This window comes from Mesocricetus auratus, unplaced genomic scaffold (genome assembly GCF_017639785.1).
Source record: "Mesocricetus auratus isolate SY011 unplaced genomic scaffold, BCM_Maur_2.0 Super-Scaffold_6730, whole genome shotgun sequence".
In the NCBI taxonomy this organism is placed as follows: Eukaryota; Metazoa; Chordata; class Mammalia; order Rodentia; family Cricetidae; genus Mesocricetus; species Mesocricetus auratus.
The window spans coordinates 112,702,376-112,846,554 of record NW_024429184.1 but is presented as its reverse complement, the minus strand read 5'-3'; the positions used below and the strand labels follow the sequence as shown (position 1 = coordinate 112,846,554).

Here is a 144,179-nt window from a genome sequence, read left to right as displayed (position 1 = left end):
CTGGGAGAGGTCCCAGCCTGTGTGGATGTCAGAAGTGCTCTGGCTTCAGCAGCCTTCTAAGGAAGGACCACAGAAAATCAAATAGTTAATTGCAGATCGGGTGACATGTTAGGAATCGATGGAACTGGTTAGGTTCAAAGCAGTGTGATGTGTCTACATGGCTGGAATATGAGCCCAACCACCAGGGAAGGTTGCTAAGGAGATCTTATCGCAAAGGGTGGGACAGCCACTCCCCTTCTTGCTAAGTAGGGACTTCCCACATGATTTATTCAGAGGAGACCGAGTTTGGAGATGCTGCCTACACAAGCAGCTGTCTTCCTAACCTGCCCTTTGTGCAAAGTGTCTCCCTTCCTCTTTCCTCCTCCTCAGTTCACTTGGTCTTCTAAGGAGATGATAAAAGTCTCAGCATCATTTGGAAATTGAGAATGAGAAGCTAAGACTTTTGAGCCTCTGCAATAAACACAGGAGGGTGGGAAGGAAGGCTGCTTCCTCGGCCTTACTTGCCAGGAGCAGAGGACTAAAGCGTGGTGACCGAGTGGAGGGACATTAGGGTCATGGGTCTGCAATGATGCTACCCACCGTCTGTGACTGTTTGAGCCAAAGTCAGCCCCTGACCAACTGTTTGCTTCCTTTTCCTGCTGCCGCACTCTGAAGAGCAGTGGCGACTTTAAGCAGTGGCCTAGGAACTTGCACTAGGATGACCAGAAATGTTTGGTAAGAATGAAAAATGTTGGGTTCCTGTCCTAGACAACTGAACTGAAATTTCTAGGAAAAGTCTTTAGGATGGGGTCCATAAGGGATGCCAACCTTGGGAATAACTGTCTTCCATGATCCCTATGTCTCAATGAGAAGCACATGAGAAAGACATGTCAGTAATGCTCAATGACCTGGAAGGAATTCCTACAGGAGGTGGGCAGTGAAAACAGATACTGAGGATAATTTCAAGGGTGGGTCATTCCTACCCTCAAAGGGAAAGGTCAAGTTTTGTAGTTGTTCTTTGGTTTGGTTTTTGAGACAGACTCTCATTATCTTTCCCAGGCTGGTCTTATGATCTGCCTATCCGACTCTGCCTCCCAAGAAGCTGGTATCACCCAGAATTTTAGTGGACAGCTCAGATGCCCAGGGAGTCTACCTGTTATTTTGGTTGCTTGGCTCAACCCCTTCCCAAATTATTATGTAGCTTGTTTCTGTAGAGTCCTTTGGGCTGAAAACTTCAGAAAACAAAATTACTCTCAACTTTCCCAAATTCACATAGAAATTTCCATTAAGATCTCATATATGCTGGTTAAGATGATCATCTGGGGGAAAGGGTGTGCTAAGGAGTGATTGGAAGAAGGAAAGAGAATGGGGTGATGTAATATATTACATTTTATTATTATTATTATTATTATTATTATTATCATTACCATTATTGGGTTTTATCAAGACAGGGTCTCACTCTGTAGCTTTGGTTGTCCTGAAACTCACCAAGTAGATCAGGCTGGCCTCAAACTCACAGAAATCAACCTGCCTCTGCCTCCCAAGTGCTAGGATCAATGGTGTGTGCCACAACAACTCATATATTTTAACTATTTTTTAACCAAGTGAAGTTAAGTGTAATGTATGAGAGGGTCTTAGGATCTTCTTGTAAAATAAATCACCCAAGAAACAAAAGGTATCCATTTAAGATTCCAGCACAGCATATGTGAATACAATGATTATCTTTTACATTATGGGAGCATAAGTAAAATAAACTATTGAATTTTAAAAGTTGAATTGAAAATTAACAATCCGCCTATGAATAACCATCACCACTCTATCTTGTTTATTAGACAATGAGATTTCAGAAACCTAAAAGCCAGTAGATAGGGAGTCAAACTTGAAGAAGCACTTGGCACTGTAGCGATTCTTCCTCTGTTAATAGGACAAATACAGACCTGACATGCTTATAACACAGCTTCTGGATTTTGCATGCTGTCAACTAGAGAAGCCTCTCCTGAGACAGCAAAGGAGCTAATTTGCCATAAAATTCATTTGTACATTTTATCATCCATTAGATGATGGAGACAGGGTTTTACCTAGCAGCATTGTTAATATTGAGATTTATAAAAACAAAGGCAAATATCTTCACTAGCTCCTAGAACCATATTGATACCATGAAATTAAACCTGTACCATCCAGAAAGTCATCACAAATTTGGTAATTTTAACTCTGTAATTACAATTGTAAAGTCTACAGTAAAGTAGGAAAGATCTCAAACCACATTGTTATTGTCTAGGAAAAAATTTATGGTTGGCATTTATGTAGAAATGTTTCAAATATCAATGATAATAATACTATCAAATTAAGCTCAAATAGAATTTACAAAAACACATTAAGATTGTTCTATCTGGACTCTGAAGATCCCCCATGAAGGCCTCACCCTCCCTGGGGAACAGAGTGGGGATTGGATGGGAGGCTGGGGCGGTTGGGGGGGCTGGGGAGGAGGGGAGGGAGAGGGAACTGGGATTTGACATGTGAAGCAAGCTTGTTTCTAATTTAAATTTTATTAAAAAGATAAGATAAATAAAAACTCTAAAAAAACCATCGTTAAAGTCAAGTTAAGGGTGAAAAAAAAGATTGTCCTGTCTGTTAGAGCACACTCCTCCTCTTCTCTTTGAACCAGAGATGGAAAAACAGTGAAAACCAGGTTCACTGAGTCTGTGGCAGCAGCAGCATACTGAGATAAGGTGGTGACATGTGTACAGGAAATTGCTATGTATGACAGAGGGTTACATGGGCCAGAACCTCCTACACATAGAGGCACACTCAACTGTAAGGATAACATTGATTTTTTTTCCATCAACAAGACATAGAGTCACAAAACCAGCCTCTGGGGTTCTTGTCTGAATGCAAAGGAGAAAGTTATCTAAGTCCCAGGATTCACCCTTCTCTGCTTCCTGATTGCAGACGCAGTGGGGTCAGATGCCTCACACTCATGTTGCTATGTCTTCCCCTGCTGTAAGAGACTGCAGCTCCTCAAACTGTGAGCCCAAATTAGTTCATCCAAAAAAAGAGTCCTGTTTGTTCGCTTATCAGTAATCAACATTACCAACTTAGATGGTGTGATTGTTATACCTACCTCACTATCAGAAGAAAAAATTTCAGGTTTGTTACTGATACACTGCTATAAAATTTGCTAATTAAAATCTTGCATGGGGGGCTGGAGAGATGGCTCAGAGGTTAAGAGCACTGCATGTTCTTCCAGAGGTCCTGAGTTCAACTCCCAGCAACCACATGGTGGCTCACAACCATCTATAATGAGGTCTGATGCCTTCTCCTGGGGTACATGCATGTACACAGATAAAAAAAAAATCTTGCATGGGATGGCTCACGCCTTTAATCCCAGCACTCTCGGGAGGCAGAGGCAGGCGGATCTCTGTGAGTTTGAGGCCAGCCTGGTCTACAAGAGGTAGTTCCAGGACAGCCTCCAAAGCCACAGAGAAACCCTGTCTCAAAAAACAAACAAACAAAAGCTTACATGGGTATTTTCTACAAATCAAATCATATGTGTAATGTGTTTGTGTGTATTGTACTCATTGAGCCTAAAAAGGTCATATTTTCTATTTATATAAACCCTTTATTTATTTATTTATTTATTTATTTATTTGGTTTTTAGAGACAGGGTTTCTCTGAATTGTTTTGGAGGCTATCCTGGAACTCGCTCTGTAGACCAGGCTGGCCTCGAACTCACAGGGATCCACCTGCCTCTGCCTCCCAAGTGCTGGGATTAAAGGCGTGCACCACCAACGCCCGGCAAATCTTTTAATTTTTTGAAGAGAGAGAAAAGATCAGCTCTAGAATCCAGATACTAGATGACTGTACAACTTCCAGCGTCATTTTGTGCCTCAGTTTCCTCATTTGACCATGGAGTTCCAACATGTTCCCTTTCCATCCGTCAGTAAATGACAGTGTCTGCTCAAAGCACTTCATCTGTGTCCTGGGCAGAATGAGAGCAAGAGAAGTAGTTACACAAAAGTACAAGTTGTCAAAATCGCTTGGAAACACTCACAGCACACTGGCACAGAAGTCACCATGAGTTGGTGAGGGGTAAAAAGAGACAGGCTTATTCATGGGGGAGCAGGTGGTTCTCCGTGGAGAACTCCAAAAGCTGCTGCAGGCTGTGGGAGGCGCGGGGCGGAGTCAGGGCACTGCTTAGAGCTCGTGTGTGTGTGTGTGTGTGTGTGTGTGTGCGTGCGTGCGTGCGTGCGTGTGCGTCTGCGTGTGCGTGTGTGTGTGTGTGTGTGTGTGTGTGTGATAGAGTGGGAGTCCTGTGTGACAGAAAGGAAGGCAAGTGACAAAACTCTCTGTGTGTGCATCTGTCATCATGGATGAGCAATACACGTGGTAAGATTGCTCAACGCAAGGCTGTGTCATTAGAGTGGAGATGAGAAAAATCTCGTCACCAGGAAAATCGGTGCCATGTGAAGCCACAGCTTTTAGAGCAAAAAGCGCCAGCCGGACATTTCCCCCGGGCTGGAGAAGCTTGCTTACCTGATGGCTGGTAATGGTAATGCTCTCTTATTTCATTGTTTGCTGCCTCATTTTCTTCACCAGCCCCCAGGTGGAATCCTGAGGGAGTCTATGAGGAGACCCTTGGGAGGCAAGGGAAAGAGGGACAGTTTCTCGTCACTGAAAGCATCCCTGCACCTGGAAGGGCTTGATTGGAACTGCTTAGAAAACACTTCAGTACAATTCACCGTAAGCCCACCTTGTATTTTCAAAGGTCTGGGGAGCAGAGAGGGATGCAGAGGGGGCTGCCGGACCTAGAGGTAAACCGGGTTCAAGATACGGTGACCCTGGAGAAGTCGTTCGGCCCTTCTGGGCCTCTTTCTGTATCTATACAGCATTGGAAGAGATATGCGAAAGTCATGCAGCCAGCCCTCAGGAAACTTGCCCAGGTGCTATCATCATCATAATTGTCGACGCCACTGTAGTTGTGGCCAGTGTTGTGAAACCTAAGAAGTTATGGAAGCAACTTCAGATCAACCTGTCTGACTTTAGGATCATAGCAGCATCACATGATGCTGTATGTATCTGGTCCCATGCTGGGAGGACAACATAGTCCTTGAAATAGACAGTCACATCCTATAAGGAAGCACTAGAGACCTCAGTGGTGTGGAGAGAAGGGAGGCTTCCTCAGGACCATACTTTCTGATGAGCTCATGTCTGTGGACCTTCTTCGGGGATGGGTCGTGAACACTCAATATATCTCAAGGCAGACGCATCCCCACCATCCATTTTTCACCACAGTAGAAGACACCCTAGGTTGGGCAGCCACTGTCCCTCACCATCAACCATGCCAACACCCTTGCCTCAGTTCCCTTAGTAGGATGTCATAGCCCACAAAAGGATTCTGTTTAATATCTGAAGGTGAGGCGAGCAGTTTCTCTCTTGTCTTTTAGATGAGAGAGTAAATGATTGGCCAGCAGCCTCAGAGCTCCAAAGTAAGAGCTGAGGGTGAACGTATGTCTTCCGCCTGAGTAAAGTGATGAGCAAACTCATCCGTGGATCACCACTGTTTCCTGACCCTAAGGCATGCACACTCTTTCCATTCAATGAAATCCTGCAAGGCCCTGATGGAGACAATATGTTTGGAGTGGCATTCACACCCTATCTTTCGTTCTTCAAAGAGCTGGGTGGAAGGAGAGCTGAGAGTTCTCACATCCATCATTACAGGTGGCAGAGATCTCCTCTGTCCTAGGAGCAGATGCTGGAGACACACAATGGCTCTGCAGTATTGTCCATTGTCTTCTCCCTCTGTTACAATGCCAGCTTCCTGCCTGTGTGCTGTTTCTTGGGGAGGGGGGGTCTCAAACCCTGGGCTCTCTTTTGTTCTCAGTGCGCCCCTGGGCACAGTGTCGTCTACAAGCCCTTTCCATAGGTCTGCCTCACGTTTGTCACCACGGGCTACGAGCTACCACTGCCACGTCACCTGCGGTGAAGGGGTCCTTTGCTTGTGGCTCTAAGGCTGGCTTCCTAGGAACGAAGAATCTGTTCTTTGGCTAGGTTGAGGCAGGTTCTACATGGAACAACCACTGTCCATGTTTCCCCAGTCCTGTAAAATACAAGCCGTATAAAGGAGTCAGGGAGGGCAGAGGCTCTGGGCCCCCTGGAGAAGCTGAACGTTGTTGTACATGCCTGGAAAAGAGACAGCTGAGCAGGAGGCTTGTGTAGGAATAGACCCCAATAGTGAATTCCTACAAATCCAGCGTGCTAATCGTTGTCCTTTTTCAACAGTTAGTTTTAAATTTTTGTGCATATGTGTTTCTGTATATGTGTGTGCCACATGTGTGGTGTGTTTCTGGCTGCAGAGCCCAGAAGAGGGTACTGGACTCCGTGGAGCTGGAGTTACAAGCAGTTGTACGCTGTCAAAGCCAGGAGCCGGAAACAGCACTTAGGTTCCCCGGAAGAACAGAAAGTGCCTGTTAGCTGCTGTACCATCTCTTCAGCCCATTTTTGGTATTTTCATTTTTTGAGTCCTAACATGTACTAACGAACGCATACAAGAACCTCTGCTATCCTCAGTGTAGGTAAGAAGAACACAGCAGGACTTACTGATGGCACATTCACTAAGCCAGGAAAGGGGAAGTTGGTCCTCCTCATCTCAGGACCTAGGCCCCCCCACCCCCACCCCCGGCTGTGCTGAACCAGTTTGCAGACCCAGAGAGCAAAGTTTCTTGCTGCAGCAGCTCTCTGAAAAACGGTGACAAAAGAAGATTTAGGTGATGGGTGGGTGGGTGGTGGGAGAGAGGAGGAGAATCTGTTAAATTTGGATCTGTAATTCAGACTGCTCATTAAGTGGCAGAGGTGTCACTGCGCTTTTATCTTTTCCATTCACCTTCTGAACTAAAGAGTCTGAACCTGGGATTTCCTAGATGGAAAGATCTCTCCTTGGCATGCTTATAAACCCTAGGAATGGTGGGGCTTTTTCCAACTCACCCAGGAAGACTGGCCTAAAAGGCTCCTGCCATTCACAGGAATCTCCCCAAATCATGTCTCAGCATCAAGAGTTTCACAATGTAGCAGAACTTACCAGGAATTGTTTTTTTTTCACCAGACATTCTCCCAGGGACTATGATGGCAGGATGCCACTGGTCCCTAATCATCCAGGTGCCTCATTTCTTATTTCCTGGCCACTCAGACATCCTTGGTAGTAATGACTGGTAGTCCCCAGCCCTTTAAACACTAAATTCCTCTTTGACCATGTTTGTGTTAGTGCTACATAAATCAAAAATCAGCCAAAATAAAGACCCTAACGTCAGTATTATAGTTAAGTATTGTAGCTACACCTGTGAAGGGTTGTCATATGTTCTCTTGTCGGTGATACTTAAGTGGTCCTGGACAACCACATCAGTGTGGCTTGACACTTGACAGTGGGTTAGCAATACTTATTCTCTGGCCACGACCAGATACTGAGCCAGAACCCCTGAACATGGGCCCATCAGTGGGGACCTTAAAGAAGCTTGTCAAGCCGGTGTGCCTTACAAGGTTTGAGACCTGTGACTCATTTTTGAAAAGGACTCTGAAGTCTTAGTAACATGGAGTGAGCTGCCCACAGTTAGTATGAGTACCAACCAGGTAGGAGCACAGCCCAACCTTTCCTATTGGTGGAAACTTGGCATGCCAGAGAACCAACGAGACAAACAGCTGTTTCTATGGAAACAATAAGAGAATCGCTTCAGTTATTTGGGAGGTAAAACATTCACCAAACTTGAGCCTTGTCCCAATTGCCATGCATCAAATGTCAGTGTCTCCTCAAAAGCTTACATTGAAAAATCACACTCACCAAAGCTGAGGTATCAGGTTAAGGGATGATTGGGGCCCCAGCTAGAGCCTTCATAAATGGGGTGAGGGCCCTTTTAAAAAAGATCCTAGAAAGACTCCCTGCCTACTCCTTTCACCTCCTGTGGATACTAAGGAACACCATGGACAATCGATTCAGAAGCAGCTGCACATGGGATCTACCAGTTCCTTGACTTTGAACTTCCAGCCTACAGAACGGCAGGCAATACATCTGGGTTGCTCATAAGCAACCAGTTTGGGAGATTTGTTATGTAGTTCCAGAAGAATAAATTACTCTGCATAATATGTCCTCTCACTTCCTGCTTATCACAGGCCTCTGCCAGGCAAGCAATCTGAAATAGGAGCAGGTAGGATAAGCAGCTCTCGAGATCCGTAAGTTCCAGAGAAGAATCTGAATTCTGCTTAGTCTTTCTCTAAACCCCTCACAGCTTCCCCGGGGCACAAGTACACACTCAGCAATTCTACGCTTCCTTGTGGCATAAAGACCAGGAAAGCAAGGGTGAATTCACACACATCAGCAAATGAGGTCACTGTGCTCCAGGGCTGAGTCCACCTCTACAGCTCACCCAACACCCCAGATTGCTCCTCCTTCCCCTCTCTCACAAAACCCACCACCTTTCTCCTTCTGAAACAGGGAAAACGAGTTCTTACCAAACTGGACATGTTGAGTCTCCTCCTTTTAATACCCTTTCCAGGGAAGCAAGGCCCTCGGAGGGTTGTGATGCCAGGAGTAAGATGAATTGCCAGTTGGAAGCTTAGCAATATTCAATGAGGATTATCTTAATGCTATGGATGCCTTCAGCCAGCTCCCCACACAGAACACGTACACACCCTCGAAACTGGCCTGGGATTACTAGCAACCATCCAAGCCGATGGCTGAGTTGATTTGCAGGCTCTGGGTGACACGTCATAGGATGTCTGCGAAGGCAAGCAGCAGAAGGTGACACCTTAGATTATTGGTTTGTATGTTATCTACAGTTCCTCAGTTATCATTATGTACTTTGTATTTGTTAAGTGCTTTGCTATTTCCTTTCATTTAAGGATAATTTTTTTACTACTTGATTTATAGATTCAAAGAGATACAAGGTAGAAGCTCCAAGAATATTTATTGGCATAAATGTTTAAATATATAAATTGTCCTAAATCTAAAGGCAATCTGTCACTCCCCGGTTTAAAACCTGAGATTGGTTCTCAGTTGCTTTTAGACTGGAGCCAACAGGTCCCTGCCTGGTTTACAAAGCTCTCTGTGACAACCATGGCCCAGTTCCAATGTCTGGTGCTCCTATACACCTCTGCCTAGGTCAGGCAGTACACGATCAGTGCCAAGAAGGTCCCAGACCCTCCCACACTTCATCCCTCTGCAACTGGTAGGTTCTCAGTCTAAAAATCCCCTCAGGATAACCATCCTCTGGAAACTTCCTCAGGGAGGTATCCCTTGACTTTCAATGAGTGTTCTCAAAAGCTGGCCTTGTAACATGACTTTTTACACTGGTTCACAACAGTCTACTTACTTCCATGTCACCCTCGGAAGACAGGAACTTCATGAGTGTCTCAAGGCCAGCCACAATGCTAGGCAAACAGTAAATACAACATCATGGTTAAATGAATGAACAATCAACTCAGAGTCTGTTTGTTTATTGCATGATAGTGCCTTCCCTGAAAGCTGAGTTTGGATCTCCAGTAACCACATAAAAAGCTGGGCACAGCAGCACATGCCTGGAATTCCATCACTTGGAGGTAGAGACTAAAGGTTACCCGGAGCTTTCTAGTTAGTCAATCTAGCTGAATCAGTAAGTTCCAAGTTCAGAAAGAGATCCTCTCAAAAAATAATGTGAAGACTGGTTTAGGAACGTTGACCTCTGACATCCACATACATACACACATGAGTACACACACACACACACACACACACACACACACACAGCATGTATATAAGGAGAAACTTTTAAATATATGTATGTATGATCTTTTCTATTAGGTAAGCTTATGTTGGGGGAAGTCCTATGCATTTGTCAATAAAGTACTGTTGAGCCTATAGGGAACCAAGATAGGAGGGACTAGGAGTCCAGGAGGATTCTGGGAAGGAGAAACAAGAGAGTCAACATGTAACCGCCATGGGGGTAGGAGCCCAGAACTATTCTCCGGTAAGAGACATACTTAGATTAACAATTATGGGGTAATTACTTAAAGCAGAGCTAGCCAGTAAGAGACAAGCAAGGCCAACAGCTTCATAATTAATACAGCGTCTTGTGTGTTTATTTGGGGACTACAAAGCGGCAGAGCCCAGGCAACTGGCGGGAGATAAACCAAAGCAGCTAGCAAGGAAAAGCTTCACTTAACAAACTTATATAACACATCCATGTTCTCCTCTGCACATTTGCATCTTTGTATAGACAACCAGTCCTTTTCTGAAGGATGAGTAGGTAGCTCCACTTATTTTCCAGTAAAAACAACAGTGGTTTCCTTTCACACTATCCCTATTAGCATTGTTCTTGGATGAACTTCTGGATGTAGGAGAATAATAAAAGAGAACATACATTGAAAATTTTAATAGTAGGGACTAGGGAAAGGGCATAGTTGGTGAAGTGTCTGCCATGCAAGCATGGTACCCTGAGTTTGGATCTCCAGCACCCACATAAAAGCAAAGCATCGTGGTGCAGATATTGAACTAGAGTGCTGAGGGAATAGATACAGGGAGAAACCTGTAATTCATTGATTTGCCAGCCAACTAGTCACTCTGTTTCATGTTCTCTTTAAAAAGCCTCTCTCCCCCTCTCTCTCTGTCTCTCTCTCTCTCTGTCTCTCTCTCTCTCTGTCTCTCTCTCTCTCACACACACACACACACATGCACACACACACACACACACACACACACACACACACACACACACACACACACCCTGAAAGGAGAATGCATTGGCTCACTATTCCTGAGCACGCAGCCTCCCAGGAATGTGGTTGATACACCCATCCACATTCCTTTGAAGAAAACTGATTTTCCCTCCCCCAGCAGCTATCAACAACAAATAGCTTCTTGGATAGGGGTGGGGCTTTTTTCCCACTCCCCCTTCCCTGTGTTGGGATTTTGTCTGGTTTGAACCTGTGCAGTTTTCGATCATGCTGCCACAGTCTCTCTGAGTTCATATGAGCCTCAGTCCTGTTGCGTCTGAGAAACAGTTTCCTTGGAGCTGTCCACCACCTCTAGCTTTTACAATCTACCTGCATCCTCTTCCACGTAGATCTCTGAGCCTTGAGGGGAGGGATGTGATACGGACATCCCATTTAGGGCTGAGTGCTCCAAAGTCTCCCACTTTCTGCATGCTGTCCAATTTTGGGTCTCTGTGCTAATTACAATCTACTTCAAGAAGAAGCTTCTCTGGTGAGGGTTCAGTGATTCACTGACATGTGGGTACAGCAATATGTCATTAGGGGTAGCTTTATAGCTATGTTCATTTAACAGAATAATAGTAATAGATTTCACCTAAAGCCTACGGCCTATCTACTCTCAGATTTTTAGCCCTATTAACAGCATCAGGTATGGGTCCCATCAAATACAAGAAAAAGGTAGTTGGTTACTTCCATAGCATTATTGCTCAGTTAGTATATCCTGCAAGCAGGTCCAGGTCACTGCTGTAGCTTACAGTGTTCATAGCTGTATTATATTGATGGTTCTGTTTCCCCTCTGGAAGCAGCATAGTACCTTCCAGCACTCTCAGTGTTGGTCAGCAGGAGCAATGTTTCTAGTTGAGGACCAGACCAATTTCTTCTGTTTAGTGATAAGTATGTGGTGTCCTCAGCTATAGAGTCTTGGCGTCAGTTGTGGAGGGCAACCAATAGCATTGGCAATAGCCTGTAATGTCTGGGGACATCTATGGGACCCATCTGGCCAGTGACTCAAAAGGATGCAACCCATCCCTTTCCCCAGAGGTTTTATTATTTGTTAGCACGTGATGTCTAATTGGGAACATTGTCTCCACCACTATATGGTGATTCCATTTAAATTGCATTTGTATCCAGATATATTTTAAGAAGCTTCTGCAGTATTAAGTTTCCATTCAGCTTTTCAAAGGGACCCTACTGCATACAAATTTTTAATAGAAGAGTACTTACCTAGCATGTACACAGCCAGGATTTGATCCTCAGGACTGCAGCAGCAATGACACAATTGATGGACAGTGTTAAATTGCCCAGTTGCCTATTGCCAATAAAAGAGTACTTGAGATGGCAAGAAACATGAAGAAAGGAGTTACACCACTTCAACCCCCTTCCACAGAAACCTACATTCTAAATCCCATGGATACCCCAACCATATCCACACAGTCTTAGTCCAAACCACAGCTGATTGACCCCGAAGGTAAAACCACAGATAGACAAGTCAGACCTAACAGAACAAATATTTTTCAGACTTGAAGCTGAAGAGTAGTTTACAATCCAACACTGGGAATAAGAACAAAATGAGGTGATTCTGGTAAGTTACCTCTGTAGGATTTTCTATTTTTAATTTAAAGACAAATAATTTTTATCCAAATGTACTGTGTCAACTAGTCCGTGTTCACTTCTCCTGTCATATCCATCTTTTTCACTTGGACATGGTCTCTGGAGCTGACCCAGATTGGCCTTTGACATCAGTCCTTCTGCCCCAGCCTCCTGAGTGCTGAGACAGCAGGTGTGCAGGCCACACCCAGCCGTTCCTTCTGCATTCTCTCCCCTTCCGTTTCAGGCTCACTTCCCTTTCTTGTTATGAATTAACCTGAAGTTGCTGTTGCATTTCCAGGGACTGAGTTCTGCTGACTAGAATGAAAATAAAAGTCTGGGATCAAAGTTATTCTAAGGGCTTGATTACAATAGCATCTCTTTTCATATTATAACCATAGTGCTAACAGGGATGTCCTGGGCACAGACTGACTGGGTTCCTTCTGCAGAAAGAAGCTGGAGTAACACATAACCTCTTTAGGACTCTGTTCCTCACCTGTCACATGAGGGTTAGGATTCTTAGTTCAGAATCTGGCAAAATAATGATAACTGTTGTTGTTTATTCTAGTATAACAGCCAACCCCACCCCTATTAAAGTTCTCTAGAGTGTTGTAGTGCCCAAGACCATGTAAGCCTCCAGGCAGCCACTCTCTGGATTGGCAGTCATGCAAAGGCCAAATGAATAACAGCTTTAGTAAAAGCCAGGAGTTGGGCTCAGTTTTAAACTGTACTTTAGATACAGCATGATAAATAATGAGAGGCCAGACATAGGGATAATGGGTAACCTAGTCTGAGCACTCACCCTGTGTCACGCTCTTTGAAGCATTTTATGAGCATCTTCTGTATGTATGTGAACAACAATCCCATAAGGTGTTATTATTGCCACCAAAAATATCACACACTCATTTACACAGAGTCTCATGTAGTCCATGGTGGCCTTGAAATTCACTAAGTAGCCAAGGATGATACTGGACTCCTAATTGTCCTTCCTCCACCTCCAAAATGCTGGAATTGTAGAAATGTGTCGCCACAGCCAGCTATAGGTCTCACTCTCATTGAATAAGATGGATAGGGTCACCTGACTCCAGAGAAACCCAGCTGAGACAAAACAAAAAACAAAAAAGCAGATGTCACGAACACGTTTTGAGCACTTTCTATATGGTAGGTATTGCTCCAGGTGATACCAATACATATTAAGAAACATGTTGCTCCACTGCTGGTGGGAGTGCCAACTCATACAGCCACTTAGGAAATCAGTATGGAGATTCCTCAGGAAAATGGGAATCAGTCTACCACAAGATCCAGCAATTCCACTCTTAGGCATATACCTAAAAGATGCACATTCATACAACAAGGATGTCTGTTCCACTATGTTCATAGCAGCATTATATGTAATAGCCAGAACCTGAAAGCAACCTAGATGCCCCTCAACTGAAGAGTGGATAGAGAAAATGTGGTACATTTACACAATGGAGTACTACTCAGTAGAAAAATAAAAACAATGGAATCTTGAAATTTGCAGGCAAATGGATGGCACGAGAAGAAACCATCCTGAGTGAGGTAACCCAGTCACAAAAAGACAAATATGGTATGTACTCACTCATATATGGATTTTAAACATAGAGCAAAGGATTACCAGCCTACAATCCACACCTCCAGAAAAGCTAACAAGCAAGGAGGACCCTAAGAGAGACATACATGATCCTCTGGAGAAGGGGAAAGGGACAAGATCTCCTGAGGTAATTGGGAGCATAGGGGAAGTTAGGAGAAACAGAAGGGGAGAAAAGGAGGGGAGAGGAGACCATGAGGGAGCAGGAAGATTGAGTCAGGGGAAGAGTAAAAGAGAGCAAGAAGAGATACCATAATAGAGGGAGCCATTATAGGTTTAAAGAGAGATCTGGCACTAGGGAAATGTCCAGAGATCTACAAGGATGACCCCAACTAACAATAGTGGAGAGACTACCTTAAATACCCTTCCCCTATAATGAGACTGATGACTACCTTATATGCCATCCTAGAGTCTTCATCCAGAAACAGACACCCACAGCTAAACACTGAGCCGAACTCCTGGAATCCAGTTGCAGAGAGGGAGGAGTGATGAGCAAAGGGGTCAAGACCAGACTGGAGAAACCCACAGAAACAGCTGAGCTGAACAAGGGGGATCTCATGGACCCCAGACTGATAACTTGGAAACCAGCATAGGACTGTTCCAGACCCCCTGAAAATGGATGTCAGTTTGCAGGCCTGGGCAATCTATGGGGCCTCTGGTAGTAGATCAGTATTTATCCCTAGTACATGAATGGACTTTGGGAGCCACTTCACATAGAGGGATACTCTCTCAGTCTAGATACATAGGGGAAGGCCTAGGCCCTGCTCCAAATGATATGACAGACTTTGAAGATCCCCCATGGAAGGCCTCACCTCCCTAGGGAGCAAAAAGGGGATGGGATAAGGGGTCAGTGGGGGGCAGGGGAGGAGAGAAGGGAGAGGGAACTGGGATTGACATGTAAAACAAGCTTGTTTATAATTTAAATAAAAAGTCACCATAAAATAAAAGAAAAAGAAAAAAGGTGTTGCTCACAATAAGCCCAAGAAGTAGATGCCACTGAATGCAAGTTTTATGGGCGGGACTTGGAGCTGCTGAACACACAGGATCCCAGAACTATTGGTGGTAGAGCTGAGTCCCCAGGGTCTCAGATGCCCAGCCCTAGCCTTGTCCTTAGGAATGCCGTGATAATTAAATGTAGGTGAGCCATCCTCAGTGCCCAGCAGAAATTTACATCTACTGATGTCAAGCACAGAGTGATCAGCACAGGCATGGCTCCTGCTCCACGTGATGGAGACTGTGTGGGAGAAAAGTGATGTACAGGAAAAAGCAAGTAAGTAGGGCATAGTAGCATATAATTACTGTATAACTGACACCACTCAGGAACCCCCGCAGAAGCGTCTAATTGATTTGACAAATGTTACATTAGGCTACAGAAGAGTAATTTCATTTAAAAATTAAAGAGCGAGCGCTTGTTTCTGTGTCGTCTTCATTGTCCTTGAAAGCCAGACTCAGGATAGCCAGCTAAGATTAATCATAGCACTTGGTGTGACTCAGTTTTGCAGTTCTCTACCTGTATAATCAAAATTGCAAGTCCATGGTTGCACAACAGCCTCTGCAAATTGTCAGCTTTTGCACAAATCTTGCTCAGTGTGTGAGTTAAGGCTATCGGTTTTAAAACAAAGCATCTGTGATTTCATCAGAAAGGAAATAGTAAAAGGAGAGAGGGATTTCAGTGAGGAGTGAAGTGCCGGCCTTTCTTTTGCCAAGCAAGGTGACTACTTGGGATTGCTGATAGCTGACTAAACTTCCACAGAATATGGAATTCATTGTCTTAATGGATCCTTTAACACATGTAATGGGCAGTCTGATTGGATTATAAGATTTACCTCTCCTCATTGCAAATGTTTTAGTAAATCTACGATGGTTTAAGCTATTTGAGGGTTTGGGATTTGCTTTGTTGTTTGTTTGTGTCTGTGTGTGTGTGTGTGTGTGTGTGCTCATGTTCATGTTCATGTATGTACAGATGCACATGTATGTTGAGGCAGAAGTCAACTTACATAGCATTCTAAGGGTTACTAACCTTGTTCTTTGAGACAAGGTCTCTCACTGGGGTCTGGAACTTGTGAGGAGGCCAGGCTAGCTGACCCGTGTGGTGACTTGTCTTCAGCTCCCCAGATCTGGGATTGCCAGCATGTGCCATCAAGTTTGACTTTTCAGATGGGCAATAAAGTCATGCTCAGCTCCCCCACGCCTCTGTGCTAAGCCCTTTGCTGTCACTACAGCCACTGTTTCAGTCTTTTGTTTGTTTGGTTGATTGGTTGGTTTGGTTTTTAAAAAATTATTCATTTATTTTTATTTTATGTGCCCTGTAGTTTTGCTGCATGAATGTCTATGTGAGGGCACTGGATCCCTTGGAACAGGAGTTAGAGACAGTTGTGAGCTGCCATGTGGGTGATGAAATTGAACCATGGTCTTCTGGAAGAGCAGCCAGTGCTTTTTACTGCTGAGCCATCTCTCTAGGTCCTGGTTTGGTTTTGTTGTTGTTGTTTTTGTTTTGTTTGTTCTTGTAGTAGTTTTAAAAAAAACATGTAACTCAGACTGGCTAAAAACACACTATTCATCAGGGGATGGCTTTGAACTCTTGATCCTCTTCCCTCCCCTTCTCAAATGCTAGGATTGCAGAGTGTGCCACCATGCTCTGATGTATGATATGTATCACGATAGAACTACAAGGCCATTGGTTCTATCATATACTGTGATAGAACCATATGCTAATTATTTAAAACTTACCAAGATGCATAAGAAAACTGAAAACAATAAAAATATCAAATAATAAACTGAGCTTTTATTGTTGACTTTGGCATATCTGCTTCTAATCATAATGTTGTGTATCTGTACATCGCTTTAAAATAACTTTGACTCTGCCAGGTGGCATGTATTTGTTAGCACAACACTTGAGACACCGTGGCAAGAACATTGCTACCCTGGGCTACAGCATGAGACCCTTTCTCAATAAACAAACAAAAGAGCCCCATCCAAAAAGAACAAAGATAAATAAATAAAATGAAGCAGCCTGGAGTCACATGACTTTCTAGTCTCTATTCACTTAGATGTGGTTGTGTCTCGTGACATAAACTATATCTTTCTCTACCATTTCTGATAGCTGTGTAGTGTTCTCGTGTCACCTGTGTTTAAAAAGTTTCCCGATGTTGCATGTTAAGGCTGTTTTTAACTTCTCACTAGTGTCAGTAGTTCTGAGAAATGTACTTGGGTGCGTGTCTGTTATGCCTGAATGTATGCCTGGATGTGCAGTGAGTGAACAGGATATACTTATGAGGTTGTAACTGTACGTGGATTTTTTTTTCAAAAGAGTTTGCAGAAACAGTACATAGGGTCCCTTACACACTTCCCACAGCCTCCTCAGAAATGGCCTCTGGCAGAACACAGTTAACATGAGACAGCTGACACTGGCACAGTACAAACCACAGGACAACAGGTCAGCCTGGGACTTAGCAGCCAAGTCGTCGTCCACCGTGGACAGAATGGCGAGATGCGTGCTTACCTAATTTCCTCCTTTCCATTCTCACACACTGACTTTAAAGTTGCCTTCTGGTCCATGGAATAAACACAGCAGTGCTTAGCAGCACAGTCTACTGAAAATCAAGAGAAGACTCTCACCGGAGGCAAAGATGGGCAAACCACTCCTCATGATACTGAATGGGCAGATCCCTTGGCTACATTGGTTCCTCTACAAGACAAAGCCCGGTACCCTAACACAATGCGGATCTCTTTCGGTCTCAGGGCAAGAAAGTCCTCCTTGCCTCGCTGTTTCACTCCTGACTACACCAAAGAAACCTCAGTCTAGAGCTAGTCTTCATGCTATCGTCATGCTAGCACTTGTCAATTCTCCTTTTGAGTAATAATTACACAAGCATTTACTCTCACCTGCAAATTATAGCAAGTGAATCTGTTTGCTCATTTGCAGAAGTATTTTTGAAGTTTCCTTTTAAGGTAATTTTTATCAGAAAAGCGATTTAATGGTTTTTTAAATTTATTACTATGACAAGAGGCACGAAAGTGAGATGCAGCTGTGAGAAGTGATAGGCACATTGATTAGAACATTCCGGCTGATAGAGAACTGGCCAGTCACACACACGGGCCTGTTCTTCCTTGGGATTAACTTAGTTTAGAGGGAAATGACTTTGGCTCTTTTTTCTTTCTTTTGTTTTTATGAGATCTGCTTACAAGAAGAAGAAGGAGGAGGAGGAGGAGGAGGAGGAGGAGGAGGAGGAAGAAGAAGAAGAAGAAGAAGAAGAAGAAGAAGAAGAAGAAGAAGGAGAAGGAGAAGGAGAAGGAGAAGGAGAAGGAGAAGGAGAAGGAGAAGGAGAAGGAGAAGGAGAAGGAGAAGGAGAAGGAGAAGGAGAAGAAGGAAGAAGGAAGAAGGAAGAAGGAAGAAGGAAGGAGGAGAAGGAAGAGGAGGAAGAAGGAGGAGGAGGAGGAAGAAGAAGAAGAAAAAGAAAAAGAGGAGGAGGGGAGAATCCTACATCTACTAAGCACTTCTTGTATGCATCAATAGACTCCTAGTAGGAATCCTTGAGGTAAATCCTGTTTAGAACCTCATTTGATTCATAAGGAACCAAGAAAGAGAGGAGTGAAGTGGACTATATAGTAACTGGCAGAGCTGGGGCTGAAATCAGGTTTACCTGACTCCTAGTCACGCTCTTGGCATGGATTCAAATTCATTCACTGTAAACTTAAGGACCATGGGCCCTCTTGAGAACATTGCTAATAACTTTTTGTCCGTGTTACACATTTGGACAACTTCACTGCTGGTCTAATGATTGCATAGGAATACTGTAAATATAGTCCTCACCTGTAAACATCCCTTGATGGGAGAAGAAATCCCTCAGGTAACTTCATTCCAGGCCTGTGTCTCTCAAAGAAGGAGAGGATGTCCAACAAGGAGCCAGACCTTCGCTCTGCCTGCTTTCATATCCGCTGTTACAAATGTGACCATTTTCTACATTCCTTCCACTCCCTGTGGAGTTCCAAAAGTTCCCGACGACTCACTGAAAAATCAAATCATGTGGGCTAATTCAACATCAAGAGATGGCGTGTCTATATTTAAATATTTCAACGTATATGCAAATTTATACTAGGCACTGAAGAAAGAGATGGAGAAGTACAAATCTCTACCAGAATGCAGAGAGCCAAGAGGCTTCCTGATGTCACTGTTCTAACTCTAGAGAACTAGAGTTCATGGGAACCCTACTGACGAATTCAAGGGTTTATTATGAGTGATTAAATTTATGGTAGAGATCCTGAGGCTACAAACACTAAGAGCAGAAAATAAAAATGACTAACATGGGTCAGTGAGCGGCCCCACAAGCAGAAGCACTTGTTCTGCAAGCCTGACCACCTGAGTTTACCCCGGACTGGTGGAAAGAGGAAATTGACTCCCAGGGGCTGTCTTCTTCTGATCCCCACATCTGTGTCATCAAATGCACACACACACACACACACACACACACCCCAAATAGTATGGCATACCACTAAAACTGTAATTCCAAAATTACACCCAAACCAAGCACACTTGTTTTGTGATGTAATTTTCACATGAAAAGAAATTCTCCTAATCTCAGAGAATGTCTAGTTCCTTGAAGGTAGTTTGCTCAGGAGCAGAAGTTAGAGGCAGGCATTTTTGTATGGGGCCCCCTATAGGTGCACAGTGCTGGGATCAGTTGTCTCCTTGATCAAGGAAAGAAGAGAGATGAGAGCCTTCTCCATAAACTACCACCACCTAAGAAGACTCCCATTTCTGCATCAGGACTCCATGAGTGTGGTCATAGTGACCCATATGTACCATCAGAGCACATCTGGGTTTGGAGGCAAGAAGTATATGGCAAGATCTTGAGTCAAGACACTAAATGGCACCTACCTGAATCTGGTGAAAATTCTTATTCAAGTAAAAGGTGGAGCTCAGATATTCAGCTTGACTCCAAAGATGTGTATGATACAATAGAGATTTGATACACAGTGACCTAAATGTGATTTTTTGATACATTGTTTCAAGTTGGCCTTGAACTCACAATCAGCTGCTTCAGCCCCTCAAGTGCTGGGATTACAAGCATAGGACATAGATTTCATTCATTCATTCATTCGCTCATGCCTTCATTCTTCCAGCCATATGCTCATTCTTACCCATTTATTGAGCATCAACCACATGCTGGCCTCCCTCATACTTGGACAAGTAAGTGCTTCCGTCCCTTCTGCTTTGTTTGGGAGCATTAGACATTAATGAACCACAAAGTACTGAGTTGTGATATGAAGCATTAATGAAAGAGAAGACTAGGAGGACACACTGGACACTCACAGAAATCAAGATCATTTTCCAGAAGAAGGGAGCATTTAGTTAAAGCTCAAAGTCACAGAGAATGTGAAACAGGCAAAGAGGAAGGGACAGAGGGAGGGAGGGAGGGAGGGAGGGAGGGAGGGAGGGAGGGAGGGAGGGAGGGAGGGAGGGAGGGAGGAGGGCTAAGGGGGAAGGGCAGTACCTCTGGAACACAGAGGGAATATGTTCCCACAAGCTCAGGCAGATAAGCCAGATCATACACCGTCTTATGGGCCAGAAGAAAGACTTGGATTTCAGCCTAAGGCCAGTAGGAAGGATAGGGGAACCCAACGATCAGATTTGCCTAGTTTTATCATGAACTGACATGTAAATACAAGCAGCATAAAATCTGTACTGTACAGATATTAAACAAGAGTACAGACTGGCATCACCTTGTAAGGAGTGTTGATGGAGTGAGTGTGGGGCAGGGGGCCTGGAGTCTGCAAAGGATGCAGAGTTCACCTTTTGTTTGTTTTTTAGGAGCTAGCTATTTGTCTGATTTGATGCCAAGGAGTGCTTGGGAAAGCCAGCATAAAATCCCCCACTCAAATCCATCCCCATCTTCCAACACTTCAAAGAAAGATCTTCTTGAGACTGCTGAGACTACTGTCTCTGTGGGTGGTGTTAGAGACCACCTACAGGTGTGACTTGAGAGCCTCTCCACCCCGCCCCACCCCCACTCCCTGTCAGTGGAAACCTTCTCTGTCCTGCTCCAGTGCCTAAAAACCTACCATCCTTTCTCTGTGGTTTTGAATTATCAACTGCCAAATGCACTAGGAAATCGTAACTCACAGGTCTGCCCTGCCTTCTTAGGACCGAGTGGACTTGGTTGAATTGGCTCAGGGATGGGTGACTCTAAAGAATTTTGAGACCCCTGACTGTGCAGAAACAGGGAGGGGCTGGGAAATGGGGTACACTGAAGACGGTGAGAGCCAATGCACCCTAGTTTCCTTTATTCTTATTTTCTTGGGTTGCTTCTAAAATCTGCTGATGGATACATTGTGGACTTTGTATGTAAAAGAGTGTGGACTTACATACTAAGGGTACATGAATAGACTCATGTACAGGACTTTGTAACACGAAAATTCAGGTGTAAAGTCATAAGTTTTATAGCTCTGGGAAAGTTACAACACCTCCCATCTGGAGTGGCTGAAAGATCCAATGAGACAATTTGCTTCAAGTTTACTTAAGTTTACTCACTGGTATCTGTCATATGTCAAATTATCTGTAGCATTTCTATTATTGTTTTAGATATTCCATGTTTACATATGTACTTCTTGTGCAAGCGTATTTGTGCATGTAGGTGAAGATGAGGGTATGTCAGGGAGACAGAATGTCTTTAGGAATCAAAGAGGGAAGGAGAGGGCACTGCAAAACCCTGCTACAGAAGAGCTAGTGTTGGAGTCCACTCTCTAGAAGGCAAGGGGACTACAGGGCAGTTCACAGAGGAGCTGAGCTCTCCTGAGAGGAAATGAGTGCGAAGAATCAGCAGAGAGAGCTTCAAGCTGCCCTCGTGGGCAGACATGGCAAAGTGAAATGGGACAGAACACTGGCGAAGCTCAAGGTGAGGATTTGAAAGGAGTTCTCTGAAGTAGACATGTGTGTGCGAATTAAGGCCTGAGACCAGAAGAGAAGACTACACTTGCTCCTTCCAGACATCTCCTTCATTCTGAGTTTCATGCATGTTTGATTTTTTTAACTGACATGGAAGATCACAAGAAAGACAAATGACTAAAGTCTTCTTGATTTCCCAAGCAGCCATGTCTAAGTGATTTTCTGTGATAAAGAATTACCATCAGGCAGGGCATTTGGATCAATGGTAAAGTCCTTGCTACCCTGCCCCCAAAGAATTGTTATCCCTATGCTTAAACATAAGAAAAGTCAATAGACAGAGACAGGATAGGGAACAAAAAAGAAAGAAAAACCAAAGGGAAAGTGATTTGTATTTAGGGATGGGGTACAGATTCTCACAATATAGGCCAGGATGGCCTCAAAAATCATGATTCTCCTGCCTGAGCTTTCCCAGTACTGGGATTACAGGATTACAGGTGTGGCTCACACCCAGTCAGAAGATACCAGCGGGAGGAGGTGGAGGAGGAGGAGGAGGAGGAGGAGGAGAGGAAGAAGGAGATAGAGAAAAGGAAGAAGAAAGAGAAAAGGAGGAGAAGAAAAGGGAAGAAGAGGAGGAGGAGAGAAGGGAGGAGGAGGAAAGGAAGACGATCCAGTTTCCAACTTGAGAGAATCTCTTGATCTCTCTGGACACAGCTGCCTCATGGGCAAGGCATGCTGATTGGTCAATCTGAGTCATTATCTCCTGACTTCTTGCCATCTTCTCCATCCCTGATGAGGTTGGGTGTCCTCAAACCCTCTCTTCTCTTAAAGCCTGCTCACTCCATGGTGCAGTGGTTAAGAGCACAGACCACGTGCCTTCCCTCGGATGGCACTGGTCGGATGACCAGCATTCCTGTCCATCTCCGCACCCTCACCTGGCTGGTTAAGGTAAACTGTAGTGTTCTCAAGTTGGTACAAGGGTTAAATAGGCCAATGCAGGCAACGGGCTAGAATAGTTGCTGACACACAGTGGGGGCCACCTGCCGTTGTGTAGTGTCATCACCTACTTGCTCAACTGGACTGCTCTGTAACGTCACAAGAACACATTACTGATAAATCAAAAATGGAACCTTAGCATCATTTAAGGGGTGTGGGAGGACTACAAGAAGTAACAGACAGGGAAGATCTGGGATCATTACTATTGTCTTTTTAAAAGGTCTTCCTGTGGTCTGATTTTCAAAATATGTACACACACACCACACTTTTTTTTTAATTGGAAGAAACTGAGCCAAAGATTGCTGAAGCCTCTCTCAGCATTCAAGGAGTGATTATCACTTTTAAGACCAGTATTTTATAAGAGGCTGCCTTATCTTTGAGCTACAGCTATCATTAATATGTTTGACCTTCTCAGCACTTGGCATGTTTGTAACCAAGCAACTTAAGTTTCTTGAATGCGGAAGAAAATGGGGAACGTGGACCCACAAACTGTTCACTGCTCTGTCCTAGGTGCTGTGACATCAAGCATGGGCCAGCGGCAGTGTGTGGGCTGGCAGGCAGCTGCTGGCAGTGACAGTGTTAACAGGGTTGGGTAAGGTGATCCCTTGAAACTGGAAGGACTTGGTGGAAGTTTTCAAAACTTGACAGCTCAGCTGCCCAGCCCTGGGAAGGAAAGGCAGCTAGTCAGTTAAAAGGAGCAGTCCCAGATGAGCCCAGAAAGGGGCGAACAGATCACAACTATACAGGAGCAAGGTTAGTAGTCCCACACACCCCTCCATCGTGCTGACAATTTTGCAGAACAGACCCCCCCACCGCCCCGCCCTGCTGCCCCAAGGTGACATCTCTGTTCAGGACACCTCACATCTGCTACGCTAGCTGCTGGGGGCCACCGACTAGCCTGCCAAGCCCACCCGCGGTGCCCACGGTCACCGGAGCCTGGGTGTGGCTGACTTGTACCCAGGAGACTTCTCAAAACCGGAAACTTAGTTCTCAGACATACGAAATGAAACTGTTTCTAAAACCAAGATTGTTTTCAGACCACACACACACACACACACACACACACACACACACACACACACACACACACACACACCCATCCCTGCCCGGTCATGCTGCTTCCTCTGTGTTTCTGGAAGCTGTGATCTCAAGCCTGAATTCCTTTCTGCGGCAGCTGAAAGCCAGCCAGCGCAATTGTCAAAGCAACTAAACAGGCCACAGGACCTCACCTTGGTAGGAGGAAGAATTTCCCTGGCGCTACATTAATCCGGGGCAGAGGAAGGCATAGAAGGGATGGGACAGAGTTAAGGGAAAACTATCGGGGAGTAGGAATTTTTCTTGTATATTTGCTAGAATAAAATAGTGGAGGGAGATCTACTGAAGGGAAAGAAGTCTACACCTGCGCAGGAGTCGTTAAACACTTCCCTAAGCTCGTCTGCTACAAGTAGAAGACAAGTTGATCTGGGGGGGGAGGAAGGGAAGGTAGGTGCATAGCCTCACAGACATTGTTGTCAGGGCCTTAGTCTGAGTTAAGACTGTGAGCCAGGCAGGAGAAAGCAATCCTCCAGTCCTCCCGGGAGAGAAACAGCTCCCTGCCGGAGCGTGCCCTTTTTCTCTCCTTGCTGGGGCCCTCTGCTCAGAGGCGATGAGCGCTCAGTCACTGTGCCGTGCTCCCTCGGATCCTGGCAGCAGGCACAAGTCTTCTAACCTGCAAGACTGAATCAGAGTGAGTCACTTGAAGCTCCCGGAACAAAGTGCTTGCAGCTGCCTCTCAAGACACTGCCTCCATGTAGGTGGGACACACCTCTCAGGGCAGTTACATTTTTTTTCCTCCTTCCTTCAAACAGGCAGGGAATTCTGATGCTCCCGAAAGGCTGGCTCTGCCCCCTCAGCTCGGCTGCCACTACAATGTGAACCCTGCTTCTCCAGGTCGGGACTGGAGTTTTAAAATAAAATGGATGATTTGACGTTACTTGATCTCTTGGAGTGCCCTGTGTGCTTTGAAAAGCTCGATGTCACAGCCAAAGTACTCCCCTGCCAGCACACCTTCTGCAAACCATGTCTACAGAGGATTTTCAAGGCCCACAAGGAGCTGCGGTGCCCGGAATGCAGGACCCTGGTGTTCTGCAGCATCGAGGCTCTGCCAGCCAACCTGTTGCTGGTGCGTCTGCTGGATGGTGTGCGCTCTGGGCAGAACTCCTGGAAACGGGGCTCCTTTCGCAGGCCTCGAATACTGACCTTGCAGGACAGCAGGAAAAGCAAGACCAGCCCCGGGAGTCTACAAGCCAGCCCTTTCCGGCTGGCGCCCAGTGTCAGGATCCACATGGATGGGGTAAGAGAAAACTTGTTTGCTCCTATCATGTGCATTTGGAGGTTGGTCGTGTGTATGCCGAGAGCTAGGGAACAGGGTTCCTTCATATAGACAGACTTCACCAGAGTGCTGGAGATGATTCTCCAGTTGGGTCAGCTGTGATCACTTTACTGAGACACAACGGGAACACTGAGACTATCTATTCCACCTGACAATTCGCCTCAGAATTTGTAATGCTTGCTAGTCTCTTTGGTTCCTGTCCTGAGGTTGTTGAATGAGGAAAGTACTTACAGAAAATCCTTTAGTTCTGCTGCTAAGGCGCCAGACCAGTGTATGGAAAGCACCCTGCAAGTGAGGAATATAGAAAACAAATTCAACTGCAGGTTGCTTTTGAGACTTCGGAGAAGTTTCCATGTATCCGGTGTTGCTTGAGTTCTATCTAAATCTGTCTTCCCATCCCTTGTGATAAAGTGTCGTATTGAGGATCACTCCTAATCTGTTTGAAGCTATCCAGATACTTGACACCCGGAATCACACGGGAGGGAAGTGTCTATATGAATGGACTGACTGGTGGCAAAGGCTGGAATATGTAATAGGATAGATGATATAGGAACAGAGCAATGAGTGTCTACAGAGGGAAGAGAACACACAAAATGCATGCTGGGTGAGGGCTACAGTACAGACCCAGTCAAACCATACAGATTACTGAGTAAAAGCCTCCCATGTTCCTCTGTCTACCCCTGATAGCACACCCAGAGGACTTATCTGGGCGGCTGTGCAGGAGCTTGTCTCAGGAGGAGGATGCAGTCCTGTGAGTCCAGGGTATTATTTGCAATGTCATCCCTGGACTCCGTGGACCGAAATGGATACAAAGCTATGGCTTAGATTGTTGGCCTACTTAAGCAATCAAAGATGCATTACTTGACGTCCCATCTGAAGCATGCTTTAATGCTGGCAACAGGGTCCCAAGACCGCTCTGAAGAGTGGTGGTGGGCGGGAGCATTTGGCACTGGGCCCCCTCCTCACCCGGAAGAGGTCTGCAGTGTGCACTCACAGATGTTCACTAAAGTTTTCTTCTGAGAGTTAAGTCTCTTGGAGTTCACTGCACCTTTAAGCCACCCATGTGGTAGGGCTGTGTGTAAATATTCAAAAATGAGAGCGGGAAGTTGGCGTGGTTTCTTCACTGAAGATTTTTTTATTGCTGTTGTGCTTCCATAGGTGAACGCATTCCAGAAAAGGGATGGGCACTCACTCCTCTGTAAGGCTGCTCAATCATTCAGAATCCACAGGCCTGCAAGGGTAGAGTAGGGTGGAGAACAAACCATTCAAACCTGCCTTGTTAAGAGAAAAGACATCTGTCTCTGGGTTGGCAAGTCACCCTTGAATTCCTAACACTCAGTCTTCTTTCCCCTTCTCTATAAAAGACTGACTTGCCTTTCAGAAGAGGGTCATCATTCACTAAGGAAATGTTTCATGGAAGAAGACAGGGCCCCTATAAGTTTTGCAAACTTCTGTTCAGGTTTTCATCTTTCCCCATGTGCATACACAGTTGCCAGGGGGTTGCACCATCCAAGATTCAGAGTCCTCCTCCACCACGGGGATTGAGAGCAGAAAATAGTAAGATGTTAAAATGGTGGGTGTCCTTGGACCTCTTCATGGGGACTTGGAACCTGGGACAAGAGACAGACACCTATGCCTATTCACCAAGCTACCCTGGACCTAGGCCTGTCATCTGGCTGACGCACAGACTCAAGTCCTTGAGGGCTCATGCTTCCAGAGAGTTTCTAAATGGGTTTTTCAGAGAGGAGCTGGTACACCACCACTATCACCCCATTCATTCGTTTCTTCCTTTGAAATGTTCATCTCATGCCTCCTGTCTCTTGAAGGTGCTAAGAACAAACCCATTCCTGGATGTTACTATACTGACACTCTACAACTTGTTTCTGTTTGTAAAAATATAACTGTCTCTCCTGCAAGTATGAAAGAATCATGCCTTCCAGTTAAGGCATGGATGGATGCTGCACTCTGAGAGTGGACTTGGAACACCACTCAAATCCCCTGGAGTTATTTACCTTCTCTGCCTCAGTTTATCCAACTGAGCCAACAGCTTGTAATATTTCCTACCCTCATCCCTTCTCTAAGACACTGAAGTTATCTTTGCAACCTGCTGTGTCACCATGGAAAACATCTGCCAGGGAAATGGGAAGCACCTCATTATCATCAATTTAAACGTGCAGTATGACTTTGGACAAGCCACTTAAGTTGCCTGGGTCTCAATTTAAAATTCTGTAAAATGGGAAAATGTATTATAAAAACCTAGAGCCACCTTGACACCTAACTAATTAGTGTTTGCATAGCACTCTAGGAGCCTTGGATGAAAGGCATCGGAAGATCGTTATCACAGTAAACATCACTATTGGCTGTTTAGTGTGCCCTGCCGTGTGTGAGGCATTCTGCAAAACACAGGAGTTATAGCCCTTGCAGGAAATCGGAACAGGCATTGTTATTAAACATGAGTCTATGGTGAACCCAGACTGGAGTAATACCAAGTCTAAGTACTCCCCTGAGCAGGGAAAATAATCTGTTGTCACAGGGTACCATTTTGTAAAACACCTCTTTCATAGGCCTCCTTCAGTGCCTGGCACGCTGACGGAGTTCATTTAACTTCCTACTCACGAGTTTTCTAAGCCCAAAGTCTGCTCTGCTCGCCCAGGCTCATCCACCAAACAAGCTCATCAAGATCTCCTTGTTGGCTCCAAGAGGCCTGATGCCTGTTGTGCCAGCAAGTATGCTAGGGTGGAACCAATAGTCACACCTCATGCTGCCAACCCAAGAGAGAGAAAAATTAGCCCATTGTGCCTACACCTCTACATCCCTCCCAAGCTGATTGTGCAAAGAAAAAACTTGAGAAGTGGCTGCAGGCTTTCACAGCATGCAATATTTCCACCCAGCTCTGGTGGGCTCCTTATGGTAAAAATCCCTCTGGCTCTTAGTTCAGTGCAACCAAGCCGAAGGCATTAGACAAGCCTTCAAAAGGATTATGAATTGCCAAAGAGTTTATCTATTTTGTTCCTCATTCTGCTTAATAATATTTTTGAATTAAGACAGGTAATAGAGGTTTTGAGAAATTAAAAGCCCAAACCCCAAGTCTGTTCCTTCAATGGTTGTGTACTTTGACTGAGTCACTTAAACCTCAGGGCCTTCAGTTCTCCATCAGCAAATTGAAGATAATAGTCGTGCCTGCCTCAGAGAGCTGTTGTGAGATACAAATGAGATGATTCACAGCCATTAACTCTTAGTGCATTGACTGGCTCACATTGAATGCTCAATAAATATTAGCTGTGATTGTTGTTGAAGTGACTCAACACTTTCTACTCAAAATCGCACACCCTCTCTTACCCTTTTGTGAGTTAGGTGCCACCTAGAAATGGTTCTTGGTGCCCTGATTATGTGGCTTGTGCAGTTGTCTTCCAAATGATCTATTGGCCCATAATTCAGGCATGTGACTTCCCAGCTCTGTTGGCCTTGAAGGTCCACTCCAGAGCACTTAAGGGGCCGGGGACTGGTAGGAGGGAGAAAGCTTACAGACTTCACTTCTCTGAATAGTTTTAAAAAACTAATGAAAACCATACATAGAAAGCAAATATCTGTTTCACCTTCATTAACTTGGCATTTTTTTTCTTTTCTCTTCAACTCTCTCTTCCCCCACCACAACTGTCACCACCCTGGGTCTCTCAGGGTGACTTTCTCCCTACATTGTTAAGCATTGTGGCAATCACACCCTGTATCAGCGAGAACACACCTGCTGTCACCACACAGAGACCAGGTGATTTTGTCATAGAAACTTATGCAGCTGCTGTTGCAAGCAGCTGAGGAGCAGGAAAAGAGGTCAGAAAGCACCCGAGGGAGCTGAGGTTGGGCAGAAACCACAAGGCAGCCGAGGCCCTTTCTTGGGTCTCAGATGTGTTCTAAGTGGTAATACAGATGGTGGGTTTTGCTAAACGTGCAAAGAGATGAAATCATTCCAGTCCCTAAAAACAGCAGACAGGTGACACCTGGGACAACCATATGTCGCAGGTGGAAAGATTCAAGTAGGTAGACACGGGTGAGTCTCCGGCTTCACTCATATTCATTTGCAAACAACTTTGGAATAACATAGGGTCTGGAATGTCACTGCTGTCATGTGCCCTCGATGCACCGGTTCCTACTTATAATCTATTCTCCCTTTCGTTGCTGTGTTCAAGGATTTCTGTTCACGTGCAGCTGCCTTCCTGCTGGGATTTACTGTTTGTTAGCTGTGAAGTCTTAGGCAAGTCGCTGAACATCTGTCATCCTCAGTTTCTGTATTGTAAAACAGAGATAATGATGGCGTGCATACAGCACAGGGTCATTATGAAGCTAAAATGTGATAATGTGTATTGAGAACTTAGCACAAGTGCCTGGTACCCAACAGGTGCTAAAACATGTTAGCAGCAGTAAATGATAAAGAACTGCCACAGAAAAGCCTGCTTCTAAAACAAGACCTTCTAAAGCAACCAGGCAACGCTTGCATGAGCACACAGAGACCACAGCGGCAATCACAGGGTCTACACCAGTCTGCACTAGGGTCCTCTGCAGTATCCTGTAGCTTTCAGTGCAGTACCTTTCTGTCCTGAGTGTGTACACGAGTGGGACTCTGATTCTTGTGCCTTCCCTTGGAGCTCTTTCATTCTTCTGTTGACTTGGCTTGTCCAACTTCGATGTGATGGTTTTCATTTTATCTTATCTTTTAATTTGTCATATTTTGTTGCTATCTCCTAGGAACCTGTTCCTTTCTAATGAAAGACAGAAAGGGAGTAGATCCAGATGGGAAAGGAGATGAGGATCAACTGGGAGGAGCAGAGGAAGGGGAAACTGTACTCAGATAAAAAGAAAAAAAATTAAATATAATAAAAAATAGAAAAGTCTTCTGGTGCTGGGGTATTGAGGTATATACACAGATATTGAAAAAATTAAGTAAAGGGTTTTTTGTGGGAATGTCAAAGGAAAGTGTGTTCTCAAAGTCAGAGCTATTGGGACAGCCCATCAGTAGACCCCAGGGTTTGTGGGCCTGGGACAGGTGTGGCCGTGCAGGAGCAATGTGAGGAATTCCGTGGCATGACACTATTACTGTGAGTCTTGATGGAGGTAGTAGTGTAACATGTATGCCCTAAAATCTTAGAAATGAACACCAAGAAAATAGTCAACATACCGTACGATAAATTTTCGAGTGGTACTGAAAAAGTGAGTGTGGCCTGCACGCTGTTCTTGGTGTTGCCTGATCCCCAGCAGGCCTCCTCTGATTTCCTCTCCCCTTGGTGTTCTCAGGAGCATTGCAGTGATGGGAAGGACTCTCTGCAGTAGGCCTGATGATCAGGGTGATTCTGGCACGGTGCTCCTCCCTGTTTTAGTGAGCCCAGGGTTGCATGGCCTGCTTCAGTTGGTGAAAGGTATCTGGCTCATTCCCCCAAGGGAGGCCTCAGCTCTGAGATGGGTGGGTGGGGCATGAAATTCCCCTTAGTCAACATCAATTATCCACCGCCAGGGAAACACCACCCCAGGATTAGCATATGCGTATTTTTGTGTTGTTTTTCTTTCTGCTTATGAAAGGTTGCTGCACACATGTCTCGTCGCACTCTAAAGAGGCTCAGGAGAGAAAGTACTTGTGTAGCTCATGACCCATGAAGAGCAGCCTCATCTGACCCAATCCACGGTTCTGTTCAAACAAGATAAATCACGCTATCCTATCTTTTGCATTCTTCTCATTTTTGCTTACTGCAGAGACCAGCCTTTCACACATATGAGCTGTAAACCCTCAATGGATGTCCCACAGAGCTCCAGAGTCAAACATCACAGCTATCAAGTTCTTTTCAGAATGTTGTTCAGATTTCAAAAGACTTACTTTAACCTCTAATGAACTGGGAATCTCTAAGTGGAAGATGGTCATAAAAACCACTTCCCAAACTCCTCCTCCTCCTCTTTGGTGCTGGAAATTGAACCAAGGGCCTCATACACACCTAGCAAGTGCTCTGTTACTGAACTACACCCCTCCTTGCTGTTTCTCATTTTGGGGAAAGTTCTTGATAAATCACCCTGCTCGTTTTGAGTTCACTCTGCCCCAGGTGGGCCTTGAGCCTGCAGTCCCCTTGCCTCGGCCTCCCAAGCAGCCAGCACTGGAGGCTTGTGGCACTCTAGTAAACTCATTTCCTAGTTTCAATGATACCACATCACTTTCTCCTTTCTTTCATCAAGACCTTAGTAATAGAACAAGCTTGGGAGAGGGCTGTCTCAGAGTACCTATGCTCAGTCACGGCACAGACCATATTTTTAAACAACTCTGAAATCTACTATGACCATTCTCTGAGGTAGTTAGCCCCTACCAATTTCCAGCCACAGGAGCTCTGGCAACCTACACTGCAAAGTAAGAATATCGGCTTCCCAGGGCCAACTCTCCAACTCTGATTGGCTAGAAACCCAGCTATCAGCATACAAAAACACAAACCTGTATATAACAAGTGTGTCTGTGTATAAATCAGATACTGATTGTAAGATGATATCCATTGTAAGACATACTATTTGTGTACTTATAGAATATGGGGGGAAAAAAGACAACCATAGATGCTCACTGTAAGACACATCAGATTTTAGGTTAATGAAGATGTTAAGTATAATTGTAAGTCGACAAAAATTCATCATCCTATATACTTAAACGGATACATCTTTATTATGTTGTAATCCAATGAAGTTGATTTAGACAAAGAAGACTTAGACTGCTGGGTAGTGAGGCAAATCATTTTGAGGGGAATGAAGCTTGGTCAATACAAAGAAACATCCTAACCGAGACAGGCATTTTAAAGGTTGAAGGAGCATGGGGCCAAGGGATGGAAAGGCGGGGTCTTTTCTTCCTGCACATGTGGCTACAAGAAAGGCAGGATAAAGACGTGCTGAATGGAAGCTGGAGGAGGAGGAGGAAACAGACGGAGAGAGCAGGGTGTCCTGCCTTCTTATCGGGGTGACTAGATACCGCTTGGAAGGGGTATGTCAGTTGCTCCCTGTGGTACAGTCTCTCCAAGAGCCATGCCAAACTGGCTGCATGTCAACATGAGGCCTTTCGGTTGTATCAGCAGAGACTTGACGGATTTGATACGGCCAAATGAGATACAGCTAAACAGTGCTCCAAGGGGTGCCTGAGCCCGTTGGGAAATGGAGAAGCAGCAGGAGGCAGAGCCGTTCTGTACTGTTCACACGGTCAGGTCAGGTCACCTAATTAACCCAACTCCTGGGAACGCCGGCGCAGCACCCAGAGCAAGCGACAGAGCAGCACAGGACACGGTCCTTTGAGAGCAGCTTCTCGCTGCGTGGGCTCTGTCGGCCAGTGCGCAGCCCCACAGCTCCAGCTCAGAAGCCAGACTACTAAGTGTTGCCACAGTGTTCCTCAGTGCTCGCCGCTCACAGGCCCTGTCCAGACAAGTCACATTAGGAACTCCTCGCTGAATTCATCTCAGATTTCTGTCGAGTCTCCAATCTTCTCCAAGACACCAAGAGAACACAAAACTCATCCGTCAATACTGTGCTCGGAGCTCCTAGCCTACAGGCCTAACCCATGGTTAGACTCCACCATGTTTATTGAAAGTTAGAGTAAATACATAAATGAGTTCATGGCTCTGGTAGACTTCGCGGAACCATGGGCTAGCTCCTGCTGGGGCAGAAATGGGCCCTTCATGCATTAAGCCATTACAGAGCTATGTGAGGAATGAGCTGTACACTATATTAGGCGCAAAGCACACAGGGTGCCTGAAACGCTCCTGACATGAGTCACCTCTTTAAATACCTTTCTAATGGACCAGCATCACTCTGTTGAAAACATGGTGGGTCAAGTTCAAAATCACATGGGTCACTGCCACTCTGCATACAGCTAACCTCCTTTGTTATACACCAGGAATCCAAAAGCACTCCTTAGTTCTTGGTAAGAATACTTCATCAGAGTTAATTGGCAGTTAGTCACACAAGCATATAGGCTCCAAAATAATTCTCCTGAGTTCCTTCACCCAGCACCTGATATGTGTGTAGGTCTCCCTACCTCTCGTTTATGAGTGTGTCTGTGTGTATCTGTGTGTGTGTGTGTGTGTGTGTGTGTGTGTATACCTGTATCTGTGTCTGTGGGAACAGATGTCTTAGTAGCATTTTAAAATACATATTTCAATTTTTCTGTTACTTCTGATTAGAGTTTCCCTAAGATAAGCAAATAGGATAGCGTTGTGACTCAGAAGAAAGGCCCTGGGCTGGCATGTACTGGTTGTGTGCTCCTGCGTAAGTTACTTAGCAACTCTGAGAACTGATGGTATCAAATCGAAATAGCAGGGCACACCTCACAGAATGACTTGGAGAACTGTCAATGAGATGGTCTTTATAAAGTACCCAGCCAATGGACTAGCTCCCAGCAAGCTTAACTGTGGCTATGCTCATCCAGGTAGCCACATGTACCTGTTAAAATCGCTATCCCATTCATCAGCTAAATGGCTATTTCTGCACTGTGATCACCCTTATCAAAACCTTACCCATGGTGGTATACTGGGGAGACAGAGGCAAGACACCCCTCAGGGCTCCCTGACCTAACTGGCGAGCCCCAGCCCAGTGAGAGACCCTGTCTTCTATGCATATAACTTAAAATTTTGTTTACTTTCATTTCATGTGCATTGGTATTTTACCCTCATATATGTCTGTATGAGGGTATCAGAAACTCTGGAACTGGAGTTTCAGATGACAGTTGTGAGCTGACATGTGTGTGCTGGGAATTGAACCTGGGTCCTCTGGAAAAGCAGTCAGTGCTCTTAACCGCTGAGCCATCTCTCCAACCCAAGAGACCCTGACTTAAAGAAGAAGATGTCCTTCCTGGGAATGACGCCTGAGATGGTCCTCTGACCGCCACACACCTGCACCCACACATTAAAGAAAATGGCATCCTAGTTCCACTTGGAGGATAAATCAAGAAAAAAAAATCTAGGAATCATCTAACACGGGGCCTATCATATTTTAAGCTCCTGTAGGTACATGAAGCCTTTCTCTTTGACCTCAGTGAAAATGAAAGCAAATGAAACATGACCCTTGTCCTCAAAGGCCATATACACCAGCCGTGGTGATGCCGTTAATAAACCCTGAAAGTAGCACAGTGTGCTGAGATAGCACAGGGCAGGGATTGGTCCACTCGGCCGGCACAGTCTGTGTAGAGTAGATTGCCTGCATGTAATTCCTGGGGCGAAGCACCTCAACCCACAAATTCTCATTTAATATGTCTTCAATTTGTAAGAACGAATTCATTGTTATGTGTATGGATGTTTCGCCTGCATGTGCTCCAAGTGCCTACAGTGCCTGTCAAGCCAAAAGAGGGAATCGGAGCCCCTAGAACTGGAGTTACAAACAATTGTGCCATGTAGCTGCTGGGAATTAAACCCAGGTTCTCTAGAAGAGCGACCAATGCTCTTAACTGCTGAGTCATCTCTCCAGCCCAAAGACTCTCCACTGACATTAGTGCTACTGGCATCTCTGCTTTATACATGGTAGTTCCAGGCTCGGCTGGTGTTGATATTATTATTTTAACAGTAGAATATAGCTACAGGTCACATTTTAGCATATCCGAAGTAGCTATGGGAGAATTCAAGGAAGTGACTTAGGTCATCGCACCTTCTTTTAAATTAAATTTATTTATTTATTTATTTTACATCCTCATCAGTTTCCTTTCCCTCCTCCCCTCCCATTCCCTCCCCCAACCTCCCCTCTATGCCTCCTTTTCGCCAAATCCATTCCTCCTCTGTTTCAGTTCAGAAAGGGGCAGGCCTCCCATAGGTATCAGCAAAGCATAGCATAGCAAGTTAGTGTAGGACTCAGCACCTCCCCTTGTATTAAGGCTGGGAAAAGCAATCCAGTATAAGGAATACATCCCCAAAAGTCAGCAAAGGCATTAGGAACAGCCCTGCTCCCCTGTTAGGAGTCCCACAAATAGACCAAACTATACAACTGTCACATATATGTAGAGGCCATAGCTCAGCAGGCTCCCTAGTTGTTGGTTCAGTCTCTGTGAGTTCCTATAAGCCCAGGTTAGTTGTTTCTGTGGGTTCTCTTTTCCTTTTTTTTTCTGATTCAAAACAAACTTTATTGTCAGTCTTGGAAGCATCAGAATACAATCAAAATATCACACAACAATATTTCCTCCATTTTGTCTTAATAAAAAGGGAAGATTTTGACTCTAACACGGTAAAACATATACATTGAAAACAATTATCAGGTAAGAATTACATTAACAAAAAAAAAAAGAATTACATTGACAATGTCCAGTCCATTTGCATTTGGCAAACTCAGAAAAAATATTCTATTATCTATCCTATCTTAGTGAGTTCAAAGTTTTGTACCTAATTTACTTTACATCTCTTATGTAAGTTTCTTTTCTGAATTTGGTGACAAGGAAAACTATAACTATCTCATCTTCATCTCCACCAGATACCTGAGAAGGATATAATATTACCTGAGTAAACAGGAAGTGCAGAGCAAACAACTTCCAAAACTATAGAAATGACAGAAACAGCTGATTTCTTGGACAGTCAGCTAAGTTTCCTCCGCAACATTGGGGCATCTGTCTTCAACCTACAGGCCTAGAATATCTGACAGACTTTTCTGTGAAGTAGGAATTTTGAAGGACTCTCCTACCTTGTATTGACAAAGGTTGTTTTTTGTTGTGTGTGTCTTTCTTAGTTTCTGTGGGTTTTCATGTCCTTGACCCCTCTGGCTTGTACAATCCTTCCTCCCTCTCTTCAGCAGGATTGGCCAAGCTCAGTCTGATGTTTGGCTGTGGGTCTCTGCATCTCTTCCCATCAGTTGCTGGATGAAGCCTCTCTGATGACAAATGGGGTACTCACCAGTCTGTGAGTATAGCAGAGTATATTGTTAGGCATCATTAGGTTGACATTTTCTTTTCCAATAGTTTTTGGTTCCATCCTAAGTCTCTGAGACACCCAGCCTCTCAGCCTCAGGAAATGAGACCCTCCAGGCAGTATCCAGTGGGGATCACTCTCACGGCATTGGGTCTCAGACAGGACCAGTCATTGGTTGGCCACTCCCACAATCTCTGAGGTTGCACCCTTTTTAATGTACATGCTCTGGGTCGCTAATCATCTAAACTCTGATGGATAACACTGAGCCTACAAACTTCAGAATACACTGAAGCATATATGCTGAGTATTGAGTCCTGAACCCCTGGCCCCAAGGCTTCTGGCTTTGGAAGATGTGTCTTTAGGTATCATTCATATACTTAAGCATTCAGGGTCAAGAGAAAGAGTCTAAACAACTTAGAATATTCCATATAACCCTTCCCCCAGTAAGATGACAATTGCCTGGAGAAGGAGAAATAAAGCAGATAATCACACAGATCTTAAAACAGACCACCCAAGCTGAAGGCATCCATCAAAGGGCCAGAAATAGGAGGGCAAGAAATGAGACATTGTGCCAATCAGGAAGTTGGTCTCATGTGGCTGGGATCACTTGTGGGTCTGTGTAGCCTTCATTCCTCTGGGAACCCAATCCTCTGTCTCACACCCCAGGTCAGTCTTACTCTCCTCCTGAGATTCCCAGAGTCCCCCTTTGCTACCCACTGAGCCTCCATGGCACCTGTCAGCCTGCACACTCCTGTGTGTTTCCCATTGATCTTAAGCTCCATGGGTAAGAAAGTGTCCTATCTATCTCCGTATCTAGCACAGCCACTCAACTGCCACCAGTGCTCACTAAGTAGTTATTGAATGCATAATGTTTGCCACACTGTAAGAAACCACAGTCAGATTCATCAGCCTCAAGGCTGAAGAACTCCTGTTAGCTTCCCTCTGAGGCTAGCAGAAAGGATATATAGGACTCATTTTTCTCCCAGAATTGCTGTCAGCCTCTCTCTGGTTGACAAGGGTGTTTCTTGACTTAGGTCCAGGTGTACTGGAAAAGGCATGTAAGTGCTTACAGAGGAGTCAAAGGTAATTGGATTTCAGAAGGATAAAAAAAAAAATCAAACCAGAAGAGAGCAGATCTCAAGAGGAGCACCAGGTGACTAGCATGTCCTCTGAGTAGTCGTCCTGGTTTTTGCAGAATCAGGAATGATAGCGTCATACACATCAGAGTATTTTAATTGGTTACCAAGGCAATGAGAAAGAATCACTGGGCACAGGACAGGAATAGAACTGTGCAGGGCTGTGTTCAGGAATCGTGTTTATCTGCAATATTAACAAGCCGGTTGGACATGAGAAAGCTAGGGTGGTGATAAATCTTATTTGGGACTTTTGCTTAATAAAAAAGAAAAATGGATCAGGGAAAGAGAAAGGTTCCCTTCCCCCACTCTCTCTCGAGAACAGCAGAGGTGATCTTCCAAAACTCAAGTATCTCCTTGGAATGGAGAATTCCCATGGCTAGAGCCACTGGTTCTATCCTCAAAGGAGGGTGGAACCAGGTGAGAGGATGAAGGAGACATCTGAGCTCCCTCCTGAGAGTAAATAAAGGTTACATACAGGATGCAGGAACCAGCATAGTCACAGGATGAAATTCTCCCATTCCTGCTTTCTTAGTTCCCTTTATACTGGAAAGAGAACTGTTTTGCATTAAACACTATTATTATTATTAATTATTATTATTATTATTACTATTTTTGTTTTCTAGACAGAGTTTCTTTGTATAGTTCTGGCTGTCCTGGAACTTGCTCTGTAGACCAGGTTGGCCTCGAACTCAGAGATTCGCCTGCCCCTGCCTCCCAAATTCTGGGTTTAAATGAGTGCATCACCACCACCTGACTTCATTGCTTTCTCAGGTCTGGGTTTTTCCACCACAAGTTAGGTTGGAGATTGGCGTGTGACTCTCCTATCTTCTACCATTCTCATCTCAAGACCTGGAGAGACCTTGAACATAATTAGTCCAGGGGAGTGTTGGTTCTGATTGCTTGAGCCGTGGTAGGGGCACCAGAAGAAGCTAGAAAAAGGACGGATACAGAGGTTAATCGTCACCTTGACAATGACTGGAATCATACAGCAGGAACCATGTTCCAGGCATCATGCAAAACAAACATGGCTTCCTTTACTCCCCTACTAATCCCTGGAGGTCTGCAGATGCTCTCATTTGCAGATGAGAAAACAGCGAGTTAGTGGCAGGGCCAGGACTTGAACCTGATCTGCCTGAATCTAAGGCCTATGCACTGAGCAGGGCAACCAAGGGAAGACCACAGGTTGCTTTCCTGAACCCTGTGGAGCCTTCACAATCTACCATTGCTGGATGCTTCCTTCGGGCACCCACCTCTGCGTGCCAATGCTTCTGAGAAGCTTCCAGAACGTAGTTTCATCCTCAGCTATCCCAGCTCCAGGGATGATGTGTTGTCTTAACCAGAACTGCCTGGTCAGAAATGTAAGAAGAAATGTAAGAATCTCAATCATAAGAATGCCCCTAGGTGAGTAGAGAAGGCGATAAAAAGAGGAGAGATTAAGTTTGATAAAAGAGGAAGATAGAGGAGAAAGTCAGAAAGGATATACAGAAGATCTAGATGTTGGGGAAACTCGGCATGAGGCGAGCAAAGAGAGAAGTCAACCGGAAATCAGATGTGCACGGGAGGGAAACTGGGGGAGATATTTTATCAGGAGTTATGACAAGCTGTGGTCCAGAACTAGTCTGCTTCCCCCCAAATGTAAGCAGAGTTAGAGCAAAATATTTATGTTCCATCCCTGCAGAAACCTGTCATCTGGGCAGGTGGCAGGAAGCCAAGCCTAATGTCAGGAAACTCAGTTTCCAACCCCATCTCAGCTGAAAAGCAGCCATGGAACTGAGATGTATCTGAGCCTAACAAACCTGAAAAATAGCTATGGTTTCAGGGAAGTTTCAAATTCTCATTCTCAATATTCTAGCATTCCAAATATAAATGTTCTCCTTGAGTATGTGGAAGAAACATCAATATACATATAATTTTAAGGAAATTTTTAATTTAAAAGTTCTCAGAAAAAAAAACTAAGAAAAGAAGGTACCTTCTTGATCCCTCAGCAATACCTTTTCACAACAGGAAAACTAAGACTCAGGAGAAGTGAGACATGTGTGCAAGACCACTCATGTACACTGACTACAACTCCACACTCTAGACCAGTGGTTCTCAACACGTGAATTGCAACCCCTTGGGGGGTCAAACAACCCTTTCACAGGAGTTCCCTAAGACCATCAGAAAACACACATATTTTACATTATGATTCACAATACTAGCAAATTACAGTTATGAAGTAGCAACAAAACTAATTTTATGGTTGGGGTTCATCACACCATGAGGAACTGTATTAAAGGGTCACAGCATTAGGCAGTTGAGAACCCCTTCTCTAGACCGTCACACCATAGGTTCAGGGTAAATCTCGCCTGTGCAAAGAGTATGTTTATCACACAGCTGTTTAACCTACCATGCATTTGTGCATTTCTCTCAAGTCCTGTTACTAGTTTAAATCTTGGTACTCCCCAACCACACATGCAGGGTCTCTGTAAGTCTGGTTCTTATGTTCTGGAATCTTCATGGTTATATATTAGTGCCTAGCTTAGTGTCTAGTTTGCAGAGAACGCTCAGTATAAGTTTTTATAACTAATGATTATCAGTTGCTACTGTTACTGAAATGCAAAATTTCTTCCTTTCCCTGTGCTTAATTTATGGCAGTCCTACACACACACACACACACACACACACACACACACACACACACACACACACACACACACACAGAGAGACACAGGGAAATATACTCTTCAAAATGGAAACTAAAAATATTTTCCCTAAAAGCCTTCGAAGAACAGCATGCCTGCTAAGGAGTTGTTCCTCAGCTTGTAATGGCTAGCGGCTCTTTGCAGGGGAAGTGTGGCACTCCTTGCTGGAGGGACTTGAACCTTCAGGGATGCTTTAGGGGACAAAACCCCAACATGCTTACTTGTGGGTGATTTAAACAGAAAGCAACTGGGCCTTGGACAAGGCTCCCACAGTGAAATAAGGTGGATAAGTGTATAGGATATATGGCAATAAAAAATTCTATTAACACGTTTCATGAACATGGGTCAGTCCTTGACTATATCAGTTATTCCTCAGGACTGATGAGTGGTGTGTTGTATGTTACCTATTCTGTTACAATAAGTAGAAACACGCACGCACGCACGCGTACACACACACACACACACACACACACACACACACACACACACCTGTGTTCTTACTTGGGTCCCCTCACTGATTGTTCAGAAGATACAAGAACGCTGTCAGGGCAGAGGGGACATCATCTGGGGAAGAGAGGATGATCTACAATGATATACAGTGAAGCCAGCTGTCACCCGGCACTGAAGCTTAACCCTCCAGGTACACTCTGGGAGGTGGTGAGGTCTCCTAACACATGATGGAGGCAGCATGTTTATAGCCCCCATCCAAGAGCCCATTGTTAAAAGCAGTCCTTGGGAGTAAACAAACTTCTACAAAGAAAAGAGTTCCAACAGAACTGTAGGTACTGACTATTGAAAATGAAAGGAGTCCTGCACATATGTGGTACAAGTAAATATACTCAAGCACAGACATATGCATATAAAATAAATATTTAGAACAACACATGTAATCTGAGTAAAGTATGGCTTTTAGTTAACAACTTACAAATACTTGTTTATTAATATTAAATCTACCATCTGGATGTAAAACATCAACCATAGGTGTAATTGGATACAGGCTACATAAGAAATCTTTATATCATCCTAGCTATTTTTTTTATGAATCTAAACAAAGTTTTTTAAAGTAATAGAATATGCTAAATATAAGAAGATATAAAATATATAAACAAAGAAATGTTAATAAACCATTCTTATGCATAAAACGATAAATTTAGGAGAAGCAAATTGTTCAACTATATTTTTACTGAAGGGCAAAAATCACACATGCTAATTTAAAAACTGAATTTCTTAATTTTATTATTGCCTTATTATAATATTTTATGCTCAGTCAGAAACTCATGTTTTGTTTTACTTTGCATTTTATTCAGAAGTTGAGCTTCAATTAGTATTTAAGTCCAGATGTCCCTAGAGTTTTTGGAATAGATTGTACCTAAGAATAAGATGTGGTAGGTAAAGTTTTCTAACTGAAGCAAATTTGTAGTGGGTGTTAAGAAATAAAAAAATAAATCATTCTTCCATCTCAAAGTAATAATTACTGTCTTGGGTGAATATTCTTTTAACCCTTTTTGATATATATAAATCTATACCTATATTTAAATTGGAAATTATCTCAATCTATCCATATCTGCTATTTAATAGTCTGCTCCTAAAATACAATAAGTCTATGAACAAACATACTTGCATAATACTTTGGATGGCTTCATATTGAATTAATGTACCTTAATTTATTGAACTACTGCTTATCATTGAATGGACATTATGATAGCTAAATGTTTGCTATACTACAAAATGACCTTTTGTGTTGTTCTTGTATACTTTAAGATCAGTTCAATCCACAAAATGTTAACATTTAAAGAGTGTGTTTCCTCAAATAGTGGTACTTTTATGTTCTTCTTCTCAGTTTTCAGCAAAGGGTCACTAAGTTCTGCTGAAGTAGATTCTGTTTTCTTTTGAGGTAGGGTCTCACTGTGTAGCCTTAACTGGCCTAGAACTCATTACATAAACAAAACTGGCCTCCAACTCACAGAGAATCTCCTGCCTCTGATCTACTTTCCAGAGAGCTGGTATTAAAGGGGTGTGCCACCACACTTTGCCTGAGTAGATTTTTAAAGATACCTCATAAAGGGATCTTTCAGTTGTACTTTTTTTTTCCTTTTTCTAGAAACATCTTTGCTTCTGTTTTAGGACTAAAGCACACTTATTTACACTATATAAAGTCCTATTCTGGTCATTGTTGACAGCAGTCAACTACAAATTCATAGCAGTGTTTCTCCTGCACATTGAAAACATTATCCTCAGGCTTTCTGATTTTTATTGTTGGTGCTAATAAATACGCAGTTGTCTGATTTTATTACTCTTTTTAAGGTAGCCTATGTCTTCTTCTCTGACTCTATCAAATATCACTCCTTTCTCTTTGTTAGTCTACACATTGATTGTGATGTGTTTGAGTTAGTACACTCTGTGTGTGTGTATGTGTGTGTGTGTGTGTATGTGTGTGTGATTATTTTACTTGAAGTTTGTAGAGCCTCTTAAATCTGTGTATTGATGTCTATGACTGCGACAGGAAGCAAAAGAGTTCCCCAAAGATACTCATGTCTTAATCCCTGGTGAACAATCCATGTTAACATTGTAGATTAATTCAGGTCACTAATCAGATGACCCCCGAGTGAAAAGATTGGCCTGGGTTGTTCATGTAGGCCTGATAGACTCAACTGTGTTTTCACAATGAAAGAAGCAAGAAGAGGAGGTTTGAGTAATCTGATATTGAAGGAGTGAGCCCACTCATGCTTCCCATTCCGGTGAAATCTGGAAACTATAGGGAAATTAAATCTCCCCTAAAGTTTCCAGAAAGTAGTGCGTCCTGCCTACATCTTGAATTCGGTCCAGTGATATTCTTGTAGAACTTCTGACTTCCAGGACTGGTAGACAAAATTCTGTTGCTCTAAGCTAGTTACTTGTGTAGCTACTGTTACTAGCTACAGAGAATTCACATAGCGCTCTCATAAACTTCTGGAAAATTCTTCAAATACGACCCCCAATGCCACCTTTTGCTTGTATTCTATCCCCATATCTCTCGACCAATCTTAGATATTTAGTATCTTTTTATTTAGGTGATTACTTAGAAACTGTCGGCTTCTGGTTCTACTGTAAATTAATTCGTATGTTTATCCCTATAGATAATTTATATACAAATTTAATTAAGTTATATTATGCGCATCTTTAAAAGACATTTGTACTTCTATTCAATATTTTACTCTAGACTTGAATTTTCCATTTTAGAAGCATAATAATATTATTTTGATCAAAAATAAATTTTTAATTTCTTTATGATTTTCTGAGTTAGGTTATTATAATTGTGATGAAACACCATGACTAAAAACAACTTGGGGAGGAAAGGGTTTATTTGACTTATGTGTCCATAGGACAGGAACTCAAGCAGAACAGGAACCTAGAGGCAGGAGCTGAAACAGAGCCCTGGAGGGGAGCTGCTTACTGGCTTGCTTCCCATGGCTTATACAGCCTTCTTTCTTAAAGAACCCAGGACCACCAGGCCAGGGATGGCACCACCCACCATGGGATGGGTACTCACCCCGTCTATCACTAATTAAGAAAATGACATACAGTCTTCCCTACAACCCCATCTTATGGAGGCATTTTCTCAGTTAAAGCTCCCTCCTCTCTGATGACTCTAGCTTGTGTCAGGTAGACATAAAAATAGACAGTACAATTGCCATTGCCATCTGTGAAAATCACTTTTACTAGTTCTCTTCAGTCTGTCAACCGAATTCCTACTGACCAAACATAATATTAGAATCCTCTTATGTTAATTAACATAATGCATAATGATTTTCTGATGATTGATAAATACAAGCACATGTGTATATGTTTACTTATTTGTTTTTAAAAAAATGACTTTTTAATCTTACATCCCAAATGTCTCATACTTTAACCTCAATTATACTTTCATTAAAGTTACTAATTTAAAACAACAAAAAAGAAAGAAAGAAAGAAAGAAAGAAAGAAAAAAAGAAAGAAAGAAAGATGACTGACTAAAATAGAAATGGTGAAAATTTGGGAGGAGATGTTAGCAACACGCTCATGCACATATGCAAATGCACACACCACACACATACACACACACACCAGTAATCATCACAGCTTGTGTCTGCTGGTATCAAGAGTCACAAAGTAGAAGACAAGAAACCCCTTGTTGAGGGGGGTGAAATAGTCTCTCCAGAGACCACATTTACGATGCCGCCTGAAGAATGAGAGTCAGACAGCTCTGGGAAGAGCAGAAAACGGGAGCAGAATGGACAGCCTTCAGCCAAGAGCAGTCACACTGAAGTGAAACCCATGTCCCTGGAGTTGGCTCGGGAGACTTCACCCTAAGACCCTGGGGACAGGTTGTCTTCTAAGGAGGGCCCATCTAACCAAATGCTTCCCATGACTACCCGAGGCCCAGTCTAAACGGGGAATTACAAGGACAGTCTGAACCAAGCTCTCTGATTACTTTTCTTTAAAATGCAACTGATAAGGAATCATAAAAGCAGGTGTTAAAAACTCCTAAAGAAGAGAGTAATAAAAAAGACATCTGCTCCGAAGTCTTAGGAAACAAATGTGGAGTATCCTGTTTAATGAGAGAAACGGAGATCCCAAGGTCACACCATGGTTTGCCGGTTAGGCACACAAGGAACAAACCCTAGATTTCCCACTCGCAGTCCTAGCTCTTTACATTTTCCCAACCTCCTTTGCCTCCTCCACAGGCCATATGATTTGTTTGCAGTCAAAGCACGTGGCATCCTAAAGGATATGGACATAGGCAGATGATGGGTGGCACTCAGCAACAGGGTGCTCTCAGACCTGAGCTCAGCATTGGGCATTTATATGGCCTCACAGTTCAGGCCAGTTTTGAACCTCAAAAGGCAGCTTTCTAAGTAAGGTTCCAGGAGAAGGGAAAGGGGTAAGCTGTCCAGAGAAGCAGCAATAGAGTTATCTTTAAAATACGGTAGAGACGCTGTGAAGAAGGTAAGCATGAGATGTTAGTCGGTGTCTCTTTTCTCCATGGGTGCTATTATCCAAAACACAAGTCTTAGGCACCCATTTGCCCAATATGACTAAATGCTTTGTCTTTGTTTTTTCAACTTTTCAAATCATTTCCAAAGAGTATTTTAAAAAAGATGCAAAAGAGGTGAGCATTTTAAGACTCTGGGCATATTAATTTGCTTTCATATCTGCTTGCCAAAACTCTTAATTGCGAGTGACAGAAAACACCTCAGATGGGCTTAAACAAAAGTGGGAATTTGTTAGCTGATGGAATAGAAAGTTCAGTTAAACTGCTCTCTCTGCCTCTGGGGACCCAGACAGTTCTAGAAGGTTGTTCTTTTTGACTCCACTGCCTGCACCCCTCTCTCCATCTGGAAATCATGTTCTCCATGATTTAGTTTGGAGACGGTGAATCCGCTAGTGGAAGAGGAGGTAAGCAGAGGCAGGACTGGGGTTTTAGGGAGGCTTAGAAAACCCACAATCCTGTGAGGAACAATTGCTCAAAAAACCCCTGCTGGTTTCCACGTGTGACCTTGCTCACACTGAGAACAAGGCCTCCACTGGTCCTAGACCCACTGCTGCGTTGGGGGTCAATGTGTGGCAGCTTAGAGCAGAGACGAATCTTCCCTGATACTCTTTTTTCTTTTTTACATCACTAATTCCCAACTTGAAAGTCAAGACGGGTGCATATCCTACTGCCACTACCTAGATCCCCAGCTAATAGTAACAGTGACAAAGCCTGCACGCTCAGCTTCTCAGTGTTGAAGCAGATTCCACCGGCCACCAAACATATAAGGTGAATGCAGGGCATTCAAAACAATCACAAGCAAGTTCACACACACACACACACACACACACACACATACACTCAAGGCATCAAAGAGCTGAGACTCACCTCTTTTGTGTCTAAGAGTGACAAAACTAAGAAGAAATTAAACCCCATCTCCCTATTTCCCTCTTGTCTCCACTATCTGTTACCTGGACAGGACAGGCTACCCTACCTCACTTGTGTTTACTTTCTAGTTTCTATTTTGTGAGCAGAAAAAGAAAGTAAACTGTCTGTTTAAAAACGGGGGTGGGGACTGGCGCTGTTAGCAGTGGAACTCTGCTGAAATAGAAAATGAGGTTCTTACCTTTGAAGAGTAGTAACAGGATGTGAAATTGCTATTGGCACTTACAGATTCATTATCAGGGTCAAAGTGTGCATCAAAAGAACCCAATAGGCAAAGCAGCCAGCAATACTCTGTTTCACTGGAAAACAAGGCAGGAATTTAAAATGCAAGCCCTCAAAGAGCTTTGCCAGGTAGTGTCATATTTGGTAGCAGCAAGAAACTGATGGAAATTTTATACAAATGTTGAAATGAGTTTTGCTAACACACACTCCTACAGTGAACACTGCCCAACCTTGACTCTTGCCAAGTTGCCCATGGAGAGAAAATGAAGAGGGCAGATTGATAACATTCTTGAAGACAGCAGGGTTCTTCAGGAGTCACTGTCTTCCTGCATCTGTCTTCATCTATCTGCCTCATGACGATCTCAAAGGGACTGTAGCAGGGGGGACCCTGAGGGGCTCATCTTCAGCTGCTACTGCAGCAGTTTCCCTTACCTGGTGACTGCCATACCCGACAGGTGACAGAAGAATGCAATGATGAGTTAGAGTTGTTTTGTTTCTCACAACCTTCTTCATAAGAACCTCTTTCTGGCCCCAGGGAGACTAGAGAGCTGAGGAGAGAGGACATTTCAGAGGTAGATGAAGTAACTATTCTCAGGATTGTAGCAGCAGATCAGGAACTATTTGAGGATTCTTTGGAATGTAGGTTCTTAGATACCTAACATACATACAGGACATAATAAACATAAGGAGTAGTAAAAGAACCTGTAGTAGCTTTGATATAAAGAAATTTCAGTAGCCACTAACAACCAGGTTTGTCACTTTAACTGAAGTAATGAAGTAAGGCTACCAATTCAGAAAGAAAGGAAAGTTGTCCAAGTCAGATGTTAATACCTACTAAACCAATTTATCTGGGAATAATTTCTGTGTTGACACAGTTTATCAGCTCTGTGGGGAAGGAATTTTTCAATTGTAATTTGCAAATTTTCTCAAGTAGACTTAAGGGGTAAAAAAGGTGAAGGAAATTACCTTCAGCTTGGCAGTCACATGTCTCAGCTGAAGCATGGACCCTGAGTACTATAATCTGATTCTGTGTCTCTGTCAGCTCTATCACTGTCGCTTTGTTCATTCCCGAGCAGATCCTTTGGGAACAAGATACCCACAACCAACATCTACGACATTGTTCAAGTGTGTAACTATAGAGAAACCGTGGTGTCTTCCACAGCTCTGCCACCAGCCCTCCAATCCTCTTCCTTTGCTGGGCTCCTGTGTGCCTCTGGGAGCCATGCTGGAGTACAGGGAATACTATGTTTGGTCCGAAGGAAATCGTGTGGTTGCCACTGAAGCCAAGAGGCCCGAAGGCTAGTTAGTGCAGTAATACTTCATGGACTAGACAGAATTTCTAAGGAGTAGATGTAGAAAATGGGCCACAAAGGAAGAAATTCTGTGTGGATGGACTCTCAGGAAGAACATGGTTATGTCCTGAGTATGTTCTCAGAGTTAGCAATACTTCAAAGGGAAAACAAAATTCTGTGAAGGTTTATCTGGCTGTCCATCCAACCCCTTTACCACCCCACACCTCTGGCCACCGAAATCCTGTCCACAGCCTTTAGGGTTTTGTTCAAAAACCACCCAATTAGGAAGGAACCCCTTTGGCTTGCCTGAGAGTGTCTACATCTCAGACCCTAAAGCAAGAACCACCTGGCCAATTCACCCGGTCACTGCCCCGCCCTCTTGTTTTCTATAGGTGTGGCTTCGCTCTTTGCCCTGTCTCATGTGCATTATAAATAAAGTCAGGCAACACTGGAGAAGGAAGGAAGGGGCCTGCCTGGGGTAGCACTCCTTCTGGTCTAGCAATTTACTTCCCTCTGATTCATTTATTATGGGGTGTGTGTGTGTGTGTGTGTGTGTGTGTGTGTGTGTGTGTGTGTGTGTGTGTGTGGAGACCAGTGTCTTTAGGGATCCCACTCTATTATTCTCTGCCTAATTCCCTTGAGACTTCTCACTTAGCCTGCAATTGAGCTAGCAGCCAGCCCTCAAGTCACCAGGCCCAGCTCTCTATGTGGGTGCAAGGGACCAAACTCAGGCCCTGACGCTTGCACAGCAGGCATTCTTACTCACTGAGCCCTCTCGCCTTGCATGTGCCTCTTACAGGTTTCTTACTCTGGAGTCCCTTACTGGGAATCTCTCCATGACATTCAACTATTCCCTTTAAAAAGATCACTTGCAATAAAGTAATTGCTAGTGTGGCAATACACAGAGACCCGCACAAGTTCAAGCCAGACAAAAAGTCAACAAGGGAAAAGGGAAGTAGGAACAGAGCCCCATCACCAACCAAGAAGCTACATGCAATTGGCACCTGCTAGAAGAGGTTCTTTTTCTCCAGTGGAGTGACACTGGGTATCCAACCAGGCAGGCCCCATGCCTAGCAGTAATTGAACAACACAACATGGACACCATGTTTTTGTGTGTGCCTTTTGTATTGTTTTGGGGTTTTGGGGAGGAGGTATTTATTTTTATTTTGGTGATTTGTTTTGTTTTGTTTTCCTGAGAGAGAGAAAGAACATGTAGTTGGATGTGCAGTGAGGCAGACAGGATCTGAGAGGAACTGGGAGAAGGGAAAAGAATATTCTCAAAATCTATGGAAAAAAAGTAAATAGAATTATATTTATAAAATTAAAAATTAACTCCATGCTAGATTATGAATTATTAACTATATAGAGCCAGCTATAATTTCTGATGTAAACTTTCCACTTGTTCTGCTGAGAAAGACATCTAGAAAATAAAGAGGTTAATATCAGTGAGTTCATAATAAACATTTTATATGAGAATGACCACACTGAAAACAGATAAAACATGAATTTTCTTTTTATTTTACTTTATTAGTTATGTATCTATACATTCATTTGTTTGTTTGCTTGCTTGATTAATTGTTTTGAGACAGGGTCTTTTTTTGTTTGTTTGTTTTTTGTTTTTTGAGACAGGGTTTCTCTGTGGCTTTGGAGGCTGTCCTGGAACTCGCTCTGTAGACCAAGCCGGCCTGGAACTCACAGAGATCCGCTTGCCTCTGCCTCCTGAGTGCTGTGATTAAAGGCGTGTGCCACCAATGCCCGTCTGAGACAGGGTCTTTTTATGCAGCCTGGCTAACCTGGAACTCTATGTATTTCAGGCTGACCCCGAACTCAGAGAGCACGATTCATTTTAAATATCACCCAGGAGACTTCATTCCCACATAAACAACTCTGCTCTGGGGATGATTAGACCCCAGGTCCATTGCATCATTTGTAACTGGTTCCCCCATTCCACCAAAGACAGAGACCTGCCCCCAAATAATTCCAAGTACCTTACCCACCAGCTCTAGGATTCCCTGGACTCTCCTTTAGTTGCAGGGTTTTTAGTGTGTGTCTACTTATTGATAAGAAATTTCTGAATTTCAGTCATCATTAAGGTATAAGACTGTGATCTGAGACATGTCCTGGACCCGCAACTGTGTCTCCTTCAGAGTCCACAACAGGCTCTCTTCAGTCCTCACAAAACACACTCCAGGAAAAAAGATGTTTTCTTGTATACTGGAAGAATAATTCAACAGAGTGGCAGACTTACTTTTAGGCTTTTGTTATTTCTGACAAGACTGCTAAAAACCAAACCAGAAGAATTACCTTTCCATGACCAAGTGTATTACTTTTTTTCCTGTTTTCCTGCTAGAAATGGCATGGCCCTGTTTTGTCAAGGTGTTTACCCTCAGGCTAAGCCTGACTCAGTAGACAGACATCAAGTGAAAAGGGCTGTGGGCTCCCTTAATTGTTTGGGCCTTGGTCAGCCCCAGAAAAGTGGGCACTTGACAGGCTGTGTTATATCTCAGAGCTGGTCTGAGACACCGTACTGTCACTGGATGGATCCATCACTGTTTGTGACTAGGGTTATGGCAGTTTTCTATTAAACTAAGAGGAGATGGAAATGGGGATTCAATTGTATTTATTTAAACAAACACTTCCCATTACGTAAAGTGCTTAAAACTTAGCATTGTGGGTTTTCAAAGTTGAAAGGACTGAGATAATTACTATTTATGCTAACTATTCTAAATGGCATTCATCCTTTTAAGAAATATTTACTTATCAACCACCACATGCCAGACAGACTGTGAAGCCATGGGTAAACATGGAGCAAAACAGAGATGTGACTGGCCTCCGTTCTCATTAGAGAGGTGTTTAGTAGTAACACACACAAGTAACTGTGTCATCTTAAAGCGTGGTTTGAAATAAGAAGGGAAAGGTTTGAGTGCTCTGGTCCATTTCACGAGGAGTATTTGGGGTGGGACTTAAGTAGGAAAGAGTTAAAATGAGTATCAAGGTTCAAATGGTGAACTTTCTAGGGGGTTGGGGATAGGTCAAAGTGAGAAACAAAGAATTGGGCAGAAGTGTCCAAGACAAAGGGGGAGAAGGAGGAAAAAACCCTCCAGGAAGGGGAACCGAGCTGTGAGAAGATGTGCTCTCGTGAGGAAGGAAAGCGGGTCAGAGGGGGAAGCGAGAGAGCCACCATTGACTGCTTACAAACATGAAGGCTATTATCCAATTTGCATTTTGTAAAGGTCTTTCTGGCCATGAGAAGAGAAGGGCAGAGGAACGCGGGGAGACACAGTAATGACATTTGAGATCTGAAGACTCAGCTCTCAGTGGTGACGGTGGCAACCCAGGGTTGGAGGAAAATGAGCCCACCGGGTATGGGTTGCCGTTATGGGCTACCCTGGCACACTATGAGCACTCCAAAAATGGTCAGATCAGGGTTTCTTGCATGAAACTTCACTTTTTTCTCTTTTGAGAACTCCAAGAGAGTAGTTCTAGTTCCCAAGAACAAGAATAGGCTTTCCATAGCAAGCATTGGTCCACCCACTGTGGGGGAACAGGTGAGGGGGGAGCTGTGGTGGGGCTCCCAGAACAACCTCTGGGGTACAAATGAAGAAACGATGCCTACGCTTCGGGAGCAATGGTGTCATTAGTAGAGACTCAACGAACCATCAAAGGCTTTTGTAATTTAATGGAACACAATAATGAGACAGCTCTAGTACGCGTGGAACACTGCTTAGGGGGCTATTTTAAAACAATAGTCAACGTGAAAACATTTGCTTAATGTCATATCTCTAAGTAAACTCTAAGTGCATAGTAGATTCAGTTCTGTCCATCTATACATTTTTAATATTTTGAATTACATTTTATTTATTTGGGGAGTCAGAACATTTGTGCCACGGCACACACGTGGGTTTAAGTTCAGATCAGCAGGTTTGGTGCTGAGTGCCTGCATTCACTGCACCATCTCCCCAGACCCTTAGACATTGTCAGTCAGTGTCTGAACACTAACTTTGCACAACAGTGCCCTGTTAACGCCACCAAGAAGCACAGGTGCCTCAAGGAAAACAAACGGACCAAAATGCCAAAAAGAGAGCGCTGAGCGCTATGATCTCAGCCTCTGAAGAGTGTGTGCCAGCCCTCCACCCCCCGAGGAAGGTACTCATTTCTCTGAGTTATGGGGGAGGAAAGTGGTGTTGGGTGAGTCTCAGGTATGTAGGTATGTCCACGTGATTACAGGTACTGTGAATGACAAGTGAGGACTACGAACCGGTAATTGACCATGATACATGTTCTATCTTTTCTCAACAATAATCAGACCTTAACTGCTTTTAGGATACCCATGAACTCCCATCACTAAATAAATAAATGAATGAATGAATGAATAAATAAATAAATAAATAAATAAATAAATAAATAAATAAATGAATAAATACCACTGGGATGTTTGCCCTATGGCAATTTCCTGAAAGTATCTGGAGTCTTCTTCAGAACTTCAAGAGGTCCATGTGCCCAAAATGTTAAAAATTTGGTGTACTACTCTCTCAAGATTTAGAGCACTTTACTTACTAATTTATCAATGGCACTGTAAAACACTAGGGAAGTGTTTAACAGCATTGTATAAAGCCTTAAACACCATGCCATTGTTCATGAGATAAAAAGAAAACTTGAGGGACACCCCAAACCACATCTATAGGGGCTTAAATAACCTTGTATCTCTATAGCAATGTTTTCAACGGAGCAGCCCTAAGGGTTGTCACAAAGTATGTCCACACAGCACAGCTAAGCACAGAAAGCAAATGGCAGGACACACCTATATACTGTTCTTCAAAACCATGACAAATCATACGCTTGTGTACCTATACATAGAGAAAAAATTGGGACATCATTCTACTCTTGCTCTGTTAATGTGAGTCATCTGCATGATTGTATGTTAAAACTAAAAAGAGCAGCTAGGGACACGGCTCAGCCAACAAATTTGGCTACACAAACGTGCTCTGAGTCTGGATCTCAGCACACTCACACATCTGTGTCCCCAGCTCTGAGAAGACAAAGACAGAGGACTACTGAGCCTTGCTGGCTGGCCAGCCTAAGCAAATCAGAGAGCTTTGAGTTTAGTGACAGACCCTGTATCAAAAATCACAGCCTAGTCTACAGAGTGACTTCCAGGACAGCCAAGGCTACACAGAGAAACCCTGTCTCGAAAAAGAAAAAAAAGTCAAGCAGAAAGTGACTGAGAAAGACACTTGACACCAACCTCTGTTCTCTACATACGCCTGAGCACAAATGCACTCACTCCACAAAACATGCACACACATAAAAATACACACCACACACACACACACACACACACACACACAGGTCGTTGTGTCCTTTGCCTGCAATCTCAGCATTTGGGAGACTGAGCCAGTCTGGGCTGTATAGCAAGTTACAGGTCATCCTGGATGCAAAATAAAATCCTATCTCATACTAAATAAATGTATATTTATAAAGAAAAGAAAATTAATTTTAAAGATATATTCTATTTCGAGCTGGAAAGATGGCTCAGCAGTTAAGAGCACTGACTGCTCTTCCAGAGGATCCAGGTTCAATTCCCAATGCCCACATGGCAGTTCACAACTTCCTATAACCCTTGCAAAGACCTACATACAGGCAAAAACATCAATACACATAAAACAAAAAATGAATAAATTATTTTTAAAATATGTTTTATTTCATCTGATCTATCACAGTGAATTTCATCATTGTTCCAACACATAATACAAAAACTATTAGTGAGATATTTACTATTGTTTTTTTCATCTTAGTGTAAGCGGGATCAGGAAGAAGGTGGTTCTCAACCATCCTAGAGCTTACTCCCTTTAACACAGCTCCTCCTGTTGTAGTGGTCCCCCCATAATATTATATTGTTGCTACTTTGTAAGTGTATTTCTGCTTCTGTTATGAGTCATAAGGTAAATATCCATGTTTCCCATGGTCTTAGGAAGCCTTGTGGAAGGGTCATTCAACACCCTCTGAGAGTGGGTTGTGACCCACAGGTTGAGAACCACTGACCTACCATCCAGATTTCTTTACATAGAACATTTTATACGTTTGGTTGTGAGCCTAGCCTTTAACGGCTGAGCCATCTCTCCAGCCCCATATAGAACATTTGAAAGAGCAGGAAAGGGAGACTTGAGAGCAGTGCGTGGCTCGTTTGCCCACATCCCATTTCCTGTAAGGGCTGGCACTGGAGTGTCCACTGGACCCTCTGTTCCCCTAGCAAACTGAAAAGATCGTGAGTGAAAACCAAAGAAATGTGTTTCCAGCCTACTACATGAGTTCAGTGCTACAGGAACATTCTCTAAGAAGGAAGTGAACATTGAAGTTCATTATATGGGTGTATTATTAGAAGAAGTTCCAATAACTTATGAGCGTGTAATTTTCACTGACATGGTTACAAATGCAATTTGATCTTCACATTATTCCAGAGTAGTCGAACATGGGGGAAAGCAATCTTTGGGTCATTTTCAAGTCATCTGGAATATTAATGGATGCTGTATTCCAAGGCCTGTCAAGCCTCAACACTCTATATGTAGCCTTTGGGGTTCCCTTTGGATTTGATTGCTTCTTCTCTGACCAGAATTCTGCTTTCTCTGACAAGAAACTATAAATCCAGCCCAAAGCAACCTGTGGTGATCACCTTCGCGGCTGCTGCAGAACTTGACAGCCACACAAAGACCCATACTTGTTCTGTCTAAAAATTAAGCCCCTGAGCTTAGAATAATTTTTTCTACCACCAAAAGCATATTGGTTGGATTTATTGGTTTGTAAGAAAGTGAAGCAGAAAGACAATAGACAATAGTCTGCCTTTCTTTCCCCTCTGGATGTAGATGTCAGAAGACCCCTGCTCTGGCTGTAGGAGCAGTTGAGGGAGGACATGAGGGGCCAGAGAATGTTCATCACTCCCCTTTAGAATGCCTACCAAGACAGCAGTTACGAAGACTGTGATTCAGAGCAGAGAGGTCGTTTTTCATGGTCTTGCAGCTCTCCAACAGCCCCGAAGTTTGTGTTTACCGCTTAATGCTATGCTGGTCACTGGGATGAGAGAGACCAAACAGAAATACAAAGTACCCAGGTTCAAATAAGAGTGAAGATGTTTGAACACCCTGTCAGTCAGTCCACAAGGACTGACAGAACGCTAGCCACAGCCCGCCATGTGCTAGGTACTGCAAATTTTGTGTTTTTCCCTGACTCCAAGCAGAGTGCTGACTGTCAAAGCTTTCACATTTAGGATGAGCAGACTGAGATGCCAGCCCCACAGTTAGGACACAAGATACAGCTGCAGCTTTGGTAGACAGAGAAGTAGTAATAACAGTCTGTGTGTTCAGTAAGTCCTAACCACGGATGCATATACCTTCTTTCTCAGCCACATGAGAACAGCATACAGTTAATATTATTACCATCAGCCTCATCTTAGGGGAGGACGCAGGCCAAGGTCACCTACCATGAGGTAGGATGTGAGTCAGATGTTTTCTCTTTGAAGAATAAGATGTGTGAATGACAGAGACAGACAGGTTGTGTTAGAATTTTTCTTTTTAATATAACCACATATTAATATGAATTTAATGCTTATAGGCTTTGCAGGACTTATAACATTTTTATTTTTATTTATTTAAATTAGAAACAAGCTTGCTTCACATGTCAATCCCAGCTCCTTCTCCCTTCCCTCCTCTCCCAACCCCCATCAGCCCTTCCAACCCCCACCCAATCCCCACTCTGCTCCCCAGGGAGGGTGAGGCCCCCCCATGAGGGATATCGAAAGTCTGTCATATCATCTGGGGTGGGACCTAGGCCCTCCCCCATGTGTCCAGGCTGAGAGAGCATCCCTCTATGTGGAATGGGCTCCCAAAGTCCATTTGTATGCCAGGGATAAATACTGATTTACTACTTGAGACCCCATAGATTGCCAAGGCCTCCTCGCTGACACCCAAACTTAGGGGGTCTGGATCAGTCCAATCTGTCTACCACAAGATCCAGCAATTCCACTCTTAGGCATATACCCAAAAGATGCACATTCATACAATAAGGACATCTGTTCCACTATGTTCATAGCAGCATTATTTGTAATAGCTAGATCCTGGAAGCAACCTAGATGCCCCTCAACTGAAGAGTGGATAGAGAAAATGTGGTACATTTACACAATGGAGTATTACACAGCAGAAAAAAAAACAATGGAATCTTGAAATTTGCAGGCAAATGGATGGCACTAGTAGAAGAAACCATCCCAAGTGAGGTAGCCTAGTCACAAAAAGACAAACATGAGCCTTCATCCAGTGGCTGATGGAAGCAGAGGCAGACACCCACAGCTAAACACTGAAATGAACTCCTGGAAACCAGTTGCAGAGAGGGAGGAGGGATGAGCAAAGGAGTCAAGACAGAAACAGCTGACCTGAACAAGGGGGAGCTCATAGAACTTTTCTTATACTACTCACAATCTAATAACATTGAGCATGCTGATTAATTCAGCATAACTCCTCTGAAAAAGAAACTAGATCAAGGAAGGAAGGAAGGATGGAGAAGGGAAGGGAGGGAGGGAGGGAGGGAGGCAGGGAAGAAAGGAGGGAGGGAGGATGGAGAAGGGAAGGAAGGAAAGGGAAGGAGGAAAGAGAGAAGGGAACATTCTCGAATCCTACCAAGATAGTAAAGGCTTTATTTCTACTTCATTTTTACCCCTCCATCGGGTTAGTTTGTCACCTTCTAAGAGACCAAGTACGAAAGCAAAGGTGCTTGAAGGATGTGGCAGTGCCTCATTCTTTTTCTATGCTGTATAAAAAAAATCATCACAAATACGAAAACATAAAAGAGCCAACATGTTCAGGCTCCCTGTTTCTGTAGCCAGGAGTCCTATGCAGTTAACTAATTGGATCCCCTGCAGTTAGGACAATGACCAAGATGGTTTTTCATCTGGAGGCACTACTGAGCATGGACTCACGATCAAACCTTCATGTCCCAGCATCCATTTATGCAGGTTCATAATGCTGAGGGCACAGGCAGCTTGCTGGTATTGACTGGAGGCCATCTTCTGCTCCCAAGGACTGTCCTCAGCCCCTTGCCATACAGGCCAGCTAACATGGCCATTCACTTCTTTAGAGCCAGCAATGGAGATATCTAGCAACGTAGCACCAACAAAATGGACCCAACATTGCTGATGTGGCCATGGACTGATCCCAGCAGTGAGGTCTCAGGGCTTTGCTTTGTTCTCATGACTAGAAGCAATTCACAGTTCCTGCCTACACCTGGGGGAAGGGATCACACAAAGGACAAACGCCTTTGCTGCTGGTGGCAGGGATCATGGAGGCCACCTTAGAGTCTGTCCACCACAGATGAACAGGAATTGGAATGGGTGGGAGTGAGGGGAACAGGGAGAAAAGAAAAATAGAGATTGGAAACGTATCTACATAGATAGATAGATAGATAGATAGATAGATAGATAGATAGATAGATATGCAGATATATATACATGTATATAATGTTTGTTAATGGCATGCTGCTTGTCAGATAACATGTCCATTATTCACATATATTTCCTTGTTTAATCTTCCTCCAAATCCTGTGTGGCCACTTTATTACTAGTGACCATTTTGCAAGAAATCCGACTAGCATTCAGAGAAGTGAAACAAAGTTTCCAGGATTTCACATAGAAAAAGAAGAGCAGGGCCCATGCTTGTCTCTGATAGACCATAGAGCAAACTTTCATTGTGTGTTTTAGTCTGAGAAGCAAAGCAAGCAAGAGAAGAAAATAAAAGAGGGAGTGGAGGAAGGAGCAAGAGAGAACAGAGCTTCTAAGCCATTGGTAAACTCATTCCTGGAAGAGCTGGCAGTCAGGGCCTGGGTTTGTATGGTGGCTAAAGTTCTCACTCTACATGCAAAAAAAAAAAACTGGGTTCAATCCCAGAACTCAGAAGAGGAAGCAACTACAAAGTAAATTGCAGGCCTGCCTGGGCTATGTGATATATTATCAAAAAAAGGTGGGGCATGGTGAGGAGGAGGACTTGGGGAAAGGAAAGAAGACAATTAATCTGTCTACAATGTACTGTCCAGTTTCTGCACAAAGCACTCAACTAAAGACATAAACTTAAACTAGAACTGGTAACAGTTTAGTTAAGTACCATGCTTCTGAACCTTCCTGGCCCACCTTAGCTTTTCAGAGCCTAGAGCCAAACACTGCAGCCAAGCCGTGTGCAGAAACTTGGATGCCTAGCTCAAGCAGGTAGTGTCTTCCATGCATACTCTGCCAAGCAACTGCAGGAGCACATCTGGGCTCCAGCAGCAGGGCCAAGGCCTGGGTTTGTTTTTCACAGTTCATTTGCCATGTCCCATTCTATTCCTGGACACTCTGTCCTTCCCAGCTGACACTGGAGCTCAATTTCCCAATAGCCACTTTAAGGAGATGTCTCCAAGAGAGCTCCTTGGCGTCAGCCCTGGGCAGCCAGCACTTTCCAGCACCTGCTCAAAGAAGGATGACTGGACAAGGCACAGCTCAGACTCCTCTCTTGGGTGGCTGAGCCTCTGTCTTAAAGGCAGATGCCATGGGAAACCTTGTGTACATACAGGGGACTCACAGACATGCAAGGGAGAAGAGAGGATTCAAACATCAGATCCCTCTTACATCAACGCAGGACAGGCAGATCAGCTAATCCAGCCCAGCCCCCACCCTAGCTGCCTTTACTCTAACATAACAAATAGGGGGGGGGAAGAAAGAAAGAAAGAAAGAAAGAAAGAAAGAAAGAAAGAAAGAAAGAAAGAAAGAAAGAAAGAAAGGAAGGAAGGAAGGAAGGAAGGAAGGAAGGAAGGAAGGAAATAAAGCCACTGGTTCCTCCTGTATCTAGTTCACCTACCCAGAAAAACGATGTTCTGTGTTTCTCAATCAACCCTGCTAGAACCCAACCACTGATAAATTTGCACTGAGGTCCAACTTCACGCAGAAGCACTGAGACTCTAGAGCACAGAAAACATTGTCTTCTCATACCTGGTGCAGTGCCTGGCTCACCTGCTCTCCAGATGTGGGGTTGCCAGCCAATCTGTTTCATGTCCCTCATCTGTCGAGGGGAGATAGCAAAACGTCCTCCCTCATAGGCCACTGTGAGGCTTAGACTACGTCCATCACTATATTGGGACAAAGTTGTCTTCATCCAGTAAGTGTTACTGTGGTAGGCACTGATAGGGATGACTGACAGTAGACTGATCCATTGCCTATAGCTAGCCTTCCTGAAAGGCAGGGTTGTATCTACATGCATCTTGCGCATAGAAATTCTGGCTACTTACTCATTGACTTCTAGAACAGTGTTGGTATGCACAGGCACTTGGTACATTTTGTCTAACCCTCATTTTACAGATGGGAAACTGGAGTATGGAAGAGGCTATAAATGACTATTTTAAACTCACACACTGTAACTGGGATTTGAGTGCAAAGCATTCTTAGCTACAAAGCTCTGGTTCTTTCCACAATAGCCTCTTGTCCTTCTTAAGTGATTTACAAGCATTTGTTGAGGATATTTAACTCTTCATGGGATTATTTTTTGTTTTGTTTTGGGTTTTTCGTGTGTGTGTGTATGTGTGTGTGTGTGTTGAGTTTATTAAACACCAATTATGTACTCAGGAATGTGAGATTTATAATAATGAGTAGTCTCCTACTCTCAAAAAATTGAGATTCCAACTATCTGCGGAATTCTACTTTAGAACTATGGATACAGCTCAGTGGTAGGTGCTTGCTTGCATTTGTAAGCCCTAAGTTTGATTCCCCAGAACTAAAAAGCAAACAAACAAAAACTCTATTTCTAAGAGCTCATATTTCTAGAATCATGTTCTCTGACTCCCCAAATCCACACAAGTACAGATGATGAAGGCCTTTGGTACATTTTAAGCCGCTGGTGCCTTTTCTGTCTTCCAAACCAGAGATATTAAAAGTGACCATTGAAATCCATTGGTCTTATCCATTTCCTCCTAAGACTTTGGCTAGGATTACTTGAAAGGATATTGTTGAAGGGAAAGCTAATTGCTCAAACTGTCAGGTCATCTCTTAAGTGTTTCTAGATGCCGTGGCTGTTCCAAAGAGAATCTTTATGTATTTACAAACAGAGATAGTTAGAAAAACACAGCCATCATTCAGGAAACATGCCATCAGTTCAGAGTTTGTCTCATTTTCTTTTCTGGTTGTATTTCTACAATATTTGGGAGCCAGAAGGAGTGTGTGTGTGTGTGTGTGTGTGTGTGTGTGAGAGAGAGAGAGAGAGAGAGAGAGAGAGAGAGAGAGAGAGTATGTGTGAGAGTGTATGTATTTGTGTATCTGTGTGAGTGTGTGTATGAGTATTATCTGTGTGTGTGTGAATATGTGTGTGAGAGAGAGACTCTGTGTGTGTGTGTATGTGTGTGTGTGTGTGTGTGTGTGTGTGTGTGTGTGTTTTAATCAGCTCTAAATTTATGTGTTGAATCCCAGGGGACCGGGTGAGCAATCGCATAATAATTCTACCTCAATAGGAAAGAAGTTATAACTAGTTCACTTGGGGTAATTATAGGGCAACCTTCTGCCAGGATTTAAAGATAGACTTTGAAATGTTTATTTTTTCACTTGCCTACTGTTATGTGTAGAGAGAGGTTCTAGCTCCTGGGACACCAGCCAGAGTTAAATGAGGGCCAGCTAGAGAGACAAAGAGAGACACTGAGAGTTGGTTCTTATCTTTGTGTGCTCAGGGTTCTGGGGACACAAATTCTTCCTATCACATTGGTCTCCACAGAGACCCTCAAGAGAATTATGGCAAGATGCACAATGGGCAGCTTCAGAGGTGTGTGACCCTCGGCCAGCAACCCCATCCTGGGAACTGACAAGATGTTTAGATCTGGGGACCTACCTCAGCCCTACTGCATAAGTAAGTGGGTGAGAAGAGCAATCTGTTTGAGTAACCCCCAAGATGATTCTGTGTGCTCCAAAATGTGAGCATCGCTCCTCAAGGGCTGTGGGGTTCAGTTGAGTAACTTTGACCCAATTTAACTAAAGAAGAACTGATTTAAATGAAGCATATTCACACACAGTCACATAATTCATTTATGCTTAGCCACTGTGTAGTCGTGAAGTCCAAGACCTGTTACTGTAGTTGCTTGTTTGTTTTGTTTTGTTTGTTTTACTCTTCTGTAGGGCCCACCACCCAGCTCTCAAATAAATCACACACGGACTCTTGTTGTTTCTTATGAATGCCCGGCCTTAGTTTGGCTTGTTTCTAGCCAGTTTTTCTTAACTTAAATTATCTGATCTACTTTCAGTCTCTGGGCTTTACCTTTCTGTATTTCTGTATATATTTTCTTTCCTTCTTATTTTGTATCTGGCTGTGTGATCCAGTGGCTGACTCCTTCTTTTCTCAATCCTTATCTCCCAAGATTTCTCCTTCTCCTTATTCTCTCTGCCTACCAGCCCCACCTATCCTTTCTCCTGCCTGGTTATTGGCCATTCAGCTCTTTATTAGACCAATCAGGTGTTTTAGACAGGCAAAGTAACACAACTTCACAGAGTTAAAAAGCTCAATATAAAAGAATGCAACACATTTTTGCATCATTAAACAAATGTTCCACAGTATAAACAAATGTAACACATCTTAAAATAATATTCTACTACATGTAACCCAACTGATCTCTACGTTTCAAAGTTTAACAAGTGATTCAGAGGAATGGCATGTCTGTTCATTTCCAAAGCATCAATCAATACCTCTTTTGCCTTCAAGTAATCAACATGCTATCAGTCAACTGGAAATTTTAAAGAAAATTCAACAATTGGCTCTTACAAGCCCATTGAAGTTGATTCCAACTTAGCACTCTCTCAAGACTTAACTTTTTTATCGCACTGTGGATGGATAGTAACAATATGGACTCACGGGGGTTATTGGAAGATTGAGATGAGAACATAGGAAAGTTGCAAAGAAAATAATGGTAGCAGAAATACATAGAGTTCTTCCCTCTTCTGAGTACTTAGCATGTACTGTTCCATTGAGATCTCACAGCCATGAAAAGGGTACTGATAATTTCTTTCACTTTGTGTGTGAGAAACCTGGTCTCAAATACGTGGTCCAAAGTCACTCACACAGGAAGCAAGTGGGAGAATGGGTGTCACTCCAAAACCTTAGGGTCAAAGACATTCTAAGCCAGTCCACCAGTCTGGACTTCCGGTCCACTGTTAAACAGTCTGCTCTACACAATTGCTTCCAGGAACCCTAGCATGACTCTACAAGAAAAATTAACAAAACTAAGGCTACTGGGCCCATGGAAACAGGCATTTTAGGTCTTGCCTGATGTACACAAATTAGCAATGAGAAATTTTAAGCTCCCAGCATTACGGAAGAGAGGTGTCTGTGCATGCCTTTATCAGCACTGTTAATTCCTCTGATTTTTGAAAGCCTGTTATGATAATTTGTAAGTATAAAGGGGAAAACAATACTCACACAGGTGTGAACCTTTAGACCATCTACACTCTGTCTACTCTCCAATTAGAATGGAGTTGAGGCAAACCCCACACATTGTACTCTTGCACATTTTCAGTAAACATTTAAACAGCTGCCTTTCAAAGACAAAGATCTATTCCATATCGTAATCACATATAAAAAACAGTCTTGGCGGCAAACACCTTCTCCCACTGAGCCATCCATCTCAATGATCCTTCATAATTTTTTGATAGATGTTTCTTGAATCAGGGTCTGTAACATGAAAAATAAAAGACACGGGCACAGATATTGGGCTTCAAGCTTCAAGCTGAAGATCAGAAAAGCAAAGCAGCCAGGCACTAGCTCTCACTCTACCTCAGACTGAAAGGTGATCCTGGTTCCACCAAACCTCAGACTGCTGCCTCTCTTTAGCATGGCTGGAGAATCCCCAGACTTCAATGTCTTTCTATCCTCAATGTGGCTGGAGAATGAATGGCAGCTCTGAGACCCTGTTCCTTCTTAAATACCTCCCTAATGCTGAAATTAAATGTGTGTGATCCCAGGTGCTGAGATCAAAGGCATGAGCTCTGTTACTCTTCACTCTTGTGTAGGCCATGGTGGCCTTGAACTAACAGAGATCTGTCTACCTCTTAATCCTGAATCCTGGGATTAAAGGTATGCACCACCACTGCCTGATCTCTATAACAAGAGGCGACTTTGCTTTCTGAATCCTCAGGCAAGATTTAATAAATCATAAAAAAAATAGCACCATAAGGGTTCACCAAGTTCCATGTATTGTACTTGTTCAATACTCCTCTTAATTTTTTAAATCTGTAGGTTTATCCCCATAACAAACATACTCTCCTTTTTCACGTGCAAAGATTAGATTTCTCTTACAGTCACCAACCTCCTGAATTTTTCCTATTGCATCCCTGGGGCATCACTGGATATGCTCTTCAGTCCCTGAATTTCTTGTAACCAACGGACACAAACATATGCACAGTAGACACTAGCACGCTTGACTGTCTTCACTTCCATGAATTTGAAGTAAATGAAATTTGAAATTCAGCTCTGACACTGCACTAGCTACAAGGCAAGTACTACTGGTTTATTGAGCAGCAGTGCTTCTCGAAGTTTCCATCACTCCTCTGATGCCTGTCACCTCATTCCCCCACCCATGGACGTGGGACAGCAGAGATGAACGCCTGCATCTAGTTTTATATGCATGCTCAGGTCACATAAGGGAAGCAAGCAGTGTGTGCCAAACTCCACTCCCGTCTGTTTTGAGTGGCAGCATCTGTGTTTGCAGAAGGTGATTAGATGCTCTAAGGAGAACTTCCCTATGTGATAAAAGGCCAGCAGGCCCCCAAGCATGCAAGCAGCCTGGACCATCCCTGCCTCCTCAAATGGAAATTGAGAGAATTTGTGCTATCTGTAAGGCTCAGTTATTAAAAGGCTTGCTGCTGCCAGAATACCCTCTCCTTGCAGGTGTCTCTGGGGTTTCTTCCTAACTGTATTTTTGTCTTGGCATGGGTGCAGAAGGCATATTTCCTGCACACTAAGCAGGTTTCAGCTTGCTCCTGTGGCACTTTGCAAGGCCTGGGGGGGTTGCATGTCAAGACAGAGTACACGAGTCAGCCCATGGAGAGTTCTACCAGGAACCTAACCAGCTCCTGAAGAAATTTCAACAAATGGAACCTGAGAGATCGCTCAGCAGTTATAAACTCTTGCTGCTCTTCCAGAGGACCCAAGTTTAGCTCCCAACATCCACATAAGGCAGCTCACAACCTCCTATAACTCCAGCCCCAAGGGATCAGACTCCATCTTCTGGCAATACACACAGACACACACACACACACACACACACACACACACACACACACACACACATACACACACACACACACACACACAAATACAAAGAAACCTCTCAACCAATTTACAGGGACTGGAAATTTGGGGTTTGTAGAAGGAAATAATGTGGGAATTTTGAGATTAAGATGTCATCATTAATCATCATTTTTCCTCCATAGTTTTTTTAATTTAAATTAGAAACAAGCTTGCTTCACATGTCAATCCCAGCGCCTTCTCCCTCTCCTCCTCCCCTGAATTCATTTATTTTAAAAGCATTTATTGGGTCAGACACTGTGTTAAGCATTAGGAATACTGTAGAGATAAATAAAACTATCAGACCCTACTGAAGCTAGTCTAGTGAAAGAGGCAGGTAAAATCATAAGGCACTTTCATGCCTATTGACAGAGGCCATGGGGGGGAATGTCACTAAAGCAAGTGAGAAGAGCCTTAATGCAACAAGGCTATTTAAGGGTGTGAGGTTCAAGCAGAGACCTAAACAACAAGTAGAAGTTGAGCAGCAGAGGAAGAGGAGGGGGAATATTCTGGAAAGCAGTTAAGAGGTAAGAAACCCTGAGGCACGAATAGTACAAAAGAAGCTCCTAGGGACTGCAGTAGGCAGTGAGAGGAAGATGGTGGCCATGAACAGAGGAAATTCGGCAGTGTGAGCCGAGCCAAGTCTTGTCTCCTGGCGCTTCCATTTCTTCTACAACCAGATAGGCATAATAACGTCATACAGCGCTGCATCCGTGCCCAGTGACAAAAAGTATGACACCGACTGTATTTTAAAGTCCTACTTATAGGACTGTGGCAGTGTTTCACATCTGACTGTAAATCCAAAGATCCCTGCACAGGTGCCTTGGAACAGCTTCAGGGACTCTCAAGAATAATAGTGCCCATCTCCGTCCAACATCACACTCAGTGATGTCATATAGGTAGACGAGGTAGGAATGCTCACACTGGGAAACTTGACTAGTGTTCTGTAAAGGTTAATTTACACATGGCATTGAGTGAGTGTGAATGAGGAGAGTAGAGACCTTGGACACAACGGCCAAGAAAGGCTTTCCCACAACAAAGAAAGACGCGGATCTGTTGTGACTTTTGAATGCTAGAACTCCCGGTCATATGAGACAGGCCCACGCAAAGCCAGCCCACAGGGACAAGACCAGGAGGACCACTTCCACACGCCAACCTATTTCCTGTCATGGCAGAAGAGTATCAGTGACACTCAGCCCACAGAAAGGAACTTGAAGCATCTCAGGTCAACAGCTGCTGAGAACTGCTTTCTCTGGCACATGTGGCTAGCAATAAATTGCATTTCAATGTTCTGAATCGGTGGAAAAAGATAGCTCCTTGCTGCAGCCTGCTCCCTTCATTGGAGCTGCCATCTGTCAGCTCTTGTCACTCAGCACGGCTGTCTGCACTGCAGATTAGGGACTGAATGCAGAGTGGCATGCTGGGAAAGAAAATGTCTGCCACAAGCAAGGATGTTCAAGGCAGATCCTCTATAAAACCTCAGACATGGATATAATTCAAAACACGATTAAAATGGTGACACCTTTTTAATGGGCAGGCTTTTAAAAATGCAGTATTTATCTATGGTCAGTATGTCTGATTAGTTTCCACTTTCAAGGAAATAACTGGTTGTTTATGATGGAGTTTTATAGGAAAAGTGCTTAAACAAAATGTCAGAATTTGAATGGGGCCCAAGTGGGGTGACTTAATTAAATATTCACTCACTCATTCACTTACTCAACAAATGAATGAGTGTTTACTAGGTGCTGGTAGAATGTGAGTTCCATAAAGACAAAAGTTGGGTCTGTCTTATTTATCCTGGGTGCTCAGAACATTTCTGCTGACTGCCTGAGTGTACGAGTCACTGCCTCGTACGGAGAGTATGAGGTGAGTAAGTTGATGTCTGCTCTTGCAGAACTCAGTCTGATATGCAGACAAGCGAGCCAGCGATTACAATGCAGGGAGGCGAGAGCTATACTAGGAGTATAGCATGGCTGACAAAACAATGGGCACAATCTAGCAGGAAGAAAGAGACGGTACAGAAGAATATGTCTTGTGGTGGTCCATCTGCAATGTCCATGTACCTGGATTTAGAGTCACCTAGGAGACCACAACTCACACTCACATGCTACACTTGTGCATGCACTGTAAGTCTCAAAGACATGTAACTTTGTAACAACAGATGTTTCCAGCTGCATTGAAACATTGAAGAAAGTTCTAACTCTCTTCAAAGTCATTTTCCCCAGTGGTCTGTTCCAGGGTTGTGGGGGTTATGACAATTTCTTTCCTTGCCACAACAGTCTGTCCCAGTGGTGGCACCCTCACTGGAAATACCAAGAAGGACCAAATACATAAAAACCAAATAACATAGTGCATTACCTTCTACCTGTGACTCCAGTTGAACAGTTATCATTTGGACAACTTGATTTCATCTCACCCATTACTTTTGTGTTGAGAGGATTTTAAAGATATTTCTAAAATTTTTCACCTTTAAAGAGCTCTGTTATCTTTAGAGTTGGAGGCAATAGTGAAAACATGATTTTTTTTAATCAAAAGATTCTGGGTGCAGAGAATTTACTGCTTCATTGAAGGCCGTGGTGTGCAAGCTGTGGTTCCCATATAGGGGCCACCTCAAGAACCTCGGCCTGGATGGCACCATTCTCAGAAATGCCCTATTGTGTGCTGGACTATGTTGTCATTTATTGTCCCTCTATCATATCCACACCCCTCCCTCCACACGGAGGTGGTCAGGGAGCAGTAAGTTAGGGGACAAAGGCAGAGGAGAGCAGCATATTGCTGTTTCTTTAGCTGGGGTAAAGGTGGTAGGAGGAGAACCATTTAGTTTCTTTTTCCTCACTTTGCAAGATAAGTTTGGCTCATTTCTCCAGCCACATGGAAAAAGACATATCTGAGGTATGCCACGCTTACTGGGAAAGCTTACTGTGGAAACAAAAATAATAGGAGAGAGCAGACCTGCTTCCCAGCCTGAGGTAGGTGGAGCTTTCCCGGTCTTCGCGACTGCTGTATACCTCTTACCTGCCCACGGGTGCCGTATGCCCTCCTGGAGGGACAGACGGTAACAGACGTGCTTGTTTTCGAGATAGATGCTGTCTTTTTGAACATCTCCAGGATCTGGCACGTAGTCCACTTCCAAAACAACCCCAAGTTATTTTTCAGCTTGTCTACAGAGCACGACAGTGGACTTCTCTGGTATCACCTTCAGCGGTAGATACAAGAAATCACTCCAAAGCAGACTTGGGGAAAATGTTTTGGGAGAAAACAGGAAGATACATGAATGGCAGACCCTAAGAGGCCTGTTCTCTGACTACATGACACAAACCCTTGCTTCTCTTCACCTTCTGTGGCTATGGGCTCTCAGGAAGTGGGGCGGGGGAAGGGGGAGGGCTCAGAGGAAGACTGTCCCTGTACTGAGGTGCAGGCTAGAGCAAAAGGACCTCAGACAAGAGACAGACAGACAGACAGATGGACGGACACACACACACACACACACACAGAGTGGAGGTTTAGAGACAGCTGTAGGGACAATACTAATCTTGTTGCTGTTTCCTTCCTATCTCAAGGACTGTTGTTCCCCTAATCTTTTATTTTCTTAAATGTACTCTAACTTGCATTTTTATATTTATTTGTATATGTTTATTTTTTTGTTTGTTTGTTTGACCAAGATCAATCAAAGGTTTTGTACAATGCCTGGCATGCTGGAGTCTCAAATTATACTTGTTGAAAGAACAAATGAGTGACAAATAGAACCTGAGAAAGACAAGCCAGGGGATGTTAACAATAGTTGCCTCCTCCTTTCTCTTCCTTTGGACAAAAATTCCTAAGCATCCTGATTTGTGTGGTATTTATTATTGCCACACATCCTACTAAATAGTCTGCATGATTTGTCTCACTAGTCCTCTCAACACAGCCATGAGGAAGTATGTTCAAGAGCCTCAGAACACCTTCAGATTCATCAAATCACTGGAAATTGGTATTGCTGGCCTATTCCAGCTAAAGGATGCAGATTAAACAGTCAAAGGGGCACAAGGCAGAGTCCAAAAAGGACCTGGTGTAGTGCTTCGGCATGCCCGCCCCCCACAAAGGTGTGACCAGACCGAATGTCATCAGTCTGCTGGAAGACAAAGACAAAGCAGAAAGTTCCTCAGACAAGGGATGGCTTCACAGACAGACAGCCAATTGTGTCGCCACTAACTCTGATACCACTGTTTACTTCTGAGCTCTGTGCATTGTCCAGTCACCTAAATCAAAGCTCTGGCGCTTCAAGCCAGTCAAGCCAACCAAAAAAGACCAACTGACAGGTCTCAGGACAATCCTGAAGCTTTCTGAATCTCAAAGAAAGGAATGCTTCTTAGGCACATATGAGCTTCCATTACAAGACGTATTATCTACTCTTCCCTAAGAGACCATGATAAAGTTGGATAATGACCTTTGAGTATTCCACTACATACCCCACCCCACCCGGTACCCCTGCACCTGCAGAGAGAAAAAGAAATTATGAGCAATAAAAGATGGTGCCAAGTGCACACGGGTAATAGCTGATGCAGAACTTGGCGTCGTTTTCCCTGGAGGGAACAGTTGAGGGCCGGATAGAATCAGCCATCCGAGACCCTTCAGGTGCTCAGCTTTGATGTGAGGGCTCTGGAGTTCAATAATTCATGCTAATGCAGCCAGCATCCAGGCAATTGCATTCACACTTCATTCAGATTTTGATTACTAAACAGTCCCGGTGACTTTTATGATGAGAAAACACTTGGGTGACTTCAGCTGGAATGGTAGAAGCACCAGGGCCTTGGGGTCAGAAGAGCCTGTCTTTCTTGGGCCTGGTGTATTCTGGATAGGTGTAGACCTTGTCTGGTAACATTTACTATCTCAGAATTTCCTCACCAGTAAGATATGGTGTTACCACTTACTTCACAGGGTTGTGAGGCCACATGACTCAGATTAACAGATGAAAATTTCAGTAGTGCAATAACATAAGAGAAATTTCAGGGGCCTGAAAGAACCCTGAGAAATGTTCATTTCCTCCTCTCTTCAGAGTTATTCTCTTTCTTTCCCATCTCTCTCCCTCGCTGTCCCCTCCTGCCTCCCTCCACCCTAGCTGCAAATGGAAGACAATGTTTTCTGTCACTATAATGGGAGTACCAAGAATAAACAGGGTACATATCATCCAGAAGGAAGACCGAAGACGGAAAGCCTTGTGCTGAATATAGAATCTGTAATTCATGCCCACGATGCTTCCCCGTGTTGAGGAGGAATGGAGAAAAGAAGAAGATGAAGATGGACAATTAGTACCAACATGGAGTTTCAAAGTTTAGGCAGCTTCAAAGGCATTTAAGCACTTTTATACAACTTTGCTTTAATACGTTCTCTCAGTACTCATTAAAATACGTATGCCACTTACACTAGAAATATCTTCCCGGAAGGAAAAGAAGAAAGTAGGTTAGTAATTTACAAGCTTATATCAAATCTCCATTGCCTCCATTTGATTTAGGAAAAGATGTAGCTCAAATGACTAGCATCAAGCCTAGATGGGAGGAAAGCTTCATAAAAATTAAAATACAGCTACAAAAAAAAATCCTACTCCATGAAAGACCGAGCAAATAAAGCAGGACTGGGTCTGGGATATGTGTTTTCAACGTCCTCCAGAATCCTGGTACAGGTTATCCACAAATTTTATTTTGAGAAACATGAGCTTAATGGTTAAGACTGCGGACTTAAGGAGAGTCCTGTGTTCAAACCCTGAATTCACTACACCTCATTTTATGAATTTGCAAGTTTAAACTTCTCTGATTTCAAGTTTTCTAAGTTTTGAAATTTGAATTTATATATATATTTCAAAGGTTGCTGTGATAATTAAATAAAATACATTATGGAGTAATGGTATCTGGTATGTATGAAAAATAATACTATTATATATTGCCATTATTGTGTAAAGGACTTGGATCCTTTTTTTCTTTATCGTTTCATTCTTTTCTTTTTATAAATACAGAAGAATAATGAATTATGAAAATGGTTTATGTAACTTGACAGAGCCTCTTTCCCTTGCTTAGAATGGAACTTCATTCTCATTACTGAAGATGGCAGTCGGAGCTCCTGCTGCGTCCCACACAGTGGGATGGAGGCAGGGAAGGGAAGGCAGACTCCTTCTGTAAGGGCCTTCCTGAAAGGTTATGTCCATTCCATAAACCAGAACACAGCTGCCCGGAAGACTGAAAAGTGTGACCAACTAGTATTCCGGGTAGTCAGTCACGTGCCCAGAAAACTGTGGCTTGTGTTATGATGGAAAATTGGAGAGGGGGAGTTTGGAAGGACAGGTCTTGATCCCTGGTGTCTCTGACCAGGGATGCCTCACAGATTTAGGTTTTTCCTGTGGATCCTCTGCTCTCATCCCTCTGAGTGCTGGTTTCTCAAGCGGCATCTTCCTCAAGGCAGGTCGTAATTACTTGTCCCACTCAGTTTGGCTAATTTTCTTCCCTGATTCCTTCCATAGCTCCACACCTCACCTGTAAGCTTCACTGCACCCCCCCTCCCAAGTTTTGTCTAACTGTAATAGGCAACACAATCATTCTGTTATAAAAGTTAAAAATCAGAACTAAACACTTAGGAGGAATTCCAGTATCAAAAAACATTGGTCCTGGGAAATACTCTCAGTGTTCTCAGGAACAGACTCCTACCATTCCCCCAGCAGATACGTTGATATGTGAGGAAGACCTAGTCTGCACGACTGTCTTTGACTTCTGTTACACTGAGCAGTGTGTTGAGAGTGACACTTCATGCTAAAGGTCATAGGCCAACAGCATCAGCTGTAATGACGACAGAGTTCCCACTGTGTCAGTGCAGTCACACCTTACAAACCCACTCCCCCTTCTTGTTTGCGTACCTCCCAGTCTCCTTCTCCACAGAGAGCTGAGTCTTTGTACTTCTCTAGGCCCCAGTTCCCCCTCACACTATCTGTGGCTATGTTATCCCACTGCCAAAGGGATGCAAGGTCTCCTCTCTACAATCTGCCTGGAATCCCATTTTCAAATAAGCATTGTAGAGTGAGAAAATCTCAGAAGACCTGAATTAAAGCCATCCTACTCCCCTAGGAACCCCGACATATTCCAATGCAAGGGGACAGTTCCACCCCACTGCCCAGAAAAGTACACACAAATATCTTAGGTGAGAGAAATCCTGAGTTGTTAGAACTTTCAGTGTGCCAAGCCAACCTCAAATAAGACCACATCAAGGCCATTCCTATGTGGAAAAACCAGTCTCAATTATGAAAAAAAAAGCATTTGACTGAATTAATTATTTAGACAGACGACTGATCTGACAGATGATGATTCATAAGCTGATTTATTTTTTCAAAATCTATGATTGATTCCTGACTAATTGTTTCCTGCACTCAGTTGAGTTTCCTAATGATCCAAATGCTCATGAGGTCTACAGTTTCTGAAGAAGACTGGAGACAAATTATGCTTCTCACAAACCACTTCCCATTTGCAGGTGGTTTCCACTTCCACTTTCTTCCCATCAGTGCTGAGGAGTATGCAGAACTGGTGTCATTAGTTCCCCATTATACATGATGCTAATAAAGGAAGACATTCGCTGAGCACATATTATATTCCAGGCAAGATGTAAAATGCATTATGGATATCCTTTATTGCTCACAAAAGCCTTAATGAGGTAGACATTCTACTAACACCCTGTTTTATATATGAACATAGTTCAAAAAATATTAATCCTAATCACATAAGTAGAAAGAGGGTACAACCAGAATGCAAAATCAGTATAAACCCAGAAAGAATCATTGACTCTCTGTATTGGCTGGTTTTATTTCAACTTGATACAAGCTAGAGTCATCTGAGAGGAGGGAACCTCGACTGAGAAAATGCTTTCATAAGATCATGGGTATGGGCAAACCTATAGGACATTTTCTTAATTAGCAACTGATATGGGATGGACCAGCCCATTGTGGGTGGTAGCACTGTGGGCTGGTGCTCCTGGGTTCTATAAGAAAGCAGGCTGAACAAGCATGGAGAGCAAGGCAGTAAGCAGCACCCTTCCATGGCCTTTGGATCAGCTCCTGCCTCCAGGTTCCTGCTCTGTTTGAGTTCCTGTCCTGCCCTCCTTGGATCATGCACAGTGATATGGAAGTGTAATCCAAAGAGTTTACACCCACCCCTTCCTCCCCATGATATTTCATCACAGCGATAGTAACCCGGACTAACACACGCACTCAAACCCACATAGCTGTGAGTCCAGTCTAAACCATATTCCTGATATCGGGATTAAGAACTAAAGCCCCAGACTCTGGTAGCCTGGGTTCAGAGATGATGTTTGCTAACATTTATCAGTCCCCAAGTGTGTCACCTTATACAAGTTACCGAACTGTTGGGCTTCAGTCAGCGTCTTCAGTACACCGGATGGTGAACTTCTGTCTCAAAAGGTTCCTGTGCTGTTTCCATTTCCCAGATATTGTGAACAGAGCAGCAATGCCCCACACCTGAGGCTTGGGGAACACTGTGGAAGGGGGGCAGAGAATGTAAGAGTCAGTGGATCAGGGAGTTTGGAGACTGTGCCTCCCACTTATATCAGAAGCCATTCCTGTGAGATCTCACCAACATGCTACCCAAATAAAAGCTGAACAATGGTTTTTCCAAATAACTTTGTAGTGAGATAAAAGATGCAAGAATATAAACATTGATTTAAAACTCTTTCTGATATATATGTGTGTGTGTGTGTGTGTGTGTGTGTGTGTGTGTGTGTATGCACACACACACACACAACAAAGTGCATAGATCTTGGAAATAAGTGGAAACAATAAGGCATAGCCACAAACCCCCAAATCAAATATAAAACTAAGGTGTTGCTAACGTATGCTAAGGTGGAAAAGGAAAAAACCCATGAGACCTCAAAGCTACCCAAAGAACTACAGGAAATTGAGGAAAGCTGGGAAGAGGAGAAGTGCCCCCCAGGGAAGAGCCCCCCAGGGAAGAGCACAGAAGTTGGTTGTCCAATGCCCAGCAGTCAACACTGAAAGCATGCACACAGATAGCATTATCTGGACTGAACTGGTTGTATTGGGGAATATATTTACGTACATGAATGTATATTCATGCATGCAAAGCAACTGGTGGGGGAAGAGGCCATAAATTTGAGGGAGAGTGGAGAGATATGGAGGGAGGAAAGGGAAGGCAGAAATGTGATAACTGTATTAAAATCTCAAAAATAAAAAACTAGATCTTTGCCCAAAAATAGGGGTGGGATCACTATGATGGTTGCTGTTAATTGAAAATTCGACAGAATCTACAATCATCTAAGAGATGGACAGCAGGCTGAGTGTACCTCTGGAGGTTATTTTGATTATACTAACTGATGTGAGGAAATCCATCTTAATTGTGAGCAGGACCATTCCTTGGGCAGGAGATGATCCTGGACTATGTAAAACTGAAAAAGAGAGCTGAGCACTTGGAAGCAGTCATTGTGTTTCTGGCCAAAGCTGTGGTGTGAGCAGCTGCTTGAAGCTTCTGCTGCCATGATGGGCTCCTTGAATTGCAAGCCAAATCAACTCTTTCTCCTTAAAATTGCTTTTTGTCAGAGCACCTCATCACAGAGCAAGAAAAGAAAAGAAGACAGCCACCTACACTAAATGAGCCAGGCGGTCTACACACAGTCATCATTAGTAGTTGGTAGGAGATCTTCCGTTCCTCCAGCCTGAAGCTCAGTTTGTATTTTCTGGTCTGTGTCTTTGCAGGTGCCTCGAGCCAAGGCCTTGTGTAACTACAGAGGGAAGAATCCTGGTGACCTGAAGTTCAATAAAGGAGATGTCATCCTCCTCCGGAGACAGCTTGATGAGAACTGGTACCAGGGGGAGATCAATGGAGTCAGTGGGATCTTCCCAGCTAGCTCCGTGGCTGTCATCAAGCAGCTGCCCCAGCCGCCACCACTCTGCAGGGCCCTCTACAACTTTGACCTTCGAGACAAGGATAAGAGCGAGAACCAGGACTGCCTAACCTTCCTCAAGGTAAGGCCACATACAGACAATGGGAGAGGAAACCACAGTCCATTGTTTAATACTTGATGTTTTTAAAAAGTATGCATGCTACATGAATGCGCTCATGCATGTGTCTGTGTGTGTGTGTGCACACACACGCACATATGCAAGTGATAAGTGTGTATAATTTCAACTACATGTACTCTGTATTGGTCAATGTTCTATTGCTGTGGAGTGGCACGTGGCCGTTGTAACACTTATAAAAGAAAGTATTTAACTGGGGCTTCATCTGTGTTTTTAGGGGTTGTTATACCATAGGTATCAAAATCCCATCATAAAAACCTAAGTTGGGTTACCTTTTTAGTTGCTGCTGTGACAGGTTAACGTGTAAGCACATGAAATGACACTGTACTGCTATACTTCCACAGTAAAAGTCCCTAAACTCATTCATTTAACAATTTCTTTTAAATTTAATGTGTTTTAATTTTATGCATATGAGTATTTTTCACACATGCATGCATGTGTATCATATTGTGTCTGGTACCTGTGGCAACTGGAAGAGGGCATTGGATCTCTGGAAGTGGGGTTACTCTGGGAGTGGCGAGCCCCTGTGTGGATGCTGGGAATGGAACCTGGGTCCTCTGTAAGAGCAAGTGCTCTTAACTACTGAGTTATCGCTCAAATCCCTCCTTCCATCTGGCAATTTGGTCACTGGGAATATGATGGGAAAGTGTGACAAAGATACCAGAGCAGAGGATTTTGTCCATTCTATCACTGTGGAACACTGAAGCCTCATTAGAAAAGTCTAGGGTAGTGCTAAACCCAGCATGTCGATATTCAACCAAAGATCTTCCCTCCCTCTGCCAAGTGTTGTGGTATATCTATAATCTTAGCATTTGAGATATTGAGGCAGGAGGATCACTGAAGTGAATGTGAGCTCCATAGCTAGCCTCTCTCTCTCTCTCTCTCTCTCTCTCTCTCTCTCTCTCTCTCTCTCTCTCTCTCTCTCTCTCTCTCTCTCTCTCTCTCTCTCTCTCAAGAAAGGGTGTGATGGCTAGGGAGATGGCTCAGTAGATAAAGGCACTTGCTGCCAAACCTGGTGACCTGAGTTCAGTCCCCAACCACAGGGTTCAAGGAGAGAACCAACTCCCACAAATTGTCCTCTGACTTGCACACACATGCCATGATACATGTCACACACACAGGAGAGAGATTTGTAACAAGTGTCCCTATTAAGGTATTAAGTATGACATCATTTGTATGAAGTAAGAGAGTAGACAACATTAGGGGACAGTACCAGAGGTCATGATGCTACAATGTGGGAAAAGGCACAAAGGGACTCTAGGCTTCATACTTTGATTTGTTTGAGAGTTCGTGGCTGTAGTTAATTGTTTCCGCTCATTTCCAAGATGTATGCACTTTATTGAATGCACATATGTATGTCTTGAACAGAATTTAGGTCAATATTCATGTGCATATATCTTTTTCCTTGCTACAAAAGCATCTATAAAATGTCAGGCAAGCTATTAGCTGTGTGATTGTGGACAGAATCCACTTGTTTTTCTTACCGATATTTTCAGTGTTTCTGCAACTTTCATATAATCTTTTGTAGTAAGGAAAATTTGCATGAAAGCTGCTTTATTTTTAACATTTTAAGTTGGAGTCAACGCTGAAAGGCCTTCAAAACGGGAATGAAAGTAATTCCCCTTCGCCAAGTTAGAGCTGCATCACCCATGGCTTCCCTCTTGGTGTCTCTGTCAAGTTAATGGAAATGAAAACTACAGAGTCTGTTGTTGATTGCAGTGCTATGGGTTTTCCTTCTGGGTTCCACTGATCCTCAAATCACTTCCATTCCTCTTGAAAATCTTGGTGACCCAAACACTACCTTCTATGATAGCAGAAATATTTCCCATACAACCAAGTCAAGAGATACACCTTTTGCTCCCTGCTACAAACTGATCCCCATGGAAGAATTCATTGCCTGAAAGTGAAGGGTAGAGCTGACTTGAGACCTTCTCTTTCAGGATGACATCATCACAGTGATCAGTCGAGTGGATGAGAACTGGGCAGAAGGGAAGCTAGGAGACAGAGTGGGCATCTTCCCCATCCTGTTTGTAGAGGTATGTGAGACTCCCATCTACATATGAGTCAATCTCGCTCCAAGATGCCTGTGTCCCCAGTGATGTCTGAGGGCAATTTCTATTTAGTGTAAGTGTTAGAACTCACTGGAAGCTCTAAAGAAAAATTCTACACAGTGACACCCAATTCTGGTGGATATGGAGAAATGGGCCTTTTCCATTGTTTCTTGGAGTGTAAAGTGGTCAAATTTACTCACATCAAATGCACTGCTTTATGTTAACAATTCCACATCTGGGAATTGACTATAAGGAAATATTTAAATAAACATGTAAGGTTGCTGGTACAAAACATGCAAAATGTTCACCATAGCATTGTACGTAACGGTAAAATGCATAAATAATCTAAATAACCAATAGTAAGGGCTCACTTTGTGGGGGAGAGACAGGATCTCAACATGTAGACCAGGCTGAACTCAAACTCACAAAGATTCATCTGCCTCTTTCTCCCGAGTGCTAGGTTTAAAGGTATGTACCACTACAAGTGGCCTACCCTTTATTATGGTACTAGAAAAAAATTATATATACCATTTAAATGTTAATAATATTGTGAAGTACTTGGAAAATACATGACTTATAGTTGAGTTGAAAACAAATTGAATGAGTATAGATTTTATTTTTTAAAATTTTTTATCTGTTTTTAATTACATTGTTCTGCATGTTTCTGTGTTTGTGTAAGGGTGTCAGTTCCCCTGCAACTGGAGTTACAGACAGCTGTGAGCTGCCATGTGGGTGCTGGGAATTGAACCCAGGTCCTCTGAAAGAGCAGTCAGTGCTCTTACCTGCTAAGCTACCTCTCCAGTCTCTGAGTATAGATTTTTAAACCCTCAAAATGAGAAAGTTCTGGAGATCCGTCCATAACTCTGGGAATGCATTCAACATTGCTGAACTAGATGCTTAAATGAAACTGTAGAAAACCAAGTTGAGCCGAGTTGGAAGCAGCTCTACAGATGTGTGTTTGTGCATAGAAGTGAGTAAGGGGCTGCAGTGAGGTGCACCGACATACACTAACATGCTGGAAGTAGTGCCCACTCGATGTAAAATTCAGAAGCTGGAGGTTGGCATCCGGTGTCATTCTCTACAGCCCCCCACCGTATTTCGAGACAATCGGTGAACCTGGACTTTGCTATTTTGATGACACTGCCTGGCCAACAAGCACTCAGGATCTTCCTGTCTCCATACCCCCAGCACCAGCACTGGGGTTTGAGGCGTGTGCTACCACACCCAGCCTTTACACAGGGTCTGGGCATCCAAACAGAGCTCGTCACCTCTGCACAACAAGCACTTTGCCTTCAGAGCTAATTCCCCAGCCTTACTTCTGTGGGTTTGTTGGTTTTTTTTTTCTAACAACTTAAAAAACAAGCTAGGCTATCTGTTTCTCCAGTATAATTACCTAACCTCTAGTCTCTAACCTCACCAGCCATGAGCCTCACCCTAGCTTGAAGCAAGTCGTTGCAAATTCAAGAGAGAGTTTTCATTGTTTAACTGCATTCACGGGGTGCTTACCATGTATAAAAGCATTAAAAGTGAGTATCGGAGAGCTATAAAAAGAAGTACCGGGCAGTGTCCCCACCCTCCAGCAGGGTGGTGAAAATAGGACTGAGCCATAATTGGGGAGAAGCAGCCGATTCTTCATGAGTGAAAGTCAAAGCAGGTTCTGCAGCGAAGGGTGTATCCTTGTCCAGCTTCCAAGGTGCTGGGTATGTCCTTCACTCAGCCGTCAAAGCAACAGTGGCGGGAGAGTGCAGCTCAGCTGTGCTGCTAGTGCATGAACTCAAAGGTCTTCTCATCCCTCATTCCTGGTCTCTTTCTGGGCCTCCTCCTGGTATTCCTGCCTTGTGCCTGGCGCGCCTTCCCACCTGGTCAATTTTCACTCATTTTATGAGGCTCTGCTGGGGAAAAAATGTTCAGGCCCTTTTAGCAGCCAGGTGAACATTGTTTGATTTCTGTCTTCTCTAAACATGTGGCAGGTGTGTTGGTTACACTTTACAGGCCAGCTAACGCAGAACAGGTTCTCCATAAAAAATAAATAAAATTACCTGCCCAGCTTGTATGAGGCCTTGGGATCCAGTAACAATACAGCAATATTTACAGCATTAAATTGAGTAAACGAAAATCCATTTGAAGGTGGTTAGAACAAAAATAAGCCGTTCACTCTGACCCTGACCCTGTCCCAAGCACTCATTTATTTAGTCATTCATTGGCACCTGCTCTGTCAGGTTCTACACTAAATTTCTAAAGATACAGGGTAGATATGGGTCCCTAATCCCAGAGATCATACCATCAGGCACTCGGGTAATTGATTACAAGGATGATGGATGATACAAAGAGTGAAGTAGAGGAAACTGTTACAGGGCTATGATGTTCATCACCGTCTGGGAGGTCGGCAATGCCCTCTGAGCCAATTGAAAAGCAATAAGGTTAGGCATGTACGTATGGAGGAGGAAGTGGTTAGGGTCATACAAGAAGCAAGAGGACCCAGAGACGACTAGATCTAGAGCTAACTCACTAAGCCAAAGAAGTAAATTGTAGTAAATTGCTGACCATCTTGTAAATAGTCAGAAAAGACAGGGTGATGCTGGCATACTAAACAGTCCCACAGTCTCAGTGGCTCAACAAAGAAAATGCTGTTTTCTACCTACACTGTTATGTTCAGCACAGGATGCTGAGTGGTTCTACTCACAGACATCTGGGAACCCACACTAATAGGCCTGGACTGTCTTTTTAGTCATGACATCTGGAGCATGTGTCCTTACTGGTTTCCGAGGGAGGGGAGAATGGATTGTGTATTCACAGCTGAAATCCTCTGAAGTAGCGCTACACATATTCACTCACTGCCCATTGACTGGACCAGTCACATTGCTCTACACACATACATTCACTGTTCATTGCTGGACCAGTCACAACACTACAAGTCAGCAGAGGAAAGGTGACCACATGGGATACACAGTGAAGATCCTCTACATCTTCCTATAATAAATCTGGATTTGACCCAGAGATCGGTGACTTGATCAGATTTGGTTGGTTTGGTCGATTATTGTTTTTGGTTGGTTGGTTAGTTGGTTGGTTGGTTGGATGGATGGATGGATGGATGGATGGATGGATGGTTGGTTGGTTGATTGTTTGGTTGGTTGGAGTTGACTTGTTTATTCTGTTTTCAGATAGTCTCATTGCATATCCCACGCTGGCCTGATGCTGGATGTACAGCACAGGGTAGCCTCGACCTTCCGCAGCCTCCTAAGAGCTCTGATTACAGATATGAGCCACAAGGCCCAGACTTTGGTTCCTGAAATGCAGTGGAAAGAATAAATTGAAAAAACAAAAGAAACACAGAACGGCAGATGAACAGTCTGGGGCATGGTTCCTTTAGGAAATTATGTGACTTTGACCACTAGACTGTAAACAAATTGACAAATTCAATTCTACCTCTTATGAGGATTTGGGAATTGCAGAGGTGGAGGATATGGGAAAGAGGAGACGGCCTGGGGTATCTCCACTTTCTGGCTTGTGTGCCTAGGTCAGTGGTGAAACCACTTGCTAAGTAGAAACAATGGGATGACTGGGGGATGTTAAGTCTCCCAGGACCTGCACTTGGTACCTAACTGAATACACTTGAAGTGGGAGGCTTTGGCCTGATCTCCTGCATTACTTTGAGCTGCTCCTTCATAGCTCAAGGGTTAAGGGGTAAGCATTAATTTCATCACCTGTTTCTGAATACTACTCTTTTCAAAACTTCTGTATTTAATGCTTATCCATTTGGATACTCTCACTACCAATTTACCTCTAAAATTAGTAATTAGAAGAACCCTCAAAATTATCATTAAACTAGCCATGGCTTCATTTGTTCTCCTAATTGCCAGGAGGGAGGAAGAAAATAATCAAGTGGTTTGTCTAATTGGGAGCCTACTTTTCAAACATTACTTCAAATCTAAATTGAGCTTTTTAAAGCAGTACTTAAAGTTTTGACTCCAGTAATTTCATTAAGAGTAGCGCGTGCTAAGAACTCTTTAAGTAAGTTTGTATTGCCAAAGCTATGGAGAACAATAGAAAGGAAGGCTGTCTTATAAGGGTAACATGGATTTCTGTGTGTGTGTGCATAAACAAGACATTCGCTGTTATCACGTCATTTGATTTATTGCTCTGCACCTGCCCAAAGGGTGACTAAACAAAGCTGAGCTTTTGCCCCCTCCTGTCAGGACTTCTCCCTAGGGCAGCCTTGGCTACATGAACCTCATCTTGGCCAATGAACTCCAAGGATATTGTTTCCAATGAGTGCAAATCTGAGGGCCCCACAGTCCTGCCCCAGCTGAACTGTCAGTCATGCAGGTGGGGGGCAGGGCAGAGGCAGACTTTCACAGGGCTCTTTGTTAGTGCTACTGATAAAAAATATTTTAAAGGTGATGGCGGTGCCCACCTAGAGGCACAACCGGCCGGGCAAATAAGAAAGAATTACTTGTGTCATTACAGCTGCAGATGGCTAAAAAGAAAATCACTCATTCAAATTGAAGGCTATCAGTTACCCCCCTGTACAAACAGGTGCTGTGGGGCCTTGCAAGGCCTTGTCCTTAGTCCAAGCTACCATTAGTGCCCGCCAGAGCAATGTCAACACGTTGCTAATTGGTATCCCTACTTCTCATCATTCCTTATGGGTAACATCAAGAAGGACATTTTCATCAAATGGAGTAAAGCCGGCTCTTTGCTTTTTTATGTATCTGGATCTCTGTTTTTTATAAATACGTATAATTATATAAACACACTACAGTCGGTATACAGAAAAGTTCCAACATGCTCCCCCCAAATCCCTCATGCTGCACCCTCTTCACTATTCCTCCACAGACTCTCAGTACCTAGTAACCAGTGATCTACTTTCTGCCCCTATGGCTTTCCTTTTCTAGAATGTTCTAAAAATGGAATCCCATAGAACATAGCCTTGTGAGCTTGGCTTCTTTCATTTTGCTTAACACCTGTGAGATTCGTCTGTGCTGTGCCATGTGTCTACAGCTCATCTTTTTATTAGGGTGGTGTCCCAAAGCACAGATGTTCCAGAGATGGCATCTGGGGAGACAGTTCTGTCTGTAAGTCTTATTGCACAATTATCAGGACCGGAGTTCAATCCCAGAGCCCAGGTTTACAAAACAAAACAAAACAAAAAACTGGTTATGATGGTACACAATTGTCATCCCAGCACTGGGGAGGTGGAGACAGGTGGATGCCAGGAACTCAATGGCCAGCCAGCCAACTCCAGGCCAATAAGAAACCCTTCCTAAAATCCAAGATGGGCAGCTCCTGAGGAGCAACAGCTGAGGGTCACCTCTGACCTCCACATGCATGCCCGCAAATCTAAATCGCCAGTCAGTCAATTGGTAATAAATGGCACTGAGGTGGTTTCTGGTGTTGTTGGCAACTCTGAATGAAACTGTGGTTTGAGCATACATTTTTCTTTCTTCGAGTAATTACCCAGAAGTGGGATTGCTGGATCAGATGCTAAGTGTGTGTTTATGAGAAACTGCCAAACCGTAACATGAGCTTTAAAAAGCGTAAATCAGATCATGTCACTCCTCTCCGCAGTCCTGCCAGGGGCTTCCTGTTACACTGAAAATAAGTCACGGCCTCCTGAGTACTTGTGCGATCGGGTGCCTGCCAGCCCTGTCTCCTCACCTGCTCCCGTCCATCCTTCTCCACTGCTTCCTACCCAGCCCTCTCACATCCTCATTTCTTCACAACTCTCTTTCTTATCACTCAGCTTAAATGCCGCCTTCTTCCTTGATGCTCGCCCACTAGTGTGGAGTGGCCCCTCCCCTCTCCCTGGAAGACATTACCATCTGATACCTCCTTTTTACCTAGTTTACACATGGTCTCTGTCACTTATGCCACTCCTTCTGGGCCTCAGCTTGCTGATCTTTGAAATGGACCTTTTTTTTTTTAAGTGCACTGAGGAGATGTTTCAGTAAAGCACTCGGTGAACTCCAGGCCAGGGGCAGATCCTGCCTGAAAAAGCAAGGGGAATTTTCCCAAGGAATGACAGCAGAGGTTATCCTCTGGCATATATATATGAACACGGTAACACTAATCCCCTAGCTGGTGAGTTTTTCACAGTGTGGCAAGCTTTTTTTAGACAAGAATCACCTCTTCTTCAAAGTCTTCTATCTCAGCTATTTTAATCACTGTTTAAGAAGTTCTTAAATGGGATTTTTTTAACTTCTCTAGTTGGATTTCTAAATTAGAATGAGAGGTGTGGCTTCGGAGAACAACTGGTAACTGTTGTAATAATAGGAATTTAACTAATCAACCTGAAACTGAAGTGTTGATTCACAGGAACCCTCATTTTTTTTCCAACAGATTTCATATTTCCAAAGGCTATAAGCCCCCAGAGGCCCTCAGAGGTGATGAGGAGGAGGATGGGGATGACTACAGTAACTCAGCAACACAGCACTGAGCTGGCTGGCACCAGATCAGAAACACCATTTGTTACATTTCCAGAAATTGTGCTAGCCAGATGTTAAACAGTTGGTTTATCGATAACACTACACACCAGGGCTTTTCCGTCCTTTTTTAAGTTTTTTTCCCCTAGCTAACTTACTAGAGCAAATTATATTAGAGACAAAGAACAGGAGAGGAAAGTGAAGGGATAGCAGTATTTGAGATTAAAAAAAAAAAAACAGGATTATCAGAAGGATGTAGTCAAGGTCCTGGATGTGTGTCTATTATGTCTTAAATTTATCAAATGTATAAACATCAAATGGATAAAAGATAGAATTTGTTATTATACTGACCAAAGGATGGCCATTGTAGCCAACAGCCAAAGGATGGCCAGCCAGCGGCTGAGAAGCTAGCGTTGACAGCCAGTGAGCGTGAGACTTAGCTACTATATTATGTCAGAAAGTAACTCTCATCCATTCTTTTATCTTTGCAGCCAAACCTCGCGGCAAGACACCTCCTAGAGAGGAACAAAGGGCATCAGTTATCACGCACGAAAAACCTGTCCCTGATGTCCTCACCACCCAAAGGCAAAGCAACCAACACATCCACCCTCCGAAAGAACCCTGGGTCCAGGAGGAAGGGGTCTGGGCAGTTCTCCATCACAACAGCTTTGAACACACTCAACCGCATGGTCCATTCTCCTGAAGGTCACCACATGGTGGAAATCAGCACCCCAGTGCTCATCAGCTCTACCAGCCCCTCTGTGTTTTCTCAGCATGGTGACAAGGCAGACTTCCCTGCCAACTCTGCAGGACAGGTAGGGGATAAATCCATTGGCACATTGCTGGTAGGCAAGAGAGTTTCACCTTGTCACAATCACCGTTGGATGCTTAGGGCCAGGCACCCAGAATGCAAGAATATTAACTGAAGCCCTGTGTACTGTCAGATATTTGTGGTCTCACTTTATCCTTAAGCATCCTGTACGTTAAATATGATTATTATTATCCCTGCTTTACAGGTAAGTGATACAGAGTTCAAAGTGTTAAACAACTTGCCCAAATTCCCAGATACTTTTCAATTTTCTGTTCTGTGGTAAACATGGTTGCCTCTTCATAAGAAAACTTTCCTCCAAGGAGATGTTGGTAGACACTTTCCAGACAAGGTTTTGGCATAGTATGAGACTCACTGTTACAGCTTCTGCAATAGCCTGGGTATCACACAGAAAGAAAGCAATAGGACCTTCGGGTTAGCAGGTGTTCCTCAGGACAATGATAGAATTTGTGGGTCCAATGCCCATCTCCACATTTTTGCATTTTTTAAATGCAAGCCCCTTGCTCTAAAATGATTAAGAATTCCAAGGTGGCAACAACAATGCATTAAGTCAAATGATGGCCCCAAGTGCCTACAGAAGCCACACACGCGTGGGACCAGTTTGACGCTCTCACGGTGGGCACCTAATGAGGTAACGGGCATAGAGCGCTCAGTGTAAGGACGTCTGCCCTTTTTAAGCTCCAGTCAGCACTTGCTCTCCGTCCTATTATTAACCCTGCGCCCTCAGATGCCAAGAAGGGATAAGCAAAGGGGAGTTGCAGTAACCCAGAAGCTGAAGTATTTCTGACAGCATGTGGCTATTTAGGCTGAAGTGCACTTTAAGAGATAAAGGAGAGGTATGAGGCAAGGTAATTAAGAAGAATGTGCTGGGCACTCACTAAAAACACTCTTTGGAACCATGCAGGTGGCAACTTGAAAGGACAAACTTCAACTTGCACTGATGTCTTTTTTTTTTAAGAAGCTGTAAATCTTGTTTTTAAACATGAATTTCTACCTTGGGATTAAATGGCTTAATTGGACTCTAATCCCTTTATAACAAGACACGGAAGAAGGAGAAAGTCAAGGGCTCCCCAAAGACCTGTATGTTGGTCTGCAAAGAAAACAGCCCCCTCCATTAACACGCTGTCTTACACCACTGTCTGAGTTGCTAAGAGTGTAGCCTCTCATGTAACTGATGTAACTGAATCCCCACCTGTACTATCCTTCTCTCTCTCTCTCTCTCTCTCTCTCTCTCTCTCTCTCTCTCTCTCTCTCTCTCTCTCTCTCTCTCTCTCTCTCTCTCTCTCTCTCTCTCTCTCTCTCCCTCTCCCACCACCACACACAGCATAAATTCTGACATGCATTCTATACACATTTTTATGAGTATACACACACTTTGTGCCCAGAGTTGATCTAACACACATACACACACGCGCGCACGCGCGCGCGCACGCTAATGCATGAAAACTCTAAAACAGGAACCTGATGACTCACATGAATCTGAAAAGTCAGACGTTTCTAAGGCATTCTTTATATAGAGGCATGGGGATATAAAGTGCAGCCCACACTCTGTAAAAATAAGCGAGCGAGTGAGATCAGCCGTGAGTTGCACCCTACAAAGGTGTATCTAAGAGACCTGTTCTCTGCGCCTTTGAAATCTTTATTCCTGGACATTTACCTCATCTGCCAAGAGGATGAACCAGAGCAGGAAAATCCCAGTAGTAATGCAAACAAATCTTCTTTCTTCCAAGTGTACGCATGCAAAGAATGGTAACACCAAGCCACAGCATTCATGGGGAAATCACTGGGCAGTGCTGACAGCTTTTTGTCAATGCAGATGGTTGTAAATGGGGATATTTCTGCAAATGGTGTTGTCAAACATATTCAGAAGTCCAGTGCACAAGTTCTATCTAGAGATAAGTGGGGCATCGAACAAACTCTCTCTCCCGCTTCATTTCTCCTCTAACATTGTTGAAAGACTGGGTTGGGTCTAGCCCACTAAATTCTCCCTACCTTCCCCATCCTGTACCTGTTTAGACACAAGTGGGTATTCAATAAATCAAATGATCAAAATATTTTTACTTAAGTATCTGGGCATGTGGTAACATATACTTAGGGAAACCTGAAAGGGAGAAATTCTTTCTTGTAGACCTCACAGATTACTGTAACTCTCTCAACTAAAAAATACCCAGAGTGTGTATAATATACTAGTAACCATAGTGAGTGAGGAGATCCTACTCCCAAACTAAGGCAGTGATAACAATCTAAAATATTTTGAGGCCTGTGTGAGACAGATGGGTGGATAAATGATAGAAGTATGGCTGTATAGAGATGATAGATAGATAGATAGATAGATAGATAGATAGATAGATAGATAGATAGATAGATTATTGATGGAGTCAGAGAGGTAGGTATGTAATGGTAGGTAACATGGACAGATGGAGTAGATGACAATGATAGATAGATAGATAGATAGATAGATAGATAGATAGATAGAGAGATAGATAGATAGATAGATAGATTAGATAAATAGATGATAGACAGATTAGGCAGACAGACATAAACATACAGACAGACAAATAGTGGTAGATAGATACAGAGAGACAAATATATGATATACTCTGATTGTACAGGTCCAGTCTCCAAAACCCTGCTCTCCATACTACAAATGTAATAAGAACCTGTGTGGGGGAATTATAAAACCACTTTACATCAAGGTAATTAAGGACCCAGAAGAAAAATGGTTTGGTCAAGTTCGCATAGTAGAGTGTGCCTTGATTTTAGTACTAAGATGAGCATGTCACCATGCTGTCAGCAAAGACCACCTGAGCATCACCTGAGCATCATCACTTAGCCAGCGTGGTTTATCTAAAGTTCTTACATCCTCTCTTCTTATTGTCTTCATTTGGACTACAAGACTTCCCATTACTCTTTTCCCCAAATACCTCCCAGTGGGGAAAAAATGCCCATCCCTTTTCCGCCTAAAGGCTTTCAATGACTGCCACTTTGTTCCTTATGCACTGCTAGCTGTGTCCAAGCATGCATGCTGTGTGTTGCTAAGGGCATCAATAATAAGCTGTTCCCAAGGAATCCACAATCTGGCAAATATTCAAAACTCAATGGCTCCTCTATAGTGAAGGCCAGACTCTCTAAAGTGGTATGGGGATTCTGATGGTAACCACACTGCCTTAGGTGGGATAGGGACTCAGAAATTAAAAACACAAAAGAATAGACTGAATAACCCATTCTTTTTACAGTGTCCCACGGCATGTTCCATGAGGTGTTTTAGGATACCAAGGTCTCAACTCTGTTCCAGTCTATCTATAACACCCCCTAGCACTGACTACTCGGGAATAGCCAATAAATAAGAAAAAGAGAGAAACGCCTCAGATCCTGTAGGAAGTTACTGCCTCCCTTCTAAGTAGAGATTCTAGCGTTTCCAATTTATTGTGTGGTAGTGACTCTCCAAGTCTTATAAGCGATATCAATTTTATCTTCACAGAAGGAAAGATGGGGAAATATTTGGATATTTGATTTAAATAATTTTCCATATTTAAAGAACAGTAAGTTAATGAAGGTACAGTCATAGACATGGAAAAATAACCACAATGGTAGGATACCACACAGATTAGATCATGCTGGTCCCAATTGAGAACATGAATACCCAGAGCATACACACATGGCAGTCCTGGAATTCACTATGTAGACCTCATTGGATGTGAACTCACAGAGCTATGCCTGCCTCTGCCTCCAAGTGTTGGAATTAAAGTGCACCATCATGCCCTCCCAAGGATAACTGAGTATTATTCCATTATGTGACTATGGAGTAAAAGGTCCAGGAAATTTCTTTTAGGGAGATTGTAAAACATATCTAGCTTCCACCAACAAGACAAAAGGGGTTTGAAAAACAAGAAGTCATTTTACAAAATCAGTCTAGAAGTCATCCGAGTTAAGTGTCCCGGTTCCTTCTGTGAAAAAGTAAGGCTGCAAATCTTCATTACATAACTGTTATCTTCACAGCAAGAAACCAGGGAAAGGGATAGCATTTTTTCATTGTCTTCCTATCTTCCTACCTATAAGAAACCACTTGCCAATCCTAGTAGACTCAGCAAGAGTAACTTCAAAGATACATACACCATAACTATGGGCCGGAAACACCTACACTTGACCATGACTCGGAGTCAGACCTGAGCAATTGGAGTAGGTTCTGTGGAACCTTTGGTGGAGAAAGTCAAGTCAGTGTCTTGGCACTAACACACTTAGCCTTAAGGAGAACCTGAGGATTCTCCCCAGGACCATTACTTGGGAAAGGTGCCTCCAAATAAAAAGAAAACATACGTTACAATAGAAGTCCTTCAGCCATACAGTACCTCTATAGGATAGTCACAAGTATAGGCCTTCTCCGCTCCATGATTCAGCATGTGGAGCCTATCCCAGGCCTGTCTGCAACACTCACAGATCTATGAAGCAGTCTCTTATTCCTCAGTAAGAGGTCCTGCTCCCTCAGCATCTCTTCCTCCTCCCCTTTCCTCTCCAGCCACACAAGCCCCATAAGTCCTTTCTTAATTTCTCTCTTTCTATATGTCAAACCCAGGGTAATAGAATTGCTATAAACAAACAAACAAAAACCCTTTCCCCACTTCATAATTGGAAAATCCCTTTTGCCACCTATATAGTTTTTGTCCCAGCCTCTTTACTGGTCTCCTAAAACTATACTCAATCACAACACCTTTCCCTGCCTAGCCCCTCCCAGAATCTCTCCATTTTTACAACTATAACTTTATAATGAGTGCTTTAAATTTTAAATCATTTTAGCCATTTATAGTTCCCTAACCCCCACTGGTTCCCAGAAGCCCTGAGGAATGGTAATATCTGCAGTTTATTAGGTGGTCACATAAAGCCAAAAAACGTAAGAGAAGACTTACAGGTATCATGATATACAACTGTTCAAAGAAGACATTGGTATGTACCTTTAACAAACGGAAAATTTCTAGGAGGGAAAGATCACATAACTTACCTGAAGGCTAGAAAGTAAGCCAAAGTTTGAGTGTAATTCATTCTTTCTCCCCTAAGAGATTTCTTAAGTATAGAGCCTTAGAGTGTCCACAATTTGGCTACAGTTCCAGCCAGCCCCAGCTTAGTTCACAGTCATAAACATGCATGTACACTAGCCCAATATAATACAAAAGTCAGGTTCAGTCCAGATGTGGTAGCACTCATAATCCCAGCACTTGGGAGGTAGATGTAGAAAAGTCAGGAATTCATGGTCATCCTTGATTGCACAATAAGTTTGAAATTAGCCTGGGACTAGTTTAGAAGCTTTGTCTCAAAACAACAGCTTGCACACACATTACAGCAATCTGCTCAACACCCAAAGGACAATACATGCACAGTCACATCACTCTTTTTTGTCCTTGTACCCCTCATAAGGCCTGAGTTATTCTAGACAATGAACAAGTTTTTGTTGGCTAAATAATGCAACTCCCTCTAGAATGTATTTCTACTTCATTCACCTGTTTCAGTCATACCCATGCCATATGTACTATTTCTTTAAGGAAGCTCTTTGAATCCTCTTTACAAGGATCAGTGTCTCTCCTGTGTTAACTACACACTATTTGCACTATTGTCATAAGCAACATGTTAGAACATATAATGTAATTTCTGCATAATTCAGTACGTAAAGACTGTATGCATGTATCTTATTACATTGCTCAATAACAGATTGAAAGTTTCCCAAGGCTGGAGATATTGTTTTATATACTTATGTCACTGTAGAATATCCAACGCCCTCTTGTTTCTATTACACAGACAGTGTAGAAAAGACAGAGAGAGCAAAGGCGAGTTAGTGTGAGGAATGTAATTCCTCTTCCCACCTGTGCCAGCAAGTCTAGGCACCTTCTCTGAGTTCCTAGAGATAAGCGAGCATGTATCTTGGAGAATTCTGAGATCTACAAAAGTGATTCTCCTTTTAGCCCTGTTTCTGGAATATCGTGAAATAATTTCTACTACTACTGTAAGTCCAGATCGATTCTATGGGTGTCTCATCTTCCATTAGGGTCTTTCACCCCAGCCTAGTGCTCAGAGTGCGTGGAAGTATTTTTACTGGGTAGTAGGATGATTTTCCCCTTGGACTGACTGTCAGTCTCTCTCTCTCTCTCTCTCTCTCTCTCTCTCTCTCTCTCTCTCTCTCTCTCTCTCTCTCTCTCTCTCTCTCTCTTCCTCCCTCCCTCTCTCTCTCAATGCAAATTTATGCTTAAGAGTCTAAGCTAACCCCACCCTCTAAGATAATGTACAGAGATAAATGACGCTAATATCCCCAAGTTACTATCTCCCCAATAAAAATTTCACTCATTCCACAATTCTCACTCAACAAATTCACATTCACAAATGATGTTTGTAGATCACATTAGAATTGTGTAGTCTTAAGGAATTGTATGAAGAAAGAAGAAAGTTTGTATTGAATGGACACCCCTTGGTAGAAATAATTCCTTAAATTATTCAAATTATTCTCATGAATTATTAGTTAATAATGCCTTAGAAGGAAATCACTAGCAGGCATTTGAAAGCAAGAAAGGAACCAAGGCCTCTCTTGCCATTGGCCGAAGAGCAATCAGTGCTGAGCAGAGAAGTCATGCCAGCCTTGAACCTGGACCCCTCTCCTCATCCCAGGCTGAGGCTTTAGACAAGTCAGTAACCATGTTAAGCTATAGTCTCCCATCAAAAACACAACATGTTTGGGGTTGGATGATCTATGTGGGAGATTGTCTCTGAAGAAAACTGAGTCTCCCTCTCTCCGCAGCCATTAACCACCCTTCATCTGAAGATGGAACCTTGTAGAATTTCCCCTGTCCACATTGGACAGCCTGTTGTTGAGATTTCATGGATGTGGCTATCCAATCCATTGGGCTCAACCTTGGACACAAGTACATTCAAGCAAGACTAGATGTCTTCCATAAGTATTATTTATTCAGAGAGAGAGAGAGAGAAGGAGAGAGAGAGAGGAAGAGGTATAGATGTGACAAGAATAAAGAAGAGATCATGGATTTTGTAGGGAAGTTGGGGGAACATGGGAGGAAACCAAGGGGATAAGGGGTGAGAATAATGTAGACTGGCTGTTCATGTATAAGGTTCTCAAAAAGAAAAGATAAAATAATTAAAATATTTAATTTTTAATAAGCATACTCTGATTTACAAGGTTGCTTGGAAAATCAAAGGATCGTAAATATAGATATAAGTACTTGACTCAGTTTTTTATTGTTCTTTTCAAATTTTCTTAGTAGTAAGTTGCCATGTTTCTAATCTTTGCTATGCATTTTTTAATATTTTTCTATGAAAACTTTCAAATCTATATGAAAACTAAAAGAATATTATAATGAGCCCACTCAGGCCAATTTCTCCCCCTACTCTTCCTCCAGCCAACTCATCAAAATCCTGACTTCAGGTCAAATTATCAATTGTAGTAACTGTGTCTTTTGTTAACACTATCATAATATTATCAAACATCAAACAAAATTGTCTTTTATATTTTCTTTTTTCCAGAGGACTTTTTAGACAGGGTTTCTCTGTGTACAACCTTAGCTGTCCTGGAACTACTTCTGTAGACCAGGCTGGCCTCAAACTCAGAGAGATCCACCTGCCTCCCTAGTGCTGGAATTAAAGGTGTGCACCACAACTGCCTGCCTGGGGTTTTTTATATTTTCAGTATCCCATGTTTACATTTCTTGTTTTGCCTTATAAAATTCTCCTTGGTTGATTTATGCAGATTAGACGCAGATGAAATAAGCACTTTTCATTGGCTTGATACAGTCCCCACATTTGTTTTATTCTATACATTAAATGATATCCTCATCCTTCACACTCTACATGGTTTTTGGAGGGGGTTTTTGTTGTTGTTGTTGTTGTTGTTGTTTTGTAAACAAGTTATTTGTCCTCCTGAATTCAAAAACATCTGGATATTACCACTCACATCTTCATAGTGGTTTTGACTTTTGTTTGCTTTGTTTTGTGACAGCGTTTCATGTAGTCTATGTTTCAAGGTTTATCCCTATAAGCAGCCTGTATTAGTACTTTATTCCCTTTTATGGCCAAATAACATCCCAAAGTATGGAAATGCCATAAGATTTAGTTTACCCTTTCATCAGCAGGTAGGCATTTGGATAGTTTCTATTTGTCTGTTGGCAATAATACTGCTAGGAGCGTTTTTGTGAAAGCTTTTGTGTAGGCACATTTTCACATGCATATAAACCTAGGAATGGAGCTGATAGCTCATATAGTGGCTCTCTCTTACAAAATTCTGTTTGCAAAAACTCACAAGTACTTTCCAAAATGAATGCACATTTTACATTTCCACCAATAGAGCACAATGGTTCCAATTTTTCCAGTTTTTACCAACATGTGTTTGCCGTCTGACTTATGGACTATAGCCATCCTATAGTATCTCATTGTAAAATTTTGTTTGTGTTTGTGTTTCCTGATTTTTGCTTTTTTTTTGAGGCAGGATCTCACAGGTTGGCCTTAAAACCTCTATCCTCCTGCCTCAACCTCCCAAGAGCTGAGATTACAGATTCATGTCATTGTGTCTTACTGTAGTTTTGATTTGCAGTTCTCTGATGATTAATGACACTGGGTATGTGCTAATAAGTTTACCAAACAAGTATTCTTTGGATTAAGGTCTGTTTGTGTGTGTTGTCCATATTATAATTGGGTTGTTTATCACTTTTAATTGAGTTGTAAAAGGGTTTTTTTACATGTTCTGCAAAAAAGTCCTAGATCAAATATATAACTTCTAAAATCTTTCCCATTCTGTGAGTTGCCTTTCCACTTTCTCCATTATATTCTTTAAAGCACAAAAAGTGTTTTTTTATTATGATGATGTCTAATTTATCTACTTTCGGAAACTATTGCCTAACCAAAATTTAATATTTAACCTTATTTTTCTTCCATGGTGTTTTACAATTTTATCTTTTACATTTGTACCTAGGTCCCAAGTGCAGTTGGTTTTTGTATATGCTATAAGATTGGAGTTTAGATTCATTCTTATATAGTTATCTAGTTGTCCCAGCAGTATTTATTGAAAAGGCCATTACATCCCCATTTTGTTAGCTTGACACTCTTGTTAAAATTTAAATACCTTACCATAGCACATCAAAAGGCTAGAAATGTTTGACTGCATCTCCTTTCGAGTTAAAATGTGTTCATACTGAGATGTCATCAGCCTGTTCCATTGGTTATCAAACTCCGCATCAGTCTTCCTACCTAATGATTTGAACAGTTCATCCTGAGTGGCAAAACGGTGACACTCCAAATCCATCCTTCCTGCTGGGTTTCTTTTTAAGCTGCAACACTTCTGTGATGTTGGCTTCTGCCTGCAAGAGCACCTTGTGTGTCCAGAGCACACAGAGAGCTTCTCCTGGGTTGCACACTGCACCCCACTCTCGTGTGTTGGAAGCTCATAGACCAGGGACTCCAGAGTTCACACCCTTGACCCCCATTTGTTCCTGAGCATTCTCTAGCTCAAAAGCAGGACTCATTTCTCAACAACGTCCTGCCTGACATGTTTGCCATAACTGAACTGCTAACCCTTTTTCCACTGGCTGATGCCAGCTGGATTAATATTGCCCTGGCTGTCTGTGCCGGTCTCCTTGTTTATATCCTTATTGTTGTCCTCAGGCTGGCCCCAGTGTCCCAGCCTCCGTGGCTGTGACTTCACTCCTTCACCCTCCCCAAGGTCTAGCTTCCACACTTGGGCCAAGACCAGGAGAAGAAGGCCTGAGCTTGTGCAGTCTGGAGAAAGAAACGGCTTCAAGGTTGATGTGGGAATGAGTGATGACCTTTATTTTCCAAATGTGGGTTCGCATACTAGAATTGTGTTGGTGTTGCTGTGTCCAGAAGCAAAAATGAACATAAATCAAAGCATATAGGCTGTGGGTACATACACTTAGGCTGTGGGCACATACATTGAGAAAGCTCTCGCGTCTCGTGGACTATTAGGCTCTGCATAGGAAAAGCACTAGATCAGTGATTCTCAACCTTCCCAATGCTGTGACCCTTTAATACAGTTCCTTATGTCGTGGTGACCCCCAACCATAAAAATATTTTAGTTTCTGTTTCATAACCGTAGTTTTGCTATGGTTGTGAATTGTAATGTAACTGTTTATTGAGGTTAGAGGTTTACCAGATGGAGTCATGATCCACAGGTTAAGAACCAGGGCACGAGAGGACCCTGTGCATTTGCTATTATTGTTTTGGTTTGGTTTTTGATTTCTCTTATACAGAAAGGCAGATAAAACTTTAAAGCAAAGGATTTGACTCAGTCAGAGCTTCCTGCCATGGCTTTGCCATCTAATAGCTAGATGACACTGAACTGATATGATGAGCCTCACAGCTCTCATTTGCAAGGTGGGCTCTTCCCGTGAAGCATCTCTGCAAGGGTGTACAGGAGCTCGACAAGCAGAGCTTTCTGAATGTCACTGTAACTCAAGAGATCCCCGCTAGGGACAGCGGGGAGGGGGCCTCAATCTTGTTTTGCACGGAAGAAAACTGGCATGAAGTGGTCCTTCCTTAACAGACTCGGGCCTCCCCAGCTCGTCAAATAGACACTGAACTGCCATTTAAAACAGAAATAAGGCTCTTGTGGCGTAAAATGTGGTGTCTGCCCTTAAGCTGCATGATCCCGGTGGCAGGGGTGATTGTCTGCACAAGACCCATGATTTGTGACACCAGTCAGGCCTAAGACAATGGAATCCTCTTCAGTACGTGGCCCTCCAGGCGTCCAGCCTGTCCACGCCTCCATTTCCTCATCTGCTAAAGAGACGGTCGTGGAGGGAGAGCTGCTCCTGCTATGTGGTTAGGGATGGCCCTTGTTGGGATTCCTCCTCTCAGCTGCTCGCACACACCTTCACAGACACTCACACCTGGTTGTGTTCCAGCCACTGCAGTGTGCTCAGCCTCGGTGAGGTGACGGTCAGGAAGGACGTGTCCCTTAGACAAAGAGCTGTGCAAAATTGCAGGCTTTGGGTTCACCGAGATCTGAGAAGGGATTCACTGCTTCCTCCTGAACTTCATCCTCTGTTTTCCATGTGCTGGAGACAATGGCCTGGGCTTAGCAATGGGAACTGCCCCAGTGAACGTCCCCTCTGTTGCTATCATTGGGCCAAACCAGGAAGCTAGAAGCATCCTCTCCTTCCGTCCCAGGGCTGACCTGGACAGACTAGCCTCCCTGGCAGTGAGAGTTCTCAGCTGTGCAACTCAGAGCCATGACCTGCTGCAGAAGGAGTGTGGGGGCTTCCAGAAGCCCCTTTGCTTCCTTCACAGGCAGTGATCATTCCGAAAGTACAGGAGTCTAATTTGGTATTCTGTCCATGTGTCCCCTGGGGCAATTCCTCTTGCTTAACTCAGACCCCTCAGCTGTAATTCCACATAAACCTATGCAAGGAAAACGGAAAATACACACAGAGGAAAAGACTTTGGGAAAAGATGTAGGCTGAGGTAGAGCCAGCTCCCTGTCTACCATTCTACACCACACACACACACACACACACACACACACACACACACACACACACCTTTTAGCTTTGTCTATGAATCCTGTCCTCAACCCGTGAGTGTCCTGAGTCAAGGGAGCGCTGTTTTTCCATACACCCTGTCCGTGGAGCAGTCCGTAAAGAGTTGTTAGGTACCCACTGTGCACCAAACCCTTGAGTCACACACAGGTGACACAGCAAGCAAGCCACTTGATCACGGCACTTAAGGAAGCTCCAAGCCAGCAAGGTAGACACATACTAAAGTATTAAGTATTTATTTCATGGTTTTAAATGTGCAAAACGCTCTAAGTTTTGAGGGTGAGGCATGAAGAAACTCTGAGGTGAAGGGTCGACCTGGTCTGGGAGACCGAAAGGTTGCCTAGGGGAAGCAGCGTTTGGGTGGAGACATATAGGTTACAGCAGTCAAAAGGCCAGGGCCCTGCTGTAGCTTTCCCTGCCCAGCGTCCATTCTCCACACAGTGTGTGGCCCCTGGTGAGGGGCAACTGCTGTACACTTCCAACCCCTGGTGCATGGTAACTGCTGTACACTTCCAACCCCTGGTGCGGGGCAGCTGCTGTACACTTCCAACCCCTGGTGCATGGTAACTGCTGTACACTTCCAAACCATGGTGTGGGGTAGCTGCTGTACACTTCCAAGCCCAGCCCTGCCCCACTCCCCAAGGTCCTGTAGAGAAAGCCTCTCTGGTTTCTGGTGACTAAAGCAGGTTTGGTAATTAACCTTGTCTGCTTCCTTGATTCAGCAGTTCTCCAATGAGTGGTTAAGCTTTGCATCATCACTTTGCCCAATTAATCCTGGCCGGTACACCACTGCAGAGACCCAGCCCTGTCTGGGTGAAAGAGGGAGTGGCCCAGCCTGCATCTCAGCATTTTCGCAGAGATTCTTGAACTCTGAGGCTGAGTGCAAGGCTCACTGACAGCCAATGGAACCTCAGACTCACACCCCTTCCCTCTGTGGAACTGGTCACCCTCTTGTGGCAATGAAAAAAATGTCTCCAGACATCCCCTGAACTCAGAGTCACCCCCAGCTGACAGTCACTAATGTGCGATAGATAGCAGCTAACGCAAGGCCTGTGTGAAGACAGTGACTTGTCTGAACACTCCAGCAAGCCATGCTTTCCAAACACACACTGAGGAAACCTGGAAATTCCCTGGACGTGTGCAAGCAAACTACCCAAGGCTTGAAGGAAGCTGAAAGAATCTAGAAACTGAATATCTAGAATAGGTCCACTCTCCACTTCCACTCGATCCAGAGGTAAAGGGACTCATATTGTGACAGATCCAATGTCATAATCAATCCTAAATACCACCCCACCTCTAGATGTTGTTAATAAATAGTATTGCTTCCATTTTAAATAAAAGAACTGCAACCCAACAATTAGCTAAAACTCATTCGGTAGGTACCCTTCAAACATTGAATCAAAACCCAGGGTTGGCCATCTTCCCTGCACCAGCAGCAGAAGTGGGAATCTCAACTGTCCACAGAAATGGTTTAAGAATGGTTAAGGAAGTAAACAGGCATTGTGAGAAGAAATACTAGGATTGGTTAGTAATGTCTGTCATGGCCCAGGCTCACAAAATGAGGCACATATGCCAGGGGACGTGTCTCTAATCTAAGATTCCATAATTCTGCAATCATTTTATTTGTCATTTTGGGGTGGCTGGACAGAGTTAGGGGTATATCCAAGTTTGTTTAACAAACAAGGTGCTCTGTGTGGACCTTCTTCAAGCGTGGAGTTTCTGTGCAGGGCAAACAAGGAGCCTGACTTTCTACTGTCTCCTTAGAAAAGCAAACTCTGCTCTCCATCACAGCCCTTGTGAACAACGTAGCAGTCTTACTTTTGGTAAGTAACACTATTCTAAGAAAGCAATAGAGAAAATTCCAAGAAATGGGGCATTTTTGTTCACTTAAAAAAATTGCCCATTGTATTTCAAAGTCCAAGTATAAGAGATAAAATGACCAACCCTTCTCCCTCTCTTTTCACCTCAAACAATCAAACACGTAGTGGAAAACTGGACTGCTTGGTGCATAGCAAAGCCTGTGTACACAGCAAAGAATGCTGCAAATGCCAGGGTATCTGTTTCCAAGACATCCTTCCAATGCTGACTACTAGGTAGGATACTGAGTGCAGAAAGAAGACTAAATCTTTCAGCTCAGCTCGAGTGCGTCCCTGTGTTCCTGGCTGACTAGCTAAGAACACTTGCTGTCATTGGCTTCTGTTCACAAACATGGTGGGCCTGCCACATGCCAGTTATCTATCCATCCGGGTACAAGTAACATGCAAGTTACATGTAAGCTTGGCTGTGCAGTTAGGAAGCAGTCCCTAGACAGATGTGAGCACATGTGCACTGGATCACAGAAAGTCTACTGGTTTAACCGCTCACCTGCCTTGGCTCAAGTGGCAGAACACAACTAGAAACTGCCTGGCCTTCATTTCTGAGCCTGGTGTTAGACACTTGACAGCCCCCAACCTAAAGAAAGCAGTCTCCAGTGAAGGACTGCCCATTCACAGTTGCTCTTGGAAATTACCTTCTGCTTATCTGTTTCTTTAACCTATACTGACAATCTGCGGCCAGTGGGCCAAGTGCTGCCGGCTCCCTGGTCTGGAACTGGGGCAGAGGTTGGCAGGGGAGGTCAGAAGAGTAGTACTCTATGATGGGTAAGAATTATTTCGTTTTCAGCATTCCAAAGTAAAGTTTATTGTCACACAGGTAGACTCACTCTCTGAATAGTATCTGTGGCTGATTTCACACCACAATAATAGAGTTGGGTGATTTTGACTGAGACCCCATACTTACTCTGATACTTTACAGAAAAAACGTCGGGTGGCCCTAAGCCTTGATCTTTCTTGTTTTGAAAGGTTTTGCGAGCATATGTGTCTGGTCATTTTGAGCCCTGTCGGGAGGAAGGAACACTGAATACACAGCCTGAGTGCACGTGCCTGGATCTCTCTTACCTCATGCCTTGTTTGGGAGTTTACCTTAGTTAGTGCTGTCTTACAGCTTTCAACTTCACAAGGCCAGAGTAACTGGTGCCCTCTACCATCCCAGGATTAAGTCTAGCAGGGCATGAAATTTAGTGAATGTCGGTTGCATACACAAATGGACACATGAATGAAGCCTCTTGAATGTATCTGTGCCTGTGTGTGAGCAATAGGTAGAATGAATAAACCCTTCAGTGATGGGGGGATCCAATAAGAGAAATATGCAGGTGAGTGTCTGAGTGAGGAAACTCTTGTTGGGAGGAGGAATTGAATAAGAAACACATGAACGGAGGAGAGCAGTCTCTAGGGAGGGTGAGTGACAAGTGAATGGAGACAAAGGGTGTTGGTGCCACATTAAACTGATTTCATCATTTTGCTGTCCTGGCTCATGCAATTGCTCATCCTGGCAATTTTGAGCTTAATCGATACCCTCCCTTGAGGATGGTGTGTCCTTGCCTTAATGCTTTAATATTTGGCCTGTGTCCCCAGAAGGGAAAAGTCACCTGCAACCCTTGGCCCCAGACCAGGCCATCATGCTCCCTAGAGTATAGCCTCCCGTATACCGGAAGAATATGTTCCCAACCCCAGTTCTTTCCATGTACATTTGTGAATGGTATGGAGTCCGAAAGGCAAGGGACTCCACAAAAGTATGCATTTCAGGTACAAGGGGCGAGGAGTGTTAGTTGCAGATGAATTTCATAGACAAGCTCACTGTAGCCAGATAGTAATGCAGAGTCAGAAAGGAAAGGCCATCAGAAACTTCTCAGTAGCTCTCCATCTCCTTTAGAGGAAGTATTTCATTAGCCTCTGTCCCTTCTACTTGTGTTTGTTGTGCGGCCTGTGCTCTTGGCATGCAGGTACCAGGAAGGCAGAGGCATGCACAGGGAAAGCCCCTGACGATTTGCTAGGAATAAGTGAAACAGCCTGGAAAGCTAATCCAGCGTCCGCTCCAACCAGCTCCCAGAACATAGTAAAAGAGCAACAGAGAAGTCCCATTCCCTAGAGATCTGAATTCAGAAACCAGTTTCTAGGGAAAAAATGTTGTATTGTCTCTTGACTGGTTTAGGTCCTTCTAAGTCTCCATGTACAGCCATTTTCTTTGGCTGGAGAAATACACTTCATTGCTACTCTTTCTAACACAAAAGGCTGGTTTCTTTCCTTTTAACTTGTTTTAATTGAGCTATACATTTTCCCCCCTTCCCTTCCACCCTCCCTTTGTACACACACACACACACACACACACACACACACACACACACACACACACACTCCCAATTTACTCAGGAGATACTTTTTCCCTTTCCTAGGCAGAACCATGTATGTCTCTCTTAGGGTCCTCTTCATTACCTAGGTTCTCTGGGGTTGTGGACTGTAGATTGGTTGTCCTTTGCTTTAGGTCTAATATCCATATATGAGTGAGTATATATTATATTTGTCTTCCTGGGTCTGGGATATCTCCCTCAGGACGGCTTTTTCTAGTTCTGTCTATTTGCCTGCAAATTTCAAGATGTCATTGTTTTTTACATCTGAATAGTACGGCATTGTGTAAATGTACCACATTTTCTTTATCCTCTACTTCAGTTGAGGGGCCTCTAGGTTGATTCCAGGTTCTGATATTACAAATAATGCTGCTATGAACATAGTTGGGTAAATGTCCTTGTGGTGTGAGTGTACATCCTTTGGATAAATGCCCAAAAGTGGTATTGCTGGGTCCTGAGGTAAACTGTTTCCCAATTTAATGCGAAACTACCATACTGATTTCCAAAGTGGCTGTATAAGTTGGCACACCAGCAATGGAGGAGTGTTCCCCTTTCTCCCCATCCTCTCTAGCATAAGCTGTCATCAAAGTCAAAAAACTAATTCCTAAGGATGGAGGGTATTTTTGTTTGTGTCAGGAGTGGATGAATCATGGAAATCACTAGACATTCTGACACATCACATCTTGAGATGATCCTGTCTGGAAAATTTGGCGTATTAGCACATAGTCTACCTTCTACATGAAAAGAATGACCCCATGATAAATCCCCTTGACTTAGGAGACCCTAGACAAATGTATTTTGTGAATAAATACCACTACCACTAGGGGACTCGAAGCAGACTTCAGAGGAACTTTGCTTATTTAAATGTTGTGGTTATAATACTACACACTGTAACACTTCAAGTGGACCATTAGAATAAGAACAAAGGTTATAATTATGGAGTTGATGTACCCTGGTATTTCAAAAGTATTACAGTGCCTGCCATCTTGGCCTTGGGGTCCAAATCTTGCTTTAAAGGCATTGCATCCTTGGGCTTAGGAAAGGTCAAAGGCAAGGATGGAGATGGCAGGGCAGAAGGTGTCCCGTGTCTGACCAAACAAGCCAGCTCGGAGGACAGGGTCTTCGTCTTCGTGGTTTGACTTGCCAATCAGATTTGGGGATCTTCTCCGGGTGTTGGTGGCGCATGCCTTTAATCCCAGCACTGGGGAAGCAGAGGCAGATGGATCTCTGTGAGTTCAAGACCAGCCTGGTCTACCAGAGCTAGTTCCAGGACAGTCTCCAAAGCCACAGAGAAACCCTGTCTCAAAAAAACAAAAACAAAAAAAGATTTGGGGATCTTCCAAATAGGCCAATTCAAACCACAGCTGTAGAGAACCACCAGGCCCCCACCTTCCTTGGAAGCTCAAGATGCATGAGACTAGTGAGGTAACCCAGTCACAAAAAGAGAAACATGGCATGTACTCTCTCATATATGGATTTTAGACATAGATCTGGGGAGTGCCAGCCTGCAATCCTATGGCCAGAGAGTCTGAGAAACAGAAACTTCATTTAGTGGCTGATCGAAGAAGAGGCAGACTCCCTTGGTTAAGTACTGAGCTGAACTCAAGAAAGCCAGTAACAGAGAGGGAGGACTGATGATCAAAGGGATTAAGACTGGGCTGGTTTAACCCCCAGAAACAGCTGACCAGACAAAGGTTAACTCTTGAATCCCAGGCATCAGCCTGGGAATCCAACATGGGACTGATCAAGACCCCCTGAATGTGGGTGTCAGTGAGGAGGCCTAGGGAATCTATTGAGCCTTGGGCAGCAGATCAGTACCCATCCCAAGTATACACACGGACTTTGGACTCCCATAGAACAATATGAGGTGCACTCTCACCCTGAACTCTTGGGGAAGAGTCTAGGCCCTGCCCTATATGAAATGACAGACTATGGACACCCCCATGGAGGGCCTCACCCTCCCTGGGGGAATGAGGGGATAACGGGGGGGGGGGGGGGGGGGGAGTTGGGGGGAGGGCACGGGAGGAGGGGAGGGAATGGGAGAGGGACCTGGAACTGACTTGTGAAGCAACCTCGTTTCTTATCTAAATTTAAACTGGAAAATAAAATATAAAAAAAAGATGCATGAGACTAGCACACCCTACCAACAAGGAAAGATTTCTAAATACATGTTCTCATACTGAAGGCCAGTTGCCCATCACTGGGTCTTCTGTAAGGGAATTTGATCTACTATGATTGACTCTTGGATCTTAGAAACAAATCTCCTGTTAACATTTGGTCCTACTAAGAAAGCCCTCCAGCCTGCCTCTTTTTGCTTCATGTCTCCCTAGCCTTGCTTTCGACTTCAAGATGGTAAACAATAGTAAAATTTACTGGGTCCATCTATGAACTAGGTATGATATGAAGCACCCTCCATTGTGCAAAGTAACTTGTTTCCTCCACACGTGCACGCCCCGCACGCGTGTCTGTGTGTGTGTGTTGGATATAAGAGTATGCATGTGCATGGCATCCTGGACACCTTTTAGATAATATAACCATTAAAGAAAATGAATGAAGATGGGTGTGATGGTACATGCCAGCAGCACTGACATGTGGAAGCCAAGATGGGCTGTCTTGAGTTTGAGGCCAGTATAGGCTACATATCCAAACCCTTTCAGACAGAAAAGAAATAGTGACATTAAGGAAGGAATGGAATTGAATTTCCACAAGAAAAACAAAACAAAAAAATTGAAACACTGACAGGTGTATATTTAAGTTCTTTCACAATTTTGAGGAAATAATGTTTAAACACTTCCAAACATGAAAAAGCTCTCTGTATTTCGTAAGGACTTGGATATTCTTTCTATTAAAATTAAAAAATAATAATAATAGCATGGGGCTGGAGAAATGGCTCATACAGAGGATCTGCGTTCATTTCCAGCACCAACATGGAAGCTAACATCTCTTCTGTAGCTCCAGTTACAGAAGATCTGATGCCCTCTTCTGACCCCTGAGGGAACTGTATGATCACAGTGCATAGACATGAAAGCAAAACACCCATGCATATAAAATTAAAAAAAATAAAAAGGGAAATAAAATTAATTCCACTAGTAGATCGTGTTAACAGTTATAGAAGAAAACTTCTGTGACATTTTAAATGACACAGAGAAAACACAGTATAGAAAAATAATATAAGGAAGGAGAGGAAAAGAGGAGATGGAGAGGGGATAGGAGGAAAGTTGAGGAGAGGCCTCAACTGGCTTTCAATCATGATCCTTCTGTCCTCCTGAGTGCTGGGATTATAGGTTATGTGCCATCACACCCACATTTCAATATCTTAAAGTTGTTATTGTTATTCTCTCCCCCCGCCCCAAATTTATCCACAAATTCAATACCTCTAGAGTTCGTTTTCCTGAAACACAAACCGGAACTCTAAGGTTCAGAAGGAGCAATGAAAAGCCAAAGGCAAAGAGACTTCTAAAGAGAAGGGGGGGGGGTTGTTTGGGGCAAGGCTCAAGGCCTGCTGATCAGATATTGTTGCTTCTGTTAAAGCTAAGTCGGATCTGTGTTAATAGTTCTCTCCAGCTTCTTTTAAGCCATTAGAGCATGCTAGAAAACCTGGAAACAGACAGTGTGAAGATGTGATTTATGGCAAACAGCTCCACTGGTCAGAAGGGAAGAATGAGCTCTGACGCTGGGCTAATTGGGTATCCATGTAGGAAAAGAATGAAATTGGATTCCTCCCTCATCAAAAATCAATTCCATGAGGACAAAAGAACTTATATATGAAAGGTAAAACTATAAAACTTTCAGAAGGCAATATGGAAGCGTACCTCATGACCTTGAGATTAAAAGGCACCTTAGCCAAGATTTTTCAAAAGTGAGAACTGTACGGGAAAATATTATATAATTACTTCAGTCCATCAAAAGATACCATGGGGGAAAAATACAAGCTATAAGGGATTTATAGCAAAAGACAATAGAATTCCACAACTTAATGTGAAAATAATAAATAGCCCAAAGGCTTTGGAGAGAGAAAGGATATGAACAGGTATTTCATGTAATCAGAATGGTTGGTAAATATTTGAAAACAGGGAAAATGAATAAACTGAAATTCGTTGGCATTTCAGAGACATGAATGTAAAACCACAATGAGTTAGCATTTCACACCACCACAGAAGCAGATACTAAAGAGCTGTGTGTTACCTCATGCTGGCAAGACTCTAAAATAACAGGAATTGTCATTAGTCGCTGGCAGACGTGTAAATTGTTACAGCCACACTGGGAAACAATTTGTTACTACCTAATAAAACTGAACAGGCTCCTACCCTACGGCCCATCAATTCCATTCCTAGGTGTATATCCTGGAGAAACTCTTGTATGTGGACACAGGGGACATGTACAGGAATGTTCACAGCAACACTGTTCGTAACAGCCCCAAACTAAAAGCCACCCAAATGACAAATAAACGACACAGTAGTCCCATGGTGGTATATTCCTGCCATGAAATACGAGACAGGAGCCACAAATACATAGCAAACCTCCCTGTCACAGGATGCACTTGCTGCATGGTCATTTATATGATGTTCACAGCAGACAAAACAGAGCCAAATGTGCAAGGATGTGTGCCAGATTGGGAGAAACTACGCAGAAAAGTCCTGGAGTGATTAGCACACATTCAGCACTGCAGTTGCCTCTAGTGAAGTGGTTCTCAACCTTCCTCATACTGCGACCCTTTGAAACGCTACCTCATGTTGTGACCACCAGTCACAGAATTATTTCATTGCTACTCCACAACTTGGCTTTATTTTGCTACTGTTATGAATCGTAATATAAATACATGATATGCAGGCCCTTTGATATGTGACCCCCCAAAGGGTCATAACCCACAGGTTGAGAACTGCTGCTCTACAGGGAGGGGACTGTGGTTATTGAGAAAGATGCAGAGAGCTGCTAAGTATAACAACCAATTTCCCTCTGTATTCTGGGTTGAGTGGTACGGATCACCTATGCTATTATGTAAGTGACGCATAAAATTATTCATACACTTGCTGTGCACGTGATGTATTTATGGTTTAGGTTGTTAATAGAAAATGGAAGTTAACAAGAAAGAGGTGAGAAGTAAATGACACGAACAGCATGGCCCAAGAGATCGCGTGGCTGAGATGCAGGCGTAGAGGAAGGTGTGGTGCTTTGAATAAGAGTGGTCCCCATGGACGCATATATTTGAGTGCCTAGGAGGTGTGGCCTTGTTCAAGTATGTATGGCCTTCTTAGAGGAAGAGTGTCACTGGGGTGGGCCTTTGGGTTTCATACACCCAAGCTAGGCCCAGTGGCTTGCTCTCTTCCTGCTGCCTTCAGATCCGGATGTAGAACCTTGATACCTGGCTAGCACCATGTCTGCCTGCACGCTGCCATGTCCCCCTGGCATAACTATGATAGACTAGACCTCTGAACCTGTGAGCCAGCCCCAATTAAATGTCATGGAGTCTCTTCACAGCAATAAAACCCAAACTAAGACAAAAGTTTATACCAGGATTATGGGATATTGCTGTGACAGACTTGACAAAGTTTGGGGTAGGGCTGTAGAAGGACTTTGGAACTCTGGAACCATTCCGTACTGTGAGTTCAGTGAGCTGTTTTATCAGAGATTTGAAGACAAGAAAGTTGAGAGCAGTGCAGACAATGAAGGCCTGGTTTGTGAAGTTTAGGGCAGAAACAAAGATTCTACCAAGCCATTTGTATGAAGAATCCGTGGCTCTGGTTAGCTGGGGCTGAAGAATTGGCTGTGATTAACTGGAGACCAGAACCACTAATTCACCCTTGGCTTACTGGTATAATTGATGCTGGTCAGCGGGAGCTGAGAAAGTAGTGACTAAGAAGAGACCGGCATCACTGAGGTGAAATCCTCTGGAAAGCGTTTCCTGAGAGCACACAGAAGCTGTGTTCCAGAGGTGGCCAAGGTTGTACCCGGAGCTGGTAGCCTAACTTGGTGATGTGTTAAGGGGTCACTCAGAGGTGCTGGGTTTATAGCATGAAGGAATCTTGGAGAGCAGCTAGGGCTTGGCACTGTGAGAGGCCAGGAGAGGCCATTGGTGAAGACCCAGGATTGAAGGAGCCATGCAGAGAAGCTGAGGCTTGGCACCACGAAGAGAGACTGTGAGAGGGTATTGGTGAAAGCACAGCCCAGCTGCAGCAGAAAACCCCAGCACTTTAGAGGTGCCAGTTCTTGGGGTGACCACCAAGAACAGTGGCCGCTGTGGGGAATGAGTCCTGCCAGAGCTTGGAAGACAAGCTGTGTGTGATACAGAGGGCAGAGATAGACAAGTGACTGGAGTTCTCTAAAGGAGCCCAGAAGACTGTGGGTGAGCCCAGATATTAGACATTGCTTTGATCTAATTGCCACTGTGCCCTGGTATTTCATTCTTAAAGTAAGAATGTATCTAATTTATTTTTGATTTCATGGGATCCCACAGCTGAGAGATTAAATGTTAAGAGATTTTAGGCTGTAAAAGAGACTTTTCAAAAAAATACTAAACTTTAAAGTGTTTGGATTTATAAAGTCTATGGAACATTTTAAGTTTGTAAAATGTCCTATATTGTGATAGTGATATTAATATGTCATCTCAGAGAGGAACATAAAATGAAAGGTTGTGGCTCAACAATGATGTCTTTGTGTGTGTCAGGCTGAGAAGGCGTCAACTGTGCTGGGTAGTTTTATGTCAACTTGACATAAGCCCAAGTTGTTTGAGGGAAGGGACCCTCAATTAAGAAAATGCCTGTATAAGATCAGAGCTGTAGGAAAGCCTGTAGGACTGATTGGGGAGGGCCCAGCCCATTGTGGGTGGTATCATCTCCTGGGTTCTATAACAAAGCAGGCTGAGCAAGCCATGGGGAGCAAGCCAGTAAGCAGCACCCCTCCATGACCTCTGCATCAGCTCCTGCCTGCAGGTTCCTGCCCTATTTTGTTCTTATCTTGACTCCTTTGAGAGCTCAGCCCAGGAACACTACCTGGACAGGCCATAAGACACCTGCTCCACCCCAGTCTACCCAAAGCCACCAAGTAGAGAAATGTTTGGGTGGACAACAGCTGGGCATGGCTGTTGGGTTTCAGCTGTGTCAAGCTGCTCTGTGACTTGCTCACATATCTGGCTTGGGGTGCTCACCGGTTCTGTTTGGCTGTCTCTTCTGTCTGTGTAGGTCAGCACTCCTCACCCTGCACCTGCCTCCCCAGGACATTCCACAGCCGTGGTCAGGGTGCCCAGCTCCCAGCAACACCTCTCAGCTAACATGTGAGTAAAAAGCTCAGCACCCCCTCCTCCAGCTTCTGGCTCAGAGATTTCATCTTTGTAACCCTTTGTCATCTAGTCTCCACACCCAAACCATAGCATCCAAACAGCTAACCAGCCCCCTCCTTTTCCACCACTGATGGTGATAGCACGGGTAAGAAAAATGCAGAAGAGAAACTACGGCATTGCGGGGAGATTGGATACTGAGCAATCTTTATTGATTCTCTTCGGGTTTAAAATACCAGGTTATGAATGAGCATTTACTTACTATAGTCACTAAAAACAATAAATAGCAAAACACATGCAAATGAGGTCCACGTTGATAACAAATTAGGGGTGTCTCACAGTCCTTAGGATTTCAAAGGACTGCCGGGCATGTCCAACCTGCAGCCTACACACCCCCATGAGACCAGACAGAGCTATGGATGCAGCCCGACACAAAATCCGAAGCTAACTTAAAACATTCTCAGACCTATTTTTGCTTTTTAACTTTTTGTAAACTCAACTATACAGTTCTGGCTCATAAATTTTGTAGATGACAACATCGTGTCACAATGTCAAAAGCCTGGACAAGCCTGGCTGAGGTGACTCCAAATCCAGCAAGGCAATGAAGTTCTTTCTTTAATGCCTTTCATAAGGCAGCTGTTCTCATGTCCTCAGCCTCAGCCTCACTGTTCCCTGTTATCCTCGCTACCATGACTCACTCTTGGATGCCGCCTACTTGACTCCTGTGTGTCTTTCTCTCCTCGCTCAGTGTTGCATGACACAAACACGTTCCCCTCCACCTGGTGTCCACCCAGTGCAATCATTATGTGCAGAAATAAACATAATCACCCCTGTCTCCTACTTCCCAATGTATACTTTCCAGTTGGTATCCAGCTATCTCCCAGGCCATTCCTAGAAGTCAAACAACCCCTACACTCAGTCCAAAAGGAATTTAGTAGAGGCTTCTGTGATGACCTGTCTCCCTGAGCCTTGCCGTCTGCAGAACGGCAGCCGACAGTAGTAAGAAAGCATTAAGGTAGACCGTTGCACACTGATCCTGCCCTTCAAGTCTCTTCCGTGCTGGAGGCCAGCTCCCCGTTGTCACCGGGCCCATGTTGGCCTACGAAGGCAGGGTATTCACTGGCATTTCAGCCAGCTTGTTCCAGTGCTATCTTCCGTGGTTAAGTCTCCATTTTTAATGGTTTTTGTTGCTAGGCGCTGGCGGGTGAGCTATAGTGACTGGCCTCCCCAGTCCTCCATCAGCTCTATGGCCTCCCCAGGCATGCTCCAATCCCCTTACGAGCTCCTGTGTTTCCAGGTTTGTAGCTCTGCACTCCTACTCAGCCCACGGACCCGATGAGCTGGACCTGCAGAAGGGAGAAGGCATCAAGGTGCTGGGGAAGTACCAAGATGGCTGGCTGAGGGGTCTCTCCTTAGTCACGGGGCGAGCTGGCATCTTCCCAAGCGACTACGTCATCCCCGTTTTCAGGTACATCTCCAAGGCCTTTCTATGGGTTGAACTCATCGTGGACTCGGTGCCTTTTCAGAGCAAAAGCCAAGAAATAGCTTTTGCCTTTGTAACCCATTAACTTACACACAAAATATTTGTAACTTTGCCCCACAGAGGTCCCACTGTGTATTTCCAGGCTGGCCTGAGACTTAGCCAAGTTGGCCTCAAACTCACAGTTCTCCTGCCTCAGACTCTCAGGTGCTAGGACTACAGCTGTGAAACACAGTGCCCAGCTTTGCCTCGTTTAAAGAGCCTGGCCTGTGTTATTCTCCAGATGAAGGCACTGATATGAAGTGAAAGGGCTTGCTTAGGACTGCATTTGAGGCCTTCTGCTGCCGAGTCCCAGACTTTCCACACCGCATCTGACATCAAAACAGTATCATTGACCGGCTAATTGGAAAATGTGACCAAATGCCTCCCTGGGGCATCTTAGGAAGGTTCTCAGGATACTCAAGTATGAGGCAGAATTTCCATGGATTCTGAATGATACTTTTCCAGCCATGTCCTGGCATCAAAGACCAGGTACCCTGAAGGAGCCCTAACCCCCAGCTTTCCCCGTTTCCCCGTGACACAGTCATCAGTGCCGCTGGCATGCAGTTTGTCCAGTATTTTCTTCACACTGCACCCATACATTTGTGCACATCCTCCCAGACCCGCCCAGCTATGAGGCAGCAAGGCCCTTATCGCCCACCAACCCCTGTCTTTGTGACATATCAAAGGGTCACAACCTCCAGGAAAGTGAGAGACTCTGAGCGCCCAAGTCCTGCCGTCACTTTGGCAGACCTTCCTGTAGGTGGGGCGCCGTGTCCGGAGGAGGAGGAGGAGGAGGGCAGCCACGATGGTGAGAAAAGAAGGACTGCATGGAAGACACTGATAAAGTAGGGTGGCTTGGCCTCTGGAAAACAGAGGCCAAAGGGATTGTGAGTGACTACATGTGTCAGAAGCTAGTCTGAGCCCTTGGGCAGCAACAGGGGAAAGCGGGGCAGGAGGGGGGTGAGGTAGAAGGACCCCTGTCTAGAAGAACACAGGCAAAGAAGAGGTCCTCGAGGACCGCAGTATGAAAAGTTCTGAGGTTTGTTAGTTTGTTTTTTCTTTTTTTTTTAATGTGACAAGTTGAGAAGACATCATAGCTATTCCTTTCAGTGTAAGGTACTTAGAATTTGACGGAAGAATGGCAAACTAAAAGTATGTGTAACTGATGCTTCCACCTCTTCAGACATATTTTTTGTAGATTTTATGTGTGTGAGGTTTTTTTTTTTTTTTGCCGGCATGTATGCATGTGCACTGTGTGCAGATCTGGTGCCCTCAGAGACCAGGAGAGGGCACCAGATCTCCTGGTACTGGAGTTACAGATGGTGTGGTCCACCATATGGTTGCTGGGAACCAAACTCAGGGCCTTTGCAAGAGCAAGCGATGCTTTCAACTGCTGAGCCATCTTTCCAGTCCCTTAATGTTAATTCTATGTCAGATAGCATGCCTTTCCTGGACCTGAGGAGATATTAGCAAATAAAATACACACGCATGCACCTGCATCTGTGTGTAAGGATTCAGTCTTTCTGGGGAAAAAGAGAACGAGGGAAACGGGGAAGCAAACCAAGCTGATCTTGAAGAAAAGTGCATTCCAGGCAAGTTCAAAGGCCCTGGGGTAGGGATGTTCCTGACGTGAAAACCAACCAGACTGGACATGAGTATATGAGGGGGGAGACCAATAGAAGGTGAGGTCAGAATAGCAAATGGGGCCAAGTCATCTAGAATTCTTAGGTCATAATGAAGGGTTTGATTTTAACTTCACAGCAGAGTTTTGAGCAGAAGAGAAACACGATCTGACCTATGTTTAACCATAATATCTCTGTTTGCTGGGTTGAGAATAAACTGTAGAGAAGAAAGAGTAGAGACAGAAAAGCTAGCTAAGAGAATACCATTACGATCCTATGGAGAGGGTAAGTCATCATGTTGTCAGCATATGTGGTTGTAGTTTGAAGATTTGTGTATTCCACAAATACCTTAAAGCTAGAGCATCAGCAGTTTTCTGACATTAAGTACCAGGTGTGACAGGATTGCGGGGTCAAGGTGAATGTGAGGTTCTCCCCCCAACCCCCGTCCCGTTAACCAAAAAGAGCTTGCTCTTTTATTAGGGTGACAATGATGAAAACACTAGCAGATGGGCTTGAGCTGTGGGCAAGCAAACACCTTACCTCACAGCAGATTAAGTATGAGGTGCCTATTAGTAACACAAGAAAGATGCTGGTGAGCCGCTGAGTATACACATCCAGCACTGAAGAGAGAGCCCTGGTCTTGAGATGCTATTTAAAGCCGTTAATTAGACGAGATTGGATGAGATCATTGTGGTGTGATGAGATGTCAAGAGACTAATAAGGGAGCCAGAGCTAAAATCCTCGAGGAATAAGAGGAGAGGCAGACCTAGAGGGTAGGAGATTGAACAGCTGCCATGGGTGGTACAGTCCGGTGAGATGAACCGGAGCTGGAAGATGGTGAAAAGAATTCAGAACGACCGTGAGGGGGCAGTGAGGGGCAAGGAGGATGCCTATCTCCTGTGGGATCAGACCTAAGTAGTCTAGGACCCATGCTGACTGCCAAAGTTTTGCTTACATATCAGGCTTACCCCAGAGTCCTGGATGAGCCATCAGAGGATTAGTATGACAGTGAGTGATCATATATTTGCCATCCCTACGTGAGCATTTTTGAGGAGGTATAAACTGAGGAAAGCCCTCAGTGTCCTGGGATACGCGGGATGTGTGGCCACCATGTGCATGTGGGATTCCAGCCTCCCCATACTCCTGCTTCCATTCTCTCTTCCTTGGTTTTCTCTTGAGTAGACGCCCATTTGCCCTCAAGCAGGCCGTGCATAGCTGTGCTCACCCCTCTGAAATGGCTGCACACCACTCGGCGGTGAGGTACCAGCTCCACAGATTGACAGTGAGCTGAGCCTGTCTCCAAGTCCACAGAAACCTGAACTCTAGATCACTCTAGATCACGAGGTTTTAAGGCTGGGGCATGGTTTTATTGTGGGGAAGTGGCATTCCCAAGAACAAGTATCTCTGTTCCTAAGTGCTGTCAGGTTAGAGAGAATCTGAGTGTTATTTCCTTGATGGCATTTCTCATATAAAGGAAGCTCCTGTGCTTACTAACCTTAGAGGTGAATGACATTTGCCAAATTTGCCCGGCTGGGTACACCCATCCTTCCATTGTGTTACATTTCATCCTCCCACTTCTCAGAACTAAAAAATGCTGTCCTTTGTCATCTTGGTTTCTGCTATTACCAAGTTCTACATGAGAACCTAGCAGGTTGGAGAGCAGGCTCCTTTCTGCTCTTTGACACCCCTATTTACGATGATAAACCTGTAGTGTCGTTAGCTCCCATGGTGTATAATGCCAACAGCCCAGAGAGCAGAGATGTGAGGTGTCCCCTGGGCACTGAAACTTTTGCTTTTATAGCATCATGCCCTGACAAACTGAGACAGAGTTTATGGATTAACTATAGCTGAGAACTGACCAGAGCTGGGCATTGTGGCATATGCCTACAATCCTAGTCTTCCGGGAGACCAAGAGGATTGGCATGAGTTTGAGACAAGGCTGGGACATATAGCAGGTATCAAGCCAGCCAGGGCTACATAAAAAGACTGTCTCCAGAAAGAAAAACTTGACCAAAATGGCAAGGTTTCCATTTAAAATTCAATTAAGTGAGTCTTTCTAACTGCCCATAGTGGAAAAAACACTCCAGCTACCAGCGTGTTTAGTTTTTATTAGCCATAGCTTCCATGAAGTCTCTCCTCTTCTGCCCCTGAAGACATACGCAGGGTTTACAGAGCAGATGTCAAGTGTCTATCTGTCCAGCATCCAAACCGCTTTTTAACAGTACCAGCATCCACTTGAGTCTTTCTCAGTGTGCTCTCAGTAGGTGGTGGTCCTCAACTCCCTCATCCCATCCACAACTAATTTTCTTTTCCTGTGGGTTGGTGGTACGTGGTCTCATGTAGCCCAGATTTATCATGAACTTACTGTACAGGTGAAGCTGACCTTGAGTTCCATATTGTGGGGGGTTGAATGAAAATGGCCCCCTGTAGACGAACAGGGAGCGGCACTATTAAAAGGTGTGACTTTGGTGGAGTATGTGTGGCCTTGTTGGAGGAAGTGGGTCGCTAGGGGTGGGCTTTGAGGTTTCAAATTCTCAAGCCAGGCCCAGCATCTTTCTCTTCCTTCTGCCTGAGGATCCAGATGTAGTTTTCTCTGCTCTTTCCCCAGCACCATGTCTGCCTGCATGCCCCCATGATAATGATGAACTAAACCTCTGAACCTGTAAGTCAGCCCCATTTAAAGGTTTTATAAGAGTTGCTGTCTGTAGTCCTGTCTCTTCACAGCAATAGAAATCATTGTCTTCCTCCTTCCATCTCCCAAGTGCTAGGATTACAGATGTGTGCCACCATGCCAGCTTAGCTTGGCCAATACTTCAGTCCTACTCGGGACTTTGAAACAGGATCTGGAGAGGAAAGGATACAGGGAAGCTGGAGGTCCTTATGGTGAGGTCAGCAGCAACATCTGATCCATACTCCTCCTGGCTCAGACCCTCACTGAGCCTTCAGCTGCATCCTTCTCCCAGGTCCTCTCCACCTGGCTCTATCCTCCCAACAAATCCCCTTCTACATAACTAGGCAGGATGGTTATTTATTGTAGCCTTCACAGACAAGCATGGCTGCGTGGTACCTGATGAGTGGAAGGAAGTGACAAGGAGCCATCACTGCCTGGCCAGATGCTACAAAGATGGCCAAGGTGTGACATTTCTCCTTAGCAGGAGGCTGTTTCCCATGGCAAGTCCAGCAGACTTGCTAGGTGGAATGCTCTCCTTGAAAATAGAGTAAGGCCTAAAATCACAGACAGAAAGGGACACAGGGACCTGTTAGCAGAGCAAACCAGAATATCCACTCCTCCCACCTAAGCCCAGAATGTCTTTCAGTGTCCTCTTGAAAACAAGGATCATAATGTCTTCAGGTTTGGGGTTTCCTGGGGATTAATTAATCCGTGTTAGGAAAGTGTTTTGATGTTAGAAGAAAATGCTAGGTAAGTGCTAAGCTTTTTGCCAAAAGACACAGAGGGAGTCAGCATTGGATGGGAAAATCACAATTTAGGAGTTCCTGGAATCAAGCCCAGTGCTGAGCGTATACCTGGTGCCATAAACAGTCGTTCAAAGAAGGCGCTGGTGGACTAAGACTGACTTGAGCCTAATTAGCTGTATTCTGTCCTTGCTTCTGTTGCTCCTGCTGGAAACAATTGGGGAGCTAGTCTTGCCTGTTGCTGATGCACTTTCAGCAGGTAGCTCCTAGAGGCCTCTTGTTCAAAAGACAGACCAGCTGTACTCTGCTATGGAAGCCAGTCACTGGGGATCTTCTTCACTGCCTAGGCCTTGTGTCTAGAATACAGCCGTGTTTCTCGCTGACGATTACTCCACTCTCTGTTGACCACACCATGGGACCAGAGCAGGTTGACAGCTATGGCTGCAAGGTCCCTTACTGCAGGTATCAGTCCTTAGAGCATTTGGCGGCCTATGTTTCTTGAGTACCATTGGCCACAGTTCAACAATAGCTTGCCTATCGTCTTGCAACATTGGCTCATTATTATCATATACATTGTAGTTTCTTAATAAGCAGAATAGAGGAAGAATGAGAAGAAACAGCCTAAAGAAAACCGTGGAGGGCCCTGGGGAGTAGGACACCTGGAGGGTTTTCCACACCAGAGCCCTGGTGGAGTTCGTATTTCCATGAAATTATCAGGGGCTATTTAATCAACAGAGTGACAGAGTGATTGATAGGCTGCACGTAGGAGACAGGAGGCCAGGTTTGGATCAGTTGAGAGGGAGAGAAAGGCATGTCGAGTAACAGCTACTACCATGTACTTCATAAGGGTTACAGACTGGAAATAGTGGCCATGAATTTGTTTATAGCACTTTAGTGCTGCTCATGACATTACAGCCCATGGCTGAAGCATTAGTGTCTTACAAAGTTCCTGCAGGGCTGCCAGCTACCTTAGTTTATTTCAGGTGCAAAGCGGACAAATGTTCTCCGTTTCTCTAACTAGCCCCGGAGTTGATATAGTTCAGAAGTAGGGCAGAGAGCTGGCTCAGATCTGGTTTAAACCTCCAGTCTGATAGCTGTTTGGCCAAGCAACCATGAGTCTCTGTCTGACAATCTCCCCTCCCCTCAAGTGTGTGTGTGTGTGTGTGTGTGTGTGTGTGTGTGTGTGTGTGTGTGTAAGAGAAAACACATGTATGTGTCAGTGTGTGTGAAGACCAGAGGCAATGTCAAGCATCATTCCTTTAGAATCATCCACCATGTCTTTTGAGCCAGGGTCTCTCACTGGGACCTAGAACTCAACAATTTGGGTAGGCTGGCTGGTCACCAAGCTCTGGGATCTGCCTGTCTCCAACTCCCCTGAACTAGGATCACAAGACACCACTACCACGGCTGACTTTTTGTACATGGGTGCTGGAGATTGCTCTTGGGTCCTCATAGTTTCATGGAAAGCACTTGACCAATTGATCACTCTCTCCAGTCCCATAGACTCTGTGTAATTTTTGTATCTATAGAGCCATAGCCATAGGGGTGCTGTCTTGGAAACCTGTTAAGAAGAACTTACATAATATTAATGAAGTAGGGGCCAGGGAGATGGCTTAGTGGTTAAGAGCACTGACTGCTGTTCTTCCAGAAGACCCGGGTTCAATCCCCAGCACCCACATGACAGTTCACAACTGTAACTCCAGTCCCAGGGGATATGACACCCTCATACAGACGTACTTGAACACACACACCCTCATACAGACATACAAAAACACCAATGCACATGAAATAAAAATAAAATTAGAAAGGAAGGAAGGAAAGAAGAAGAAAAGGAAGGGAAGGGGGAAGGAAGAAAGAAAGAAAGAAAGAAAGAAAGAAAGAAAGAAAGAAAGAAAGAAAGAAAGAGAGAGAGAGAGAGAGAGAGAGAGAAAGAAAGAAAGAAAGAAAGAAAGAAAGAAAGAAAGAAAGAAAGAAAGAAAAAGATAGCAGGCTGGTTGACTTCCTGATCGGCATTTTTCTCTAAAAAAAATTGTGAAGTATCGGCCAGCATCTGGCTTACCATAAGCATTCAACATATGCCAACCAAAATGACTAGAAGGAGTGCCGAAGGCATGGAGGTCGCCATTCAACACACACGTTAAACAGCAGTACATGCAGAATGCAGAGGCTGTAAAATAAGCCTTAGAAACCATCACCTTCAAACGGTTTAGCACCCAATGGGAAAGCTACTGAATAAACAAAGACTTAATGAACAAAATAAGCAAAGAACAGTGAGCTCATGTAAGGCCTGTGCCCTTGGACTTAAGGAGTGGGGGGAGGAGGGGTGATCAGAGCTATAGGGAAGAATGAAGTTTGGGGGTACACGTTCTGACCTCATGAGCTCTCCTCCCTGCTGTCAGGACCCACAGACTAAGGTGCAGGGAGGTCTGCGGGTGACAGAAGAGCAGGTATGGATGCCTAAGAGTAACTGCATTCATATGGTTGGGAGCTATTTAAAAAAGAGACAGAGGACTCTTAGTAAACATTTTCTTTCTCCATTTCTTCTCTTTTAAAAAACAGTTCAACAGCTAGAAAGACGTCTGGTTTTCCAGATTCCCGGAGTCCCACTGTCTACACCACATGGGCGTTACCCACCTCCTCTGTGTCCTCCCAAGGTAGTTTTTCAGAGGGTGATCCCCGGCAAAGCAGACCCTTCAAATCTGTCTTTGTGCCTACTGCCGCGGTTAACCCTGCAGGGAGCACACCTGGCCCAGGGACTTCGGGACAAGGGTCTCTTCGGAAAGGACGGAGCAGCATGAGAAAGAGTAAGTTGTGGTACAGAGGTAAGTGCTGGATGCAGAGCTTCCAGTTGGGACACACCGTGAGCTTTCCACAAAAGTAACTGGATCTGAGATGAGCCTCTTGCAAAGGATAAGTCCCAAGGGACGAGTGTTTTTGTTGAGCATAGCCTAGAACAACCGAAGGTCACCGTCTGGGTCCATTCATATGGACGTGGTAAATGGGGGGGGGGGTACTAAACTGTGAGGCAGCACGTAATTGGATTGTAGCCACGGGGAGCTGCTTCTTACTAAGACCAGCCAGCAACTGATATTGCTGGCTTGGTACTTCTCAGACTGTGTTCTGGTGACACCCCCTGAATGGGCAGGGGCTGGGGGTTAGAAGTCAAGATTCTGGAGACAGAATTCAGAACCCCTGTTCCCTGCTATCCTGTGTATGTAACGCATGCAGAGAAGCTCCCTTTTAAGTTATGCAAAAGTAAAACTCACATCCTGAACCCTAACCAGGTCCAGATTTTTCAAGATTGATAGACACCTTCCGATCACACTCTGTGCACTGCTCCATGACTTGCTTTTTTCCCTATATAACATCCACATTGAGCACACAGCAGTACGTGCAAATCTATCACTAATACCATGCTGTTGTTAATAACTCAATATATAAACTTCCGCATGACATCTCATGTGCAGGGATTCAGAAATGATCTTGAAACCTCATTGTATAAAACAAGGAGGTTTCCTTCCTGTCACAACCCAAGTGTGGGACAGATGATTGATTTGTTCTGCATCCCTGACTTAAAAGTGGCCCCGCCGCCTCTCCAGCCATCCCAACAAACATTTAAACATGAGATACAGCCCTGCAGGGTAGGTTAGCACAAAGGACAGTATGCCACAAGGGACAGTCACCAGTGACAAAAAAGCCAGAGTCAACTGGGCAGTGATGTCGAATGCCTTTAATCCCAGTACTCAGGAGGCAGAGCCAGGTGGATCTCTGTGAGTTCGAGACCAGCCTGGTCTACAAGAGCTAGTTCCAGGACAGCCTCCAAAGCCACAGAGAAACCCTGTCTTGAAAAACCAAAAGAAGAAAAAGAAAAAGCAAGCGTCCTTTTCCTTGTCCTAGTCTTTTCCATCTCACAGCCTGCATAGTGTCTAATGTACTAGCACCTCCTATTTCAGCCTTCAGTCCCTTCTTTCCTGCCCCCCCACTGATTATTTACCATAACAGTCTTACACAAGTCACTGTCCTCTTTATTTTCCTCATTTGTAAAATGGAAATAATATTGCCCACCTCATCACCCCTCCCTGTGTTACACAATGTTGGCATGGTATCCCTATCAGATTTAACTAATAAGCTAACCATACCATGTCTAGCATATAACAAGCTCTTGAGAACATTTTTAAAAGTTATTTTCTTGGTAAAGTAACTTTAATTATTAGTAAATAAGTCACTTCATTACTGCTAAAAGTAAACAGATTGTCTTTGGTCCTTACACATCACAAGTTTGTTTAGGACTGAAATAACCCCTAAGTCTAGACCACTCAGCCACACAAAGACTTCCATTCCACTTATGATAGATCACATTTTTTGTTTGTTTTGTTTTTAATACACTGCCTCTTCTTTGCTGTGCAACTCTTGATTGACCTGGAGTTTTGACTGCTTGTATTGTGTGCACATGCAATAAAGAGAATATAAGAACTCTTGAAAATTGGAAACTGACCAGATAACCAGAGAGGCAAGAAGCCAAATACCCCCCACATTCATGGGAGCCAAGGACATGTCTGCCTGGTGTGGTTTTGCCCTCCCTAGTTCCAGAAGCTCCCCTTTTTCCCTTTTATGAAGGTGAGGGGTCAAGCTGCCAGTCTCTCCAAAGTCCCATGCATCTCAGGGGCCTGTCAGTGAAAAAACAAACATGTAAATAGAAAAGTCAGACTCAGAGAATGGCAATACACTTGCAGCAACTGAGAACACACATGGCCTCATTGTCCACAAAAACTTCCTGCTTGGTAAAGGGTCACAACCACAGCACAGTGTGCTTTGGCTCAGGCCCTCTATGACCAATTCAAACATGTGTCCAAGCCAGCAGTAGTGGCACAAACCTTTAATCCCAGCACTTGGGAGACAGAGGCAGGCAGATCTCTGGGAGTTCAAGGCCAGTCTGGTCTTCACAGTGGGTTCCAGGACAGCCAGGGCTGTTACACAGAGAAACCCTGTCTTGAAGAAAAAAAAACAAAAACAAAAACAAAAAAACAGTAAGAGCTGTCAGGAAAGCCCATCATCATAGAGACCCTTTGAGAATGGCCCACAGTGCTTCACAGGAGTAACTCCTAGTCTTTTATCCAGAGGCAAGGACCCATTCCCTTGGTCACCTATAGAACTTACGCCTAAGGGATGGGACCTCCTCCTTAGAGCCTCTTAGGGGGGACTTGGCTTCCATTAACTGTGGAAGGACTGTCTCAGTAAGGCCCAAACCCACACCGTTAGACGTTTACATTGCTCGGGCACACTGCGCTGTTCTTCACTAATAGTGACAGCCAGCAAACATCTGTGACTTCAGGCACTGTCTAGCAGCTTGTGTACCTTGTAAGATGCAATCCGCACTCTGTGTTGTGGTTGAGAACCTTCACTGGGCTGGAAGTAAACACCCACAGTGAGTACAGGTGGTGCGCTCAGCTGCTGCCCCACCCCACGCTTAGTTTCTAGTAACAATTTCTTCAGCAAGCCGGCGCCAGCGGCCTCTCTCTCTTCAGCTTTCCTGCTCTGTTGTCCGCTCACCTCGTTCCTCACTTCCTTCTTCCGCTTTGGCCTGTCTGCCTCTGCGTCTGCTTCTCCTGTGAACAGACTCGTGGGTCTGTTTTCCCTAGCCATCCTAAATGGCCAGAGGAAAGGGAAAGGTTGGGAAGAGGGGTACGTAAACCGAAGCAGCATGCCTTCAGATACCTCACACAGCGCTCAGCTAGACATTTACATGCTGCCAGCAACGGCAAACAGCACTAAGGAAAAGAACAGGCCACCTTTGAAAGACCCGGTGAGAGCAAGCATGAGCACAGTCTCATTAGGAAAGCCCTATCTATTCTGGGGTATCGGGCACATTGCATACCCAGCCCGCATGCAACCTGCTGTCAGCCATCCTATTGCTGATGCTGTCCTGTCTTCCCCCAGATGGATCCTTGCAGAGACCGGTCCAGACAGGGATCCCCACTTTCATGGTGGGGTCCCTCAGGCGCAGTCCCACCATGGTGATTCGGCCTCAGAAGTTCCAGTTCTACCAGCCACAGGGCATGGCGTCTTCCCCAACACCCATGACAGTAGAGATGGGGTCTAAACCCATTTCCACTGGGGAGCCTGCCCTGACCTGCCTCAGCAGAGGCAGCAAAACCAGGATCCACTCAGCAGCCAGTTCCCTAATCATGGAAGGCAAAGAAATACCCATCAAGAGTGAGCCACCACCCAAGCCACCTGCGTCTGCTCCACCCTCGATCCTAGTGAAACCAGAAAACTCAAAAAATGGCGTCGAAAAGGTAGGAATGGAGTGACATTGGGAGTCTGACACCTCAGCCTCTGCACATTGCGTACCATGGACATTTGCCAACCACGCTGGCAGCCTCCAATAAAATCTTCACACACAACACACTGCACCGCATTCACACCAAGCACACCGTCTCCCTGATAGACATACTCCTCATTCCCTTTATGCACGCTTCTTCTGTGATCCAGAAACAGCTTAGAGAAAACATGGCTTGGTTTGAGTTACTGCTCTGGTTAGGTGGCTCTGGCCAAAACACTTTGCCCTTCTGGGGCTGTGTTTATTCATTCATTACTTACTTATTTGCCTGACCCATAGAAATAGTAGTATAGGGACTAGAGAGATGACTCAGATGTTAAGAGTACTTACTTGCTCTTAGTGAGGGCCTGGCTTCAGTTCCTAGTACTCAACCACCCACGACTCCAGTTCCAGATTTGATGCCTTCCTCTGACCTCTGCAGGGACACTCATGGTGCACATACAGACATGCAAACAAAACACACCTTATATACATAAAATAAGCCTAAAATGTTAGTTAAATAATAATAATGGCCATACATGAGCTTGGAGATGATATTATGTAAGACATGTGCAGTATTTACACAGGGCTTGATACATTTTCATCAGATGACAGCAACAACTAAGACAAGGGAGAATTTAAGTGAGGTCAAAGTCACATGGGATGGTAATTCTAACAGCTGACTTATTATGGCATCAATCAGATCTGTTAACATCTAGTCTGCGCAGGAAGACACGGATTTTTCTAAGGTCCTTGAAGCAAGAGGGATGATGAAATGGAGAAGGTAACATTAAGGGAATCAGAGGATGCTCATCACAATCCTTCAGTTTACTGAGCATCACCACACTCATCAATCATCACCCCGTCACCACCATCCTCAGCACCATTACCCACTCTCTACAAAGCGGAGGGGATGGAGTTTCCTCCTATTGGTTATGCTTTTACTAACTACTAGATATGCCAGCAGACACCCTGCACAGAACTCCATGTGTTCCATCCCATTAAGGCCCGGTAACAACCCTCTGAGGTAGGTATTATTTCCATCCTCATTTAGAGGAAGGAAAAGAAGCTTGGGGAATTAAACCACATTGCCCAGAGCCATGCAGCTGACATCTGCATCCAACACGAAAGCCCAGGTTCTTTCCTCTAAGCTTGTATGGAAATGCATTTGGAAAAGTTTGTGGTGACTGACAGAAGGGTTGGGAGTGTTCATTCCAACTCCCAACATTCATGCAATCTAAAGGATCCCATGCCCCAGCTACCCAATATCCCAAGTCATCAGACGCAGCCCCAAACTCTGAAGTCTCAAGATCCCACTGCAAACAGTAAAAATCAGAAAGCAGGGGAAACTTGGAGACAAAAAGGAGAGAATTTCATGGAACAAAGAAGTAAGTTCCAGAAGTACCACAGAAAGAACATTTTATTAAGCCCTGAAACAGTGACTGGCTAAAACAAACACGCGCAATTGCCAAGCAAGATACGTACATAATCACCTAGGAGGCACGAGATAAAGAAAAATGTGATGGGGCTTCCAGCAAAGTGGAGACACAGTCTCACACACTCCTCAGCTCAGCCAGGTGGTGCCAGTATTGACACAGGCCCAGAGTTCCAGATCTCAGGTTATGCTGGATGTTTTCATTTAAGTTTTATTTTGGTTTCGAGACAGATTTTTCGCTATATAGTTCAAACTGGCCTCAAACTCCCAATCCCCATCTCAGCCTCCAAATGCCTGCGGTATCACACTTGACTCTGAATCTTCCATGTTTTAAAGACACACAGGAAATGCTGGTTGGCCAGTATATTTGTCTTGTGGCCTTGTGCATGGGGAAGTCAGGTAACACTCGAAGGCTAGATGGCAACAGCAGGTGCTCAGGGAACCAGCTCTGTGATGAGCATTTCTACGGCAATGACCGCAAGCTCGGAGAGGAGTCATCGGGAGAACTCAGGAGGAAGAGCCAGGCCTCGAGATAGACTTTAAGGAAAAGCAGAGGGGAGAGGCGAGAGGTGAACCTGTATTTTCCAGAAGCGTCCTCGTGAAGACCACTGCTGACTCTGTCTTTCCCAAATTATTCATCCTTATTCTCAAACCCTTCTGCCTCAAGAAAGGCTTGCCTGGCTGCCTACTAGATGCTACGCCACTGCGTCAGCGGGTTATTCTTCGCCCATCACAGCACTGGTTATAATTCCCCATTGGGCAGTGTAGGTTTGTTCGCTCTCTGATCCACAGCACCTCAAAGGGTTTATTACACAAGGCACTGTAGACACAAATGCTTGCTGAATGAACACCACAAAATGAGTGATGACACTCATAGAGAAGGGACACAAATCCTATCAAGGGGTGGGGGACAGAGTACACATTGTTGTGCCCAAGTCACAAAGATCCTCAGAGACCACCAGGAAAACAGACCCACCAAAATGCAAAAGCAAAGTTTTAATTGTTCATCCAACCATGACAGGGACTCCCATCTAGCAAGCTGACACAGCAGCCTCTGGAGGAAGTGAAGTTCCCTGTCTACTGCTAGGTTTTTTGTTTTTTTTTTTTTTTAGATTTTTTATTTTAATTTTAAATAGCTTGTTTTACATGTCAATCACAGTTCCCTCTCCCTCCCCTTCTCTCACACCCCCCCAACATCCCCCCCAGCCTCCCACCCTATTGCCAATTCCTTCCACATAGGGGATATCTAGAGTCTGTTATTTCACTCAGGGCAGGGTCCAGGCACTCCCCTAAGAGTCCAGGCTGAGAGAGCATCCTTCTTTGTGTTATGGACACACAATGTCTGTTTGTATTCCAGGGATAAACACTGATCCACTGCTCAGGGCCCCATAGTTTGCCCAGGCCTCCTCACTGACTCTCACATTCAGGAGGTCTGGATCAGTCCCATGCTGGCCTCCCCGCTGTCAGTCTGGGGTCCAAGAGCTCTCCCCCTGTTCAGATCAGCTGTCTCTGCTGGTTTTGCCAGCCCATTCTTTGCCAATTTGCTCGTCGCTCCTCCCTCTCTGTCACTGGGTTCCATGGGTTCAGTTCAGGGATTAACTGTGGGTGTTTGCCTCTGCTTCCATCAGTCACTGGATGAAGGCTCCAGGATGGTTATAGACATCAAGTTCATTATCAGGAACAGGCATTTGAGGTGGTCTCTCCACTATTGCTTAGATTGCCAATTGGTGTCATCCCTTTAGATCACTAGAGGTCACACTGGTGCCTGATCTGTCTTCTAACCTATGATTCCCTCTTCCCCCTATTCTAACCCCCCCCATTCAACCTTCCTGTTTTCCCATGACCTACTCTCTTCCTCTTCTCCCCCTCTCTTCTTCCCAGCTCCCACTTCCCTCCACCCCTCACCGTGTTCCCCATCTGTTCAGAAGATCTTGCCTTATTCCTCATCTCTTGGGTGCTATGCATATCTCTTAGGTTCGTTCCTGTTTCCCTGACTCTCTGTCAGTGGAAGTGCAGACTGGCACTATCCTGATCCATGTCTAAAATCCATATATAAGTGAGCACATACCATGTTTGTCTTTTTGCGACTGGGTTACCTCACTCAGGATGGTTTCTTCCAGTGCTATCCATTTCCCTGCGAATTTCAAGATTCCATTGTTTATTTCTGCTGAGCAATACTCCATTGTGTAAATGTACCACATTTTCTCTATCCACTGTTCAGTTGAGGGGCATCTAGGTTACTTCCAGGTTCTGGCTATTACAAATAATGCTGCTATGAACATAGTAGAGCAGATGCCCTTGTTGTATGAATTTGCCTCTTTTGGATATATACCTAAGAGTGGAATTGCTGGGTCTTGTGGTAGATTGATTCCCATTTTCCTGAGGAATCTCCATACTGATTTCCAAAGTGGCTGTACGAGTTGGCACTCCTACCAGCAGTGGACTGCTAGGTTTTAAAGACAAAAGTTACAGGATTACATCAGTAGATTCAGGTTGGTTTCTGATTGGTTGACATTTGGGAACAATCAGGAGAATTTCTCAAAAGTCATATTTTGGCATGAAATACCTGTGTACCAATTATTCTCATTGACCAGTGCTGAGAAGGAACATTCTGTGGTTTCTATGGCATCATCTTGTTACTTTCAGGTGGCCTGTTGTACATAGATACCAATAGTTTTCAGAACTATATCCTGGAGACTACAGGGGAGGTTTTGGTCTCCCCTGGAGTTTCTTTTGTGGCCAAACAGTTGGAGTTTCCTTGTGTCTGTAGCCTGTCATGGCTGCTAAAGCAGGGACAGAGTGAGGGTCTGGTCCCTTCATTCCTAAATTGTTAAAAATGAAATCTTGTTGGGTGGCGGTGGTGCACGCCTTTAATCACAGCACTTGGGAGGCAGAGGCAGGTGGATTGCTGTGAGTTCTAGACCAGCCTGGTTTATAAGAGGTAGTTCCAGGACAGCCTCCAAAGCCACAGAGAAACCCTGTCTCAAAAAAAGCAAAAAAAGAGAAGTGAATTTACCCTTTTCACACATCTCACCCACAGTCCTTTGCTTTCTATGTTACAGCAAGTCAAAACCGTGAGATTCCAGAATTACAGCCCTCCTCCCTCCAAACACAATGCCTCTCATGCCACCTCTGGGAAGCAGGAACAGCCAGTCACCGTGAAGGGGCCCCAGCCTGAAGCAGTTCCCTCAGGAGCAGAGATGACCATCCTATTTGCTCACCGAAGTGGCTGCCACTCTGGACAACAGACAGACCTTCGGAGAAAGTCAGCTTTTGGCAAGACCACGCCCCCACTGTCCACTGCTTCAGCCACACAGACCTTATTTACCAGCAAATGATTCTTTGGGTGGCTTTTCTTAGACACAAAAGAGGTGAATTGCATGTAAATACAGTCTGCCTCCACCACAGGTATCCTATTGTTCTTTCAAAGGATGGGTCTCCTTGACCTCCCAATCCTCACCCCATCCCACCCCCACCCCCACTCCCCCCAACCCCCCACCCAAACCCCCCCCCAGACAGGGTGTAGCCCTGACTGTCTGGGAACTCACTCTACAGACCAAGCTGGCCTTGAACTCACAGAGATCTGCCTGCCTCTGTCTCCCAAGTACAGGGACTAAAGGCGTGAGCCCACCACCACCCAGCATGTTTCTAAACTTAGTGGTTTAATAGAGCCAGGCCCACTGCTCAAGCCAAAGAGTGGGGAAGTGTCAATGCCTGTGCCTTCTGCATGCAGGGTTTGGCCTCTCATCCTATGTGCTCAATGTAAAACATCTCTGTATCCTAGGACAACCAGAGTGTGGCAGTGGTGAAATTGTTCTCAGGGCCTCTTTGACCCCATCACCACCCCCTCCCTTTTCATCACACTACAGCAGCCTCCACCATTTCCTGAGGCTGTTGTCCTTTTCATTCCAATGTCACAGCTCCAGCTGCAAAGAGAGAATTGGCAGGGAGGGGCAGCTATGGTGTGAGATGGATGCTCTGAACATTCTGAGGACCCACTAAGAACCAAGGGAGTTAGCTTTCTGAGTTCTCTACAAACAAGGCTAGAGAGAATGCTGACTACCAAATGCCAAAAGATTATCATGTGTTAAGCTTCTTGGCCTGTTTCTTCCCGTATATTTCTACACAGTAGATAAGCAGGGAGCATGGAGAGGCAGATAAGGGACACGGATGGTACTACAGACTTTTCATCCTTCCCCTCAAAGCAACTTTGAATGGTCAGTGAGTTTCGATCTATATTCTGCTTGCATTCCAATATTTTTGTTTTCCTTGGCTCCTAATCATTTGGGTCAGATGACTATAAGACAGTAGGGAAAGGCAGGAAGGGGTGCTCTTGGTGGGAGAGCTGCTCCCAAACGAAGTAGACAGAGAAGGCTTGAGAAGAAAAGGGAGATGGGAGGAATTGAGGAATAATCATGCATGCAATAAATACAGAAGGAGGGAAGAATGGACTTCTCCAGGAAGAATGTAAAACAGGTGTGGTGAAAGCAACGTTTGCAACACTGACAGATGAGGGAAGAAAGGAGAGTCTGCCATGGAGAAAGGTCAAAACAAAGTGACTCCACACAGATGGGCTGCAGTGAGTAGGTCCAGCCAGGGAGCCTTATGAATAGGGCGGACAACAGGGAAGGCAGCTCTGAGAGTCAGGACTATACTCTAAGACAACCCATTAGTTCCCATTAAATGTAATTGTTGTGACTTAACATTCATCACATGTCCATCACTGTGGACACTTTGATGTATAAATGTCATTTGCTTTAGAAAGAAAAAAAAGGCAGGTCTAATTAGCCATTTCCCAAAAACAATTCTTGCAGGTCTCAGGATTGTGAATATACATCTTTCACCCACCCACATACTTGGCAAACTGGATTATCTGTAGGCTTTTCCAGACATTAATAGAATAAAGCGAAACCATAACCCTGCCAAGGAATACAACATACTGCGGAGCCCACAGTAGCATGTTGTTCTTGCATTTCTGTGAGAATGATCCGTGTATACACCATGAAATCGGTATGCTCAACTCCGTGCCTTCTTGAACTCAGGACAGCCATCCAGATGGAGAAATAGTACAGTCACAAGGACAGAAACACACTCTGATTTGTCCTGGTGTGAGAACCTGTGCCTAGACTTTAAAAGCATTCTTAAGTGGAGCAAGTCACTCTCTACCCACAGCAGCAGATATGCTCATGATTAGCCAACTAATTGTTTAGCCCATTCTTCAGTGGCAACAAGTGCAGTTAACTTTTTTAATGTTTGTGGCTATCAAGCAGATTGTTTTAAAGGGCAACAGAGAGGAATGTCTGTAGTTGGACTTTCTATTCCCCCTGGTCCCACAGCCGTTTAGTCCCAAATAAACACACAGAGTGTGAGCTGCCAGAGAGATGCCATGTAGCGAAGACAGGATGCTGGGCATTTTTCAGTAAGCCTAGACTGTGTGGACATGCTTAGATGAATAGAAATGGGTTAATAGTTAAGAGAGAGCTAACCAATAAGAAGCCTGGGCTGTTGACCAGTTTGTAATTATTACAATCCTCTGTGTATTTGTATGGGACTGTGCAGCTGCAGGACCAGGTGTAACAGAGACTCTGTCTACAAATGTCTATGAAATAGAAATGAATATGGAACATGAAACAGAATGTTTTCACTTCCCATTATCTACAGGATAACCTCCCTGAGAAATGAGCATAGCTACAAGGATCGCCACCTCCACGGTACCAAGCCTTCCATCCATTCCCACAATCAAATGCCTCCCGCAAGAGCTTTGTGAGGGCTTGAGTGGGATGGGCTGATAATTCTAAGTACAGGTTGATTCCATGAGCACCTTTTTTTAAATGAAAATTGAACTTTACTCATGTATCAGCCCTGCCATAACATTGATAAGTATATTCTGACAGTTGATTGTAAACAAAAGCCTATTGTGTTTTCTCCATTTATATATATATATTATTATTATTATTCTCTCATACACTACATCCTGACCAGTTTCTCTTCCCTCCATTCCTCCCTCTTCCCCAGATCCACTCCTCCTCGATTTCCCCTCAGAAAAGAGCAGACCTTCCAGAGAGATCAATCGAACACAGCATATCAAGTTACAGTAAAACTAGGCACAACCCCTCATATCAAAGCTGGATAAGGCAAAGGGTCCACTAGAGGGAAAGGGTCCCGAGAGCAGGCAGGAGCCAGAAATACCCCTCCACTCCTATTAGGAGTCCCACAAGAAAAGCAAGCTATGCAGCCATAGCATACGCAGAGGACCAAGGTCAGACCCACACAGGATCCCCGATTGTCGCTTCAGTCTCTGTGAGCCCCTGTGAGCCATGGTGAGTTCATTCTGTGGGCACATTCTTTATAAGCATCTTTCACTCCTTTATTCCTCCAACATGTGTCTGAAATTTACCCCCATGCTAGAAACATCAAGGAGAATCATGCTTTCATCCTTTTGGACACTTACAGTAAAACTTCATAGGGCAACTGTAACTGTTCCTGTTATGGAGCTAAGGAAATGGAAACTTGAAAAATGGCCACAGACTGGCTGAGGCAAGAACGGGAATCCAAACTGTCTGATGGCAAAGCCTAGCTGGAGACTCGTGTATGAACCAAAAGACCTCGCTTCACTCTAGGACACTGAAGGAGTCCCAACTACTAGAAGGCAACGTAGTGCATTGGCTACAAATGCAGAAAAGGCCAGCAGGCTCTGCTGGACACGGAGTTCCAGTTTCTGTTTACCATCTTCTGGGCAGGCTATGCCTCTTAATCACATAGACATTCTTTTTCATTAATAGGGGTGATAGTGCCTACCTCACTGAACTACTGTGGAGATTACCTAAGATTAAAATTAAATATTTAAAAAAAAACAAGAAGATTGGAGAGACAGCTCAGTAGTTAAGAGCAGCGACTGCTCTTCCAGAGACAAGGGTTCAATTCCCAGCACCCACATGGCAGAAGCTCACAACTGTAACTCCAGTTCCAGGGGATCTGACACTCATACACAGATATACACACAGGCAAAACACCAATGCACATTAAACAAAAATAAAAATTATTTTAAAAAAGAAAGATGAAAACTTAAATAATGTTTAATGAATACCTACAACTGCCAGACTTTGTTGTTTTTAAGAAAATGGAACTGCTGAGTCTTGTGGCACATACCTTTTTAGCTCTAGCACTTGGGGAGGCAGAGGCAAGAGGATCTCTATGTGAGTTCAAGACTACCCTGGTCTACACAGCAAATTCTAGGCCAGCCAAGGCTACAGAGTGAGACCTTGTCTCAAAACAAAACAAAAACCAAAACCCAACAAGAACAAAAAAAGGACTTTAAAATTTCAGCTGGGGCCAGGCATTGGTGGTGAACGCCTTTAATCCCAGCACTCGGTAGGTAGAGGCAGGCAGATCTCTGTGAGTTCAAGACTAGCCTGGTCTATACAGCTAGTTTCAGGATGAGCAGGGATACACAGAGAAACCCTGTCTTGAAAAACAAAATTCAGATGGGAATTTCTAAAACAGAGGTCTGTTCAGCACTGTGGAGTTAAAAGAAAATCCATACAGCCTGGCCTCAGAGCTCAGAACACAGTCTGAAGGAAAGACAAGAATCAGAAAGAAAATGCAACAGAGAAATGGGCTTATAAGTAGGTAGAAAAGAAAGCTTTGGCAGTTGGGCTTAAATGTAGCAATCAAGCCAAGTTCCACTGACAAATCTGCTCCTGAGTAGAACATTCCAGAAAACCAACACTCCAAGGCTGAAGTGAAAATTCCTCCCAATTAAGAATCAGAGGCCCTAGAATGTGTCCTGTTGCTTCAGCCTCAGGCCCTGGCACCAAAGTGATTAAGGCTAGGATTTGTTTGGAGGAATGGGAGGACAGACAAGAGATAACAGTGGGCCACAACCACCTGAGGACCATATTGAGAACAGGCTAAACAGTATCAAGGTCCTACATCAGACCTAATCTTCCCTTCCTGCATGGGCTCACCCCCCCCCAAATCATTCACCCATCTCCAAGGCAGGGTTCTCCTGCATGGGCTCACCCTCCCCCATCCTTCACCCATCTCCAAGGCAGGGTTCTCCTGCATGGGCTCACTCACCCTCATGCCCACCCTTCGCTCCTCTCCAAACCAGGGCTCTTGGAGCAGAATTTGAAGCAGTGTTGACTCGGTGAGTTAAAAAAAAAAAATTTGACCCAGTATCTCTGAGTCTCAACATCTATGGAAATGTCAGAATGTTCATCCACACCAGGTCTACTGTGTTGCAGCAGCCTAAAACAAAAAAGCCACAGATCTGTCAGTTTGCCAACCCCACAGGCCTGCCTCACTCCGGCACGTGACCCATGCTTACCTGAGTCATGTTTCCCCCGTGAGTTCCATCTCTCAAGTCATAAGTCCCTCCAAAGTTAGAGCTGACTTACTAAAGACTAGTTGTCCCTAGTACAGTGGTGTTAATCTGACTTGAGAGTCATAGTCAGAAATCTTTAGGTGACAACCAGGCACTCTTAAATTGTTAACAGCCCCGCAAGCGGCTCAGAAGAACGTAAAGGGAGAGGATCTCATCCACCTCTGCTATGGGCAGGAGCACGGCTACACGGGTTCTTAGAACATTGAAATAGGTCTGCACCAGCTACCGAACTGCAGATGCTCAAAGCTTCTCCCCATCCCACACCCAGATTTTCCCCCAGACCTTCTCCTCCCCTCCACCAACCCGGCATCTAGCCAGACACACGGGGATTTCCACCATAAATCCCTTCTCCATTCTGATTGGCCAGTGCCTATCTCTGGTTACTGAAAGTTTGACTGTTGCGCTATGATACAGAACAGGGCCAAAGAGTTCATTCAAAGGCAGAGAAGGCTGCCAGAAAGTCCTGGATTCTTCCCAACCCCTTCCTGGCTCAGGAAGGGAGCTAACTAGCTGAAGGTGACCATGGCCCTGAGCCACCCTCTTCCAGCTAACCCTGCAATGGGCATGCGCAATGTTCGTGTGCTGCCCAGCTCCTCCTCACACGTGGTACCGGCAGGTGTGGAAATCATTTGTCTCAAAGATGACCAGGCACCTACCTTTATCCTTTCTGCCCTGCCAGCCACTGACCTGCCACACACCTCTGGATTTCCGGGGAAATGAGCTGGAACAAGAAGAGCACACATTTAACAAACCGGCCTGCCCAACGCTCGGGACACTGATGCTCCCCCTTGTTTACGCCTCAGAAGGAAAAGACTCCAGTCTTCCCTTTTGGTGAGAGAAGAGAATATTCACAGATCGAGCAACTTCTGTTGTGACTCCGAAAGACAGTTGCTTAGGGTATGTGTTTGTGAGAAAGGACTAAACAGGTTAACACCGAAGATTCTTGCAGCAGCTCCATGTCATTGGGAATAAATCACACAAGGACATTTTGCTTAAAATAGAGCAATCGTAAATGATCAAGCTGTCTGCCAGAGTTATGTCCTAGACCAGAGCAGAAACAAAATGTTCCCAGGAGGCCCTCGGTCCACTGATGTGCGCTTTGACAAACAGAAAACGGCAGAGGTGGGACCCAGGGTATACCTTCAAGTAAAATGCCAGGGAAGGGGGGAGCAGGAAACCGTGGCAGACAGTGAAGCCACCCACTTTGGACCACGATTTAGAAGTAATAGGGACACACTAGTTAACAGGAGACAAAAATAGGCAGGGCTTGCATCGTGTGGGATTTCTTGTTTCTAGATGGGGGGAGAGCTTTCTTTTGTTATGTCCCCTTTTTATTATTAAATGATACATATATGTGAAATAGATTTAAACCATTTTATGATTATATGAGATCATAATACAACCATATCTGGTACACAGCTTTTTAAAGAACAGTAATTGCCAATGCTATTGAGATCCCATTGTATGCCTATTCCCCTCCATCACTCCCAACCACAGTCCTGAATTCCATGCTTATCTTTACCTTCTAATGTTCGTACACGTGGCGTGTATCCTCAGCACTCCCTGTAGAGGTGCTTAGTAAACAGTCAAATGAATACTGCAACACAATGCTGTAAACATTCCTAGTGCTTGCAGCCCCGTCTGGCTCCTGCCGCTGGGATTCCAGGGCTTTGATTTGTCACTGGGAAAAGAACTGACATGTCTGGTTTTGAGATGATGCTGTGGGGATTTTTCAAGAACTCTTCCAGAAACAGTTGCTTGTTGCTTCTAAGTTGTAGCAATGCCTAAACTGCTTAAGGATGGGATTTTTCGGCACCTCTTTTCTGATCCCTTGCCTAGCACCTCTGAGTGGGCAGCTATGGAAACCAAAAGGGCTCCTTGGAACCTGAAACTGAAAGTGTCTCGGTGGTGGTGGTAGTGGTGCTGCTGCTGCTAATGAGATGATGCAGGTGCTGATGAGGATGCTGCTGCTGCTGAGATGCTGCTACTGCTGCTGCTGATGCAGAGATGATGATGCTGAGATGATGATGATGCAGAGATGATGCTGAGATGATGATGATGCAGAGATGATGCTGATGCTGCTGATGCAGAGATGATGCTGATGATGATGCTGAGCTTGATGATGATGACCACATCAGCAAATGCCCACAAGAACCCTATGAAGCATGCAGAGAAAATGTGTTTTGGTTCCCAAACTACAGAACAGATCCAGAATGTTGTGTTTTCTTGTATAAGGTCATAAAATCACTTCAATGTGGTGTAAAAGCCAAAAAACAAAACAAACAACAAAACCAAAATCTGATGAGAGAATTGTCATCATCATTTACTCGGCTTCTGCAACATGCAAAGGGTTTTATATGTTTCATGAATTCCATCTAGACCTACCCTCCCCTATGAGTGGTGTTGCTTTGATATCATACCATTGTAGAGAGTGGAATCAAGGGTGAGAGTTCAAATGAATTGTTCACAGTCACAAGGACCATAATCCAAACTCTAAACCCAAACCTCCATCTTAAATCAGACCCTCCTTTTTCTTCAGTGGCAGCTATAAACATACGATTAATACGACTGAGGTTGGCAAAGATAGACCAGGTGTCAGTGTTGTGGGATCACTAGGATTAGGCTAGCAACAGGCAGAAGACGGTCCATCTCAGTGGGTCAAGCCTTCCCAGAGTAAAACAAGAGGCAGGAGTGAGGTACCGTGGTGGTGGTGGTGGTGGTGGAGCGATGATCACGGCTGCCTTCTAAGAAGTCTGAGCTGGAGGAAAGTTAACTTTCTGCCCCGAGAAATGCTAAAAGCAAAGTTAGCCCTTCATAAGAGCTGCCAGCCGCAGCCAAGTGTACAAAAAAGGATGCCAAAGCACAATGACTGTTTTGCATTCCCCAAATCACTCCTTCTCCCTGATATTATTTCTTCCTGTACTCATATTAAATGGCACAAAGGAGATTCCCAGACCAAGAAGGATATGATTTCCAAAGTAATCTTATTTTCATCTCCTCTGGGGACAAGAGGGCTCATGCTCATGGCAGTGACATCTTCCTGTGTCCCATGCTGGTGTTTATACAAAGTTCAAAGACAGCCCCCTTCGAGGCAAGCTGATCATGCAAACAGGGTCACTGCTGACAGACAAGCACTGTAGCCTGGTAAGGACTCAGACGATGTCAGCCAGGACACAAGGAGAAAGCAAGAGGCTTTTGCAGATGCTACATTGTGTGTGGCATGCAGTTTGTGTGAACACCTTTGAGCCAGTGCCAGCTTGATAGACAGACTAAATAGAAGCTACTGTGACATCAGGGTTTGAATGCCATAGACCACTGGGGTCCTGCAGGCCAGAGCCATCCTAGGGTCCTCCTCATGAAAATAAGGACTCCTGAACCATGTGAGGGGATTGTCAAAACAATTTACTGGCATTCAGGAGACCCGCACAAATAAACACACAGGAAGCCTAAGGAGACTGCTTTAGAATGCAGGTGGAAAGTGTGTTGTCCTTGAATGGCCTGGTGAGGATTAAATAAGAGAATGGGCCTCATGTCATTAGCTCAATGCCAGACACACAGAAAGCACTCTGTAGTGCTGTCATTATTATCCACGTGCACTTTCTGGTCTAACCCTCAGAGCAATCCTATGAGTTAAGTACCATGTTCCCCATTCACAGGTCAAACAACTGAAGGGGATAAACCATTCATTCATCTAAGGTCACACTTAGGAAGCAGCGGGCGACCTCTTTATTATCTCTCGATACGCTGGTGACTACATGTGGCTTGCACTAATATGACAGTTACTTTGAAATGCACTTCCTGCCATTGTCCTCACCAGTCCTTCCCAGTTGTCTCTGCCCCCTCACCAGCTTGTCTGAAAGAGGTGTAACGTTTAGGGCTGTCTCTGTCCCAGAATTCGGCTGGTAGGTTCACTGGTGTGGTCTCCCCTGGGGACTTGCAGCCTCAGAGGGGTGACATGACTTGTGAAATGTCCATTCTGACTTGCAAATGGGCCTGACATGGCAAATTTCCAGCTGGATGATGATTTTAATAGCAGCTCCTCCTCTTTGATGCCAAGTAGCAGAAATCAAATGTCTCTGGCACAGCTTGTAGCTCAGAAGACGAATCCATTCCTTACTTAATCCTTGCTGGACATGCCATCATGGCCTATGGGATCTGGGCAGAAATGTCTATCATCCTGTTCCCACTTAGAGCCAGAACACTTGCTTCCGATGTAAAAACCAACCTTATTTCATCCACTCATTTTTCATTCAGCCATACTAACTGAGCACCTACTGTGTGCCAGGAATTGTTGTAGGGTTGGGACTCTACAGCAAACAAGTCAGCCCCGCTTTTCACACCCTTGAAGGGAGCAAACAGTAAACAAGCACACAGCTGTTACAGGACAGAGGTTAAGAAGGAAGCAGAGGATGGCTGAGAGGTGTGAGCAGTGTGGTCAGGGAAGGTGTCTCCAAGAAGGTGACATATAAATTGCAAGGTGAATAGCAGGGAGGAGACAGACATGTAGCACAGAGAACAGAGCAGGAATAAAAAGCTCAAAGTGGCAGGAGGCTCCCAAACTGGCTTCCACTAACTGCCCTCCATTCAGCAAGCATCTTTGATCATGCAGTAATGATTTCTTTCTCTTTTTTGGAGAACAGGGTTTCTCCGTGTATCCTTGGCTGTCCTAGAACTCACTCGGTAGACCAAGCTAACCTTGAACACACAGAGATCCACCTGCCTCTGCCTCCTAAGTGCTGGGATTAAAAGCATGCGCCACTGCTTCCGAGCTTCAGTAATGATTTCTTAAAAGGACATAGGGAGATGGATCCTCTTTTCTGACAAGAGAGACCTTTGTAGGAAAGATGGACTCTGGAGATGCTTCTTGAGTGTCCATAGAAACACGAATGTGGGCTCCCTTTTCTTCACCTCCACCCTCCCCTCTGGTTTCCATCTCTAAAACAAGAGGTTTGGCCCAGGCACCAGGATCCCAGAACTTCAGGGTCTTAGGCACACATTTCCCAAAGGAACCAACTCTTGAGGCTCTTTAAGACAATGACTGCACATCTCTGTCAGGGCTTTCAGAAAAGTCCAAATGGTGGTGATTTAGAATTGTGTAGACAGGGATGAAATGTCATCTCTCTGTCATGGGAAGGATGAATCTACTGACGTTCCACACCCGCCGATGCATTCAGAAAATACTTAGTTCTTCCTTGCCTTTCTTCTCTCTCCTTCCCCTCTCTTTCCCCGGTTTCTCTGCCACTGCACATAAAAGCCCAGGCTGGAGAGTTGAAACACCTGGATTGTATACAAAGAATGACTTGCTGTGTGACTTTGGGGTAGTCAATTCACCTCTCTGACGTTCAATTCTCTCATCAATGTAGTGGGATTAATAATAGAGGATATATATATGTATATGTATATATATGTATATATATATATACTGCTATCCGTTTCATAAATTAAAATGTGTGATCTTAAGAACTCTAGGAAATGGAGACAGGGTATTTTCTTTTTAATGGCAAAAGGAGCTCTGGTTATATGTGTAAAAAGGAGCCACCACTTGGTGATCTGTTAATGTATAGGATTGCTATCCTTTAATCAAGAAGCAAGATCATGGTGAGTAGCCTTCGAGGTTGCCTCTTACATTTATAATGCTACCTTTGAGGCAATAATTCTAGAAGCCCTGCTTTGGGCCAGTCTTCTGTGTGCTTTCCTTGCATTGACAGTTAAAATTGTCCCCCAGTAGCCGGGCCGGTGGTGGCTCACGCCTTTAATCCAAGCACTCGGGAGGCAGAGGCAGGCGGATCTCTGTGAGTTCGAGGCCGGGCTGGACGGACAGCCTCCAAAACAATACAGAGAAACCCTGTCTGGTAAAACCAAAAAAAAAAAAAAAAAACTGTCCCCCAGAGCAGAGTGCTATCGCAATTCTTGTGTCACCGATAGGAAGGTTAGGACTACAGAGATAAATGTCCCTGGGATCACAGGCTGCGGACTGATGGAGTTTAGGGATGGAGGGGAAGCCTGTGGCTGCCAACTGCACCCCGCCTCATCTAAGTGGTCAGTGAAAAGCTTACCTCAGCCATCATGGCTTTCTTCTTCAGACAGGTTTGTCTTCTGAGCACTCAGTAAGCAAAGATTACTACCTGCCTAATCCTGAAAGGCCTGGCTGGTAGCTCTAAGAAAGGCTGCTTCCAGGTCTTTCATGATTGTAGCCTAGGGAAATGCACATCTCCTCCATTCATGGGGTTTGCAGGTACCTATTAAAATGTCAACTTCTCTCAGAGTTGGAGTTCTTTCTTCATCATTTGGTACAACCTGGAACGTCAGGCTAATGCAGCAGTGACCTTCCCTTGACGCTCCTCCCTTACGACCTCCCAGGCCTTGCTCTTGCTCAGTCACACTCAGTGTCCTTAAAAAGGGAAACAAATCAGCCTGATTTTCATGGGAGCCACCCACAGTGCTCCGCAGTGACTTTGCCTTCCCTCTCAGGGGGACATTCTCCCCCCAGCTGCCACCAGGACTGGCATGCAGGTCACAGTGGACACTTTTCCACAATGAGAGCAAGCTGGAGCTTCACTGAAGAAAGCCTGGCATGGAATCATGCAGGCACCGCGTTAAAAGCAGGATGTACCTGAGACAGACTGAGTTCTCCTCTAAGAGCTAAACTTCATGAATAATAAAATACAACACCTGCCTATGTTCTGTATCGAAGACGACCTAGCACCTGAGCATGCAGCCCGACAGAGCTCTGTAAAGAGAAGCCTTCCCGCCAGCCTGGTTCCAGAGCCGCATCAGTCCCAAATAAACACACAGGAGCCTATATTAATTATGAAGCTGTTGGCCTTGCTTGTTTCTTACTGGCTATCTCTGATTTAAGTATTTACCCCATAATTGTTAATCTAAGTATGTCTCTTACTGGAGAGGTTTCCGGGCTTCCTACCCCATGGCGTTACATCTTGACTCTCTGTGTGTCTCCTTCCCAGAGTCCTCCTGGATTCCTAGTCCCACCTATCTTGGTTCCCTATTGGCCAACAGTGCTTTATTGACATATACACAGGACTTCCCCAACAGAGCTCCATGAAGTTTGGCTTTGAGCCCAGATGGACTGTTCAGGAGCTTGGGCTCCTTTCATCCTCTATGTCTCTAGAGCCACAGATTATAGTTCTTTGGATACAAGGGATTTGGGTAAGAATCCCTAATTTGGTACAGTAAGACACACACACACAAACCCCCCCCCCCCGCCCGCCCAGCAACACACACAAACTTGACTTACAACATCTGTCCTTGCTACATTTTCCAAAATAAAGCCAAACTAGCCTGTTACATCAATATGATTGCTTTGTTATAAGTCAGGGTTCTAGGTGGAAGCAAGCAGAGACATGAAAAATAACATCTACTTCCTGCTTTGTTGGATTTTCATGGGGACTGGAAGACAAACCGAGGCTTCATGTATTAGAAAGCAAGTCTTAGCTGGGCGTTGGTGGTGCATGCCTTTAATCCCAGCACTCAGTAGGTAGAGGCAGGCGGATCTCTGTGAGTTCGAGGTCAGCCTGGTCTACAGAGTGAGTTCCAGGACAGGCTCCAAAGCTACACAGAGAAAAACCTGTCTCGAAAAACCAAAAAAAAAAAAAAAAAAGGAAGAAGGAAGAGGAGGAGGAAAAGAAGAAGAGAAGAAGAAGAAGAGGAGGAAGAGGAGGAGGAAGAAGAGGAAGAAGAAGCAAGTCTTAGAATGTATTAGACTATTTCTCATACTTTCAGTTTTGTCCTTTTCTCCTTCAGCACGGTCAGTTTAGACTTCATTTGCACTGCAGATCTTAAATAGTTGTCCTACCATTTTTTTTCAATTGCTGTATTTTCCTTCATTGTGCACTTTGGCAACAGTCCTTGGTACCACAGATTCCTAGTATGCCCATCCAGGCCACTTGTGTTCCCTGCGTAAGAGGACACCAGAGATACAGGGTGGTACTTCCTTCCGAGGAAAAGTTTCAAAAGACTGGGCAATAAAGAAAGAGTTGAACGGAGCCCCATTGGTTACATGAGGATGGTTAGGATGCATGCAGATTGAGTTTGGTATTCAAAATGAAATGCTTGAGACCTTGGGAAAATTCTTAAGAGCTCATCAATTTTAACTTATTTCCAAAATAATTTCAAGCTTACATAAATGTTTTCTAAAATTGCGCAAAATATTCCCGTGTACCCTGTCAGTAGGTTCCCCAAACATTAACATTTACTGATCTGGTTTTGATTTTTTTTTCGTGAACCACAAGAGAGGAACTTGGGAAACAAATGGTAAGTTATGGCTGTACATTTCAGAGATCATTTTTCAAAGACAAGGTGTGCTCACACACCACCTCTTCAGCTAGGGAATCAGTGCATTGACTTTGAAGGGAGCTATTGACTAGTCCAGATCTTATTTAGTTGCTGTACTAGTTTTTTTTCAGTTGTCCTATTTTTCCTTTATAGAAAATCTTTACAAAACTCTTGTCTAGGATCCCTTCCAGATCCAGGAATGGAGTACGCCTGTTTAGGCTCTCCAGTCTCTTTCCATCTGGAACAGCTCAAGATTGTCTTTCATGATCTTGGTATTTTGAAAAATACCATTTATTTTCCAGGATGTCTCTCAGTTGGGGGTCTATTGTCTATTTCTTCATCACTAGCCACAATTATTCACTTTGGACAGTAGCAGGATAATCCAAAGGATCAAATGGAATCTCTGTATCCATCCTGTTATAAAGAAGAAAAAAAAAAAAACTCCTTGCTACAGAATACATGTGCTAAGTGTAGAGAAACAGGTAGAATTAAGACATCACTGCTTTGCCAAAACGGTAATGGTTGGTTCAGACAAGAACCATCAAGGGATGTTAACACTAGTTGGGTGGCAGCTAGAAGGAGCAGGGGGCGCCACCTCACAGCACGTTCATTGATCACTTTATAGTTCAGGGATCAACAGATCCATCGGTTTCACCAGCACCGTGGAAACACTGTCCTAAACACCCCCGGTAAGACAGACCAACTCCTGCCCAGATTGCTTGAGTTTTAAAGAACTGTAGTTCTTCCAGACTGGATCCTTGCCCTACCAGATTCTGAAATCTGGTCTCACCTTCGCAGAGCCTGTGTGGCAATCACACAGGAGTGACGGGAACGCTTACGATGCTGAAGGAAGCAAACAACCCGCTGTAGGACATGCAACATTCTCCCAGCAACAGGGATGGCACCGGAAGACCGGGAGTCCAGCCTCCGCGGCCCCTGATGGGTGACGTGCCGGTGCAGGATTCACATCCCACCCCTCCTGCTTTCCTCACTCTGTTGCCAAAGAGATACCCGACCTCCTCAGTTGCCACAGCTTGGCGGCACCTCACCAACAAACGAAAAACCCCTCGTCCTATGCCTTCCAGCCCTGTGTCTGCCTGGCTCTCCAGCGCATGGCTGAGGCTGTTGCTTCTACACAGGGCCCTCTGTACTCCATCCCACCCGTGACTCCCTACCGTGAAGCCTGCTGCCCAACAACTCTGTCTTTTCCTGTGACTCAGAGGATGTCTGTTAAAAGAGTGCTTCTTAAAACGTTTCCACTTGAAACCTCTTCAATTGAGAAATTTTTATTCAATTCCAGGTAGACAAGTAATTTTTGTTTTGTTTTGTTTTGTTTTTGTTTTTCAAGACAGGATTTCTCTGTGGCTTTGGAGACTGTCCTGGAACTAGCTCTTGTAGACCAGGCTGGTCTCCAACTCACAGAAATCCATCTGCCTCTGCCTCCGGAGTGCGGGGATTAAAGGCGTGCGCTACCACCAACCAGCAGGACTGGTAAATTTCAAAAGGTATATGAATCAAAAAGTGACAATAAATCATAACGAATTTTATCTTGAAACCGTTTTTTGACATGTAGTTTTACCATTTATTAAGGGCTAAAACAAATTTGCATACTGATGAGATGAATGTGTTCCTTGATTGCTCCAAGAATTGAATTTTACCAAGTATGGTGGCACACAGCTACAGTTCCAGAACTTGGGAGGTGAAAGAATCTGTAGCATCAGGGGTTCAAGATCAGGCTCAGCTACATAGTGAGCTCAAAGCCAATATGGAATACATAAGACCCTGTCTTAAAAACAACACAAAGCAAAAACAGAAATTAATTTTGGGTGTATCTTCAGTGTTTTCAGAGTTGATCAATATTTTTTATTTTATGATCATCAATGCTGAGTGTTGCTTTGCAAAAACACATAATACATAGTGGCAGAGCTGTGTTTAGAGCCATTTCATAAACTGTTGGGAATGCCGTTCTAATCCAAACCAAAATTAACATTTTTCATGACACTATCCCCATCCCACAGAGCAATTTTTAAAATGAAACATTCTAGTGCAATACAACCCAAAGATACTGAGTTGATACTTACATACTCAGAAAGGATGGTAAAAAAAAAAACATTAAAGATCTTTGTTTTCCACAATAAACTGAAGCAGGGAAGCCAGCCCGCGTGGCAGCTGTGAGCTACCCACACTTAAGTCCCAGCAAGGGCACTTGCCAGGGTTCCATCACAGAATTCCACACTTGGGAGGAATTTTGATTTTGTAAATGACATATTGAAAAGCTGAGTGGAAACAAGCTGTCCACACAAAACTAGGGGATAACTTAAGTTAGTCCCCAGAAGCCAACGACCATATTTTTACAAATAGCCTTCTCTTGGCCCCATTATCCATACCTCCTACTTCACAGGGTACAAAGATGACTCCCAACTCTCAACAGCGTGAGCAACAGGAATTTGCTCCACATTTTCACACATGCCATTGTTTTTGGTTTTTGTTTTGTTTTGTTGTTTTGTTTCTGGAAACTTTCCATAGCTCCTAGGAAAGGTTTTGTGAGGATTTAGCTCATCTTTTGAACCTGGGTTAGCCAATAAACCGAATTATGTAGCATACAAAATTAAAAAAAAAAAAATCATTCCTAGCCAAATCTAGAAGCTTGGGAAATTTCCCCACTTTCTAAGGTGTTCATGTCTGGACTCAGTTCTGTTATACAGAGTACAAATAACCATGGGTCAAAAGGTGGTGGGCGACAGCGAAGCCATATATTTGAATATTATAATGAAGTCAGCCATGATTTGGCCTACGATAGATTTCTAACTATGAAAGTCTGAGCTCCATCTAAAATCGTTGCTTCTTATTTCTGCATTTGGTCAGGCAGAAGCAGTGTCATTTAGGTGGAAAATGAACCAAGAAAATTGGCTGGGAGAAATATTAATTCCTCTATAGAAATTTAAACAGAAATGCTATAGTCTTCTATCATTGCTTACTTTTTTTTAATTCAATGCTTTTAAAAGACCAAAGGGGGATATTTTTGAGTTAATATATTTGTAAATAATGTTCATAACAGAGGTGTCATGCAAAAGTCATTATGGAATATGGAATAAATAAAGTCTAGCTACATGAAATATATAAACAGATAAAAATGGTTGCACTGGAAAATGGACACTCAAGGACATCCAAATTTTTCATAGTTTTGTTCCAAAAAATTAGAGTATCCCAAGAATGCAGTGTGGTCCTTAGCTGTAAACAGAAGAGCACCAAGGAGCTTTCTCTTGGCTGTGTCCTGGGTTTGTGATGTATGACATTCTGTACAGGTTCCTTTGGGACGTCTCTTGTCTGTGTGTTGGCATCACATCGCAGCCCCACAGGGCATCATCAGAGATTTGTTCCACAGTCTGCACCCTGGTAAAACTAAAAGGACTTTCTCTATGATAAGCAGACCGTGCCTTTGACTTTGGGTAATTTTCAGATTTATGCCAGTTTCACAGACTTCACAGATTGTATAGAGTTGGAAAGTTCTTGTCTTGCATCCTCAGGCCACCTGACATATGGGAAAAAGCCAAGAGTAGCACCAGTCAATCCGTACACAGTATCCCCTGGGGCCATACCAGGGTCTCTGCTCTGTGCGACTCACACAGCTGGTGAGTGGATTCAGCTGATGGAAGTCTAATATCGGTTATTATCTGCCACAGAAACATCTAGTATTTGATGATGGTACTCACAACAGACACAGGTTTTTGTCAAGTCTTCTTCTTGGCCTTGATGTGTTCTTTTAGAGAAAATCCTAAGTTGTGGCCCAATGCCATCTCCCTTCTGGATCACTCTGTAATATGTGCAAAGAACTGTCCTATAAATTCTCTTTCCTGTTTTATGATCCTGTGGTAGACATTGTGTTTTCAGAGTCCTGAGTTTGACTTGCCTGAACCTGTCTCTGATTGAACACTAAGTTTGCTCTTTACTGATCAGAAGCAGCAAATGAAAAGGGGCCCCCTGGGCAACAGGCCCACTAACACATGTGGTGACATATTATTTATGATTTATGCAAGTTTACCTGAGGATTCAGAAAGCAAAGTCAGCCAGAAGCTATCGAGGTCAGGCAGCGGTGATAAACACCTTTAATCCCAGCGACCTTACTAGCTAGCCAGGCAGTGGTGGCACACACCTTTAATCCCAGGATTCAGGAAAAAGGCAGATGGATCTCTCTGATCTCAAGGTCACCCTGGCCTACACAAGAGGGAAGAGTAACAGAGCTCACACCTTTAATCCCAGTACTAGGGAGGTGGAGACAGGAGTGATATGGCTGGGCAGAGAAAAGAATATAAGGAGGAAGACACAGGAACTCAGAGCTTTTTGCCTCTAAGGATTTGTGGAGACAGGGTTGCCATTTCAGGTTGGCTTGGCTGCTTTGTTTTGCTGGTCTTCAGCTTGAAGGCTGAACCCAAATATCAGACTCTGGGTCATTTATTTTTCATGTTAGAAGCACACACCCTTTATATCAGTAGAGATGCAGACTGGGTCACAGGCATGAGCATTTCCCTTTCTTCAGACAGGGTCCATTGTGTGAAAACACAGAGATTACTCCAGGCTTGTTTGCCAAAACTAAGTATTGTTACCAATTTGAGCCTGTGAAGCCTGGTGTGTGTTTTAGCATGAAACAATAAAAACGGGTTTATTTTCATTTAACCATCCTTTCCATCGGGCCTGCTTTTTTTTTAGCCGTTGGTTGACCACAGATTAAATGTCAACATGGAGCATTTGATTTTTCCCTAAGAGGTCCAGCTCCTAGCAACTGCTCTGAGCATCCAAAATGATTTTGTGAAAGTGATTAGGGACAGGGACAGGGACATGACGAATTCACCTCTGTAAAGAAAGTCCTGGTGCGGGCAGCCATGTGGGCTCAAAGGGGCTATGGGGCCTTGGGAAGGTCACTTGTATTTCTGTGACTCAGGCCTCTTTTCTGTTAGCCACTGAGCCATCCCTCCAGCTCAGGCCTCTTTTCTGAAGTGTTCGTCAGGAAGAACTATTAAGGGTTAAGTAGCTCAAAATATGCAGAGCACTTTGATCTTGTTAGTGCTGGGCCATCAAGATGGCTCAGTCAGTAAAAACAGTTGCTGTGCAACCCTGGCCACTTATGTTCCCTCCCTGCAACCCATGATAAGAGAGGGACACTGAATCCCAAAAGCTGCCCTCTGGTCTCCAAATGGCACACACGCCATGAGTGAACACACAATACAATACATAATAATAATTAACACAATTATTTTTTTTGAAATCAGTGTTTTACCCCTTGAGAGTGTTTGCTACATCTACATACCAGCTATGATAGCAACTTACTTTATTTTGAATGATAGCAATTTTCCTAATTTAGTCCTCCAAGTGCTGGTATTACAGGTGTAATATCATGCCTATTTGACTGACTCAATTTTCATGTAGAATTTAATTTTAAAAGAAACTTTACAGGCCTGGAGAGATGGTTCAACAGTTAAAACATTGGCTCTTACAGAGGACCCAGGTTCATTTCCCAGCACTCACAGGGACCTCATAACTATCTGTAACTCCATTTCCAGAGGATATGATGCCTTCTTCTGGCTTCTATGGGCATCAGACATACAAATAGTCACAGACAGAAATGCAGGCAAAACACCCATACACATAAAATAATTTTCTTTTTAATTTTAAAAGGAAGTTTACATGTAACTGGAGAAATGGCTCAGCAGTTAAGAGACTTTATGTCCCAACTACAAATAGAAATTAGTACAATTTGCTACAAATATAAGATAGCCATTGTCTTAGGATTTCTATTGCTATGAACTGTTATCAAGGAAGACTTCCAGTGGGGTGGCTTACAGTTTCAGGGGTTTAGTCCATTGTCATCACAGCAGGACGTGGCAGGTAGACATGGCAGTGGTGGCATACTCCTTTAATTCCAGCACTTGGGAGACAGAGGCAGGCAAACCTCTGAGTTCGAGGCCAGCCTGGTTCACAGAGCAAGTTCCAGGACAGTCAGGGATACACAGGGAAACCCTGTCTCAAAAAAAAAAAAAGAAAGGAAGGAAGGAAGGGAGGGAGGGAGGGAGGGAGGGAGGGAAGGAGGGAGGGAGGGGTGTTGTTAATGCTTAGCGCTACTTGTTCAGCACAGTGCTACATGACTTGACTTATTGTAACCTCGCACCCCTTCAAAGTCAATGCTGTCACCACTACCTTTACCCACGAGGAACTGAGACACAGGAGCTGGCAAAGCTGCCTACAGATGTGCCATCAGTCAACAGGTGCTCGGGCTCTTCCGCGCTGTGCTCTTGACAAGAACTACATAGCATACTGAATTCACAGGATAGGTGGCTGCCACACTAGCCTCCTTGAGATGGTGTGCAAATTACCACAAACTTGGTGTCTTGAAACAATAGAAACCAGTTCTGCCACATTTCTAGAGGGTGAGGTCCAAGCGCAGGATACTGGCAGGACCGTGTTTCCTCCACACCTCTGGTGGTGGATTCTCCCTTGCCTCTTCCAGATTCAGCATCTCTAAGCAGTCCCTGCCTGATAGCATAATCACTCCAATGTCCACCACAGTATTCACATGACTTCACATGTGTCTCTACCCTACATCTTCTTTAAAGAACACCTGTCATGCTGGAACACCTGTCCTGCTAACCACATCTTAATTTCATCACATTTGCAAACATCTTCAGATAAGGCCTTCTTCACAGGTACCAGGGGCTGGGCTGAAATTATTTTTTGTGGGGTATAGGAGAAGCAGGAAACACAATTATGATTTTTGAGCCTGGAGCAAGGAGACTGCAAGTGTTGGAGAAGAGTTCAAGATTAGCACCAATTTCAGACTTTCCTCTTATGCAACTAAGACTGAAGGAGTTGGGCCAGGGGAAGGGCAATGGATTCCTGTTTCAAAGACACTGGTGCCTAGTTAATCATGCCCAGCCCATCACTGATACTTTTGGGGAATGTTTCCAGCCTCACAGGCACCTCTCAGGAAAGGACAGCATCAGAAAGTTAGGAGAAAAGTCAACTTCCCAAAACCCTGCGGGAGAGGAGTATGGATCACTCACCCCTAGAAGGTACTATGCATGGCTAGACCAAAATAGCAAAGTCAGAAAATACTCAAGACCTCAGGGGAATCATAAAACAGCAGAGATAGTAATGAGCAAATCGTTTAT

At 44.2% G+C, this 144,179-nt stretch overlaps 2 protein-coding genes across 3 annotated transcripts in view; one reads left to right on the top strand and one right to left on the bottom strand.

Annotated features, from left to right (window-relative positions):
* The first annotated feature begins 24,665 nt into the window (after positions 1–24,665).
* Positions 24,666–123,745, top strand: Sh3rf2 (SH3 domain containing ring finger 2). Of its 2 annotated transcripts, none has more exons than XM_040741875.1 (9): positions 24,666–25,116; positions 73,366–73,635; positions 75,630–75,725; positions 82,654–82,977; positions 105,932–106,023; positions 107,324–107,494; positions 115,144–115,406; positions 118,522–118,880; positions 123,401–123,745. In XM_040741875.1, exons 1-9 carry the CDS (start codon positions 24,739–24,741, stop codon positions 123,674–123,676), a joined length of 2,229 nt encoding a protein of 742 aa, XP_040597809.1. In that variant the 5' UTR covers positions 24,666–24,738; the 3' UTR covers positions 123,677–123,745. The 2 variants fall into 2 exon arrangements, with proteins under 2 accessions (XP_040597809.1, XP_005069236.1); XM_005069179.4 differs by having other exon boundaries at positions 24,672–25,116; positions 115,144–115,388.
* A 20,415-nt stretch (positions 123,746–144,160) lies between these two features.
* Plac8l1 (PLAC8 like 1) overlaps positions 144,161–144,179 on the bottom strand; it is a 14,027-nt gene continuing 14,008 nt past the window's right edge. Inside the window, exon 4 of the mRNA XM_005069178.3 lies at positions 144,161–144,179. This exon is cut by the window's right edge and continues 238 nt beyond it. The gene's annotated coding sequence lies outside the window, so the exon portion shown is untranslated.

Excerpts from the sequence above, each read along its gene's own strand:
- Sh3rf2 (XM_040741875.1), top strand. The coding sequence starts at position 24,739 with ATGGATGATTTGACGTTACTTGATCTCTTGGAGTGCCCTGTGTGCTTT. Across the intron at positions 75,726-82,653 it reads TCCCCATCCTGTTTGTAGAG|CCAAACCTCGCGGCAAGACA; the intron begins GTATGTGAGACT and ends TTATCTTTGCAG. Across the intron at positions 107,495-115,143 it reads TACGTCATCCCCGTTTTCAG|TTCAACAGCTAGAAAGACGT; the intron begins GTACATCTCCAA and ends TTTAAAAAACAG.